We start from the raw sequence: 144,179 nt of genomic DNA, 5'->3' as shown, positions 1-144,179 counted from the left end.
TGGGAAGGAATTGTTCCTGAGGTATATTGACAAGGATGTTGGGCCAAGGTTCTACTCTCAGCGATAGTGGTATACATCCAAAGTAACTTCCGTAACTTTGAGTATGGAATCTGACTCCTTGGAATTTTATTTTTCTTGCTTTACTTTGGAGCAATGACCACAACCATCTGTTATGATTAAGCGGGTGTATCCATGCAGCCAGTTTCCTGTGACTGCAGGGTCTGGCAATGGGTATTGGTAAACCTTGATCTTGCTCCTTCCCATCTTCAATGTTTTTATGAGGTGCCTTTTCTCCTTTGCTGTGCCCATAAATGGGAAACACAAACGCAAGCCACTTATGTGCACCCATTGAGCATGCAAAACTTTACACTGATGCACAAATGAACAGGGGAGATCTAGTTCAAGAAGCACTTCTTTGGCACTGGACTTGTCTGTGTTTCTTGGTTGTCTTATTAGTCAAACAGTCCCCAGGGTTAGTATGCTCATGTCATGAGGGTGTTTCTGCTGAAGCCTATTGATTTACTGAATACAACCTGTGACAATCTGGTCAACTGTCCTTGAAGTTGAAATGGCCAAGAGTTTGTCTCTGCTTTTGAGGTAAAAATGACCAATGAAATGTTGCAAAAGGACCATCCTGGTATTCTGTGTAATGGTAGCAAAACCAAAATTGGTTCCTGGAACTTCTAAACACTTTTGAAATAGCCAAAGCCATCCTCCTAATCAAGCAGTTGAAAAGACTGTACATCAATACTTGCCCCTGATCTGAAGTGTGGTGGTCAGGAAGAGGCAAAAAAGTTGAGAATACTTTTTTGTTTTCAGGCTGCCCTCACAGGTTGCTCCAGTAAGGGGTGGCCATTGTACTTTCACCCAAGGCCCAAAGGCATTACAGGGTTGAAGTGACTTATCAGTGTCCAATTCTATACCAGCTGTGGGAGTCTTACTGGCATCACAGTGTATGGTCCCACCACCAAGGCCAGCGATAGACACAGCTTCAGATAATTTTTACCAGCAACTGCAGATAGTCCTTAATGAAACCCTGAGAAGAGATGTCGTCATGATCCTGGGAAACTATAATGTGAAGGTAGGAAAGGTACCCTGGTAAGTACACTCAGGAAGTTTGGTATTGGACAGAAGAATATGAATAGGCAGCAACTGGTGGAATTTGCAGCTGCCAGTGACAATGGAGACTGCTGATATGCTTTTCTGTCACCCACAGACTCACAAGATCTGGCATAGCCCAGTTGGTTTCACTAGATCTGTTAGCAACTGTGTTCTTAACAATCATTGACAATCATCAGTTACTGATGTACAAGTTTGCAGAGGTCCTGAACTTGACATAGACCATGGGCTTCTGCTGGCAAAAGTGAACCTTCATTTTCAATGTCAACTAGTTAATAGGCCAAAATTAGTTCAATACAACCAAAAGCTCTTATTAGAACTGACCGATCAAACAGGTTTTGTTTTGAACTCTCAAGGCTATTGAAGCACCAGGATTTGCATCAAGCCACCCCTCTATTGCATGACCTTGTTTTAACTCATCAGTGCTGACTGCTACCAGCTTGGGTCTTGGACCTCAGCCCTTCAGAGGTCAGTGATGGATTGGTGAAGAGATGCTCATGGTTCTTGGAGTTAAGGAAAAAAGTGAAGCTACAGTTTGAGTTTTCAAAAACATGATTGTTGAGAGCAAAAGCAAAGGCCGAATGGGTTCAACTTTGGAACATTGTCAAGTCATTGTGTAAGAAAGATAAGGAATCCTGGTGGTCAACTCAGGCAGCCAGTTTAGAACAGGCTGCTTTCAGGGACCATCTCTGCAGCCTCCATTCAACTTTGCAATGTCTGCAGGGGAAGATGGCACCAGCATGTCCAGTAGAGAATCAGGATGGCAGCATCAGTCAGGGTCTGCAAGACTAGTTGTATCAATGAGAATACCATTTCAATATGCTCCTCAGTTGTCTGCCACTCCTGTCCCTCTTCCCCATGGAATGGGGCAGGAAGTTCCAGTAGAGTCCCCTTTCTTCATTCACGAAGATCCAAATTGCAATTTGTAAATTGAAGTCTGGGAAGGCACCAGGGGCTTGTGTCATTACAACTGCGTTGCCGAAGGCAGGTAAGATTATTGGAGTACTGTTTGCACAGGATTTTTGGAACAATCTGGTGCACTAATATCATCCCCAATGGCAGGAAGAAGGGTGGTGTTGTCCTTTTTGAAAAGAAGCAGAATAAGGCTGAGTGTAGCAACTATAGATGTATTACATTATTTGTGATGTCCTGTCCCTTTAAATGTTTGAGCACTTCCTTCCCCCCCCCCCCCCGCCACAGTGCAAAGCCTCATTTTCATGTTAACTTTTATTGTGCTGGTTGCAAAACTGAAATTATCACAGCAGATAGCTATGTTTCTATCTTCTCCCTCTATCTGTCTCTCCTTCTCTGCTGGGTCCAAATATAACATATTGGCAACATGGACCTGGTAGCCATGAGTGTCCCATGCTCTCACAGTAAGCAAATTACAAAGGAAAAAAAATTCACCTTGAAACAAAAGGTGCAGACTGCTGCATTTTGCTTCAGGTACAGCATGAGCCAGCTAGCAAGAGGAAGTAAAATAAACAGAGGAAAGGAGAAGCATTCTGCAATTACTGCTGGAGCTGTTCAAAACAAAGCTTGAGGGGGAAGCAAGTAGCCATCTCGGCTGACCATGTGCTGGCAGGCAGAGAAAGAAAAACCACATTAGACTGCACTGAGAGCCTTTAGCCAGCAGAGGGAGCTCAACTGCTGCCAAAGGAAGTGGATCCACATTCTGCTCAGGAGATGCAGCCAGCAGGTGCAGGTAGTGTGTAGTTAAAAAAATAATCCTGTGGGAGAGAAGATGTCCAGAGGTATGAAGTCCACCAGGACACCAGAGAAATGGCAACTTTTGTGGGCAAGGATGATTATTTGTGATATCCATCAGACTCATCAGTGGTGTACCTTGGACATTTTAAGAAATTTGTAGCTTGCAACTCTGTTACAGACGGGTAAAGAGCTTCAACTTTGCTGACAGTGGTGGGTCCGAAGATGGACTGCTGCATGATCTATTCTTGCCAACTGTACCCATAACTGCCAATTACTGCAGCAGTGCAGGGACATTTTTCTTACCCCACTGAATGATATTGGTTCTATTAGCACCATCAGCAATGTGAGGAGTCAGTAACACAGTTCCTTGCTGATCTAAGGAAGTTGCCAGAGCACTGGCAGTTCAGACAGACATTAAGTGGTGTCTCAAATGACCAGTTTATCTAGGGAGACCAGATAGCAAGTGTAAAAAATCAGGACAGGAGGTTGGAGGCAATAGGTGCCTATATAAGGAAAATCTCCCAAAATCAGGACTGTCCCTATAAAATCAGGACATGTGGTCACCCTAAGTTTCTCTGGATTATGCAAGGACCAGATCCATAAAAAGTTAGCCTGTATCAGCGCTTACATTCAAGAAGGCTGTTAAAGTAGCTATTGCATGGAGACTGCAGAGAAGGATTATCTAGACTTTAATGTCAACCGAGAAGCTCACCACCTGTGATAGTCAGCCATCTATAGAGGACCATGTGAATGTAAGGAATTTCTGTGTAGCCACTATGCACAAACTCTGCATTCTGAGAAGGACTGATGGGCGTGGCAGGTTATTGGCAGAAAGTGCCCGAAGAAAGAACACATCGCCATGACCTGTCACACAGTTCAATGATCAGCAACATCTGTCCAAGAAGACACTTATGAAGAATAAACATAAGAAAAGATGGAAATCAGGAATTCATAATGTGGAAAAAGACGAGCTCTAGTGACGACAATGATCAAGACCTAGTACTACACGTTATCAGAAGCTGGAGTCAGAGATGGCAACTGTGTAGCCCATTAGTTCATTTTATCATTGAAGTGTGTGTTTGTCATGAGGAACTCATGTAATCAATGTGTGATGAATAGGTATAAGTAGGATAGGACTATAGGAGTAGAAGACTGACAAGTATTTACAAGTGATGAGTGGGTATTAGGTATATAAGTAAAGCAAGGCTGCAAGGCAAGGCCTACAGGATAAGGCCTGTAAAATTTCAGGCTTAAGGAGACTTGGCATGAGTGGGTTACCTATGCCAATAAAACCACATGATCACTAAAAAGGACATGCCAATAGGTGATGTTACAGAAAATGTCACAATGTATGCATCCAGACTTCAAGACACCTGATTGTAACATCACAGAAATTTCTGTTCTGACCAGTTTACCCTGGAAACAGGTTGATGTACACTTAAGATGCTAATAAGAAAAAGGGGAACTAAGAACAACGTGTGAAAAGCAGGGTGCCCCAAAATGTATGGTGTGTGGAATTATAGACAAGGAAAATGAGGGTTGGAACCATATGCATATGCATAATCTAAGATGTTAGGCATGGTCAAGTGGAAAGAGAAGCTGATGGGGGGAGGGGACCCTCTATCAATGACCACCTGTCGAGAGATCCACCAGAATCTATAATATCTCTGGGTATGTGAATATGAATATGGCACTGGCTATTGCTTGGGATCTCTCAAGTTGTGTAGATGAGTGAGTGTAACTTATAATAAAAACAAGGTGTTTGTGTGTGTGGTTTTTTTTGTTTTTTTTTTACTTGCAACTGTCTGTAGTCACTGTATTTGTTCTTCGTATGCTCCTAAGAGTCTTCCAATCTAAGAGAATCATGAAAGGTAACTTTCACGCTATTAAGCTGAAATCTGTAGAACCACAGGAGCCAAGCTTACTCCCTTAGGACACAATAGTTTAACACAGAACTATAAAGTTGGTTTTTCAATAGAGGCTGCCACTGGGTCACACCCTTGAGTGAGGGAGTTCCTACAAGAATGGAGATTTGATACTAGAGCTGCTGTTATACTAAATTCTGAATCTATCTATCACCAGACATTGTCTCAAGTTCCTCTAGAAGAAACCTTGATTGTTTTTTGAAGACTTTTATACAGAAGAAAAGTTAGTCCCAAAAGGGGATACTGCCGGTGAAAGTTCAACTAAGATGGGCAATCAGTCATTTTACCCATGTATGTGATTTGAAGGAAAGTGTCCACCATTATTTGGCAGATCTTGGTGTGAGAATCTTGAGGTGAACTCAACCAAGATCAAGGAGAACAAAAAACACCTCAAAACCCTCAAGAGAAACTGGACAACACCATGAAGTTTTTGAGAAAGAACTTGAAAGTGAGCTTCACTGACATGTTGCCCATTTGTCTAAGTCTGATAGGCACAACTCTGAACTTGTAATATTTTGACTTAGTCTCTGAAATCTGATGGAACCACTTATAGTTTTTCATACAGTGAGTGAGTGGGCTACACCCATAGTACCATTGATCAAGACGGATGGCTCTGTCTAACATTGCGGAGATTTCAAAGTGACACTGAATCCAGTTTTATGTGCAGAACAGTATCCATTGCTCAAGTGTATTGAACACTTGTTTTCTACTTAGTGTTTCAGTAAACCTGGATTTGCTCAGTACACATCTACAAATGGAGGTTGATCTGCCATCTTATAAATCTCAAAATCAACACACACCAAGGCTTATTTTGTCAGAACAGGTTGCCTTTTGGTATCGCAACAACATATGCCTTATTCTAGAAAGCCATGGATTCTGAGGGGACTGAACAAAGTTCAGTGATATTTGGGTGACATCCTTGTTACAGGAAAGGATCAAGAGGATCATCTTCAAAATTTGGATGCTGTCTTGCAACATTTGGAAGACCATGGACTGAGAGTAAATTGAGACAAATGTGAGTTCTTCAAACATTCAGCTGAATATCTTAGTCATGTAACTGATGCCATGGCATAAGACAATCGCCAGAGAAAGAGAAGGCAGTTCAAGTTCCATCACCAGAAAATGTCAGTTACATTCATTTTTAGCACTGCTTAACTACTATGGCAAATTTCTGCCTAATTTGGCAACAGTATATGGCACTCGTACATGAACTGTCAAGCTATGTCCTGATGTTGCCTCACGTGTAGCAACATCCCAGGCTATGCAAATTGCTTGACATGAGACTTTTTTTTTTTCAAGTAGGAGACTTACAGTGGACTCACAACTACAGTTGTGGAGTGAAATGGGTACCTGGAGAACTTGTAAAAGGCACAGGACCTGCTTTTCTGTGGTAAAACCATATTCATTTCCATAAAATACCATCAGATGAGCTGCAGCCCAGACAAGTACTAGAGTCCAGAGATATTCCAGTGGGACTTTCTGTTCCTCTGATTGAACCTCTTTACTTTACAACTCCTACTTTCATGACTTGGAAGAAACTTTGGTACCACATCCAGATGATTCTTTAACACTGACTGTTCCTGTTGTCCAAGACATGGCTGCACCACCCTCACCATGTTATCCCAAAACAGTGTGAAAACCAGTTGTGCACCTGCACTTATAAGTAAGTTTTAGTTTGTTGGGGCAGAATAATCCCTTGCAATTTTAAGAGTCTGTGGTAGTCCACCTGCAATTTTAATTTAGGTTATATTGTGTTTCATGTTAGCCAGGTAAACTGTGTGTGTAATGTATGTTATATCTCAAATGTTTTTTAAGGTAGGGTGGAGGAATGTGATGTCCTGTTCCTTTAAGTGTTTCCCTCCGCTCCCTCTGTGTCTGACTATCTCCTCTTCTGGATCCAAATATAACACTATTGTGGACCAACGGAAAGTCTTCACTTCTGTGTTAATGTCTTGAATAAGTGATGCACTTTGTGGCAAAGGCCAGAATACCCAGTGCGACTCTAGACCTGATCACTCCACTATCAACCAGATCTCTTCCTTGTGACAGCTTATTAAATTCAGCTGTACACAGCATTTTTATAGACTTCCATCAGGCCTTTGATTCCATGCATCAAGCAAGTTTGTGGATCTGATGAGGTGACTCGGCATCCCTTGGAAGATAGTGGTATTGATAGAGCTCTATAATGGAACAGAAAGCTGAGTTTGAGGCAATGGTAGATTCACAGCATGATTTTGGATTGCCATGGGAGATCAACAAAATTGTGTCATGTCACCGTTAGTATTCAGTATCAGCATTGATTGGTTAATGGATGAGCATGAGGAAGCAGATGTGAGTGGCATTGAGCTGCATGCTGTTCTGCTTCCAGATCTTGAATATGCTAATGACATTTTCCTGTTGGATCAGTTTGTTTGAATTGCTGTAGCTGATGGCCTGTCCGGTTAGGCAAGAAGCTGCATGTGTTGGTCCAGTCATTCATCCAGATAAAACTAAGTATCTGGCCATTACTATCAAGCAGCCTCCAACTCCAAATTAGAACCAGCTTAGTATTAACCTGTTCAGATAGGATACTGATCAGGAGGCAACTATCAGATACTTCGGAAGCATCACAGAGTGCTGGAGGATGCTTAAAAGATGCAGACATTCAGATAGCAGCCACCACCATGTTCCAGGCCCTTCAGCAGCCTTTGTGGAGATGTCATGACATCAAGCTTACTACAAAGCTGTGGGTCTATGGAACAACAATTATACCAACTTTATTATATGCAGTGAAACATGGTTGCTGAAGAGCACCAGATTGAGATTTTTGATTCTCATCTTCATCAGCTGCTACACATTAAGTGGCAGGAGGAGATCAGAAATGAGCATATTCGTAGTTGAACCCAGCAACCATCTCAATCAGTACTGATTCAGTTTTGGTGTCTTTCTGGTATGGACATATTATTGGGATGAAAGATGAATAAATTATAAAGTGTATATACCAAGGAATTCTGTTATATGATTGGCACCCACACAGTTGTCAAAAGCTTTGGAGGTGCTATAAGATCGTTAATGACAGACATTGATTGAACATCCAGCCAGACTGATTTAATGATCTAGCTTGAGATTGGTAGCTGGCACTGGTTGTGAAAAGAGGTTACATCCCTTTGGGATTCACCATGCTGCTGCTGCTATTAGCTAAACAACAAACCCATGTGTTGTGCTATCATGGTTTGGCAGTGAGAGCCCAATCCTGTTAGGCTGCTGAGCACCTGGCAGGAGGTGCACAATACCTCAGTTCCCATTAACTCTTCTGAGATTTCAAACTCTTCAGGGCATCAGGGTGCTTCCATTATTTAAATTAATAATAGGATCCAAAGGGTGTTCAGCATCTCTCAGGATCTGGCCCACTGCCTTCAATAGGAGTTGTAGATGCTGAGGATCAAGCCCTTAATGAAAAACGGAGTTACAGAATAAGATAAATGTGAAACACTTATAGGCAGCCTATTGTTATATTGTTCATCAGAAGCTCTTAAGGCAGGTGGCAGCTGCTATGAAACTGCATGTTTAAGGTAGGTTCATATATTATAGTTATATTTTTTTTAAAGGCTTGTTATAACTAGGGTTCCAATTTGGTACTTTATTCCTTTCCTCCCAAATCAGGAATCTCTCTTCTCCCATACCACAGAGGATGTCTGTCACTGAGCGGCTTTGACTATTTTAGGAAATATAATTATCTACTTATACACAGAAGCAGAAATTGCCCCACTGACTAAGTTAATCAGAGGAAACCTTGTACTCCTGATAAAATATTGTTTTCCTTTCATCCAATAACTTATGTCTTCAGTCAGCTCGATATGGCACTCTCCTGTTTCTTCACAAGGACTATTGATCATTATGGGCATTAGGGTTGTATCAGAGAAAGAATGAGGCTACTTTTTCTTACCAGATGACAATACAATACATGCCTGGTTTTGAACAAGGCTGAGTGTTATTGCAAATAAATGAATCTTTGCACAGAAAGCACAGCTAGTGTGCCCAGGGGAATTCGTTTTTTTTTTTTTTTTACAGCCAACAGCTGAATGAATTTATTTTACTGGCACATGCTATTTAAAGGTCACCATATAAGACTCATTTCCAACAGTTACTGCTTCTTATATGAATTCCCAAGTGTTCATCAATAGAAAAATGAAAAGCTGGATGGAAGGAATTGGATCCCTTCATTGTATATTCAGATAAAGATTTTGGAATATCTAATTTTTGAGAGTACATCCTTTTGCCACTTTCACGGTTTAGCCATATTAGAAGTTTAATGTATTTTCATAAATGGCTGACCGCAAGGAGGAAATACAATTTACTCATACAGATCTGAATCTAAGCACAAATGAAAACTAAACCTGATTCAGACATTTCATAGAACACTGTAACCACACAGTTGCAAACGCTGAACTTCTTCTGTTTTACTGGGAAGTATTCTTATTCCTGGAAGCCATAAGCAAAACACGCTGATAGCCTCAGTGACCTTTTATTGATCGATTCTATTTTTGTCACCAATAAGCCTTTTTTTGTATTGTTTACAATTGCAGGTCAATAATGGAGTCAATACTAATTGATCAAAGTGAGCAGACATCCTCCTCGGGTTTAACAGTAGTATAAATTACTGTTCAACGTATTCAATGGAGAGAGGTAAAAGGCATTTTTCAAGGTTTTCTAGAGAGCTGTAAATGTAAGAACACTAAAATAGTGGGTCAAATCCTGTAATCCTTATTCAGCCCACTGAATTCGATGTGGGCTTGCCCTGAGTGCATGCATTTGGGTCAATATGCATGGGTGTGTTTCATTTAAGGGTGAGAAAAAGCACATAGCATCAAAAGATTAAAAACCAAAGTCTGCATAACATTGCTAAACAGAATAATGGGATTTAAAAACCATCTGCAAATGACAGGTGCAAACAAGGAAGAGCATTATTAGAGGATTCCAATACAGACATCAGGGCACTGGACTGGCACTCAGATCTGGGTTGTGACCCACTTTTCCTTACACTTACTCCATGGGCTAAGGGAAACTATTTAGGTCTAAATTTTCCATTTTCAAATGAGTCCACAACTCTAGTTGAAGTCAGTGGGAGCTGCAGGCATTTGGCACCTCTGAAAATGAAGCCTTGGGTGTATCAGGCTGGCACCGCAGCACTGTGGTAAACAGAATTATTGGACACTTCTGTGCCTTAATTTTCCCATCTATAAACTTTGGAAAGGTGCTTTGAGATACTCTGATGGAAATTACTGTGTGTATTAAGGGACTATAATTGGGCTGAAATTTAGCTAAGGGAAATTTAAACTCTAAAAGGAAAACTTTTCTTACAGAAACATCTGTTAGATTATGGAATAGTCTCCCAAGAGAAGTTGTGGGGATGTTATTGTTTGAGTCAGTTAAGCTGCACCAGACAAAGCAATATGTATTTGGAAACAATGTTGCATCAGCAGGAGAATAGACTAGATGGTCTACACTAAAGATCTCTTCCATCTCTACTGTCTTTGATTCTATGATCCTATGAGTACAAAGCTTCTACTGTGGTGTTAGGACCAAAGCTGCGGTGTGACAGAAGTGCAACAGCGAAGTGGCAATTGCCACTGACGTTGTGCCTGTGGATGAGACACAGGCAAAAGGCACCCTCAGAAGTGGCAATTACTAACCCCTTTAAAAGGTTATTATGGACTTCCCCAGGAGTGTGCCTTGACCAGTTAGTGGGTATATAGCAATGTCCAGACTTCAACCCCATTCAGCTAACATCCCTTAGTGTGGAGTGCTTTTTGGCTTCTGTACACCTTCCATTGCACACATCTGCCTGGATTAAAAAAAAACCTTTCAAAGTTATAGTGATGTACTACATGGCTACCACTTTTCCCTGAATTTATTATCCATGAACTTGCTACAGAAAAGACAATAAGTTTAGATGGTAAAGGGGGCATACAAGAACTTGGAGGATAACAGAAGAGCCAGACTGGGTCAGACCAATGGTCCATCTAGCCCAGTATCCTCTCTTCCAACAGTGTCTGGTGCCAGATGCTTCAGAGGGAATGAACAGAACAGGGCAATTGAGTGAGCCATCCCCTGTCATCCAGTCCCAGCTTCTGGTAGACAGAGGCTTAAGGACACCCAGAGCATGGCATTGCATTCCTGACCATCTTGGCTAATAGCCATTGATGGAACTACTCTCCAAGAACAGGTAAAGGAAGAGTTTAAAAAAAAAAAAACAACCCTATGAATCCACAAGCTGGAAGATCTACTGATTTATCTTGGTGTTTACTGATCAACAGAACACAGGCTGATTGAACTCACAAGGCTCTATTTTGTGTAGTACAAAGTAGCTACGTTACTGCACTCTCACAATTTTATCACAGCACCAGACAAGAGATTATACAGACAAACAATGGGGACTACAGTGATAGAACAATACAGAAGTGAGGATTTCACATCCCAGCTATTGATAAGTGAGTTCTTGCCAGACAGGATGCATCAAACTAAGTTTCCTTTTACATCTTCTAGGCACTTCCCTTTCTCTGAGGCAATAGGAATACAATCCTGTCCTGATAATGCCTGACAGCCCAATAGCACCTTATTTCAATGTGACTAGTTTGGAATGTGAGGATGTGACCTCTCGCTTCCCAGCTTATGGATGCCTCTGCTGCTTAGCCAAAGATCTTAGCCTAAGCACAGGGACTCAGACTGTCACAGTAAGAAAAAGACCTTACACTGGCAGGCAGTGATTTTGATTCTTTTATACCTCTAACTAGCCAAGTGATAAGAATACACCTAAATTCTTAGAGTATAGGCCTTTACAGACAGGCCCGAATATCTATATCCTAACATGTCTTTTGATATTATTTTTCTAAAAGCCCCAACTTTAAGAACCTAAAGTCAGTCGATTAGGTGAGACGCCCAGCTTTCCTTGAGAAAAGTAAACTCCTAGCCTTCATTGAGAAGAAAAGTTTGAAAAATGTAACCCAAATGCACCCTTAAAATGTCCCAAAACAAAGAAAATAGCCCCCAAATTTATAATTCTAAACCATCTCTGGAATTTTGGGGCTTAACTCATGATTTTTAAAAGTTTTGGTAAAAGTGTAGTAGTTACTGTAGGAAAGATCAGTTCCCTCTAAAGGCAGGATAGAAAAATGGTCTCTCATTCACCTTTCTGTTGTGACGCATGAGGTTCCTTTGAACTCCTAAATTTATGTTGCTCAGGTGGCAGGAAGTGGCTGTATTTTGGCTGGTGGTGCTCAGCAAAGAATTCCCTGTATGTAGGGGAACTTTCCAATGGTATAAAGGTGGCAGAGGCGGAGTAACCACTTCCTGTGTCAGTTTGAGTTCTCCCACAACAGATGACATAGGGAGCATGCTGGTGAAGGAAGTGGGCATGTGAGGGCTGGGGTGAGTAGGAGGCATGGCTTATCCTCCACTGGCATAGGTCGCTTAATTAGAATGCTCCTAAGATGCTCTAACTTATGCTGGGGCCAGGTGACACAGGATCCGCCTCAACCAGTTCCCTGATGACCCTGCTTTTTCCTGCATTGAATGCCCACAGGGGAAAGTCTATACCCTGATCTGTTGCATGGGAAGCAAGGTGAATAACTCCCATTAACAAATCCAGAATAGAGGCAACCCACCAAGTATCATGAGTAAGGCTCAGTGTTTGTCATGGAGGTCACAAAGTCACAGATTTCGTGACTGTCTGACTTCTGCAGTGGCTGGTGCACCAGGCCCAGGAGCCACCTGAGCAGCTCAGGCAGCCCCTGGGCGAGGCGCACCAGCCACTGCTGGAGCAGTGTTGGGCCTCCCACCCCTCAGCAGCAGGAGTCTGGGGTGGGGGGCTTAGGGCTGGGAGTTGTAAGTCTCAGCCCCCACCCCGTGCTTATCTGGGGGGGGGGGGTGGCTCCCCGGAAGGGTGAGAGGAACTCCCCTCCCTCAGCTCCAAGCTCCACATGCTGCCTCCACCTGCAGGCACTGCCCCCACAGCTCCCATTGGCCGTGGTTCCCAGCCAATGGGAGCTGCAAAACTGGGGCTTGGGACAGAGCAGAGGCAGCATGTGGAGCTAGGAGCTGGGGTCCCTGCTTCCCAGGAGCTGGATAGGGAGCCTGCCCTAGCCTCAACAATGCCCCCCCCCACCAGCACCCGTGGCCCTCCTGAGCACTCGCTGTGCCCCCCTTGGCTGTGACTTCCTCCCCAACCCCTCCGGCGCCCCTGGGGCCACCCTCTCAAGCCCCCCTCCCCAAGTTTTAGTCATGGGCAGGTTTCCCCAGGCCGTGAATTTTTGTTTACTGCCCATGACCTGTCCATGATTTTTACTAAAAATACCTGTGACTAAAACATAGCCTTAATCATGAGCACCTCATTGTAATGCCTCGCTATCCATTAGGACAACAAATATGTTTAATTCTCTTGTTGTTACTGTCTCAGTGGTTATCGACATCTGAGCATGGGGGAAAAACTTCCGAACAGTGAAATCTGACTCTGGAATAGTCTCCAAAGGGGAAGTGGTGGAAGCCTCATCACTTGCGACTTTTAAAAGAAAAGTTGGTAAAGCAAGACAGAAAAAACAGTAGGGAACAATCCTGCACTAGCAGCAGAGGATGGAAACATCATTATTATTAATTATTATTATTATTTTTTATATGGTACCATAAGAACAGCCATACTGGGTCAGACCAAAGGTCCATCCAGCCCCATATCCTGTCGGCCGACAGTGGCCAATGCCAGATGCCCCAGAGGGAGTGAACCTAACAGGTAATGATCAAGTGATCTCTCTCCTGCCATCCATCTCCACCTTCTGACAAACGGAGGCTAGGGACACCATTCCTTACCCATCCTGGCTAATAGCCATTAATGGACTTAACCTCCATGAATTTATCCAGTTCTTTTAAACCCGGTTATAGTCCTAGGCTTCACAACCTCCTCACGCAAGGAGTTCCACAGGTTGACTGTGCACTGAGTGAAGAACTTCCTTTTATTTGTTTTAAACCTGCTGCCCATTAATTTCATTTGGTGGCCCCTAGTTCTTATGGGAACAAGTAAATAACTTTTCCTTATTCACTTTCTCCACACCACTCATGATTTTATATACCTCTATCATATCCCCCCTAAGTCTCCTCTTTTCCAAGCTGAAAAGTCCAAGCCTCTTTAATCTCCCCTCCATATGGGACCCATTCCAAACCCCTAATCATTTTATAGAGTAGCAGCCTTGTTAGTCTCTATTCACAAAAAGAAAAGGAGTACTTGTGGCACCTTAGAGACGAACAAATTTATTTGAGCATAAGCTACAGCTCACAAAAGCTTATGCTCAAATAAATTTGTTAGTCTCTAAGGTGCCACAAGTACTCCTTTTCTTTTTTTCTAATAATTTTAGTTGCCCTTTTCTGAACCTTTTCTAATGCTAGTATATCTCTTTTGAGATGAGAGGACCACATCTGTACACAGTATTTAAGATGTGGGTGTACCATGGATTTATATAAGGGCAATAAGATCAGAGGTGAAAGTAAGCCAATACGCCGTACCGGTAAGAGCCGGTGCGCTGTACCAGGACCGGCTTTCAGAGGGTAATTTAAAGCCCTGGGGTAGCAGCGGTGGGCTGCAGCAGGGATTTAAAGGGCCCCAGAGCTCCAGCCGCCGCTACTGCCCTGGGGCCCTCGCTGCTACCCCAGGGCTCAGGGGCGATTTAAAGGGCCCAGGGCTCCAGCTACCGCAGCGGAGCCCCAGGCCCTTTAAAGCTCTGCCAGAGCCCCGGGTAGCGTTGGCAGCCGGGAGCCCCCAGAGCTCCTCAGTGATTTAAAGGGCCCAGCAGCTGCAGCCCTGGGCCCTTTAAATCACCCCCGAGCCCCAGGGCTCCCAGCCACCTCTGCAGCTGGTAGCTTGGGCGTGATTTAAAGGGTCCCAGGCTCCCAGCCACCACTACTGCAGCTGGAGCCCTGGCCCTTTAAATCAAGATTTAAGGGGCCCGGGGATTTAAGGCCCTGCCTCTTCCGGTTGAGGCTACGCCCCCCTGCTCAGGACTCTGGCATACTGGTAAATCCTCTAACTTACTTTCACCCCTGAATAAGATATTCTCTATCCCTTTTCTAACTATTCCTAACATCCCGTTTACTGTTTTGACTGCTGCTGCACACTGCGTGGACATCTTCAAGGAACTATCCACAATAACTCCAAGATCTTTCTCCTGATTAGTTGTAGCTAAATTAGCCCCCATCATATTGTATGTATAATTGGGGTTATTTTTTCCAGTGTGCATTACTTTACATTTATCCACATTAAATTTTGCCATTTTGTTAAGCAATCACTTAGTTTTGTAAGATCTTTTTGAAGTTCTTCATAGTCTGCTTTGGTCTTAACTATCTTGAGCAGTTAGTATCATCTGCAAACTTTGCCACCTTGCTGTTTACCCCTTTCTCCAGATCATTTATGAATAAGTTGAATAGGATTGGTCCTAGGACTGACTGTTGGAGAACATCACTAGTTACCCTTCTCCATTCTGAAAAGTTACTATTTATTCCCACTCTGTTCCCTGTCTTTTAACCAGTTCTCAATCCATGAAAGGATCATCCCAATTATCCCATGACCACTTAATTTATATAAGAGCCTTTGGTGAGGGACCTTGTCAAAGGCTTTCTGGAAATCTAAGTAAACTCTGTCCACTGGATTCCCCCTTGTCCACATGTTTGTTTGACCCCCTCAAAGAACTCTAATAGATTAGTAAAACATGATCTCACTTTACAGAAACTATGTTGACTTTTGTGCAACAATTTATGTTCTTCTATGTGTCTGACAATTTTATTCTTTACCATTGTTTCAACTAATTTGCCCAGTACTGACGTTAGACTTAGCGGTCTGTAATTGCCAGGATCACCTCTAGAGCCCTTCTTAAATATTGGTGTTACATTAGCTATCTTCCCGTCATTGGGTACAGAAGCTGATTTAAAGGACGGGTTACAAACAATAATTAATAGTTCCACAATTTCACATTTGAGTTCTTTCAGAACTCTTGGGTGAACGCCATCTGGTCCTGGTGACTTGTTACTGTTAAGTTTCTCAATTAATTCTAAAACTTCCTCTAGTGACACTTCAATCTGACAATTCCTCAGATTTGTCACCTACAAAAGACAGCTCAGGTTTGGGAATCTCCCTAATATCCTCAGCCGTGAAGACTGAAGCAAAGAATTCATTTAGTTTCTCTGATGACTTTATCATCTTTAAGTGCTCCTTTTGTATCTTGATCATCCATGGGCCTCACTAGTTGTTCAGCAGGCTTCCTGCTTCTGATGTACTTAAACATTTTATTACCTTTTGAGTTTTTGGCTAGCTGTTCTTCAAACTCCTTTTTGGGTTTTTTTATTACATTTAATTTGGTAGTATTTAAGCTCCTTTCTATTTACCACATTAGGATTTGACTTTCACTTTTTAAAAGATGCCTTTTTATCTCTCACTGCTTCTTTTACATGGTTGTTAAGCCACAGTGGCTCTTTTTTAGTTTTTTTACTGATTTTTAATTTGGAGTATACATTTAAGTTGTACCTCTATTATGGTATCTTTGAAAAGTGTCCATGCAGCTTGCAGGGATTTCACTCTAGTCACTGTACCTTTTAATTTCTGTTTAACTAACCTCCTCATTTTTTGCATAGTTCCCCTTTCTGAAATTAAATGCCACAGTGCTGAGCTGTTGAGGTGTTCTTCCCGCAACAGGAATGTTAAATGTTATTATATTATGGTCACTATTTCCAAGCTGCCCTGTTATAGTTACTTCTTGGACCAGATCCTGCACTCCACTCGGGACTAGATGGAGAGTTGCCGCTCCCCTGGTGGGTTCCTGTACCAGCTGCTCCAAGAAGCAGTCATTTAAAGTATTGAGAAATTTTGTCTCTGCATTTTGTCCTGAGGTGACATGTACCCAGTCAATATGGGGATAATTGAAAGCCCCCACTATTACTGAGTTCTTTATTTTGATAGCCTCTCTAATCTCCCTTAGCATTTCATCGTCACTATTGCTATCCTGGTCAGGTGGTGGATAATAGATCCCTACTGTTATATTCTTATTAGAGCATGGAATTACTATCAATAGAGATTCTATGGAACATGTGAATTCATTTAAGATTTTTATTTCATTTGATTCTACATTTTCTTTCACATATAGTGCCACTCCACCCCCCACATGACCTGTTCTGTCCTTCCAATATATATTGTACCCCGGAATGATTGTATCCCATTGATTGTCCTCACTCCTCCAGGTTTCTGTGATGCCTATTATATCAATATCCTCCTATAAGTTGAGGCACTCTAGTTCACCCATCTTATTATTTAGACTTCTAGCATTTGTGTACAATAAACTTGTCACTGTTTATTTGTCTGCCCTTTTCTCATGTGTCCAGATTCTTTATGTGAATGTTTCTCATCTGATCTGGCCCATACTTTGTCCTCTTTTATCCTCTCCTCCTGACTAAAACCTAGAGAATCTCTATCAATAGACTCTCCTCTAAGAGAAGCCTCTGTCCGATCCACGTGCACTTCTGCAGCAATCGACTTTCCCGATTGCTGCAGAGTCAGGCATGCATGTCACTTTACAGATATAAAATAAGACAAGGTCCCTGTCCAGAGGAGTTTACAATTTAGATGACTTAATGGGTCATTTCATTATTATTACTACAATTCAAATATCCCCAAAGGGAGCTAGGAACAGATAAGTTTTGATATGTTGCTAGGTATTTTTGTACTAGGATTCATATCTGGGTCCCATAAACTATTCATTAAAAACCTATTATTGACATAATAAGCTCTTTAATTATGTTTCTGGTGGATTAATGGTGTTGCCAGTGCACTTAGCTTGTACATAACTTATTGACATTGGCATCACCAAAGCCTGATTCGTCTCTGAAGCATAGTTTCATCAATAACCTGCCACTTATTAAATGTTCTTTCGCCTTAGCTGTCATGATGAATTTCCTGAAAACCGCTTTTTACTCTTTAATAAGAAATCAGATCTGGAGTGTGTGGTAATTTAACTCCAGCTAGTAAATGTCATCAGGGTTACTAATGCAGTGGGTACTCCATTAGTTATAGTCGTGTAAGGGGAGAGAAATAAGTAAGGTTGTCTAAACTATCAGCCTTTCTTTAGGGGGAAAATTTTAACATGAGTATTTATAGAAATGTAAGTATATCTGGTTAAGATTTTTCTCTTTGCCACTTTAAAAAATATTTGTGCTTTCTTCTTGCCATGGCTGAATTTCTACATCCTGTTCCTACAGTGAAGTGAAAGGCCTGTGTTTTTGACACCAGGGAATGTATCCTGGTGCTACAGATATATCATGACTTCTCTACAGGAAACCTTAGCTGGAGGAGATGGCCTGTGAGGGGAGAAAACCCTTGTTTAAATGCAATATAACCTTAGTAATTACCAGAGATGGACTGATAGCACTAAATTTAGATCTAGATCTGGCTCTGAAACCCCACCATATTATGGGGGGTGTTTGAATCCAGGGTTTTGGTTTGGAACCCATCTTTAGTAATTACAACAAACATCAAACGCAGTTGCAAGAACCCCCAGACACAAGTAATAGATGAACAGACTTATTTGCCATTTCTGACATGCATCATCATAAGTGTTGCAAACTGAGGCAGTTTTAGGGGTGCTTTTGTGATCTCGAGATAAAACACAGCTCAGGAATTTTGCCTGGCCTTCCTGCAGTTTTCCTGTTTGGCCATTAGAGGTTGCTAGGCCACAGGCAACCACAGCAGCTACCTGCAGTACTAGGTGGGGGTGCTCCTGTACACAGCTGACCCCTTTTGAACTTGACAGCATTGGTGTTAGCCCCTCACCACAATGCAGTAAAGGAGAGACTGGAGGTAAGAGCCCCAGGGAAACCCCTCCCCTGCAGGCTGGAGAGAAGAGAAGCAAATGCAGGAGCCTGCAAGGAGCTGCAGGATCTGTTTGCTGCTGCCTGAGCCAGTGGCAGTGAGATGAAGGCGACAGAAGGGACAGCCAGGGAGCGGGGCACCAGGCAGTTGATGCCTGCCTCTTGATGTGCACATTTGGTGGGCATTGAAGGTTGAATTTTCAGCCAGGATTTGTTGCACACAGACTGAGGTTGATTGAGGGAGTTCAAAAACCAAAAGGCTCATCCAGAAACATGATTGTATTTATTTTTAAAAAAAGCTTATGGGGTGGGGGAAGGGTTCTGATGCAGGATTTTAAGCTCTGTGGGTTTAGGAATACAATACCCCAAAACATTAACAGTTTAGCAGAACTCTTACATAATCCATAACTGGGAGCTGCTGCATTACTGAGGACATTGTTTCAGATGCCACTATATAAATGAAAACAAAATAATTCAAAGTGGGCTCCCTGGTCTAGGTAGCTTTGTAAGCAGGAGGAGGCATTGGTACCCCCTTTGTGTATTGCACCCTTAAATGTGGAGGTGTCTCCTCATGCTGCAAGGATAGCTGCCTTTCTCTGTTTCAGATCGGATGCAGTATGTTACACAGGAAGGCCTTGCCTTTGCTAGGAAAAAAGATGTGTTCTTACCTCACATCAGCTAATGTGGTAAAATACTAGTGAAGACCAGGCACCCTGTGGTATTCACATGTTTTAGCAGGTTGGCTTGCCATATAGTTTACTAATGTGTGAACCACAAATGGCCACGTCTTCCATAGGCTTTTACCTTAGGTCAGGTTCCAGGTGCTAGCTAAGACCTCACCTTTGTTCCTAATGTGGACGCACGGTCTGTGCTCTCTCCTTCTTGGAGATTGTCGTTTTGTGCTATCTTTGTTTACTTTGCTTTTTTGTAATCTTAAAAGTAATTGTGACTTAAAATGTTTCTTTCTTTGTTTGAGAAATGATAACAGGCACAAAGTCCCAAACTAAATCCTTGGATTCAAGAAATCCCGAATGCGTGGGAGGTGTAGCATGTGGTGGCTGAGCTCTTCTTGTAAAAGCTGAGTAAGCATTCAGGAGGCTGATTTTCACAACAGAGGGCATGGCACTGCTTATTTACTGTATGTGCCCCCAAGCTGGTCTGACGATGGTGTCTCTTATGCTTCCAGACCTTGAAGCTGTTTAAAATGGGAGCATTTTATTAAACTTGTTTGTCAGAAACCTTCAAACAACCCACTACAGCTTGCACAAGCCCAAGTCTTCCATGCACAGGACCCTAAGAAAATTGTGGATTTTCTTTTTAGAAAATTCATGGCAGCGTCATTGGTTAAAATAGAGAATTTCACAGAATATGCATGGAATAAAGTCAGCTGCCCTGGCCCAAGCCCTGCAAGCCTGCCCCCCCCCCACCCAAACCCCACTGGCTTTGGGGGAGAGGTGGAGTGAGGGTGGGAAGAAGAGCAGTGTGGGCAGGGCCATGGAGGAAGAGCAGGACATGGGAGCGAGGCCTGGGGGTGGAGTGTGAGCAGGGCCATGGCTCTTTCAGCGGTGGCGCTCCAAAGGTACCAAACTCTTCTGACCACAACCAGGTCACTCGTTCTAACCCTTTAAAGGACAGGAAAATTATAGTCCTGGCATTCCCTGTTCTTCTATCAAAAATAGTTCCCTTTACATTAAAATACTCTAACGTACATATTCTAACTTACCAGTGCTACATATGGAGTCTCTTGCCCCATTTGTATTACTCCTAGAGATCATATCTTTGCCATGTCAGTATCAGATACTGGAATCTAAGTAGTACTAATGATATATCCTTATTAAACTCTAAAGTGGTCTTTGATCAGCCAGGCCCTGCCCCTTCCCACCTTCTTTGGAGAGGCTTGGAACCATTCTTGTGCTCAGTGAACACAGGGATTATGAGTGTGCCTAGCCTTTGTGCAGGGGCATGAAGGATATGTGTATGTGGGGTTGGGTTTCTTGTGCTCTTCCCCACCCCCCACCTCCCAGCAGGTTCAGGCATATCTGATCCTCTGTTAATTTGGGGATTTCTCCTATTCCAAGACCCAAATTCAGCATGTGAGTTTCAAGCTCCTTTGTTGTGACTGCTGTGGGGAACAGGGGGTAGATAATGTGCTCATGTAGAACTGATGCATGTTTTTGGAAGGCATTAGAGGAACAGTGGATTGTGCTTTCCTATCAAACAGGAGAAAAGAATGGAATAATTTGCCAGGACCATGTTAGGGACCCTGAGTGAGACATCCTGATTCCTTAGAAGGTTCATGTTACCTCTACAGAGCTCTGTTTGCACAAAGCAGCTCAGTTTCCATAACTTGCAGTGCTGGATCATGAGTAGCAAACATCACAGTAGCTCCATGAGATCATAATGAGCTGGGGTTCTCAGGCAGTGACAGGTTTGACTGCAGGAGTGTGTTTCACCATGAAAGGCCAAACAGTCCCTGATTTGCCAAAGGGATACAAAATAGTAGGCCTGAAGTGTTCCTATTGATCATACCTGCTACATGTCTCTGGAAATCCTGCTTTATGCATTCTTCTGCATTCAAACCAGCCTGCCCACATTTGCTTCTTACTGAAGTATGGCTGTGAAATCCTGAGATAGTAAGCATTCTGCTGGCATTGCTTCTCACAAAGAGAACATTTTTCTTTTTCTTTTCTTTTTTTCATTGCATCAAACAGGGCATGCTGACAAAGCCAGAAACAAAATATATATTGAGGTGGAACCAGTGTAAACCGTGCTTCTTTCATGCTCTTGGGGGCTATGGGAATTATTACTACTGCTCCTTAGGCTATAGGTGAGGGAGTGTTATTGCCTGTAATAATTCAGTGCAGCACAAAACCAGAAACCTGCAACTCAGTGACATAACTGAGCTGGACTCCATTGTTCAAGTGTTTATGCAGAAAATAAAAAGAAAATAAAAACATACATACTGCATTGTGATGCCTCCTTTTTTTGCACCTGCTCTGACCATAAGATATTAAATAATGCTTAGGCTTGGAAGGACTGGAGTTTTGCTGGTAAATGTTGATTTCGCTGTAGACCACAAAGTGACAAATATTTCCATAGTTAATATAAATTTACAGATATGCAAAAATGCTGCTTGAGAACTTGGAGTCAAAATTCAGTGATTTAGACTTTCAACTTAGGCTTGTTACAAACGGACTAGTGCGTGAAGAGTAAAAACCAGTATAATTTGTTGATTGAAGGATACGTATATTTTTGATATGTATTGTTGACAATCTGGGTTTTAATAGTTTGACTTTTTGGATCTCAGTGTCTACTGTCATTAAATAATTGTCTGAGCCCTCCGTAATTTCCCACAACTATGAACATTTCAATAGATGATAAAGCTTAAATGTCGATATTACCCATTGACATTATACAATTAAAAACTGAATTCTGCCCAGACTTAATGCTGCAGTGAACAGGATGTACATGTGGAAAGCAGCCACATATCTTTGAGAGGATGTTGCTGTTAAGGGGAGGGTGGGGTGGGGAAAGGAGAACATGTTAAAAACCTTGTTACCTCTGTAGGTGTCATGATCTGTTTGCCCCGTATCAAGCAGTCTAAGGGTATGTCTACACTACAAAATTAGGTTGAATTTATAGAAATCGGTATTTTAGAAATTGGTTTTATATATTCGAGTGTGTGTCCCCACAGAAAATGCTCTAAGTGCATTAACTCGGTGGCATGCTTCCACAGTACCAAGGCAAGCGTCAACTTCTGGAGAGTTGCACTGTGGGTAGCTATCCCACAGTTCCCGCAGTCTCCGCTGCCCATTGGAATTCTGGGTTGAGATCCCAATGCCTGATGGGGCTAAAACATTGTCACGGGTGGTTCTGGGTACATATAGTCAGGCCCCCGTTCCCTCCCTCTGTGAAAGAAAGGGCAGACAATCATTTTGCACCTTTTTTCTTGAGTTACCTGTGCAGATGCCATATCACGGCAAGCATGGAGCCCGCTCAGGTAACCGTCACCGTATGTCTCCTGGGTGCTGGCAGATGTGGTACTGCATTGCTATGCAGCAGCAGCAACCCCTTGCCTTATGGCAGCAGACGGTACAGTAGGACTGGTAGCCGTCATCGTCATGTCCGAGGTGCTCCTGGTCGCCTCTGTGAGGTCAATCAGGAGTGCCTGGGCAGACATGGGCGCAGGGACTAAATTTGGAGTGACTTGATCAGGTCATTCTCTTTAGTCCTGCAGTCAGTCCTATTGAACCATCTTATGGTGAGCAGGCAGGCGATGAGGACTGCTAGCAATCCTTTTGTACCATCTTCTGCCGAGCAGCCATGAGATGTGGATGGCATGCAGTCCTTCTGCACAGTCTGCCAGTCAAAGAAGTAAAAGATAAATGGAGTGGATCAAAACAAGAAATAGACCAGATTTGTTTTGTACTCATTTGCAAACCCCCCTCCCCTGCCCCCCGTCCAGGGGACTCATTCCTCTAGGTCACATTGCAGTCACTCACAGAGAAGGTGCAGCAAGGTAAATCTAGCCATGTATCAATCAGAGGCCAGACCAACCTGCTTGTTCCAATAAGAACAATAACTTAGGTGCACCATTTCTTATTGGAACCCTCTGTGAAGTCCTGCCTGAAATACTCCTTGATGTAAAGCCACCCCCTTTGTTGATTTTAACTCCCTGTAAGCCAACCCTGTAAGCCATGTTGTCAGTCACCCCTCCCCTGCGTCAGAGCAACGGCAGACAATCGTGCATCTTTGCTGAGTGCTGTCCAGAGCAGTCACAATGGAACACTCTGGGATAGCTCCCGGAGGCCAATACTGTCGAATTGTGTCCACCATACCCAAGATTCGACCCGGCAAGGCCGATTTAAGCGCTAATCCACTTGTCAGGGTGGAGTAAGGAAATCTATTTTAAGAGCCCTTTAATTCAAAATTGTCAAGGTTCCTCCCCCACTCTGAACTCTAGGGTACAGATGTGGGGACCTGCATGAAAAACCTCCTAAGCTTATCTTTACCAGCTTAGGTCAAAACTTCCCCAAGGTACAAAATATTCCACCCGTTGTCCTTGGACTGGCCGCTACCACCACCAAACTAATACTGGTTACTGGGGAAGAGCTGTTTGGACGCGTCCTTCCCCCCAAAATACTTCCCAAAACCTTGCACCCCACTTCCTGGACAAGGTTTGGTAAAAAGCCTCACCAATTTGCCTAGGTGACTACAGACCCAGACCCTTGGATCTGAGAACAATGAAAAAGCATTCAGTTTCTTACAAGAAGACTTTTAATAAAAAATAGAATAGAAATGAAGAAATCCCCCCTGTAAAATCAGGATGGTAGACATCTTACAGGGTAATTAGATTCAAAAACATAGAGAACCCCTCTAGGCAAAACCTTAAGTTACAAAAAAGATACACAGACAGAAATAGTTATTCTATTCAGCACAATTCTTTTCTCAGCCATTTAAAGAAATCATAATCTAACACATACCTAGCTAGATTACTTACTAAAAGTTCTAAGACTCCATTCCTGGTCTATCCCCGGCAAAGACAGACTATAGACAGACACACAGACCCTTTGTTTCTCTCCCTCCTCCCAGCTTTTGAAAGTATCTTGTCTCCTCATTGGTCATTTTGGTCAGGTGCCAGCGAGGTTACCTTTAGCTTCTTAACCCTTTACAGGTGAGAGGAGCTTTTCCCTGGCCAGGAGGGATTTCAAAGGGGTTTACCCTTCCCTTTATATTTATGACAGAAATAAAGGGCTTCATCGTGTGGACAGGTGCAGGTTTACATCGACTTAACACTGCTAAATTCAACCTAAAGTCCTAGTGTAGACCAGGGCTAATAATACTACTAGATATTCAACATCTACATATTGTTTTGTGCTTTCAAAGTGCTGTTCCAACTTTGACTAATCTTCACACCACTCCTGTGTGATAATTAAGTAAATATCTCAGTTTTACTAATGGGGAAACCAAGGCTGTGAATCTAATTTTACCCTCATTTACTCCCAAGCAACCCCCTTGACCTCAGTAGCGATGCACATCTGAAAGCCAGGCCAGAACTTGGCAAAGCCAAATTTAAATGGGGTTCTATTCTGAAAGGGGACTAAAAGTGGAATTTTCTTACTTTGATAGGGTTATTGTATCTATTCATGTTCATATTTGCTGACATCAGTGGGGATTTTTTTTTTTTTACTCCTGCAAAACTACTACGGCTATTAGTGAAAGAGCTGGAGTTTATTCTGGTTCATGCATCATCAAGACTTGATTACAAATGGAGGAGAATGGGTTTGCGCTGGTATAAATGAGCGCAACAAATGCTTCTCAGAATTCTTTTTACTTGTGATGATGCATGAGTCAGACAAAATACATGTTGGCTGCAGATCATAAATTGAAGTATCAGCTATAAGGTCATACAAATAAATGGTGTGGCTAGTAAAAGGCAGTGTAGTCAACAGTACTCAAAAGTGCTAGATAATGTGTGTTGAAGAGAATACTCATAGATTCCAAGGCCAGAAGGGATTATTGTGGATCATGTAATGCGACCTCCTACATAACAGAGCATAGACCATCCCCAACATAATTCTTAGATATGTCTTTTTAAAAAAACACCCAATCTTGATTTTAAAAATTGTAAGTGATGGAGAAGCCACCATGACTGTTGGTGATATAGGACAAAACTTAAAGAATGAAAGTTAAATCTTTGAGGCCAAGGAGGAAGGGAAAGGAGTTAGGAAGGAAGGGCAAGGTGCTGTACAGATGCATAATAAACAGTCCCAGTTCTGAAGAGCTCACTACCTAATATATGATAGGACACAACAGGTGGATGGAGATAGACAAGCTGGTAAGATGAGGTAATAGTAAAGCAAATAGTCTGTCCTGTACCAAGTAGCTCAATACCTTACTTCTTATGGTTAGCTGGTAGTGCTTCATAGGTATTGTGTCCATGGTAAGTTTAAAGGAAGAATGTGAAGGAGCATGAGGTAGTGTTTGCAGATCTGTCCATTAGATCTATGGGGCTGTTCTGTACTTCCCTAGATTCTGTTGCCCTCCTCTGTTTCTCCTTTGCTTACAATACGGATTTTCAGTTAAATCAATTACCCTCTCTGTGGGCCTCAGATACCATGGCAGTGAGCGTGATATAATTTGCCTAGATAGAACATTGTGTGGGTTCAAAGCCTCATACCATAAGTCATGCAATTTGTAGAGACCCAGACAAGAAATGGGTGTTTGCTGCTTTGTTTTAACGGAGCATTTTGTGCAGAATGCAAATGTCATCTAATGTGCTGCATTAGAATAGTCAGCCTTCAGACAGGGTGAAACATCTCTGCCAGGTGATCATGATTCACTTTGCAATACACAGATTCCATATGAATCAATCCATGTGATTGAACAACAGGAGGGACAAAAACTCTGAACACAAAGTAGTTCCACCAATCTCCCTAAGTTGTGCAAAACAAAGCCAGTCTTTTTAACAGCTAGTTTTTACCAACAAAAAACCATCTTATTCTCCCTGCCAATTTTCCTTTTTCTCTCCCTTTGCACAGAGGAAGAAGCATCATGTTTTAAATAGGCTGTTATTCCTGCCTGACACAGCACACCTGCAGTTATTCGTACTGTGTTTTTTTTTCCCCATATAATTAACATGATGTAATGACTTGGCTGGATTCCTCTCATTATCTTCTTTGAATGAAAGCCAAATGAACTGGCAGAGAGTTCCCAGAGAGCCAAAGTGGTGTGCGAGAGACCACAGAGGTGCCACAAGGTTATGGTTCTGTTCTGCTGAACCTCTGAGTAAATATGTTACAAACATGTTCCAGCAAGTTTGCGTCTAGCTGAGTGCTAGGTGACAACTAGCATTTAGAAATTTAAAGCTTTATTGAAATAAAAGTGGGACAAGGGGTAGTGAGCTGGTGGAACGGGTAGTAGCAGCACAAAGGGGATTAGTATCCAAAGGCCAGATCCACAGCTGTCAATTTTCATAGGGCCTGTGTCTTCAATAGATCTATGCCACATTGCACGGTTGAGGATGTGGCCCTGAAGCTTTTTTCTCCTGATTCTGAGCTTACTCAACATAAGTTACAAAATGAGCCCTCTCTGTTCCACACCACCATTCATTCATTCAAGTTAAATTTCAACTTTCTAGCCCCTGGATATTGACCTCCGCCTTTTCCAAAGGCCTCTTTCCTATAGATGCTTCTACATTGTTTCCTCGGTCTCCTCTCAGTGCCTGTCTGGACCTCCAATCCCCATCTCTCCTTTCTCACACATGTTTAGAGCAGAGTAATACTTATGCCAGGAAACCAAGTAGGGCCTGTGTAACCTTTCAGACGTGTGAGAATAGATAGGGTTTCAAATAAATGAAACAGGATGGGGAGCTCTCACCATATCTGCCGAGGAGGAGGGGGAGTGAAGAGAAGAAAAGCAGCTTCCATGGATGGGGAGGGCCATGATTATCTATATGGAGAAACTGACCTACAGCTATTTCAGAATAGCTCCCCTTGGGGACATGCTGTTACTTTTATTCTGTAACTTTATTCTAGAATAATCACTCTGCTCACACAACAGAGTAGCCATTCTGGAATAAACTCACTTTTATTCCATAATGGTGTATCCACACGGGGGAATTATTGCAGAATAGCTAAATTATACCAGAATCACTGTAGCAGAAAAGTTATTCCAGAATAGCTGTGCTGGTCAGTTTCCCCTGTGTAAACAAGGACTTAGTGTATATCTTGAATGGACCATCATATAGTCTCTAGTAGATATTTTTTAACATAATGTTATCCTACAGCAGGTAGATCAATGCAAATCTGTGAAAGAGCCTCCTGCTGGTGTTTGCCAATTAGTTTGTGGACTAATTAGGCTATAATACAAACACTTGAAATTACACCTCTACCTTGATATAACACAGTCCTCAGGGAGCCAAAAAATCTTACCGCATTATAGGTGAAACCATGTTATAGCAGGGTAGAGGGATTAGAGTGGTCTCGGGCCAAGGTGCAGGAGGGAGGCAGGAGCCCAGTGAAGTGGCGGTGGCGGCAGCAAAACCGCCCAGCCCGGCGGAGCGCACAGCACCCCCTGGCCACGGTGTGGGAGGCGCGGGGCCAGGGCTGCACCACGGACCCATTCCCTCTGGCCACAGGCACGTGGGCTGGGGCATGAACTTCCAGCCATGAGCCACCCCCTGGGTTGCTGCAGCCCCGCTGCACTGCCCCTGCACATCTGAATCGACCCCCTCTTCCCCTTCCCCCCAGGGCCCCATTATCCAGCCCCTCGGCCCTGGCCCGGCATCCTTAACGCACCGCTCAGAGCAGCATGTGGGAGCCAGTCACGCTGATGCGCTGATCCGCCGGAGTGTGCAGCCCCGCCCCCCAGAGCGCCACTTTACCGCGTTCTATCCAAATTCATGTTCTATCGGACCGTGTTATATTGGGGTAGAGGTGTAATACCTTTCGTGGTATTACACAAGTTGCTAGTGTAAATAAAAGTTTGTGAATATATTCACTATGATATTAATTGTAATTGTAATCCTATTGCATGGGGAATGGATCAACACTATTATTTTCTTCCTGGAAGATGTGGCACTGAATATTAAACGGGAGATTGCACTTGTGTCTTGTTGCTTATGTAAATGGACTTTCTTCTGAAACACATGCTTATCCAATCATCTGAGTAACCACAGCCAGAGACCTCTTTAAAATGCAATTTTAAAAAAACCTAACAACCTTCTAGTCTTTTATAGAAAATTATGGATAAGAAAAATCGGGTCATGAAACAGTTTAAAGTTCTGCAGCTAAACAGTGACATTAACATGAGAAGGGGAAATGGATGTTTGTAATATGGTCTGAGGGGGAAAAAATGATTTTGAGTAGATAAGGAGGAACAAAGGAAAAGAAACTCGGCAAGTTTTGACAAAAGCTATATGAAACTCTTACAGCACAACCAAACCTATACTGGAGAACATGTGGATTCAAAGGGGCAGATCCTCAGCTGGCGTATGCTGGCATTGCTTGATTTGGGGGCTTCCAGAAGTCCCTGGTTAAGATTGAATTGCCAAACTAGAAGGTGGACTGGGATGGTTTCCATGTGGCAGCTTACTTTTGCTAAAACCACCTTTTCTACATTATTCATTGGTTTCTTCAAATCAATCTGCTGGGTGAGAGAGAAAAATAAAACACTGATGCTAGGACACACAAGAGAAGCATGTTACTAACAGAGATCAACCCAGCCCAAGTTACAGTGTTGCAGCCTGATCTGATCTGGCACAGTATCAGACCTTGGAGGTGGTTGTTACCCACACAAAATTCTCTTACTCGCACACTCTCAGGGCACTCACCTTTACCCAGTTCCTAGGGCTCAAGGCATAACCCGGTTGATTTAGGCACCCACACCCTTTCCCCGTTCCTAGGGCTCAGGGTGTAGTCCTCTGTGGGTTTACGGGGTCTTTTACCAGTGAAAGAGCCTTACACAGTAATATCCTACTTAATCTCTATTTATTAACAATCACCAGAACAAAATGCACACGCTACACATACAATGCTCACCACTCCCAATAACACAGATAAACTTTTCTTGATGGCCAGTCAGGATCAGGTCCACCTGGGGGACTCCAGCTTCTGCATGGTGTCATTGGCAGAGTGAAGGAGGACTTGTGGCACCTTAGAGACTAACCAATTTATTTGAGCATAAGCTTTTGTGAGCTACAGCTCACTTCATTGGATGTTGCATCATTGCATCCGATGAAGTGAGCTGTAGCTCATGAAAGCTTATGCTCAAATTGGTTAGTTTCTAAGGTGCCACAAGTACTCCTTTTCTTTTTGCGAATACAGACTAACACGGCTGTTACTCTGAAACCTGTCATTGGCAGAGTGGTGAGTTCTGGCAGCTCTGATGAGTCCTGGAGTTGGTTCCCAAAGAACTTCCTTTTGGACCCCAGTTTATATAGTGAAACTTGAGTCCTACTTAGCTATACTTTTTACCAATTATTTTACTAAATTTTGCTACAAATCCTAACATAGTGTAACAAAATTCTCTAACCAATCATACACCACCACCTTAATTTAAACCTAGCAAAATTAATTATGTAACAGACAGAAACAATCAAAGAACCAGACAGAGATCATACAGACAATAGGGAAGTGGGGACCATGAAGATGAAACAATAAAGAAACGAGGATTTCACAACCACAACTATTAAATGATTTCTTGAAAGACAGAATGCTATCAAACTAGGTTTTCTTTAACCGTCTTAAGATCTGTTTCTTTATCTGGTCATAGTGGATGCTATTAGGACAGGGTCTCCTTTTTAACAGCCTGATATTACATTGTTTTAATCTAATTTAGATGGAATGTGAGGATGTGACTTCCCGCTTCTTAGCTCATGGCTGCTGCTCTCTTAATAGGGCTGCAGACAAAGGCCTTATCCTTATAGTTGGGCCTGAGGTTTTGGCCAAGTTAATTTTCGAGCAAAGCCATCTTGAATCTTACCCCTTAATGCCAGCTGTGTAGATGTGTCTAGTCTGACCTTGTGAAGATACTGCTGTAGAGCTGGCCAAGGCATTTATTTACTAAACATGCAGAGTGTGATTCTCCACTGCATTTTCCTCTTCTGCAATCACTTAGATCTGTACTAAGGGGGTGTAATAACACCAGTGTGCCTGGAGAACATTTTACAACTACCTAGCCCAGTTCATTGGACTGAAAGAATGACAGAGGGCAACTGAGAGGGAATTTGAGGAAGAGAGAAGGGGAAAAGGAGGGAGTGAATGCCAAGGAGGAGCAAAAAAGAGGAATAAGAAAACAACCAGTAAGTGAGACTGATGGTTTTCAAAGTGATCTCTTTGATCAGCTTTACTTCTGAAACATTTATAAACATAACAATTCATCTGTGTCATTTTGCTTTCTCTTTTGAGTGAGGTCTATATTGCTATCATGAACATCACTTCATGAACCTAGTCAGTAACTCCAACTGTTGACATTAGAATGGTCACATTCTGGTCTCTTGGCATCATTTCTAGCATACCTGTAGTAAAGACAGCACATGGTGCCTTTTCTGTATTTTACCATCTAGTGGCTGGTCCATGGCAAAGATATGGGGCTGGCTACTGCTACTAGCTAGAGGAGTTTCATATATTCATACATTACAAGGCTAGAAGGGAACACTGTGTGCTCATGTTATCTGACCTCCTACATAACTCTGGTAGCAGAACTTTCCTGAATTAACGCCTTCGCTTAAGGTGCCGAGGTCTGTGGTGTTGACGCTAGAGGACCAGGGTTCCAGTTCCAGTTTGCAGTATATGTGTGAGGTTCTATAGTAACTCTGTCTGTGCAGCTAAGGTATCTTGTTACAATAAAGTCTGGGGGGAAAACTTTTTGGCAAAGATGAGTGCGGCCAGGCGGGCACCTTGCAGACTGTCCTTTTGTAAGGAGCGGCATGGAAGTTACCCCTGGCTCTGCTGGCAAAATAAAAAATTCTTTCTACTCCCTGACCCTTCAGGCCAACCTGCACCAGCTCAGGATGGAGCGTCAGGCATCACGATTGAATGATGCTACACATTCCCTCCTTAATATGAGACAAGGTGCACTGCACCGCACCCACAGTGTTTCCAAGCTCTCCTGTGGTGCAAGAGACAGGAGTCTGGAATTGCCTTTTCCCTGGTTAAGTTAAAAGTTTTTCTGCTGTTATAGTCACGCCATAGTCTTCAAATGTGTGCTAGATGGAGCAAAATTGCCCCCTACTGATCACAGCGTCTCAGTTCACTCATTTTAATTCCTGGTGTTACTGTAGTGTATTTGAAAATACAGAAGAGAGTACAGTGTGTGTGTGTGTGTGTGTATATATATATATACATATATATTCTGTGACATCTTTCATAGTCAAAGTATTACATGCATTGCAATCATGAGTTAGGCATGAAATTTATTAAAAGGATAGAAACGCAGGTGTTGTGTCTATTAAACAGAAAATGTGTTATCTCAGACAAGGTGGGTGAGGTCATATCTTATTGGACCAACTTCCATTGGTAAGTGAGACCAGCTTTCAAGCCACATGTAGTTTTTCTTCAGGATCTCGTAGATCTATGCCAGTGTCTTCACCTTCATTCACAATTTTTAAGGGTCTGCAAATGAAAAAAAGGTTGAAAACCACTGATCTATGGTATCTGTTATCTCAAGCAGAGCATGAAGCTACACCATCCCATCCCCTTGCAAAATTTTTGGTTCATATTTTTAAAAGGTTAGATGCCTACTTGCATGCGCAAAAATGCTGCACCTGCCCTACAGTGTTGCAAATCCAATCATCAGCAATAATATCGGGCTAGTCCATGAAAATTAGGGAGTGAAAGTGATAAGCAGTCTAGGAGCTCATTTCACATTGATGGGCATGGCATAAAACTTTGAAACTGTTACCACCAAGTGGTTGGTGACCTTGGAGGGATCCAAAAGAAACTTCAGACCCAAAGCCTCCACCTCCAAAATGAATAGTTTTAAGCTGCTGCTGGTTTCTAAACTACTGCCCAAATTTACTTGTAACTTTCCACAAAATTTAAGCCTTTCTGCTCAGAGTATGAGTTGTTAATTTGGTTATGAAATACATCACCAAATTTATTGTTTATACAGAGAGCCCTGTGTGGATACAAGAATTTGGATCTGCATCTGATTCGCATTTACGATAATTAAATTGTATCCAACCCATGATCCGCGCCTTTTTTATATGGATCCGCATCTGCACTAGCACCCTTTAGAGCAGCAGTTCTCAACTGGGCATCTGTGGTCCCCCTCGGGGGTGGTGAGCCAGTTTCAAGGGGTCTGTGGCCCCGCAGGACAGAAGCCCCGAGCCTCAGTGCCCCCTGTGGGGCTAAAGCCCTGAGCTCCAGCACTCCTACCCATGGGGCTTTGGGCTTTAGTCCCATGGTGGGCACCAGGGCTTGAGGTTCCAGGCTTCAGCCCTGCGAGGGACACTGGGTTTTAGTTCGGTGGGGGGAGGGTGGGGCTCAGGGCTTCAGCCCTGGGGGGACCACCAGAGGGGGCACCGGGCTCGGGACTCCAGGCTTTATCCCTTTGGCGGACCTCCTGAAACCATGGCCCTCCAGGGGGGTGTGGACCTCCAATTGAGATCCACTGCTTTAGAGCTCTGCGCAGATAAAAAAAAAAAAAAATGTGGATCCACATCCAATTGGTGATCCATAAAGATGGTAAACAAAGAAATGCATTTGCAGATCCAGATATTTCTGGATATAAAGCAGATATCCTTGGATTGGCACAGCTCTATTTATACATGACAAATTCCTCCAGTAGCTGCAGATTTCAATGCAACCTAAACTATGGAGTTAACCAGGAATCCTCCATATATTGCAATATGTTGTTCCCATAGCAACATATGTACTGGATTGAAATAATACTGCTGTGCTCTAAAGACCTGTGAAGATTGGGAGGGAAGATTACAGGAGCACGTCACATAAATGCTCAGGAAATTGCATATTACATATCTGATGTTTCTGGTGCTACTTCTATAACAAAACTTGTTTGTCTTTGCAAACAGAATGTATGAAGAAAAATAAAACTGTGAGACAAATACAGGGGTTGCACTCTTGGCTGAAATGCACCTGGTCTAAGGCTTTCCACATCACAGAAGCCACATGTAGGGTCTGCATGCAAGTCTACTGGCTGAGTCGCCATGCAGGGATGGCTTTTCCCCTGTCTGCCAGGGAAAAAGTCTCTATCCCTGGCCATGTGGGGCTGCTGCAGAAGTATCAGTATGGGTCTATGGCTTGGCTTCCCAGGCATTTCCCTGTCTACAGCATGAAGTCCTCCTGGGCTAGATGTAAGGTGACCAGACAGCAAATGCGAAAAATCGGGACGGGGGCGGGTAATAGGAACCTATATAAGAAAAAGACCCCAAAATTGGGACATACCTATAAAATCGGGACATCTGGTCACCCTAGCTAGATGGTTCTACATTTCCCCTGGACTCTGCCACCTGGGCTAGCAATAAAGAATCCCTTTGGAGACCTGTTACAGAGGTAGCAGCAGCTGGAGGGGGCTGGGGCTGAAGATTGCTTATTGCACTCTCTGGAATTGGCAGTGTCCGTGTTGTTTCCAGTGCCATGGCCCGAGGGGGAGGAAGCTGAGGGGGAAGAAGTGGCTGAGCTCCACAGTCGAGAGCATGGCTCCTGGTGTGGGCTCCAGGGAATTTTCCATCTGGCATGTCGCCCTTCTGGCATCATCTCCCTCATGGAGATTAGGCCGGGAGGAGCCACTTGCCCTTGGATTTGGCTCTGTCAACCCTTCCTGCCTCCTTCGTACCATGGTTGGGGGGTGGCTGCCCAGATGATGCCTGCATCTTATCCAGTAGACACCCTCACCAATTGTGACTGGCAACTTCCCTGCCTAGGCGATAGGGGACAAGGGTTATGTCTACACAAAATTTTAAAACCCGGGGCAGCTAGTCTCAGAGCCTGGTTCTATAGACTCAGGCTCTCAGGGCTTGTGCTACTGTACTAAATACAGCTGCATAGATGTTCAGGCTTGGGCTGGAGCTCTGGCTCTGAAGCCCACCCCCTTCTCCAGGCTTCAGAGCCGGAGCTCCAGCCTGAGCCGCAATGTCTGCGCAGCTGTTTTTCGTGCCATAGTGCAAGCCTGAGGCTGTAGATGCAGGCTCTGAGACTCACTGCCGTGGGTTTTAAAACACAGTGTAGGCATACCCAAGGAGACGTACCCAGATTGGGTTTAGAGAGGGAACTGCACTTTGCCCCCACAGCCAGCTGCGCTCTCCAACAAGGCACTTAATGGTGGGGTAGGGGGTGCGGGTGCAGGAGACACAGACCATTTCCTTGGGGGGCTCTGTCTTTTGCTGGCCTACCTCTCTCTCCCTGTAGCCTCCAAGGGCACCAGCTGCTTGCTGCAAACACCTCAGAAGGGGAAGCAGAGCTGAAGGGGACAATCTCCCCGTTACACAAATGCAGCTTTGGGGTACGGCTGGGAATTGGACAAATTATTGTGCTGAGCTGAAATATTTGAAATCAAAGGTTGAAATTTTCCTCAGAAGGCTCTGCAGCAAAAAGGAGGTCAGCTTAACCAGCTGCCTACTGCCAGCAAAGCAGCAAGAGCAGGCAGGAGCTTTAGGGAGTGGGGCACTCCCTGCTGCCAGTGACTGACTGGTCTGGCTCTGGGACCGTACGTGGCCTCTCTGGCCACAGTGATAGCAGCTCAGGTCACGTTGGTCCCCTCGAGCGGGTCGGAGGGGCCCGACGCCAGGTGTTCCCCTTTGGAGGGGGTTCTCCCTATTTCCCCCTGGGAGGTCCCATGGTGACTCTCTCTCTGCATCGGGGAGGGCCTGTTCTTTTGGGACTCCTCCCGGCTACCCCCTGACCGACTGTTCACAAACTCGTCGGCCAGCTGCCCTGCGTGCTGGGGGTTCTCTAGCTTTTTGTCCACCAACCACAGCCTCAGGTCGGAAGGGCACTGTTCATACAGTTGCTCCAGTATGATTAGGTCAAGCAGGTCCTCTTTAGCTTGGGCCCCAGCTGTCCACTTGCGGGCATATCCCTGCATCCGGTTGACCAGTTGTAGGTAGGTGACCTCAGGCGTTTTACGCTGACTCCGGAACCTTCTCCGGTACATCTCGGGGTTCAGCCCAAACTCACGGAGCAGGGCCTGTTTGAACAGTTCATAGTCCCCCTGCCTCCGGCCCTGTCATCCGGCTGAACACCTCCACGGCTTTGGGGTCCAGTAAGGGAGTGAGGAACTGGAGCCTGTCTGCAGGGTCAACCCTGTGCATCTCGCAGGCATTCTCAAAGGCTGTCAGGAAGCTATCTATGTCCTTCCCCTCCTTCCACTGGGCCAGGAAGCACTTATCAAAGTTCCTTGCAGTCTTGGGTCCCCCCGCACTCACTGCAGCCGGGGCCCCACTGCTCCTCAGCCTGGCCAGCTCCAGTTCATGCTGTCTTTGTTTCTCCTTCTCCTGACATTCCCTCTCCTTCTCCTCCTGCTCATGTTGACGTTGTTTCTCCTCATGTTGGCGTTGTTTTTCATGATCCTCCAGCTCCCTCATTTTCATCTCCCTCTCCCATTCCAGCCGCCTCCGCTCCAGGGATGGGGAGCTCCGCCGGGAGGATCCCCTGCTGGCTGCTGGAGTCAGGGTGCCCTCGGTATTCGCTGGGCTTCCCCCAACCCCTCTCCCAGGCATAGGTAGGAAGGGTCTTGGGATGTCCTCGGCAGCAGTCTGACCCCTCCGAGCCCGGTCAGGCCCCAGGGCCCATGCTGCGTCTGCCGGGCAGCTTCCCTCAGGGACAGGGATCGGGTCATCCAAGCGATCCCTCTCCTCCAACTGGGCAATCAGCTGTTCCTTGGTGGACCTCCCAATGCGCAGCCCCCTCTGCCTGCATAGCTCCACCAGGTCGCTCTTCAGGCGTTTAGCGTACATCTCCCTGCTGGCCACTCGCAGGCCGGGCAGCTTTCCACAGTTTCCAGGAAAAGCCCTTAGTGTGCCAGTCCTTCTTGAGGTCACCACCTCTTTGCCAGGGTCGAGCTGCAGACTCCTCCGCCCCTGGGACCACTCGCTGCAGTCCCCCGGGGGACCCTGTTACTGCAAAAGTCTCTCTCTGGTCACACACTCCCAGGGGTTAACTGCCCCCTGAAACCGTCTCTCTCTGAATCTTCAGCACGCCTGGTCCCCGTCAATTCCCCTTTGTTTTACTGTTCCCCAGTCACTTACTGCAGGAAGCGCCGTTCACAGGGTGCAGTAAATCCCACTTCTGCCACCAGTTGTCACGGAGTGTGGGGGAGTCCAGGCCCTGCACCCCTCTTCCTGGGATTCACTGAGACTCTCAGCCAGCCAGTAAAACAGAAGGTTTATTGGACAACAGGAACACAGTCCAAAACAGAGCTTGTGGGTACACCCAGGACCCCTCAGTCAAGTCCTTCTGGGGAAGCAGGGAGCTTAGACCCCAGCCCTGGGGTTCCCTGTGTTCCTCCACCCAGCCCCAAACTGAAACTAAACCCACCCAGCAGTTTCCCTGCTGCAGTCTCCGTCCACATTCCTGGCAGAGGTGTCACCTTCCCCTCCCCCTCCTGGCTCAGGTGACAGGCTCTCAGGTCTCCCATCCCCAGGGCACATTCCCAGGTCAACACTCCCCCCTCCCTGCTGAGTCACATCATCACAGTGGGTCAGTGGACCTTAACCTGATGAAGAATAGCAACATCACAGCGGGTGCTAACTGGCACACTCACTGGCAGTCTCTGCTGTAAGGCTAAGGGGCATGGATGTCGCCCTTTCAACTCTGAGGTGGCAGCACAGGAGAGAGACTCATTTGCAAGGCAGCGTGTCAAAGCTTGTGCTCCCGCTACCTTTTCTGGTGCTAAACTGAGCACTCCTGTTTCAAGTGCGGTTAATTCAGCCCAGTTCAAAATTAATTTAAACATTTAAAGAAAGGAGGAGTGGGGAGTGAATGAGCTTAGCAGTCACTCTAAGCAGTCACTCTACAAACCAAAAGGTGAGGCAATCAACCATCAAGCAGCCACACATTCTTGAGTGGGGGAGAGATGATGTGCCACTTCCTGTCACTAACCATATTTAGGTGGGCTGCAGGAGAGTCATGAAGTCCTGCCTCTTGTTTAAAAAGAAGCTGTTTTCAGCCATTAAAGGATGTGTTGTCATGAGCCTGTCATTGTGTAAAGTGTATTTCTCTGAGAGCTGAAGATGTGCAACTCCTGGTCCCAGACTTCAACTAGCTAAGGGGAGAGAGTGTGCTAGAAGGGGAAAGAGGTTCCTGTGGATGCAAATTGGATTCCAAATGGCTGAAAGATCTAGCTCCAGCAGGCTGAATGCAATCCCCACCCTCACCCCTGCAATTTTATTTGTATTTGTTCTCCAAGTTTGGGCCCATCTTTTGTTAAGAGGGTTAATGAAATATTTCTTCAGTTTAAATTGCAAGGATGTAGAATGTAGTTGCTCAAAATAGAATTTGAGAAGGAAACTGGAGCTAAGCTATCTGCTCTTAAAAAGCACTATGGAGTCATTCTTCATCACAAATTAACTTGGTTTTATACCTTATCTGTGAATGTCATATATCTATCATACCTATAGGGCACCAATCCTCATCACCAGGCATGCTATATAATCCCCCCACCAACCTCTCTTGGAGTACAAAGCTGCTCAGGTTGCCTTTTCTCTGTGTACTTTAGTTTCCACGTGCAATGAGTGTAGGGCTGAGTGAAGTGCTTATACCCATATTAATATGTGATTAGACACTAAGAAATTGCATGTGCTAATTTTCTGTCATCTCAACTTCCTATTCCAGAAACAGTTCAGACTCTTAAAAAAAAAAAAGAAGAGGTTTTTGTCCTTGGCATTGGATTTTCCAGCAAGTGGTTGCTATAGCAATAATTTCTCTGGAAATGCTGTATTTAAAATGCCAGTTCCTGTGAGCCACCTCACTCCTTGTGATGCACTGATCACCAGCTTCCTTCTGCACCTCACTTACCCCACCTGAGGAATATGGAGGGTCACATCTCCTTTCACTGGCCCGACTCCCATAGTCTCCTCTTAACAAAATAAAATAAAATGGTTTTCCTTTTGAGACTTGTCTTTTTATTGTTACTAAGTGCTTCATACCTCTTACCATATATGCTTCCCTTTTATTATTAATTACTCTAATTTGGTTATAATAGTGTACGGGAGCATGAGGTGGAGGCTGAGCAGTAGTTCATGGGCCAGGGTTTTAGCCCCCCAGGATATGTGTGTTGGATTTATCTAGGAATTGTGGGTTAGATCCTCAGGTGATGATTTCCATTGAGCTATTTTGATTTACAATGGGAGAAGGTCCAACCTTGTTGTCTCTAGTGCACTGATTTGTTACACTGGCCTAACTGTGCTGTGCTTCTTGTGTAAAATCTGAGATGGGTTATTTGATGGGTCTTTTCTTTGGTTCTTCCAAAGTCTTAGTCAGGAAGAACAGAGATGGAATCTTTCCTGGACATTATAAGGCTCTGCTTGTAAAATAGCATTGTTTTTATTACATTGGTGTTGTGGGTGTAAGCTTCTTAACGCTAGTGAGCTAGTGCATTTGAGCTGATAAGGTATATTGAAAAGGTCTGGCATCGTATACTCCTACCTTCCCTTCCTCTTCAAGGTCTGCTTGAGAAGGAAGCAGCTGGGTGAGTTGCTGATATCATCTCAGGAGAGGAAACACTAGTCAGAAGAAAATCTATGTAAGCAGGGTCTGAATAAGTTTTCCTCTGCCCTCCGAGGAATTGGGAGGGAAAGACACCAAGAGCAGACTGTATTTGCATAGACACACCTTCAGAGGTGCTAAAACAATTTGTGTAGCAGGGGTGCTGAGAGCCATTGAACGAAACTGTAAATCCTTTTTTTGATGGAAACCACTTCAAGCCAGAGGGTGCAGCAGCACCCCCAGCACTCCTAGTTCTGCCCCCTATGAGGACATTTCCACGTGAATCCAAGACTGAAGTAAATTTTAACGCAAAACAGACAATTGATCACTTTGGCAAAGCAGGTCTGTCTGCTGATCACCTAGCTGCCTGCCAGCGATGGGGGATGAGAGAAGGCCTCAGCATTGGCTGTTCCGGGCTGATGCCCATCCGCTTCAGGATCCCGGGGGCATGCCCTGCCTCTCCCCGTTGCTCTGCAGAAGCGGCGGGCTGGGGAAGTCGGCGGCTCTTCCCGCCGCCCCGCAAGGAAACGCCTCCTCTCCACCGTGGGCACCACCAGTGCCCGGCGGGTAGGGCTGGTGGGACCCTGGGGGATGGGGCCACTGCCACTCTGTGCTCCTGAGCTTCAGCTGTCCTGTCCCCTAGCACTGTGCTGGGGGGTGGGGTGGGGGGGATCCCTGCTTTGTGCTGGGTCAGCAGAGCCAGTAAGTGTGACTGGGGGGAAGGGCTTGGGGCAGTGGGTATGTGGGGGGGTGCTGGGCTGTGAGGGGGCGGGGGGCAGTGGGGGAGGTTTGTGTGTTTTGGGGTGCTAGGCAGTGGGGGGATCTGTTGCGGGGACAGTGAGGGAGGTCTGGGTGTATTAGGGTGCTGGTCAGTGAGGGGGTCAGTGTGGGGTGCTGTGTAGTTGTGGTGATAGGGCTGTGGGGAAGAGTGCTGGGGGAGATCTGTGTGTGTTGGGGTGCTAGTGGGGGACTGGGATGCTGAGTAGTTGAGGGGTACTAGGGAGTTGTGGTGGGGCTATGGGTGGGGGTGTACAGAGCGCTGTGCATTTGTGGGGTGGGGATCTGTGGTAGGGAGCTGGGCATAGTAGGTCTGGGGGGCACTGGGCTTAGGGAATCGGGGGGGTGTTAGGGCTGGGGGCTGTGTGGCACGGTGCAGGCCCACCCCTGAGGGGAAGGGGCACGCTGGCAGCAGAGGGCCTGGTGGGTTTGTTAACAGTGCCCTCGCGCTGGGCTGGGCGGGGTGGGGCCACCCCTGCCCTGCCATGCAATGCTATGCCCTGCCCCATTGCCCCTGGCCTGCCCCTTGCTCCAGGGACCGAACTCCCCATGCCATGCTTCATTGCCCCCATAGGGGCCCACAAATATGTTTGGCACAAGGGCCCACAAAAGGTTAATCCGGCCCTGTTTCAGAAGTGACAGGTGAACCCACGTGAATGCACCCCTGAATTCTAGGACTTTTCTGACTGCAAACAACCAACTGTGAATAGTGTGCAGCAGAGGGAAAGGAGAGTGGTGTGTTAAAAGTACATTCACCCATTGGACTTCACACCATAGAGTCGGAAACTGAGGCAAAGGACTACTGCCCAACGAACTGTGGGGTAGATGTTTACTTATTGTTTGCATACTTTTCAGTCATTTTTGTGATGTTTTCTCAAACTAATTCTGAGTTCCCTTTCACTTTTAATACATGTCCTTGCGCAGTGGTTCCCAAAGTAGGGGCACCGCTTGTTCAGGGAAAGTCCCTTGCGGGCCGGGCCGGTTTGTTTACCTGCCACATCCACAGGTTCGGCCGATCGCAGCTCCCACCGGCCGCGGGTCGCCATTCTCAGCCAATGGGGGCTGCAGGAAGCAGCACGGGCCGAGGGATGTGCTGGCCGCCCTTCCTGCGGCCCCCATTCGCCTGGAGCGGCGAACCATGGCCAGTGGGAGCCGCGATCGGCCGAACCTGTGGACGCAGCAGGTAAACAAACCAGCCTGGCCTGCCAGGGACTTTCCCTGAACAAGTGGCACCCCTACTTTGGGAACCACTGTCCTTGTGAGTGGAGAAGTATTGTCTCTTGGAGGCAACCAGGGATGGTGGTTACTATTTCCCAGATTTTGGGGGGGTAAGGACTCTATCTGGTACTAGTTTGTAATATTAAGAGGAACCCCTAGATATTGGACCTAGCCCTTGTTGCTGCTGACACCTCCTGGCAGAAGATGTAATTCTATATGTGACTGACAGTGCCTTGATTACAATGGTAAAGGAGTATGGTAAATGGCAAACACCTATACTGTTTACTTATAATCACAACCACTTCTTTTTTTTTTATTTTCTTAACACTAACAAATCACAACCAACATATTTATAAGGGTTTTATTCTTGAAGCTGTCATGAAATTACTAGTTTTGCTTCTTGTTCAGTGGAATAAGGAAATAGAATATTCTAACCTTCATACTCAAACCACATTTCCTGTTTCTCAAAAGTTAGATGTGTTTCATGGTGGCTGGGAGTTAAAGGAATGCTAATTTTGGAAATGAAAGCTACTGGCCTGATTAATCTCTCATGCACATTAACATAAATCTAGAGTAACTCAACTGAAGTCAGTGGCGTTACACTGCTGTGAAAGTGACACTAGAGGAGATCAGGCCTTGTTTTCTGGAGAGTGAGCCAGGTCACTTCTAAAATATTGTAAAGAATGTTCACAAAATCTATAAGTAAAATCTGAAATGTAACTGAGTCAGCCTCAAGGTGACCTAATTCCCCGAAAAACTCATTACTTGCATAGAACTTGAGTTATACCTTTAACTGGGCTTACGGGACAATGATCCTGTCCTCAGTTAATTACTGATGTACAAAAATAACTCTGCTGTTGTGCAAACAGTGCGACTGCTACTTACACTGAGCTTGAAGGTGCTGTGCAAATATTTCTTAATTATTTCTCAGCAGTCACACACCCTGTGAGTATTACCCTTTAACATTCTTATTCTGTAGCTTGGGAAACTGAGATGAAGAAAAGTTCAGTTCGGTGACTTATCTGAGACAATGCATTATCAAGGTCACATGTGCTAAGGCCATATCCAAGTCTCAAAGCCGAGATTAGAACTCATACATTTCTTGTTCCTTGTCCTGTATTCAGCCCACTTCACAGTACTGCCTTATAATTTTATAGGCCTTTTGCCTGTTAGGAGGAATTTCCTTGCTTAGGGCAAAATTCTCCACTTGGATTTGCACTTGTTCTATGAATGCACTGTCCTCAGGAGTCCAATGCAGAATATGCAATAGCAATCTGTAATATGGATAAGTATGGTTAAGATGAATGCTTGGAGTTACAAGCATGGACCATGTTTGGACTGAATGAATTCAGGGAAGTATGAAGGTGGTAGCAATTACAGAGAGGCTGAGGGAATCCAGGCTTAGATGGTTTGGTCATGTGAAAAGAAGATCTGAAGAATATATAGGAAACAGGTTTTGAACTTAGAAATGAAGGGTAAGAGAGAGGTTGGAAAACCCAAAACTCGAATCTTGGATGGATGCCATACAACAGGATTTGATAAGCTGCAGAGTTTCTGAGGAACTGCTTTGAGACAGACTGGAAAAGGGAAGGACTTGGAGAGCGGACCCCATATGGATAGTTAGAAGAAGAAGAATCTGTGGTATGGGTAAGAAATCTGCGGGGTGTGTGTATGTCCTGGGAAAGGATTTTCTCTTAGTTGTTTCTCAGTGGTGAGCTGGAGCCAGTTCGCTAGAAGCGGTTGTTATATTTAGAAGCCCTTTTAGAACCGGTTGTCCCTCATGGGACAACCGGTTCTAAAAGGGCTTCTAAATTTAACAACTGGCCAAAAGTGGCACCTTAGGCAGAGCAGAGGTGAGCTGGGGCAGGGAGGGTGCAAGGAGGGCCACCCGCACCGCAACAGGTAACCCCGGAGGGGGGGGAAGCGTGCAGGGGAACCGCTCCCCGCCCCTGCTCACCTCCGCCTCCCTGGGCCTGAGCGTGAAGCCGCCGCCTGCGTCTCAGCCCTCCCAGGCTTCCTGTGCAAACAGCTGATTCGCGGGAAGCCGGGGGAGGGGGCGGAGAAGCAGAGTGGGGCGGCGCATTCAGGGGTGGAGGCGGAGTGGAGGTGAGCTGTGGCTGGGCGCGGGGCAGGGGAGGGGGGTGGATGGGGCAGGGGTCGGGGGGCATCAAGGAATGTGAGGGATTGGATGGGGGAGGAGTCCCTGGGAGGTGGGGGTGGGCCACAACCCCCTCATGGGGTGAGGAGGGAACTGGTTGTTAAGATTTTGGCAGCTCATCACTGTTGTTTCTATATTGCTGTCACTGCAATAACCCCATGTAAATATAAACAAAACACAGGCATTGCCCACTACCTTGCCATGTGAAAGTGCTCCAGGCAAACTTGCCACATCTGAGGTGAACAAACCTGGAGACATTCAATAAAGTAGAAAAAATGTATTTTCTCTCCCCCTACATTTTTTAGCTTTGTAATATTTATTCGACAAATACATCAATGATGTTAAGTTTAAAACGTTGCATTCCCCACACTCCCAAAGCTCCCTTGAAGCTGGAATTTAGTCTTGGGCAGAGACACTGGGACTGTCAATGAATTCAGTAGAGATGTACCTGCTTACTGTAGATCTAAATTTGGCTAAGTCTAGGCTGATTTGGTTGCATTGGTTTGATTTTTCCCACCCTCTTTTTAATATAACACAAGAATTACATTTATAGCAACAGACATGTTATAATGTACTGTCCATCTTAGCATTGCAAAGGGCTATGGAAGGGGGTGGGACAAGCACTTCCCACACTTTATAGATGAGAAAATAGACATGGAGATCTTACACTAAGATCTACAGGGGCAGGCATCTGGGCAGCACCACGCTGAAGTCAGTGGGACTCCATGTGGATGCAGAGGTCCACCTGTACAGAATCAGGACCTTAGTGACTTGCCAAGTGAGAGACTAGAAGGCCAGGAACAGAACCTAAGTCTTCTGAATCCCTCTGCAATACTCTTTCCATGCTGCAACAGAGAGGGCACTGCCTTGCCACCAAGTGAGTATTACAGCTGTGTTTTGTTTTGTTTTGTTTTTTTCTTTCCAGTATGTGCTGAAAGATGTTTACATACTAAGGTATTGTAGCAAGGCTGAGGGCAGCTCACAACGTTGGCCAGTTATCAAAGAACAGTACTTTTTAATAGTTATGCTTTCCTGTAGCTGATCTTTTCAGGCGTCAACAGGCTCTGGTATGTGTTCAAAACAATGCTCATCAATGCAAATACAGTGGAGGTGCTTCCTTTTTTCAATTCTTCCAGGGTGATGAAATTTCTCGTTCACTTATGAAATGCATCATGTTCTCAGTCCAGCATTGGAACACTTTGATGAAACAACTAGCTTGCTGTGCTGTGCTGTCCTTTCCCTGTCAACAGTAAAATTCAACCCATAACTTAAAAGGTTAAAAGAAAGTTATTGTGGAACAATCACAGTGAAACGCAAAAAGAATTTGTGGAACAGATACTGTACTCACATGAAGACCCACTCACTCCCTGATGCCGCTTTCAGGGGCCCAAGTACTTTTGATATACAAATATACAGAGCAAGACTTTTTTTTTTTAATGGAAAATTGGGATTTTGGCTAAATGAAAAATTTTGCAGCAGAATACTTTCTGTGCACATTTTCTCTCTGTTGTTGTTGTTTGTTGGAAAACCGGATAAATGAACATTTTCGGCTGAAAAGTGAAGTTTTGGGGTGAAACTTTCAATGGAACTCTTCCTGTTTTCTGAGAAGCTCTAAAAATCAGCACCTTCAAGTAGAAGTCACAGGAGACTCTCAGCACCACACAGAACCAAACCCATAGTTAGTATCTGGTCCACAGATTATTGCTAGATTCAGGTTTTTTAATAGTTTGGTTTTTTTTAACCAGATTGACAGCCCTGAAGACTGGAGTGTGGACCAATATCAATTCTCAGTGAACGGGTGTAAATCCAGTTACTCTGGCTTTAGACCATTATAACCAAGAGCAGAATCTGGCCCTGTATTACTTTTTAGCCCCAGGAGAAGAACAGCATGAGGATTAGTAGTTAAAAGTTTTCCTCCTGCTGTGCCTCTTTGTGTCCTGGAGACTCGGGACCACATTTCCACCAGTGTAAACAAGGAATAATTCCAACCGAGTAGTGTGAGGCCTTGTGTGTTTCAACAATAATTAACTTTTAACCATCTGAATCTGGATCTTCCTATTATAATGAAACTATCTCAAAAAGGGAAAGCATATCTATTAACAAAGACAAAAGCAGAGACTTTTTTGGCAAGCCTGTGTAAATGTACACAGGTTTAAAACGTTGCTGAAGATATTGGGGGCTCCTAGAAACCTGCTTGTGAAAATTGCACCACCACATTAGAAGGTAGATTAGGATGAGTGCCCCACATAGTCACTCTGTCTGGCTACTGCAGTATAATTCCAGTCACACTTGTAACAGTTATCCCTGGAATTCTTAGTCCCCTTTGCCTTTGGAATATGGTTTGTATCAAAAGACCAGGTATTTTCAAAAAAAATCCCATGACAGGATCCTTTCCCCCACAACCTTCATATGTATATTAAAATTGGAAAGCAAATAGATTCATAACCTTTCTGCCCTCTTCTTCGTGAGCGCGTGCATGCCTGGTTCAAGGTGTATAGAATAAGATAAGGGGGACAGTTTTGTGGGTGCCACTTGTTAAATTATTGGCAGCACAGCAGAAGGTGATTCCTGTTTGATTTCCAGATTTGTTTTTCACTGGTTAGAACAATGACACTGGGCCTGCCTCTCCACTCCAGTTATGTACTGGTGCAACTTCACTTGCTTCAGTGACTTGCCCTGGTCACATGATGAATCCCTATTAGATCCTCCAATAATAGAACCCATGAGTCCTGACTCACATTCACCTCCATTAGATCACTAGACCATATACTTGCCCTTGCATGGTATATGTAAAGCAAGAAAATATAATGGCTGAATTTCCCCCTCAGTTACACCCATGCCACTCCACTGATTTCACATTATTTTGAATACAATGCAGCTTCAGTGGTGTTTCTTGGGTGTAAATGAGGAAAGAATTTGGCCTGTCTCATCAATGATATAGTTCTTTGGCAGTTCACTGTATTGGGCATTTTGGACAAAAGTTCATTTTCACTTAAAGGTCTGTAGATGACTTAGGTGTCACTGCTGTAGAATTCTTTTTAATAGTACTAGTCATAGTAACATCTGTTGGCTGCTGTAACTCAGATTGCTGCACACAAAAGCAGCGCTTGAGCATGTTCAGGATATCTGTTCTCCCAGTTTCACTCACAAAGCAGTACAGAATTGGGTCAGCAATACAGTTGAAACTTGTTAAGGCCTGTGTAATTCTATAAGGCTTAAACATATGGACAAAGTTGACATTGTTCGGCTCATTGATGCTGCGAATCAGCAACACAGCATGGTAGGGAGTGAAGCAAAAGAAGAAAGTAATGGTGATGCTCAATAGCAGCTTCTTGATTTTCTTTTTTTCTCTGTCTTCTGTGGCTTGATTATGCCTCACAGCCTGGTAGATTTTTTGGTAGCAAAACAGCATGATTGCCAAAGGGATCATGTATCCTGAGCATATCCGGAAGATGTTTAGTATGCCTTGCCATTTTTCCAAAGGATATTTATCATAACATAAGACATGGCTAGTGGAATTGCAAACTTGAGTGAATGTTTCATCCTTCACCAGAATCATACAGTTCAGGCTGGTTTCCAAAACCCAAATAAAGATGCTAACAAGCAAGGCAAATCTACTTGTGCGCAGGTGTTGGAACCTGAGAGGGTGAACTAATGCCAGGTATCTATCAACGGAGATGCAGGTGAGGAAGGCAGCACTGGTGTAAAAATTCATGTACATAAGGAAGGCAGAAATCTGGCAAAGCAAAGCAGAGAATCGCCAGCTATCTTGATGCCAAGTGTAATCAATCCACAGAGGCAAGGTCAGAGTGTATAGGAGATCAGCTAGGGATAAACTGAAGAGGTATATTGCTAACTCATTTTTTTTCCTCACTTGTATACAAGATACACAGAGGAATGTGCCATTGACAGGAATACTGACCACAATCACAATGATGTAAACAAATGGAAACAAGTTCTTATCCAGATTGTAATCTTCAATGCACTCAAGAGTGCTATTCATTGTCCCCTCCTTAGAACAATCATTGAGTTAATTCCAGCTTGGATACAGAAGAGCAAGCTCTGTAGTCTTACTTTCTTCTGCTAATTTCCCAGGGCACAACGACAAGGATCCCATCCACTGCACTGAAATTTCTTTCTGTTGCAAGAAAAAAAAATCATTTGGTTGATCATTCAGTTAACCTGGTGCACAAAAATGCAGTGGTCCTTTGAAAGCTCTAAGCCAATGCAGGAGTAAAGGAACTAGACTCACAGGATTTGATTCTTATAGGGGCCAGTTGCTGCTCCCTGATTCAAAGCTGTCTAGCTTTGGCACAAATAGGGTTGTACGGGGTCTGCCCCCAAATTATGCCAGTGGAGGAACAGGCATAGTGGAGTGGTTCTGTGCTGTGCCCCACCCTTCTAATGTCCCTGACACATCTCTTCCTTCCCCTTACACAGAGGATCAAGAAGGTGGCTGACACAGATAGCAGCAGAGTCTCCTGCACTAGCTTCAAACCAGTGGAGAGTTCTTGTGTGCAGGTGACATTCTTCACTGGCCTTTTCTGGATACTTTAAAGCCACTCTGCGCTGTCTACACAACGACATTAAGAAATAACTAACAGACTTGCCATCAGGTCAGTTTCATGACTCGGTATAATACCTGTAGCTTCAAATAATTAATTCCAAGATCAGAATCTATGCTGTCCTAATGCACGGGACAATCTCCCAGTTCCTATTCATGAAGTCAGCACCTTCTGCTCTTTCAGATCCCTTCGAAGACCTCCCTTCTGTCATGTTGCCTAAATGAAGTAAGTTTATTTTCTTGTTTAAAAAAGAAACGATTCCCATTTACTTCAATGGGCTTTGGATCAGGCCCATAGCGAATATAACATCAAATCAACATCAAATCAAGCTTGAATAAGTGACATAATTTCAAAGACACATGAGGGGCAGGGGCAGGGCCACATGGAAGGGGTGGAGTTGGGGCGGGTCTGGGGGTCGAGCACTCAGGGGAAAGTGGGGAAGTCGGTGCCTTTGGTGGACACTACCTTTGTCGACCTTAATTGTCCTCCTGCAGTTATCCCACAATGCCTGACACTGATTGCTGTGGACATGCCACTGCCTGGGGTCACAGAGACCATAAGCCCCCCACATTTAAAATCTCTGAGAATTTTTGAAATGCCTTTTCCTGGTTGTCCATCTTGGTGAGCACACCTCTGTCTGCTCTCCAATGTTATGTGCAACTGACCAGCTGACTAAGCTGGCTACATGCTACTACATGCTGAAGTAGAGAGGAGATACTGGATCTCTTGGACTGGTGAGGAGGGATAGCTCAGTGGTTTGAGCATTGGCCTGCTAAACTCAGGGTTGTGAGTTCAATCCTTGAGGAGGCCATTTGGGATCTGGGCCAAAAATTGGGGATTGGTCCTGCTTTGAGCAGGGGGTTGGACTAGATGACCTCCTGAGGTCCCTTCCAACCCTGATATTCTATTATTCTAACAGGCTGTGCAGAGACAGCTCTGAACCAGGTGTAGCAATGTCAGTATCTACAGCAGATTGCTTGGAGGATGCAGGAGAAGGGGTACAACTGGGACCAGCAGCAGAGCCACGGGAAAGCCAAGGAGTTGTGGCAGGCATACTAGAAGGCCAGGGAGGCCAACACTGAGCCACAGAGCTGCTGATCTTACAAAGAGCTGTATGCCATACTTGATGGCTACCCCACACACCACGGTAACTACCTCCAAGGAGCTTGAATCACAGGCCTCTGCCATGAACAACAAGGAGAAGGAGGTGGACAAGGAAGAGGTGTATGGGGGACTGACGAGTGGGGGTCTAGCTGTGCTGAAACCAGGCACTGTTCTTGACTCCACTGCAGTCCAGCCAGTCTCTGCAGTCGAACCTTGGGTAAATAAATTTCCCATTACAGTTATGGCTCCCACAACTTAGCAGGACCCAGTGATTGACTTTTCATTAATTTACTTGCACTAGAAGAGGTGGCAGTACAAAACAGAGAGGTAGAGTTGCTGTCTGCTTTTCATTCCCTTCTAGAGTTGGGCTGGGGGCGGGGGGTGGACCGTGCAAAGTACCATATATACTCGTTCATAAGCCGAATTTTTTTAGTAAAAAAGGGAAGCATCAGAGAAGGGGGTCGGCCTATGAATGGGTAGAGAGAGGAAGAGGTGGGACACAGCCCCTCCCTCCCCAACAGAGGGGGCAAGGAAAGCAGCACAGCCAGCAGAGCTAGAAGGGAAGAGGCGGGGCCAGAGTCTCTCCCCTTCTGGCCATGCTGCTCTCCCCGCAGCCTCCGAAGCAGCTGCAGCCGTGCCACTTGGCCCCGGCCACCAGAACAGGCTGTGGCCACAGCCCCCGGCCCAGCCCGCTGGAGCATGCTGCAGCCACGCCGCCCGGTCTGGCCCGCCGGAGCACGCTGCGGCTGCGCTGCCCAGCCTGCCAGAGCAGCTCCAGCCAGGCCAGAGACATCCTCCCTGCCCGTCCCAGCTAAGATGGGAAGGGATGGGATGGGGAGAGTGTGGGGGGGTCCCAGGCTACAGGTGGGGTCAGATGGGAGGTGGTCACAGGGGTTACTCCCCTAACCCCCAGCTTCTCCCACCCCCCCAAAATTTCCCAACCAGTTGCTGTCCCGGCCCATGAGGGTAAGCAGCTGGCAGGCCGGGACACTTTGTTTACTTAGGTTTACCTCTGTGCCTGCGGATGCTTGAGGTAAACAAACCATCTTGGCCCGCCAGTGGCTTATCCTGATGGCCCGGGAGCCAAAGTTTGCTGACCCCTGAATTATAGTGTCGGCTTATGAATGGATCATAAAAATTTTCCATTTTTACTTATCCATCTTGAGGGGCTCGGCTTATAAATGAACCGGGTTATGATTGAGTATATACGGTAGTTTGTTTATGTACACAAGGATGTCCCTTTAATCCTCCTGACAGATCTCAATGAAACTTCCATGGAGGTACACTGCAATCCTCTCCCAGAGGTTTCTAGGGATGGTGGCTTTATTTTTGCCTTTGAGGTAGAATACATTCCCATTCCAGTCAGCAATAACTTTGGCAGGCCCTATTGCCTTAAAGAGGCAGCATACGGACTCAGGCAACTTCGGGTACCAGAAGTAGCTGTGCTCTTTTTGCCTTTGTTACTCTCAGGAGTGAGAGATCAGCTAAAATCAACACTACCTGTGGAAAACGGTGCCCGTATTCAGTGTGATTGCCCTATACTCATAGTTTCATGCCACTGAGCAATTCCCTACTTGGTTCTCTCACCCCTGGCGGGTCATACTCCCCATTGCTTGAACTGAGAGTGGCACTGGGCACGAGCACTCCAAAGTAGAAGTGTCAATAAGCATGTCTTGTTTAACACTTTAGGGGAGCAAGGGAAGGAGGGAGTTCTGAATCTTGAGTTTTGCTTTCCATTCCTACTATACTGACAATGGTACCACTGTGTTTTACCAGTAGTTGCAGCTGCTGTGGCTTTGAGAGGGACCCTCCACACCAGTGGAAGGACTGACTCAGATAAAGAAGAGAAAAGAGTACACAGGAGGACATTTTCTGTGACATCCTGCAACCAAATGCTGCATCAGACCATGAGCTGAAGGTCTGGAGGGTCAATATTGCTGACTGTGTGGAGAAGAAAAAAGTGGACAGCTGAAAGGCCCAGGAGTCCCAGCAGGAAAAGGAGAGGGAGATGCAGCAGGACATAATGAAGCTTCTCTGGCAGCAAACACAGATGCTGCAGACTCCCATTGTAACAATCCTGGGCTCGACTTCCAATGCAGTTTGTGGAGAATTGCAGCATAGCGCTTTCCTACACCCCCGTCAGCATTCCACATGGCCTCAGGACCCACACGCCTACCCCTACCACTCCACCCCAGGGGAAAGCATGGACAGCCACAGCTGCATGTATACATCAACTGTGGCTCTCACAGGTCAGTGTATGTTGCTACAATGGACATCAGTGTTCCTTCCTCTTGTTTGTTTATTAAGGTTCCTCAATTTGTTTAAGTTAAAATGGATTTACTTGTAAATTCTTCAGATTTTTTTTTTTGGAGCTGTCTTTGTAAGTAAATAAAAATCCTTTGTTTTGAAAGCAATTAATCTTTAATAGTTTACAGCACCTGATGTGTAAAGCCTGCCGCCAGTGAAAGTAGTGGTCTTGTATTCTCGCAGCCCATAGGATCAGTGCCAAACAGGGTAGTCATCATAAATGTGCACCAAGTACTCCATCATTAATAGGTGAACTGTCGGTGATACAGGTGTGCAGAAAGCACCACACAATTCCTGCAGCCCCAGGTTGAGCACAGTACACCACAGAATGTTACTGTGGCTCACTGTGCTCTTTCAAAGCTTCCCTAAGCCATGAACTCATTTGATAGCCCTTGTGTCCAGCAGTTCGAACTCAGCAGAAAAGCTGCTCCATGCCAGGGAACAAGTTTTCCCCTTTTGCTTCACAAAATTATGCAGGACCCAATAAGCAGCTATTGCCATTGGGGTATTTTTGAACTGAGAATGACAGTTGAATGTGCTTTTGGTAGATTGAAAGAGCAACTGTCATTCAACTGGTTTCAGAGTAACAGCCGTGTTAGTCTGTAGTCGCAAAAAGAAAAAGAGTACTTCTGGCACCTTAGAGACTAACCAATTTATTTGAGCAGAAGCTTTTGTGAGCTACAGCTCACTTCTTAGCTCATGAAAGCTTATGCTCAAATAAATTGGTTAGTCATTCAACTGTCATTCTGTACCTGCTGAATCTTTCCTTGGTGCTGAAGAGATAGGTAGAGTTGTGAAGGGAGATGAACAGAGGACATTTTCTATGGCTGAACTTTAGAAAATGAAGCACTGCACAGTGATTTTTCTCCTCCCCCCCAGCCAACATCTGAGGCTCCCACCTGTGGCACGAAAAGCTCTGGGAGAGTTTTGTTCTAATGTGAAACTTTCCAAAGTTATGACAGGTTTCAGAGTAGCAGCCGTGTTAGACTGTATTCGCAAAAAGAAAAGGAGTACTTGGTTAGTCTCTAAGGTGCCACAAGTACTCCTTTTCTTTTTCCAAAGTTATATGCTTCTGCCTGGATCATAGAAATCAACAATGGGAAAGACCCGTTAGATCATATTGGCTCATTCCCAACAAATATGTGAAGGGAAGGTTTTGTGGCTAAATCCCAGAACTAGCTGGTAAAACACTGAGGCTGTATTTTCCCTTCTCAGTTGCAGATTTTCTATGTGACTTTGGGCAGACAAGAATCATAAGACTGGAAGGGACCTTGAGAAGTCATCTCATCTAGTTCCCTGCACTCATAGCAGAACTAAGTATTATCTAGACCACTCCTGACGGGTGTTTGTCTAACCTGCTCTTAAAAATCTCCAATGACGGAGATTCCACAACCTCCCTAGGCAATTTATTCCAGTGCTTAATCACCCTGATGGTTAGGAAGTTTTTTCTAATGTCCAGCCTAAACCTCCCTTGCTGCAATTTAAGCCCATTGCGTCTTGTCCTATCCACAGACGTTAAGAAGAACAAATTTCCTCCCTCCTCCTTGTAACAACCTTTTATGTACTTGAAAACTGTTATGTCCCCTCTGACGTCTCTTTTCCAGACTAAACAAACCCAATTGTTTCAGTCTTCCTGCATAGGTCATGTTTTCTAGATCTTTAATAATTTTTGTTGCTCTTTTCTGGACTTTCTCCAATTTGTCCACATCTTTCCTGAAATGTGGCACCCAGAACTGGACACAATACTCCAGTTGCGGCCTAATCAGCGTGGAGTAGAGCAGAAGAATTACTACTTGTCTTACTTACAACGCTCTGGCTAATACATCCCAGAATGATGTTTGCTTTTCTTTTTTTGGAACAGTTACACTGTTGACTCATATTTAGCTTATGGTCCACTCTGACCCCCAGATCTCTTTCCGCAGTACTCCTTCGTAGGCAGTCATTTCCCATTTTGTAAATGTGCAATTTATTGTTCCTTCCTAAATGGCGTACTTTGCATTTGTTCTTATTGAATTTCATCCTATTTACTTCAGACCATTTCTCCAGTTTGTCCAGATCATTTTGAATTTTAATCCTATCCTCCAAAGCACTTGCAGCCTCTCCCAGCTTGGTATCATCTGCAAACTTTATAAGAGTACTCTCTATACTATTATCTAAATCACTGATGAAGTTATTGAACAGAACCGGACCAAGAACTGATCCCTGCAAGATGCCACTCGAGGCGGGGGCTGGTCGCGGGCGAGGGGGGGCGGGGCGGGCCGGAGGCGGGGGCTGGTCGCGGGCGAGGGGGGGCGGGGCGGGCCGGAGGCGGGGGCTGGTCGCGGGCGAGGGGGGCGGGGCGGGCCGGAGGCGGGGGCTGGCCGCGGGCGAGGGGGGGGCGGGGCGGGGCGGGCCGGAGGCGGGGGCTGGCCGCGGGCGAGGGGGGGCGGGGCGGGGCGGGCCGGAGGCGGGGGCTGGCCGCGGGCGAGGGGGGGCGGGCCGGAGGCGGGGGCTGGCCGCGGGCGAGGGGGGGCGGGCCGGAGGCGGGGGCTGGCTGCGGGCGAGGGGGGGCGGGGCGGGCCGGAGGCGGGGGCTGGCCGCGGGCGAGGGGGGGCGGGGCGGGCCGGAGGCGGGGGCTGGCCGCGGGCGAGGGGGGGCGGGGTGGGCCGGGGGCGGGCGAGGGGGGGCGGGGTGGGGCGGGCCGCGGGCGGGGGAGGGCCGCGGGCGAGGGCGGGCCGGGCGGGGCGGGGCGGGGCTGGCCGCGGGCGAGGGGGGGCGGGGCGGGCCGCGGGCGAGGGGGGGCGGGGCGGGGCGAGCTGCGGGCGGGGCGGGCCGCGGGCGAGGGGGGGGCGGGGCGGGGCGGGGCGGGCCGCGGCCGGGGGCTGGCCGCGGGCGAGGGGGGGCGGGGCGGGGCGGGGCGGGCCGCGGCCGGGGGCTGGCCGCGGGCGAGGGGGGGCGGGGCGGGGCGGGCTGGAGGCGGGGGCTGGCCGCGGGCGAGGGGGGGCGGAGGCGGGGGCTGGCCGCGGGCGAGGGGGGCGGGGCGGGGCGGGCCGCAGGCCGCGGGCGAGGGGGGCGGGGCGGGCCGCAGGCCGCGGGCTGGCCGCGGGCAGGGGGGGCGGGCCGGAGGCGGGAGCTGGCCGCGGGCTGGGGGGGCGGGCCGGAGGCGGGAGCTGGCCGCGGGCAGGGGGGGCGGGCCGGAGGCGGGAGCTGGCCGCGGGCAAGGGGGGCGGGGCGGGGCGGGCCGGAGGCGGGGGCTGGCCGCGGGCAAGGGGGGCGGGGCGGGCCGCGCCGCAGGCGGGGGCTGGCCGCGGGCAAGGGGGGCGGGGCGGGGCGGGCCGCGCCGCAGGCGGGGGCTGGCCGCGGGCAAGGGGGGCGGGGCGGGGCGGGCCGGGCCGCAGGCCGCGGGCAAGGGGGGCGGGGCGGGCCGCAGGCCGCAGGTGGGGGCTGGCTGCGGGCAAGGGGGGCGGGGCGGGGCAGGCCGCAGGTGGGGGCTGGCCGCGGGCAAGGGGGGCGGGGCGGGGCGGGGCAGGCCGCAGGTGGGGGCTGGCCGCGGGCAAGGGGGGCAGGGCGGGGCGGGGCAGGCCGCAGGTGGGGGGTGGCCGTTGGGAAGGGGGGCGGGGCGGGGCGGGGCAGGCCGCAGGTGGGGGCTGGCCGCGGGCAAGGGGGCCGGGGCGGGGCAGGCCGCAGGTGGGGGCTGGCCGCGGGCAAGGGGGGCGGGGCGGGGCAGGCCGCAGGTGGGGGCTGGCCGCGGGCAAGGGGGGCGGGGCGGGGCAGGCCGCAGGTGGGGGCTGGCCGCGGGCAAGGGGGGCGGGGCGGGGCGGGGCGGGGCAGGCCGCAGGTGGGGGCTGGCCGCGGGCAAGGGGGGCGGGGCGGGGCGGGGCAGGCCGCAGGTGGGGGCTGGCCGCGGGCAAGGGGGGCGGGGCGGGGCAGGCCGCAGGTGGGGGCTGGCCGCGGGCAAGGGGGGCGGGGCGGGGCGGGGCAGGCCGCAGGTGGGGGCTGGCCGCGGGCAAGGGGGGCGGGGCGGGGCGGGTCAGGCCGCAGGTGGGGGCTGGCCGCGGGCAAGGGGGGCGGGGCGGGGCAGGGCGGGGCAGGCCGCAGGTGGGGGCTGGCCGTGGGCAAGGGGGGCGGGGCGGGGCGGGACAGGCCGCAGGTGGGGGCTGGCCGTGGGCAAGGGGGGCGGGGCGGGCCGGAGGCGGGGGCTGGCTGCGGGCGGGGCGGGCTGGGTGTGCGAGGTTGGCTGAGGGCAGGCGTGCAGGGCTGGCTGGAGACAGGGGCTGGCTGCGGGCAGGAGGTACAGGGCTGGCTGGAGGCGGGGGCTGGCTGCGGGTAGGGGGTGTGGCTGGAGGCAGGGGGTCCGGTGCTGGCAGGGGGTGTGGCTGGAGGCGGGGGTTGGCCACGGGCGGAGGGTGCGGGGCTAGCTGGAGGCGGGGGGTGCGGGGCTGGCTGCGGGGGTCGCAGGGAGTCCGTGCAGGGGGACGGCTGCGGGGGTGGCAGGGGGTGCGGGGCTGGCTGGAGGCAGGGGGCTGGCTGCAGGGGTGGCACGGGGTGCGGGGCTGCCTGTAGGCGGGTGCTGGCTGCGGGGGTGGCAGGGGGTGCGTGCAGGGGGACGGCTGCGGGGGCGGCAGGGGGTGCGGGGCTGGCTGGAGGCGGGGGCTGGCAGGGGGTGCGGGGCTGGCAGGGGGTGCGGGGCTGGCTGAAGGCGGGGGCGGCAGGGGGTGCGGGGCTGGCAGGGGGTGCAGGGCTGGCTGGAGGCGGGGGTGGGAGGAGGTGCGGGGGCTGGCTGGAGGCGGGGGCTGGCAGGGGGTGCGGGGCTGGCTGGAGGCGGGGGTGGCAGGGGGTGTGGGGCTGGCTGGAGGCGGGGGTGGCAGGGGGCGCGTGCAGGGGGACGGCTGCGGGGCTGGCTGGAGGCGGGGGTTGGCCGCGGGGGTGGCAGGGGGTGCGGGGCTGGCTGGAGGCGGGGGCTGGCCGCTGGGGTGGCAGGGGGTGCGGGGCTGGCTGGAGGCGGGGGCTGGCTGCGGGGGTGGCAGGGGGTGCGGGGCTGGCTGCGGGCAGGGGGTGCTGGAGGTAGGCCAGGGCAGGGGGTGCAGCAGGGGCTGGCTGCAGGCAGGAGGTCCGGGGGCGGCTGGAGAGAGGGGCTGGCTGCGGGCAGGGTGGTGGGTGCTCACGGGGAGAGCGACTTGGAGCAGCCCGAGCATCAGGATGCAGCCCAGGCCCAGCAGAGCAGCCGGGGACCCTCCAGGCAGCAGCGGGAGCCCCAGGGCCAGGGGAGCAGCAGCAGCAACAGGGCTCGTGCCCAGGGCCAGGAGACAGCCCACATGGCTCCCGCAGCGCCCCCGGCAGCCAGAGGAGGAATTACATCGCTTCCCGGCCAGAGCCCATCAAAGCCTCCTGCAGGGAAGCGGGTTAACAACCGGTTCTAAAACTGCTTCCAAATTTAAGAATGCGAACCGGTGCAAACTGGCTCCAGCTCACCACTGGCTCTGCGGGTAAAATAAGCAATTAGAGGACTGTGTTGCAAAAGCTGCAAGATCTATAAGGCTGTTGCTACATTGGTTCTTTGCAAAATAGTAGTAAAGCAGCCAGAAGTTGTAGGTGCTGCTAGTTGACCTGAAATGCCTGTTTCCTATCAGACCCATGTTGAAAATTATATTGTTTCAGGTGTTTAAAATGAGAGAGAGATTCAAATTGAAACCCTCTCACAATAATACCTCCCAAATCTAGATTTCGATCTGAATTTTGCAAATGGTCCCTATCTTTAGAATGAGCAGATTCAAAAACTCAAGTCTGAACCTTGACAAAATTTTGGATGTTTGAAAACTGGATTTTTATGGGACTTTTTATGCTTGAGCCCATATTTACTGTTTACTTAAAATGCATCCTATACTAGTATGGTACCTCTCGTGCCCCATGCTTAAAAAAGCACCTTCTTTCATGAATTGTTAAATTATACTCACAACTGTTACAAATGTAGTCTATCTTTATTAGGGAGCCAGGGACATCTCCAAAGAATTAACTTCCATTAACTCTGAGATATGCTTACAAGACTATTTCATAAAGCAATAAAAAAGATCCCAAATATTATTGTTAAAATAAACTGGCTAATGCATAAGTAACACAGAGGTCATTGGTTTGGTAGGCTGTAGTTCACACATTTGTCTATTACTATGATTTCGCTATACCTTATATGAAGCAATTTTTTGATATTGCACATTTAGAGAGAGAAACTATGTGAAATACAATATATATGGTACTAGAAACATTAATAAACCACTTTCCAGAGCACCTTGTCTTCAGTCTCTCTTGCTTAGTTTGTAAACTCTTTGGGGCAGAGACTGTTTGAATTTTTTGTATGGTAAACGGCTGTGAATATTGTTGGTGCTAAACAAATAATAAAGAATAATAACCAGATGAGCTGCTTTAACTCCTTAGCCATGATGATGCTGGGGAAACATAGTGATGGAAACTCTATACAGTAGAACCTCAGAGTTATGAACTGACCATACATCTCATTTGGAACTGGAAGTACACAATCAGGCAGCAGCAGAGAGACAAACACATGAAAAAAAGGAAATACAGCACAGTACTGTGTTAAACGTACACTATTAAAAAAGGGAAAGCAGCATTTTTCTTCTCCATAGTAAAGTTTCCAAGCTGTATTAAGTCAATGTTCAGCTGTAAACTTTTGAAAGAACAACCAAACATTTTGTTCAGAGTCATGAACATTTCATAGCTGCGAACAACTGCATTCCTGAGGTGTTCGTAACTCTGAGGTTTTACTGTAGTTTGTAATCTAAAAACCCATCTGAAAATATTTTCATTATTTCCCCTGCTCCTCTACAAACAATAGAGGCTTTTAACTCTGCCAGTTCTTTAAGAGCAATAAACCATATCCACTAGGTTGGAGTAGTGTCTTAAATCACCCTGTCTTTGGAAAGATCCACTCACCTTTCTGCCTTGTGCCTCATGCACGTTGGTACTATAGCATCAGACAATCTCTCTCCACGCCCTTGTATATCTCAGTGTTCAGCAGTTCTGTCTGATGTTGTCAGCATCACATTCAAGGAGAACCAGCTGGAGAACTCTACTAGAGGATAATGTTGCTGATAAAAGTTATGCCCTGCTGGTTTCTGAGACGTTCTGGACTTACCTGGCAAGCCATGTATTCCGGTGTTGCAGTTTTTACTGTGATGCCATAACTACTGTGAACAGGAGCTGGTTTTGAAAGAGGAAACTACAGCAAAGCGTGCCCCTAAAGAAACAGGAAACGGCTATGCACATCTTTAATAGAGAATACACCAATGAGAAAGCAGCTCAATAGATAGGATGAATGTATTCAGATTTGAAAAAAAAATTTGCCTTACTTTTCAGGCACAAATTTTTGCCTTCCACTTTGTCCTATTAATCTTGGTTTGGCAGCAAGAACTTGGGCAAAATGACTGAATAAGCCAGGGTGTCCAAACTTTGCCCATCTGAGGTTGCCTTGGCAACTTTACAGGAGCCCAAGGTCAGCACCTGATTTCATAAAGTGGAGTATATTGTGGCCACCCTTATCTATGCTACTGATGTGGAGTCTGCAGAGATGACAGCTCCACAGATACAGTGCTCCATCTTTTTAATTTTAATATGCCAAAAATCAGAGGTTCTTACTTCAACAAGCAGGATTATGTCCTCAGTATCAGACATGCATTTTTTATTCCAGCCTTTCTGTGGCAACTTCCCATTGAATCAGAGCAAAGCCTGAGTATAAACTGGAAAGGATCTAAGGGTTCGGCCCAACAAGAATCAACTCATTTCAAAAGCTGTAAATACGGATTTAAAAATTGTATTTATATTCACCCAGTTACAGGGTCAAGTCATTCAATGGGAGTTTTGCTTCAGTAAGGACTACAAGATTTGACCCACAGCATGAAAGTATAATATATGTAATATACACGAAGTGTAAATTTATATAGAATTATCATTTCCTATCAATTTAAACTAGGACCTGCTCCCACTGAAGTTAAAAGGAGGAAGTTCAGGCCCTTTGAATCTTTTAACAAATAATCCTGGCTTAATGTGACTATTGCACAGTTGGCTAACTTGTACAGATCCTCTTTTTTTCCCTCTGTGGGTAAGACAATTTGGTTTTGTATACATTAATTCTCATAACATCTGAGTCTGGGTGGGAGTGATTTACTTCTGCATTTGGGAAACTGGTACAACTTCAGACCAGATTTCTACACACTGGGTAACACAAACAGATGGCCTGTTTGCTGAGTCAGATGAAATGTTAGGAGAAATGAAATACAGGTCTTGGTGGCATATTTTAAAACCCTGAACTAGGATAAACAGCAAGTAGAGGCTCTGTTGAATCAGAAGACAATGCCAGAGAGCTCTTTTCTGTTTGCTTCAAAGATTTGGATCCTATTTTCCAGCCAGAACGAGACACAACATTTCATAAAAACAACAAGGAGTCCGGTGGCACCTTAAAGATTAACAGATTTATTTGGGCATAAGGTTTTGTGGGTAAAAAACCACTTCTTCAGATGCATGGAGTGAAAATTACAGATGCAGGCATTATGTAATGACACATGAAGAAAAGGGAGTTGCCTCACAAGTGGAGAACCAGTGTTGACAGGGCCAATTCGATCAGGATGGATGTAGTCCTCTCCCAATAATAGATGGGAGGTGTCAATTCCAGGAGAGGCAAAGCTGCTTTTGTAATGAGCCAGCCACTCCCAGTCCGTATTCAAGCCCAAATTAATGGTGTTAAATTTGTAAATGAATTTTAGTTCTGCTGTTTCTCTTTGAGGTCTGTTTCTGAAGTTTTTTTGTTCAAGTATAGCTACTTTTAAATCTGTTATAGAATGTCCAGGAAGATTGAAGTGTTCTCCTACTGGCTTTTGTATGTTACCATTCCTAATGTCTGATTTGTGTCTATTTATTCTTTTACATAGGGACTGTCTGGTTTGGCCAATCTACATGGCAGAGGGGCATTGCTGGCACATGATGGCATATATAACATTAGTAGACGTGCAGGTGAACGAGCCTTTGATGGTGTGGCTGATGTGGTTGGGTCATCTGATGGTGTCGCTAGAGTAGATATGCGGACAGAGTAGACAATGAGGTTTGCTCCAGGAACTGGTTCCTGGGTTAGTGTTTCTGTGGTGTGGTGTGTAGTTGCTTGTGAGTATTTGCTTCAGGTTGGGGGGCTGTCTGTAAGCGAGGACTAGCCTGCCTCCCAAGGTCTGTGAGAGTGAGGGATCATTTTCCAGGATAGGTTGTAGATCGTTGATGAAGTGCTGGAGAGGTTTTAGCTGGGGGCTGTATGTGATGGCCAGTGGTGTTCTGTTATTTTCCTTGTTGGGCCTGTCCTGTAGTAGGGGATTTTTGGGTACCCATCTTGCTCTGTCAATCTGTTTCCTCACTTCTCCAGGTGGGTATTGTAGTTTTAAGAATGCTTGATAAAGATCTTGTAGGTGTTTGTCTCTGTCTGAAGGATTGGAGCAAATTCAGTTGTATTTTAGGACTTGGTTGTAGACAGTGGATCATGTGATGTGTCCTGGATGGAAGCTGGAGGCATGTAAGTAAGTATAGCAGTCAGTAGGTTTCCAGTATAGGGAAACATATATATGGTATAACATTTCCATACATGGTGTTTGCAGTGATGGGTTGGATATATTAAACATAAAATCACTGATCAGTTTCAGACTGAAGGATGCCAACAAAATGGGGTACAGACACTGGCCCCCCAATATGGCAATTGGGTGGTTTTCTGCAAGCTGGGATGGTGGGCAGATCAGGACATTATTCTGAAGGAAATCTTAGTCAATCTTGCATTCTGCTCACTGACAGAAACATTCTCTAGCTTCAAGAGATTCTGACTCACCTTTCACCTGCCCATTGTGGACTCAGGATGAAATTGGGGGTAGCTCAGTTTTTCTGTTAAAGGTTCTTATTGTGCAGTGAGAGAGAAGCAATTTGTTTTTATCATTGTAAAATGTTCAGATTGCTGTCTGTTTTTTTTTTCTTGTATGGTGTTGTATACTAGCTACTATTATCAGAAAAGGAAGCCGAAAAGGAGATGATGCATCATACGCTGTAAAAGAACACACACTTCTCATTAGTGCCTGCTTGTATCAGGACTGAATTTGTCCAGTGTCTGTGTCCCAAATTACCAACTACCATTCAAAGAGATGCTGTCACTGTTGGATTGGGCATTTATCATTGAAAAAGAGAAACGGAAAAGAAAAAAACCCTGATTTACTGTCTGTAAAATCCTTTACAAAGGAAATAAATGGCAAGTGTTTTGTTTAAAGTGTAAGCAGAGTCAGGATGAGCTCCACCCTGACATCTGGTGGTGAGGTGTGGCAAGTTGTGGAAAAGAACTTCAGGGGCCGATCTCATTTGTATAGGCACACCCACGCCGTCTAGAATGAGGCCATAGCTGCCCAAATGGTCACTTTGGCTGCTGTGGGATCCCCAGTGTCTCTGTTATAGGGGCAGGAAGAATAAATTGTTATTACCCTGATTATGGGAATCAAGGACAGTGGAACTGCACTTGGCCTTTTGTTATGATGGAGGGACTCGCCGTCAACTAAGTAGCACTCGCTAGGCAGGGGACATGGGTTCCAAAACTCTGTGAATAGTGAGAGGCTGGGGATAGGTATTAATGCTTGGTGGTATGGGCCCCCTGGTGAGGGCCTTACATGCTAATTGCACTTCCTCCTCTCTTCACTGTGGAATATCAGAGCTAATTTTGATTTCATTAGGAGTCTAGTTACAGGCTGCTGAGCTGAATTCACTTTGGGCTAATGGTGCACCAGTACTGAGGCTCCCCTACTACAAGCTGAAATCACAAAAGAGCTAAACTTACTAAGAGCTGAAATCACTGAGTGTTGTGTTAAGTAGTGGGGGAGCCTGAAGATATATGCTGGAGCAGTTGGTGGGATGGCGAGCAGAGCGGCTTGTGGAGCAGAGCAGTTGGCGGGACGGCGAGCAGAGCAAAGCGGTTTGTCGGATGCCTAGAGCAGCTCATGGGACAGCCGGCAGAGCGGAGCCCCGTGGAGAGGTGGGGCCATCAGCTTTGGACCACGTAAGGTGCCCCTTAACCCCCCCAATCTCCACCCAGGTTGGGAGGTAAAACTCTGCAGATAAACTTTCGAACTCTGGGGCTGCCCCTGACCAGGGACAGAGACTTTTGGGTCATTGGACTTCTAGGACTTTGGGTGATTTTGGGTTGCTGGACTCAAGAACCAAAGGGAAAGGACACGCCCCAGTGTGCTTGGGGTGGGTTTTTTTGCTCATGGGTTGTGTTAGGAATCCTGTTGGTGGTGTTTCCCCAACATAGTGTCACATTGTTTCTCTCTGTTATTAAAAGGCTTTTTGCTACACTCAGACTATGTGCTTGCGAGAGGGGAAGTATTGCCTCTTGGAGGCGCCCAGCAGGGGTGGTATACATTTGTCCCAGGTCACTGAGTGGGGGCTCGAGCCGGTTTTGCATTGTGTTATTGGAATGGAACCCTGAGATACTGAACCCAGCCCTTGTTGCTGCCAACTCTGACAGGCAGAAGGGTTACAAAAGCCTTAATATTTTTATTTAGTTTTGGATTAATAAGTGCCTCCCTCATACATCCCTGGAGTGCATGTACAAAAGCTAAAAGCAACAAATGTAATTTATTGGCAGCACAGGCGCTGACTTCTGTTTTTCCTGGTGGGTGCTCCACCCCCACTTGGTGGCTCCACTCCCGATCGGTCTCTTCCTCCGAAGCCTCACCTGCCTCTTCCCACCTCCTTCTTCCCCCTCCCCCGAGACCCCCCCTACCTGCCGCTTGCTCCTCTCTGCCCCCTCCCAGTGCCTCCCACCAGCCACTTGCTGCTCCGCTGGCCATCCTGGGGCCCGTTGAACAGCTGCTCTGTGGCCAGCTCCAGGACCATGGAATCACTGTTGCTGCTGGGTGCTGAGCACCCCCTATTTTTTTTCTGTGGGTGCTTGAGCCCCGGAGTACCCATGGAGTTGGTGCCTATGATTGGCAGAAGACAAGACCAAGATTCTCAACCCAGATTAAGGTTCTTCAAATGCTGTCTATAATTGCCTGCACAGGAAGAAGCGTTTGATGTTCTGATTCTGCAAGTTGCTTGGCACCCTCAACTACTAAGAGGTGAGGGGACTCGGTACCTTGCAGGATTGAGACCTGAGTCGTGTCCTGAAAATCAGTAGATTTGGCCTCTGATTGGCAAATGAGATGTTCATTCCAGAGTTGAGGGTCTTCTACTGAAAATAATATGCTTCCACAGATGTATTCATTTAGGTGCTCAGCAAAAATTACCCAACTGACTTCATCTGTCTCATCATGATGGCAAAATAATATTACTAAGCAGCTCATATAAAAGCATCAGGATGTGACAAGATATATAGTCTAGTGGATTGAATATGGACTAGAGGCCAGGAATTCTAATCCTGGCTCTGCCACTGATTCACTTTGTAGCCTTGAACAGTCCTTATTGTCCTTCTCCCCCTGGTAAAACAGAGCTAATAATACTGGTTTACATATCTCGCTGGGGTGTGGGAAGATTCACTAATTAATGTTTGTAATACTTTGAAAAATAAAAAATTGTATGCACGTGTTCAATGTTGTTGTTAAGGATTAGCAAACAAACAGGAAACAGTCATCATTTAGGTTTCAGAGTAACAGTCGTGTTAGTCTGTATTCGAAAAAGAAAAGGAGTACTTGTGGCACCTTAGAGACTAACCAATTTATTTGAGCATAAGCTTTCGTGAGCTACAGCTCACTTCATTGGATGCATCATTTAGACATCATTTAGTCATCATTTAGACACTACAGTTCTTCAGCTCCATAAGAAGCAGAAGCAGTAGCTAGAGTAAGACCAGCAACATCCCTTATCGGATAAATAGATAAGACCTGGGTTTCTATATCTAGATCTGACACTGACTAGCTATGTAATCATGGGCAAGTCCTTTCACCTCTCTGTGCCTCATTTTTTTTCCATCTGCAAAAAGAGTAACTATTCTTGTAAAGTGCTTTGAGATCAATAGATGAAAAGTCCTATTTACAGATAAGTGTTATTATTTCAGTGCATTAACAATTTGATGACCTTCCCTTTATACAGAATGTTTTATTGGAGTAGGATCTGTGTGGAAAACCTGGCTTGCCTTTATGGAATATTGTTTACTATTTCAGTTATTCATATTTTGTAGGTGCATGGCAGTACAACAATTAAATATCCTCCAACGTAGATAATAAAAACAGACCCCTTGAAGTGAGAACCTTCTCATCCTGCTAGGTACCCCTATACCATACACCACCTAACCCACCAAGCTTCCCCTTGGAAAAGCCTTGGAAAAAAAGTTTGTCGTGTACTCTGAAAAAGACAAAATCCAGGTTCTGGCCAGGGTGGATTTGATTTAAATCACTAGTCAGGAAGACTCGATTTAATCATGGTTTTCTACATAAAATTGGATTCTTGTTGGTTGTTTTAACTTTAATACATATTCTACACAACTCAGAGATAGATGTATGTTTCATTTTTAGACGGTACACACTATACATTTTTAAACAGTGATTTATTTTGAAAACTTTTCAGATTAGTTTTACAGCTATATCAGAAAATGAATGATGGTTTGGTTATTTCATTTACCAAAGGTAACTGAAGCAGATATTTATGAAGTCATTGAGAGGTGAACTATCTCCAATTCACCAGGTTAATCATTAATATTTGGAGGATTTTCTTGCCATGCTGTATTAGGAGGAGAACATCACCAGACAGACATTTAAATTGTTTTATTTAACTAAAACAATAACACTAAGTATTCTGGATTTTTTTCTTCAAGAGCAAACATAATATTTTAACAGAACAAGCATATGTCCCTCGCTTCTCATATTTATCTCCAGACTTCTTCTCCTTGTCTAGATCTATTCCGCCCCCAACAATCTTCTATTCATTGAACTTTTTGAAACTTTGCACTTTTAGAGGGAGTTAAGGGATTGACTCTTGTGTACATAAATTTGCAGACGGACAATAGGGTTGAGGTCTGTTATTTCTCACCTTTATTTATTTATTTATTTTATTTGTATGCTTGTTAACAGCAAAAATGTTTTTATCTCTGGAGACACAAATGCACAGTTTGAGAAGGGCAAAACTAAGTATCTCTGATGCTATCTTCTAGACTGAGCACTGAGTCCCGTTGGGTAGATAGAAAGATTAACCTAAATAATCTATACAGAAGCCCCTGAAACTGCATAAGATTTGGTCCCTAATCCATGAACTATTGGACCTAATTTACAAAACATTTCTTAAACATTACATGAATATATTGTCTCATACTATAGACTTAAAATTTATAATCCCTATTCCATGATGAGATATCTTTGAGCTATATTGTATCTTTAATTAAAACTATCTTTAGATAGATTTTTTTCTTCAAAAACCATTTTATAAAAAAAATCAGATTTAAATAAAAATAATCTGATTTTTTTTTAAATTAAATCATTGATTTTTATCCACCTTGGTTCTGGCACAACAAAATGAGAAGTGTATTCCAGAGCCAAGTATCCCTCACCAATAAAACTCTTCTACCAGCTCACTTCTACTTGCCAGAGGGCTATAATCTTGTAGCCTTAGATCAGGAGTGGGCAAACTATGGCCTGCGGGCTGGATCTGGCCCGTCAGGGCTTTGGATTGTCAGCCCAGTGGCTCAGCAGGGCTATGGCAGGCTCCTTGGCTGCCCTGGCCCTGCACTGCACTGCTCCCTGAAGCAGCTGGCGCCACATCCCTGCAGCCCGTGGGGAAGTGGGGGAGGGGCAGAGGGCTTCATGCGCTGCCCTCGCCTGCAGGCACCACCTCCGGCAGCTCCCATTGGCCGGGAATGGGAACAAGGGCAGCTTCTGGGAGCAGCGTGGGGCCAGGGCAGGCAGGGAGCCTGCCTTAGCCCCGCTGCATGCTGCTGCCACCCTGGAGCTGCGGGATGTAAGCCCCTCCTCCTCTACCCCTCCTGCACGCCAACCCCTTGCCCTGAGCCCCTTCCTGCACACCGCACCCCCTCCCACACCCCCCACTGCCTCCTGCACCCCAAACCCTTGCCCCAGCCCTACATTCATGGCCCTGCATGCAATTTCCCCACCCAGATGTGGCCCTCGGACCAAAAAATTTGCCCACCCCTGCCTTAGATGATCACAACATCTATGGCAACAAAGGTAATCTCAAGTAGAAATGACCTAGGGCTTACAGGTCAAAATAATTGCTGGGGATCAATTAGTCATCAGTACGGATTATGCAGCATGGATATAGTAAATGGGCAGCCTCATTCTGCACTGATGCAATTTCCTAATGGTTACAGGGAGTAGTAGATCTGACTCAGTGTTTGAAGGGTGTGTGTGTGTGTGTGTGTGGAGTGTGTGTGTGTGTGGACTTTAAACACTGTCTTAACAAAGCTGTTGCCCCCAGATTCCGATAGACCATCCCCCCCTTTTTCAGACTACTTTAAGCACTGAGCCTTGTGTAGCACGGCAATCATCCTGCCTCAATGTAACAAAGGCTTTGCTAACTTTCATGAGCTTCTCATCCACAAGGAGAGAATGTAACATTTCTGAAGCACAATGGAAAATCCTTCTCCATAAAGGGGAGATATTTTTAAAACAGGCTTTAAATTACTGTGGGTTTCCAAGTCCATTTGGCCGAATGAGAAATAGCAGGTCTGAAACTGTAAGAACATAAGAACGGCCATACTGGGTCAGACCAAAGGTCCATCTAGACCAGTATCCTGTCTTCTGACAGTGGCCAATGCCAGGTGCCCTAGAGGGAATGAACAGGTAATCATCAAGTGATCCATTCCCTGTTGCTCATTCCCAGCTTCTGGCAAATAGAGGCTAGGGACACCATCCCTGCCCATCCTGGCTAATATTCATTGATGTACCTATCCTCCATGAATTTATCTAGTTCTTTTTTTTAAGGCCAATGTCTGCCCTACAAACTTTGGTCAATGCAAGTTACATGAGAATGGCGATACGGGGTCAGACCAATGGTCCATCTAGCCTAGTATGCTGTCTTCTGACAATGGCCAATGCCAGAAGCTTCTGAGAGAATGAACAGAACAGGGCAATTATTGAGTGATCCATCCTCTGTCATCCAGTCACAGCATCTGGTAGTCAAGAGACTTAGGGAGACCCAGAGCATGGGGTTGCATCTCTGACCAGCGTGGTTAATAACCATCGAGGGACCTATATTCCATTAATTTATCTCACTGTTTACACCTTTTTCCTGATTATTTATGAATATGTTGAACAGTACTAGTCCCAGTACAGATCCCCAGGGGACCTTACTATTTACCTCTCTCCACTGTGAAAACTGACCATTTATTCCTATCCTTTGTTTCCTGTCTTTTAACCAATTACTGATCCATAAGAAGGTATTCCCTCTTATCCCATAACTGCTTACTTTGTTTAAGAGCCTTTGGTGAGAGACCTTGTCAAAGGTTTTACAAAAGCTGTGTTGACTCCTCCCCAACAAATCATGTTCATCTATGGGTCTCATAATCTCTTCTTTACTATTTGCCTGGTACTGAGGTTAGGCTTACTTATCCTGTAATTGCCAGAATCACCTCTGGAGCTTTTTTAAAAAATTGGTGTTACATTAGCTATCCTCTAATCATCTAGTACAGAGACTGATTTAAGGGCTTGTCTACACTGGCAAGTTTCTGCACAGTAAAGCAACTCTTTGCGCTCAAACTGCAGATGTGTACACCCTGCCAAGCCACTTGGTGCGCAGAAACTCCTCAGTTGCAGTGCTGGAAAAAAACCACCTCGACGAGAGTCATAAGACTATTTGCGCAGAGGCTCCAGCGCTCTATTGCCAGCGTAGACACTTGATTGCTTTCTGCGCTGTAATTGGCCTCTGGAGCAGTCCCGTAATGCCTCAGGTGACTGCTCTGCTCATTGTTTTGAACTCGGCTGCCCTGGAGACATGCGCCCCTCCCTTTTCAGAGCACCGTTTGTGACAGCCATTGCGTGCTGTGCTGATTTGGAATGCTCGTGCTGTTGAACACGGTGGCAGGGGTGTGTGTGTGTGTGTGTGTGTGAGAGAGAGAGTGCTGTGTAGAGAGCCCAGGGAAGGAGGCATGGGTTGATGTTGCAGTTTCCCCCTCCCCCGCCTCAGGACTGGTTTTATCCTGCTGCTGTCTGAACTTATAAGACAGCATGCTGACACACTCTCTGTCCCCTAAAACACACTGTCTCTCTCCCCCACTCCATACACACACACACACATTCCCTGTCACACATTCTCCCTCCCCCTCCCCACTTCAGTTGACATGCAGCTGGCAATGTAGTAAAATGCCCATGGAACAATGGAATTGGGAAACCTGCATCATGTGACGCTGTGCCTGCCCCATGAGGCATTGCAAACCCTTCCCAAAGCACCCTGTGGCCAGTTGCACAGTGGGATAGCTACGACAATGCACTGCTGTCTTTGCTGTTGCAAGAGCTGCTAATGTGGATGCACTCCAGCGTCACAAGGAACACAGTGTGGACGCACAACAGTGATTTAAATTCCAGTGTTTTAATAAAAATGGTATAACTTGTGGTGCAGAAACTTGACAGTGTAGACATACCCTAAGTGATAAGTTACATACCAGTTAGTAAAAAGAAAAGGAGTACTTGTGGCACCTTAGAGACTAACGAATTTATTTGAGCATGAGCTTTCGTGAGCTACAGCTCACTTCATCAGATGCATACCGTGGAAACTGCAGCAGACTTTATATATACACAGAGAATATGAAACAATACCTCCTCCCACCCCACTGTCCTGCTGGTAATAGCTTATCTAAAAGCCATTTTCCAGCTTTTAGATAAGCTATTACCAGCAGGACAGTGGGGTGGGAGGAGGTATTGTTTCATATTCTCTGTGTATATATAAAGTCTGCTGCAGTTTCCACGGTATGCATCTGATGAAGTGAGCTGTAGCTCACGAAAGCTCATGCTCAAATAAATTCGTTAGTCTCTAAGGTGCCACAAGTACTCCTTTTCTTTTTGCGAATACAGACTAACACGGCTGTTACTCTGAAACATACCAGTTAGTAATTCTGCAGTTTCACATTTGAGTTCCTTCAGCACTCTTGGGTGAATACTGGCTGGTCCTGGCAGTTTGACTGTTTTAATTTATCAATTTATTCCAAAACCTCTTCTATCAACACCTCAGTTTGGGACAGATTTGTCACCTATAGAGAATGGCTCAGGTGTGGGACTCTCCCTCACATCCTCTGCAGTGAAGACTAATATAAAGAATTCATTTAGCTTCTCAGCAAAGGCATGGTCTTCATGAGTGTTCCGTTAGCACAGTGATCGCTCAGGGGCCCCACTGGTTGTTTAGCAGGCTCTCTGTTTCTGAGAAACTTAAAAATTTTCTTGCTGTTAGTTTTTTTTGTCTTTTGCTATTCAAATTCTTTTTTGGCCTGCCTTATTAGTAGGGCAGGTCTAAACTGTAAATGCCACTGTTGTACTTTGAACAGAAGATACTGTAAAATGATGGGCGAGAGCTCTCCTGGCAGCTGAGTTACTTCACCTCTGCAAGAAGGGACGGCTATTGTGACGTTGCACTCTATATGATTTTATGAAAGTATGCTGATGAGTGTGAATATAATGTAACTAAAATATGCTTCATGCAAAAGGTCTCTTGTAAGGTATCATTACAAAGCTTATCTAATGAGTTTGGTCATCCTATTTGTATAAATGTATCACTCTTGTATCTGAAACTAGAAATATGAAATATAACTCTGAGGGCCTATTGTAATTAGGCAAAGTGTGGGTCATTTAATGCTGGTTTGGAATCTTGATGGCTTCCATCAACCAGGACAATTGACTATGAATGGCTCTGTTTGCAGGCAGGCCTTCCTGTGAGTCAGGCTGGGAGGAATGAAGGCTTGGGGTCTTACAGTGACATGTGATCATGTCACCTGAACTGGAATCCATCTTTAACCTGGTGTTTTTCCATTGAGAAGGAGGGGTGGGAACCCAGAGGGACAAAGGATTCCTGCCTTATGCAAAAGATATATAAGTGGGTGGAACAGAACAAAAGGGGCAGCCATCATGAGAAATCCCCTAGCTACCACCTGAGCTGGAACAAGGGCTGTACAAGGGGAAAGGCTTGTGCCCAGATCAGGAAGCCGTCCAACTTGTGAAAGAAATTTACTGAAACATCTCTGAGGGTGAGATTTTATCTGTATTCAGTTTTATTACTGTACTAGGCTTAAACTTGCATGTTTTATTTTATGTTGCTTGGTAATTCACTTTGTTCCGTCTGTCACTACTTGGAACCACTTAAATCCTACTTTCCTTATTTAATAAAATCATGTTTTACTTATTAATCCAGAATATGTATTAATACTTGGGGGGGGGGGGCAAGGGAGGCGCAAACAGTTGTGCACATTATCTCTCTATCAGTGTTATAGAGGGCAAACAATTTATGAGTTTACCCTGTATAAGGTTTATACAGGGTAAAACAGATTTATTTGGGGTTTGGACCCCATTAGGAGTTGGGCATCTGAAAAGATGGGAACACTTCTTAAATTGCTTTCAGTTAAGTCTGCAGCTTTGGGGCATGTAGTTCAGACCCTAGGTCTGTGTTGGAGCAGACTGGCATGTTTGGCTCAGCAAGCCAGGGTGCTGGAGTCTCAAGCTGGCACAGAAAGCAGGGAGAAGTAATCGTGGCACATCAGTTGGGAGCCCCAAGGGGGTTTCTGTGATTCAACCCGTCACAGCTATGTCAGCAGCCGCAGCTCTCCCGCCAACATAGCACTGTCTACACGGGGGGGTTAAGGTCGGTATAACTACGTTCCTCAGGATGCGGATTTTTCATACTCCTGAGCAATGTAATTATACCGAAGTAAGTGTGTAATGTCACTTGATTGCCAGAGCTTATGCTTCTTTCTATTTTCATGAGTAGAATTTGACTTCCAATTTTTAAAGAATGCCTTTTTGCCTTTAGCTGATGCTTTTACTGTGCTGCTTAGCCATCATGACATTTTTTTAATCTTCTATTTTTTTTATTTGGATTACACATTTCATTTGAGCCTCTACTATGATTTTTTTAAAAAGTTTCCATGCAGCTTGTAGGCATTTCACTCTTGTGACTGTTCCTTTTAATTTCTGTTTAACCAGCCTCCTCATTTTTGTGTAGTTGCCCTTTTTGAAGTTAACTGCTATTGAGGCTGACTTCTCTAGTACTCCCCTACTCCCAGGGATGTTCAATTTAATTACATCATGGTCACTACTACCAAGCAGTTTGGCTACGTTCACCTCTTGGACCAGATCCTAGGCACCACTTAGGACTAAATCAAAAAGCACCGCCATGGGTTTCAGGACTATCTACTCCAAGAAGCAATCATTATGTTACATTGGGGTACAGCTGCTGAAGATAGTCTGTTGCTCCGGTGTGTGCATACTTGGCTGCTTGAACCAGTGCTGTCTAGTGTATTGACAATTACATTTTGTGGCAGCACATGGTTTACACCATAGTGTTTTGGGGCTGATATTTCCCCTCCAGCCCCATCCAGCTCTGTGGTGCCATGGTTCACCTCAGACTGCTTCAGCAGGGCTCTGGAGACAGAGTCCTTCGGTATCAGGTGATGCAAATACACACAAAATATTAAAACCCCTACCGAGGTGCCCAAGCCAGCTAGAGTTGCCAGGTGTCCAGTTTTGGACTGGAACACCCAGTTGAAAAGGGACCCTGGCGGCTCGGTCAGCACTGCTGACTGGGCCATTAAAAGTCCAGTTGGCAGTGCAGCAGGACTGGCAAGCACCCTGCCCGCCTCCTGGGAAGTAGTGACATGTCCCTCCAGCTCCTAGGGGGAGGGGCGGCCACGGGGTCTCCATGCACTGCCCCCGCCCCGAGTACCAGATTCACAGCTCCCATGGGCTGGGAACCCCTTGACCCCATCCCGGAGCCCCTTCCTGCACTCCAAACTCTTCATTCCCAGCCCCACCCCAGAGCCCTCACCCTGTCCAACACCCTAACTCCCTGCCTCAGCCTGGCACCCCCCTCGCACCCTGAACCCCTCATTTCTGGCCCCACCCCAGAATCTGCATCCCGAGCCAAGTTCCTACCCCTTCCCACAGCCGTTGCAACCCCTGCCCCAGCCAGAGCCCCCTCCCACATTCCAAACCCCTCATCCCCTCTTGTACCCCAACCCCATGCCCCAGCCCAGAGCCCCCTCTCGCACCCTGAACCCCTCATTTCTGGCCCAACCCCCTGCCTCAGCCCAGAGCCCCCTCCCACACTCCAAACCCCTCGACCCCACCCAGCCGAGACCCCTCTCCTGCTAGAGGCCTCCCCCTCCCTTTGCTGCACCCCAACCCCCAGGCCAGAGCCCCCTCCCACACTCTGAACCCTCAATCCCACCGCCCAACCCCCCTCCTGCACGCCACCCCCAGCCTGGTGAAAGTGAGGGAGGGTGGGGTGGAGTGAGTGGGGGGAAGGCCATGGGAGAAGGGGCGGGGCAAGGGTGTTTGGTTTGGAGCAGTTCCCTAAAGCCAGGCCCCTGGCCCGCTCTGTCTCACTGCGCCAGGCTCTGAACCTGCAAGGCAATTTAATTCCTGGCACCACCTGTGGCCTGGGTTGAACCTGAGGCTTGACTCCAAGCACCGCCCCCTCTTCCCACGTGTGCGGGATCCGCCCTTCGCAGCCTCACTCCCGTATCTCCCCCTCGATACAGCCCTGGCGGCGACCCTCAGCGCAAAGCTCCGCCCAAAGACCTCACCTCCAACATGGCGTCGCAGCGGCTTCCCTCCGAAGCCAGCTCCCCGCAGAGTCACATACCCTAGTTAGCACGTTCGTGCCCGTACACAACATGGCAGCCGCTAGCTTCAGCTCACGTTATCACGTGACCGCCGGAGGCCCGCCCTCCCTCCCTCCCCTGTGGGAAGATGGGGGCGGTTCGCCGAAAGGCCCGGCCCCTGTCAGGTGACCGCCGGCTGGTGTGGTCTCGTGACAACGGCGGGCGGGTGGCTGGAGTTAGAGTTGATGTAGGAGCAGGACGGCTGCTATGGACGCTGCTGGAGGGAGGCGTGGAGGGTGCCCGGGCTCCCCTCGCCGGGCTGGGGCTCTGCTGTGGGGCTGGGCCCTGCTGGGCTGCGCCTGGTGCCCTCGCCCCCCGGGGGCCGCTGCCGCCCCTTTCCCAGCCGGCTACGCGCTGGACGATTCGGTCGGGCTGGGCCGTGAGTTCGACGGCATCGGGGCCGTGAGCGGCGGAGGGGTGAGCGGGCGTGGGCAGCGGTGTGGGTGGGGTGGGTGGAGCGGGAATAGGGGGTCAGTGGTGGGCTGGAGGGGCGAGAGGGATGGGGTAGAGGTGGGTGTAGGGGCTGGCGGGAGGGAACGGGGGCTGGAGAGAGATCAGACCCTTCGGCAAGTTTCTGGGTGGCCACCCCCGCATTGGGTTGTGCTTTTTGTGTGGGCTGAAGAGGACTGCCCTGAAGTGACCGTCTCTTGTGCTGTCTGTGCATGTGGCCTCCCCCTCGGATTTGTAATGCAGAGTGAAGGGCTTCACCTTAAGGAAAATAAGAGAAATAATAGTGCAGGGAAATTCAGAAAAGTGAGAGTGTGTCCATGTGTGATAATGCATTGAGGGGAATGGGGTGGAGGTATTGTTGCCTGTCAAATTCAGGTGCTGAAAAGCATGGCACAAAGTTAGTGTTGGAGGGAGACAGGATGTTCCCTAAATGTAAGTTGGAGGTCCTGGCTGTGAGTAGAATTTGAGGTTGAGGAACGGTGTGGGAGAATGCTGCTTGTTCTCCTTTCGCCTCCTGCAAAAAAGATGTGGGGTGTGTGTGTGTTGTGGTCTTTTTCCAGTTAGGATGATAGGAGATACTAAAGGACAAATGAATCTGGTATAACTCCATTGAAATCCTGGGATTAATTTTACCCTTGACCTACATTTTAAAGACTTCTCTCTATTGTTTTTCAAATATTTAAACCACCAAATGACCAGTAAGTTTCCAGGGACCTCTTCCAGTCCAGTGATAAGTGTCATGAGCTCCATTCAAGCTCTACTGTGGTAGGTAATTAGCACCTCTCTGGAGTTAGCTTGGAAATTAAGGGTATGTCTACACTTACCATTTAAAGCACAAAAAGTCCCTTTTTTGCGCTAAAACCGAGGGAGTGTCTACACTTGTTAATGACTTTTTGTGGTGAAACTCAGAAGTTTCGCTGCAAAAAGAAAACCACCTTCATGAGAGGCATACAGCTCTTACTGCTGTTCTTTTTGCACTGCTGTGAAAGTGAAGACTCCTTCTAGCAGTGTAAACACCCTTTGGCCTCTGGAGGATATCCCACAGTTCCAAAAGCGACCACTTCTGGCCAGCATCTCCGCTGTTCTGACACATGGATGTCCGCCCCTCCCCTTGTAAGCCCCAGAAAGTTTGAAGCTCCCATTCCCTTAAGCAGCCAGACAGCAGAAGGTTTTTAAAAAAATGCCTGGAAGAAACCAGGAAGTAATGAGGCTCCTGAGACATGAAGCAGGGCAGCACGGGGCACTGAGCAGGGACCCAGAATGCCTTCTGCTCACTCCCCCACCCTTCCCACAAGACCTATCCAGAGAGCTGCACTGTGGGGATAGCTGCCCTGCTCTCATCCTTGATGGAAGTGCTGCTAGTGTAAACACTCTCTGACGCCTGAGGAATTGAGTGAGTACACAGACCAGCCTTTAAGTCTCACTGGTGATAGGGAACCGGTAAAAGTACAGTGCAAAAACTCTGTAAATGTAGACATATCCGTAGTCTGACTTGGGTTTAGGAGGAAGAAAAGCAGGGAAAACTTTTAGTTTTCATTTGTTAATGTCTTTCTCCTATAAGATAGTAAATTTTGTGTCTTAAAGGGGTGTTGAATTTTTGTGGGTATCTGGTTGGCTGAGTTCTTGCTGACACGATTCCTTAGTTCTTGGTGGGATTTGACTATGCTATTAATTATATTAGGTTGGCTAGAGCCTTAGATAGGAGGCTCTTAACTATTTAAAATCCAGATAAATAATACAAAATAACTCTGTATATGCTCTTTTCCCTTTGTTCTTTTCTTTTTCAGGCCACCTCTCGACTTCTGGTGAATTACCCAGAGCCTTATCGCTCTCAGATATTAGATTATCTGTTTATGGTAATATCTGTCTTACTGATATAGAACTATCTCTAACCTCCTGTAGAGTTTTAATGTGTACTCTTATTTTTAATGGCAGTTCTCTAAAATGCATTAGATACTGGTTAAAAAATACAAAAAACCCTTATTTTCTGAAGTATTATAGCAGGGATCAGCAATGTTTGGCATGTGGTCTGCCAGGGTAAGCCCACGGGCGGGCCAGGCCTGTTTATTTATCTGCCGCATCCGCAGGTTTGGCTGATCGCAGCTCCCACTGGCTGCAGTTCACTGCTCCAGGCCAATGGGGGCTGCGGGAAGTGGTACAGGCCGAGGACACGGCAGGTAAACAAACCAGCCCAGCCCGCCAGGGGGCTTACCCTGATGGGCCGCGTGCCAAATGTTGCCGATCCCTGTGTTAGTGGGAGAGCTTAAATAAAGTCATGCTTTAATAATTATGGTGATACTTAGGGCCAGATTTTTAAAGGTACTTACATACCTAGATGCTTTTGAAAATCCTACTGGGCACCTAAATGCCTCTAAAAATCTGGCCTGTAAGCATTATACGAAGATTAACTAGTGCTAATTTATTAATTGACCTATAACTGTGATTGCAAACAATATTTTGTTGTCTTTTAGCTGATAAGTAGGGCTTCTGATGTTTGTTTTTTAATTGATAAACATTCCCGATGTAAAAATATGAAATAAGTGTTCATCCAATCAACTCCAGAAATGGTTATTCGTATCTAAGCACTTCTCTACACAGAGAAATAATGCAGACTGTGGGCCTGTGATTTCTAAAGCATGCTAATGTGCTGCATGTTAATTGGTACATATAGAATCTGCTGGTGTGCACTAAAGGCTTCCTATTTAACTTTACCATAGTGCTGTTTGAAACAGTCCGATGTGAAAGTGCACTTGGGAGCATTACAAAAAATTACTCATTACAGTATATACAAAGAGAGAGTCCCTTCTATCCCCCACCCCCGGGATTTTTGGACATCTGTGTAGACTGCAAAAATTGCTAAAAGTAACCACCTCTCAAAAATAAAATTAATAAACAGAATTCTTACTGATGATTGATATAGGAAATCTGTATTCTAATTCTGGCTCTGTCATTGACTGACTTGATTTAACTTTGGGCAAGTCACTTAGGTCCTGACCCTGCAAACGTGTGCGCTTGTTTCTATGCACGTAAATAGTCTTGTTGACTGCAAAGGAACTACTTGTGTGTAAAGTTAAGCATGTTCATTAGTGTTTGCAGGATTGGGATCTTAACTTCAATTAGACCAACTGTCTCTATGTGTAAAACAGTGAATACTGGCCCAGTTCTGCAGCATGCTTTGCAATCCTGTCTAAATACAAGATATTATGGTTAGGCTAATATTTTGTCATAGTAAAAGTCAGACAGGTCACGGGCAATAAACAAAAATTCACAGAAGCCGTGACCTGTCTGTGACTTTTGTTGCTGCAGCTCCATGGTTCCCCTACCAGTGTGGTGGCTGAGAGCTGTGGGGTTCCCCTTTTGCCCACGGCACCTGGGAGCTGCAGGGTGACCATATTTCCCAAAGGGAAAATGGGACACCCCAGCCTGCTCATCCAAGGCATCCGCTTTGTCCCCCACCACCCCATGTGAGGCTGTCGCCTGTCACTGGAACCCTGAGGAGGTCCCCCCCTGGAGTCTGTCATCTGTGGCTGGAACTTTGCCCAGGCCCCTTGTCCCTGCTAGAACCTTGCCAGGGCCTCCCTAGCTGTCAGCTCCAGACTCCTGCAGTCCCTGGGGTTGAAACAGAGAATGTCAAGGAGGTCTCAGGAAGTCACGGATTCCGTGACTTCCATGACCTCTGTGACATAAATGAAGCCTTAATTATGGTTAGTAATACAATAACTTGAAGGTATGTCCTGTTTGTGTGGTGATAACTGTTTCTGGAACCTAAATTCTGAGGCTGAACAATCAAGTCTTGTGACTCCAAGGTGTAGTAGCTGCCAAGAGTAAACACCCTTGTTAAGTTAAGAGGAAACAACTAATTATACTGAAATGACTAAATAATTTGAGGGTACTTCTCTTGGTAATAACCCTAATATAGGCTAATCAACATCTTGTTGTTTCTGTTGGGAGTTTATTTAATTTTGGAAATAGCGATTACTGAGATTCCCCCTTATTGCTATTCTGAAATAGCTAATGATTAAATATTTTGGGATATTGAGCTAGAATTAGAAGGTTTTTTTTTTCTAGTTTAAAGGTGGATAAAGTGAAGGGTTGAGGTGATCATATCTATTGTGGGTAGTAAATCCTGAAGGCAATATTGAATCAGAGTGCAAAATACTTCATGACTTCTGAAAATTACTATACATTTTAGTTGGCAATTGCAGAGTATCCTTGCTCTCTAGCTTGCTAAAATTGTTCCATTTTAATAGAGTTAATATCCTAAGGTTTGCCTAGGATTCAAGTCTATTTAGGTATGGTTCTGAATTCTTTAGATCAACCAGTAAAACACTTTTATACCTGTAAAGCTATCCATTTAGAGACCTGTACCACTTAAACTATATCAATGTCTGCACTGATATAGTTACAGCAGTACCAAAGCTGTACAGACAGGCCCTAAATGCCATGTAGGAGTAGTTGTTGCTCAATAATAACTTGAGCTGTGTCCTGAGAGGGCAACATACCACTTTCAAATAGCTGTTCCCTTGGCTTCAGCCCTGTAGAGCATAGTTTCTGTGTTAGAGAGAGAGAAGTAGCCATGGAGGTTTTTGATGGGAAGTGGGGAAGAGACATGATGTAGCTGCCTTTGCCTTCTGTGCACTCAGTCATCTGTAAGATGGTCTTTTTGGCCCTTTTTACACTGGTTATGGGAATGTAGCATACGACCTCTTATATGTAGAAGTTACTTTACCCTCTACAGAAGTTAATCAGTTATGGTTCTGAATTGTTGAGATAAGAGCACCTTTATACTCCTAAAACTGTCCATTTAGAAGGCTGTACTGCGTTAACTATATCAGTGTCTAAATCGATGTAATTACATCCGTACCAACCCTCAAACTTGTAAACCTTTTTAGTTTTTAGAAGGAATATGGTCATTTTGAAATCTAGTCAACTTAAAATAGTATTGTCCTACATCAGCCTCTGGACTGCCGTACAAATTTTTTGGCTTTACCTTGACCTCTTCCTATTTTGTTAACTTTGTTGTGCTAAAGATTCATGCAAACAGGGAAACGTACTAATAGCTACAGGAGAGACAGTGAAACTGATGAGAAACCAAGTACTCTCAATTGTACAAAATAAATAAACTGGAAAAAGTGGAATAGCTTTTCCCTCTAATCTTTCAGTTGCATTAACCGTAGGTGATTGTAATAATAATGGGTAAAATATTCAGATAGAAATGTGATGAAGTTGATGGTGATGCACTTTTTAGTTGGACATTCTTCTGCTTATATTGTGTATTCATTGATATTTTTTCTCCTTTTTTAAAGCCAAATTTTGGTGCCTCTTTGCATATTCTCAAAGTAGAGATTGGTGGTGATGGACAGTCAACAGGTATAAATTCTTGGGGGACTGGGCTTACTGTTTTTATGCAGATCATTCTTCACTTCAAATGGTGTGGCGATGCAATAGATGAAATACTACCAGTTTAGCGATAAACATTGTGATGAACATTTCACCTCATTTGAAATAGCAAAACTCTCTGTGATACACTTGGAACTGCACTACCATGTTTAAGAATGTTTTCTGCTAGCAGGGTTCTAGCACCATTTCTCGAATTGGTGTGGGAAGGGTCTTCTTTTACATGAGAACTGTGGTACAGACTGTTACTTAGTGTGGTGTATTCTAGAACAAAATAATACCTGTTCCCAATGGACAGGGAAATTGTGCCAGTGAGATGTATCGTAGGGTTCCAGCCATAATATTGAATAGCTTTAGTGTTTCTCAAGTGTCAGCTCTGCTCTGTGAACTAGATATAAACCTTACTTAGAACAAGATAGTTCTTTGTTCTGCTTCCTTATTTGAAGTCACGCTTGCCTATATCACAGAAAATGATTTTCTTAAAGATGAGCCGTGTGTTAGTTGGGTTTGATTGTTATGAGTGTTATCTGTCTTAATGCTCCATTTTCAGACTTTTTGATAGCTCTGGTGAGGTGTGCAAGTGCGACTATTACTGACTAGATTTTGAGCATTAAACATTAATACCCCGGCCCCTACAGTCCTGGAAGTCTAGAAGTCCACTTTTTTGACAGGAAGAATATTATTTTAAGTACAGGAATTCATTGGTGTTCAACAGAGATTTAGTCAGTATGTTGCTGGCAGAAAAAGTGGACTCATGGGTGTCCACAGACATATATAGCTCTTCATCTTGAAAATACTGTACTAACATTATTTAGTCATAATAAGTAGGTAAGTAGTGTCTTGGTTTTCAGATGAGGAAACTGAGGTACAGAGATGAAGGGACTTGCCCTTGGCCTTGGTCTGTGTCAGAGCCAGGACTGGAACTCGGGAGTTCTTGGCTCACAGTCCTGTATGTGCTTGCATACTCAGTCTATGTCTAATACACACATCACTGTAGTTTCTGGGCATCCTCTAAAAAATATTTGCCATTATCCCTCTAACAGGGAGAACTATCCTCCCCATCACAGCCACAATTTTAAAGTGTTCAAATCCTAATGGTTTGCTGATTATCTGACTTGCATGTGCAGTGGTGTTCAATGTGTAACTGCACAAAACTTGTGTTTATCTTTTGCTAAAACAATTGAATATTATGTGGTGAATCCCAAAACTACTTCCAGCAGTAGAGAAACCCCACAGTAATACTAGTCCAAATCTTATATGAAAGGGAGCTTTTCATTATTATATCATCGTGTAGTTTTAACTGAACTCTTGGTTTCATAACAAGTTTCCTCGTTTTCCCTCCCTTTGTGTTTCTCTTGCCATCAAGAATTAAACATGCAGTAGTCTGTGCCATGCTATCTGTTGTTTATCAGTTCAGAGTCCTTGCATGATGGTGGAAATATTTCTTTCCCCTCCTGATACTGCTGTGGTGATGTTCATGCAGTGATTCCTTGGCCCAAAATAATATTGAAGGTAGACTTAGCATCACAGTAATTGGGGATGTAAAAGATCTACTAGATAATCAGATCAATCCTTTGGCAAGGATAAGGTATAGTCCCTTTGACAGAAAACATATTTTCATATTAATGTTAAATGGATACTGTGCTTGATCAAGGTCAAGAGACATAGGCTGTCTACACTTATGGTGGCAAGTAGAATACAGACACTGCACATCCAGCTAGCATGGATATAAATAGCAGTGTAGACAGTGAACTGCAGCTTTGTAGAGTATTGCTTTACACAACTGACCCCACAGGGTATACAGTCTACACGCTCAAGCTCTGCTTCCCAAATCAACACTACTGTTTTCAGCAGTGTAGTGTCTTGCTGCCTCCACAGTGGCTGAGCCTTTCCCTGTCACAGTTAGTCTTTGACAGGGGAAAATTGTGGGAAAAGGATATGGGAGCTCCCCCGTGCTGGTGCATTTTCTCACTTCAGTGAAAGGTTCTGGCAGCAGTTAGCTCCCAGAGTCTTTCCCTGCTGCTGGAGCATTTTGCTGCCATGTGTAGCTACACGCCACAATGACAAGTGTGTACATAGCCTGCCTTTCACTGTGGCGTGTAGCTACGTGTGTAGTGCTTATATTCTACATGCAACTCTAAGTATAGACAGCCTAATGTCTGCACTGTAATCAGAGGAGTAATTGCAACATGTACAGACGTACTTGATTAGCTTTAACTTAGCTAGCATAAGTACCAATAGCAGTGCAACTGCAGCAGCGTAGGCTGTAGAAGCCAACCCAGGACTCTTGGTACTTACTTAGGCAGCTAGCCCATGCTGCCTGAGGCTTCACTGCTGTCAGTACTCGCACTAAATAGATTAAAGCTAGCGCGGGTATGTCTACATGTGCTGCAATCACACCTCCACTTGCAGAGGTGATGTACTCTTAGAGGGAGGGATGGCTAGTCTTTCATGTTGGCTTCCATTGCTCACTTGGCTTTCAAATTTACTTCAAAGAATGCATGAACTGTGCTTGCGGTATGTGCCTAGATATTATGGTGATGAGCAATATAAAAAAACCCTCTAAGATACATAGGAATTTGTCATGACACAGAAAACAATTTGTGAGATATCTTTGTTGTTTCCTCTGTAGATGGTACTGAACCCTCCCACATGCACTATGAAAATGATGAGAATTATTTCCGGGGCTATGAGTGGTGGCTAATGAAAGAAGCTAAAAAGAGAAACCCCAACATTAAATTGATTGGTAAGGACTTGTTCTGTCTTCCTGTTTTCAAACACTATTTCATACCTGACTCATTCTTAATTGGCTTCTTAGCTTTAATGAAGCAAAGTATTCTTTGTCACATTAGCCAGTGTACAGTCAGAGTTTAGCCAATTTGCCTTACCTCTCCTTGTAAAGAATATTATTGTGTGATTTTTTTAAGGTTTTATTGTGACAATGCCTTGTGTTTGGTGGGTTTTCCCCCCACAGCGCTGGGTGATATTTATGTTTGGCCTAAATAACTAAACTAAAACAGTCAGTATAAGAGTGTCACAGTGTGAGATCCAAAGGCTAGAGACAATAAATTCAAGACTAAGAATCTCCTACATTATGCATGCTCATTCTTCCTTTTTCCCAGATACCCTTTTTAGGAGGAGTCTTTTCTAATCCTACACACAATAAACTAACTTTTCATATCTTCCAGGACTCTATTTATTCCCTTCAGACTTTTATCAAATGCTTTCAAAAACTAGCTCAAGCAAATGTGCTTTGACTTCTGATTTTCACCTCAAATGGGTAGACAAGTTCTGTGAGGCCTTCACTGTTCTGTTCAGTTCAAGTCAGAGCCCTGTATCTACAGCTGTGGAATCTACCTGTTGCCACTGAAATGTGTTCCAAAATAGAAGTTGTCATTTAAACTTTCTATTCTTCTATGGTTTGCAGAGAAAATGTTCCAAACCTGAACTGAACGTTAACCAATGCAGTGATTTGGAGTGGGTGTCTGAGTTACCAAGCTCATGTGCTAATTCCATAATTCCAAACCCACCTCCCATGTGCCAAATGACCCCAGAATTCCTTACCTCATTGTCAAAACCCCGGCTTCCCCTCTGACACATCTTTAATTCAGTTATAAAATGTTAATTTTTAGTCAGTCTATGGCAACTTGAAAATTAGAGTCTTAGAGGCAGAGTAAATTATATTGAATTTAATATAAAAATAATGAAAACACCCTATATTTGTATATGAAAATGAATAATATAATTCAGTAAAACACTTCATTGCCAAATTTACTGGAGGTTGCTGTGGACTTTCTAATCTACTTCATCAAAGCGCTTTAACTACAGAATTTTACTGGAGAGCTGTTAGGTCCACCTTTCCACTGCGCCACTATTATGCTCATACCAAAGTTGCCCTAAAAAGTACAGGAACAGCTGGAGGAGGAGCTGTTTCCCCGTCACCAAGGCCCCGGGGCTGGAGGAGTGCTGTCAGTTCCAGCTGTGGCCCCAGGGTCGGCAAAGCTGTCCCCCATCCCTCGTTGTAACGAATCCCTAGCTATACCAAACAAATGGCTTGGATCCCCAGAGGTTCATTATAGCGAGGGTGTACTGTAACTTATGTCTGCACTATTTATTTATTCAGTTTATACAGTTTGCCTGTTTGATAAACTCAGTATGAACATTCATATTGCAAAATAAGTGTTGCCAAAATAAGATTTCATCCATACACAAAGGAAAATCTCTTCAAGCACAGGTTTACAGCAAGTCTATAGTCTTTAAGTGTTAACATATTTGCTATTTTAATCTTCTTAATGGCTGAAACATTTGAGTTCTTGCAGACCAGTTTCTGTGCTGTCTCCTTCCTGTTCGATCACTGATTTACTTTCACTCCTGTTTTGTGTAACTGCACAAAACTTGAGTTTATCTTTTGCTAAAACAATTGAATATTATGCGGTGAATCCCAAAACTTCTTCCAGCAGTAGAGAAACCCCTTGCCTCTCTAAATTACCACACTGTCTTCTCTGCATAAATTACCACACTGTCTTCTCTGCCCCCGAACCATCTGCACTGTCTCAGTTCTGACTGGAAAAGTTGCCTACATCATGAATTATGCTGTTTTGTAGTTTAGTGTTGCTTAATAGTTTATGGTCAGGAATATTTGGAGAGAACCATCTTTGTATATTAAGAATGAGTGAATGATGGAGGTCTTCCTCCCATAGGGAAATTTAACGGTGCATCACTGCAAGGGACATGAACTAGATTACTGTGGGAGGGTCTAGAGGCTCCAAACGAGGATCAGAAATCCATTGTGTTGTATAAACATAGAGTAAAAGACAGTCCCTGTCCTGAAGAGCCCACAGAACCTTTGGAAGCAGATTTTTTTTTTTTTTTTAAATAATCGTTAAAAAGGAAACAGACCAATTATACTACAAGAATTAAAATAGGACCAAATCCTGCTTGCCTTACTTGAGAGATTAGTCCCATTCACTACAGTGGGCTAAAAGCCCATGGTGAGCAGGATCAGACTCTTGTGTTTAGATATAACAGAATGTATTGCTTGATCCTGCAGTTCTGGGGAGTGAGGACCGGGACCCACTATCCTTGATGTAACCCATCATTTGAGCCAGTCAGGGGTGAGATGTTGGGTAGATGATTGTCATTGCCTAAAGATAGAGTCTTAGGTGGAGACATTTCACTAAGGATGTACAGCTTATGCTCGATTCTCAGCTAGTGTAAATAAAGCATAATTTCATTGAAGTCAATGGAAATACACTGATTTGCAGTAAGGATCTTTCCTTACATCTTTCAGTTAATATCGGCGGTGGCTTGCTCTTGTTTCTTACTGATGTACTCAGTGCGCCTAATTAACTGTCCTTCTCTTTTGATTTTTCTCTCTTGTAGGGTTACCTTGGGCATTTCCTGGATGGATAGGGAGGGGTCAGAACTGGCCCTATAATCATCTGGATGTCACTGTTCACTATATTGTTTCCTGGATTCTAGGCGCCAAGCAGTATCACAATTTGGACATTGATTATATTGGGGTCAGTAAAGTACACATCTCAAATTTCTGTTTGTTTGTCTGTGTGTTTCATAATTGTTCTTTGTTAACCCCTGATTTTGATTTCCCCCTCCATCTCCCAATCGCTCTGTGGCAGCCAGTTAACAAATCATTCCATATCCAGAGCCTTATGTTTGCCTCTGGTTTCTGGTGGAACAGGCAGAAGGCACATGGGCTGGCACTGTTTTGCAATTATTAATGGGTGCAATGCTGATTTTCAACATTTGCGGGTTCCATACTCTAAACTGTATAAAATGAATGTCTGACTTTGTCTTAGAGTAACAGCCGTGTTAGTCTGTATTCGCAAAAAGAAAAGGAGTACTTGTGGCACCTTAGAGACTAACCAATTTATTTGAGCATGAGCTTTCGTGAGCTACAGCTCACTTCATCGGATGCATACCGTGGAAACTGCAGCAGACATTATATACACACAGAGATCATGAAACAATACCCCCTCCCACCCCACTGTCCTGCTGGTAATAGCTTATCTAAAGTGATCATCAAGTTGGGCCATTTCCAGCACAAATCCAGGTTTTCTCACCCTCCACCCCCCCCCCACACAAACTCACTCTCCTGCTGGTAATAACCCATCCAAAGTGACAACTCTCTACACAATGTGCATGATAATCAAGGTGGGCCATTTCCAGCACAAATCCAGGCTATTACCAGCAGGAGAGTGAGTTTGTGTATGTATAGGGGTGGGGGGATGAGAGAGCCTGGATTTGTGCTGGAAATGGCCCAACTTGATGATCACTTTAGATAAGCTATTACCAGCAGGACAGTGGGGTGGGAGGAGGTATTGTTTCATGATCTCTGTGTGTATATAAAGTCTGCTGCAGTTTCCACGGTATGCATCTGATGAAGTGAGCTGTAGCTCACGAAAGCTCATGCTCAAATAAATTGGTTAGTCTCTAAGGTGCCACAAGTACTCCTTTTCTTTTTGACTTTGTCTTGTTCAGCTTGAAGTACATAGATAGTAACTCAAAATGTATTAAGTGAGGTTTGAGAACTTTCCAGACCTAGGTTATATGACCTTTTTAATACAGTGATGTGCTGACAATATTTTGCAAAGGAGCAGCAACATACAAGTTCACCCTTAGCTTGTGATAAACTACATGATCCTGAGGTGCATGCCTCTGTAGGAGAGTAGAGCGACTGTGCTGTTTCTCATTTAAACAGAAACTTTTATAGCTAGAATGAAGGAAAGTGGCAATCACCTGAGATCTGGGGACTTTGCCTCCAATTTCAATGGAATTTCACCCACATTACAGGACTTGGTTTCATTCACTATATTCAGTAGAACTACTTCTAAGTGGAAGCTTCATTTCTATAGACCATATGCTCTTGGTGTTACTGTGATATTTTGTGTGGTAGAACCCTTTGGTTATGGCATCTTAAAAATGGGGAAATAGCGAAGGCTGTTTTGAGCAAGAGAAACTCATTGTCAGTAAGCCGTTTTAATGATTTCATAGCCACCTCTTCTTCCCTTTAGTCTTGCTGCACATGTGATGCAGATTAGATACCATCAATTGTTTTCTTAATATATGATGCATTTCAGAAGCCTTTTCAATGCATGTGTTTTGATGGATCTTCTAAAATGAGTCCAGTTATGTTAGAACATTCAAGTTCAAACCTGCAGTCATAGGCTTGTGTAAATGTAGAAATCTACTAATAGGCAAGTTATTCCTTTTCAGAAGGAAGTTAGGTAGTTATGTCTAGGGGCCTTTGAACTTTATTTAAAGCTGCCGCCTTTAAAGCCAATAACAAAAACAAGTGGAGTTGCTCTCTCCTTACACAAGAATCTGAAGCCACAGAATTCAGTTATAATAGTGGCTGTATAATTTTGCAGATTAAAACTTTCCTTTTTTGTATTGACGTGATTCATTTTACTCTTCAGACTAATACATTTATTTTTGAAATTGCTGTTTATGTTCTGTTCCATAGGTATGGAATGAAAGGTCATTTAGTAGCAAATATATCAAGGTATGTAATGATTTTCTCTTTCCCATATTAATTTTATGTACAGTGCTACTTTATGTTATCAGTATGTGTAAATGACTTTTGAAACTTAAAAATAGTGTTTTGGCAGTTGTATGTAGGATGATCAACTTTTCTGAAATTGACTGAGTTAGGGTCCAATTCTGCAAGTAGAGCCCTGCGCGGGACTATTTTTTAATCCCGCTCCTGTCCTGCCCTGCAATACTCACTCCCATCCTGCTCCTGCATTGTTTATTGTTTATCCTGTTCCCACTCCCAAAAACCTTAGATCCCACAAATCCTGCAAGAGACAGATTTCCCCATGCTACTAAAAACTACAACCCCCCCACCAAAAAAAAAAACCAACCCCAAACCACGGTTGGTTTTATATATAAATGGAATTCAGACACAATTGTTACCACTAAAAGAATAAAACAAATTTTTCTTAAACCATGTAAAAAATACTTTAACTCCTGGTAGAAAGAGATTTGATGTTTATTATATCTCCTGCTTAAATTTAAGTATTAAAATCTTTATTTAAAAAAAATTGCTTTACATTGCTGAAATTATATTTTTGACAAACTAACAGGAGATTTAGTGTTTTTTCCAAAAATTACTGCAGTCTGTTTCTCCTCCCCAGGCCCCCAACCCACCCGCAATAAAGTACATTTTACCTGCTCCCACTGTTATGGCAGTGGGTCCTGCAGGACCTGTGGGATCCCAGTCCCACTGCAGGGCTCTGCCTGCAAATACACGGCCCACTGAACTTCTGTTGTCACCCATAGTGGTTCTAGGTGTGAAGTGCTTTCAGGGTCAGATCCCTCTCTTTGAATTTAATTGGCTGAATAAAATTGCTTTGAAGTCAGGACAGTATCACTTTAAATTGTGGATGGTAATGCTCTCATGTGAGGAAGTTTCATATGGATAGGCTGACCAGACAGCAAGTATGAAAAATCGGGACAGAGGGTGGGGGGTAATAGGCGCCTATATAAGACTCAGCCCCAAATTTCGGGACTATCCCTATAAAATCGGGACATCTGGTCACCCTACATATGGAACTCTCATCCCTAATGGAAACTCCAGTAGACACCATTAGGATCCTTCAGCCTGGTCACTATTGATTTCTACTGGCTGCTACTGAAGGGCCTGTAGCCCCGTAGCATGTTGCATTGTTCCAAAACCTAGTTGCCAACTGGAACCAATTGAAAATCTACAGAACTTCCCCTAGGAATGATAACATCATCCTTTATCTTACTACCACAGAACTCATATAAGGTTCTCATTATGGTACCAATTATAAGTTCTTAATGAAATGCAGAGTATGTTTAATTCTATTTGTCATAGTTGAACTGGAAGTTTTCTCACAAATACCCATGATACCTAATCACGGGAACTACATTACCACTTTCAAAGGTAAATTCTGCAAGAGGCCAAGCTTCTTCAACACCCATTTAAAATAAAGGCAAGTTGAAGTAGCTCAGCACTTCACATGACAAGGCCTTGATGGTGACTCAAAACCAAAAACACTTACTGTTGACAGAAGATGTGCAGTAGGGCATGTAACGTTAAAGTGGAATTTTATTAAGGCAAAGAAACTGTTTCTACCTTAAATTCAGTTCTTTTGTTGCATCTTAATATTTCAGAAATAAGCGAAAAATTAATTTTAAATTTAATACCGAATTGTATTATCTGTGGAGTGACACTGAATTTCCCAGAGAAGTGAACAAGGATTGGATCCCAGACTAGATTACTCTATTAATTATAGAACTGCTATAGATCTTTGTTTGCCATAGAGTTTTTGCAGTTTTTTCTACACATGATTATATTAGAACTGAGTCAAGCCAATAGTTCTAATGTATTTATTGGTAAATCTTAATATTGTTGGGTTTCATTCACTATATTGAGCCTAAACAATTGGATAGATAATTTATTATAGAAACTGTGTGGGATTTTTTTAATGTTGTTTTCTGACTTCCATATGTCTTAAGAAATTTGTCTGTGTTCAGAAAGTTAACACTTATTTCTCTGTGTTCTTCATGTTCACTCGCTTCTGTTATACAGAAAACATTCCATTTTTCAGATTCCACCTTTGCTTGCCATACAATTTTAAATCTTAGCAAAGCTAACCTGGTACTTCAGCAATAAGGGACTCTATTCAGCAGTACAGACTTTCAGTCTTTGAGGCAGTTTTCTGGAAAAGCTTTGTGGCCGATTGAATTGTTTGACTTGTAACTTGGCCCAACTATATGAGAGTTCTTCTGAGCTAGATTTGGTTATCCAATACTCCTATTATTAGAAAAATGATGTCGGTTTACTCTGAAACCACAGAGTATTTTAGTTAACTAAGTCTAAACCTGGCCCCACTGATAGGGTAGATCACGTTAGTCTACATCACTCTCCTTAAGGAGGAAACTATCTGCTCTTTGTTCAGGAGTGGGGGTTGGCTTATTTAGAGCACTGCTTACTCTTGGAAAACAAAGGGCATGATCCTGCAAGGTGCTGAGTGCCATCCATTGCTGTTTAATTTAATAGGAGTTGAGGATACTCAACATCTGTTGGGATTAAGTTTTTAGGTACAGTGTCATCCATTGAGGAGGAAGATTTTTACTGTACCATATACTAGCCTTACATTTGCAGCTCCTCATTGGTTAGTGGATAGGCTCTGATTGGGTAAAGCATTCCTTAAACAAATGTCTTGTCCCTATATGCTGGATTTTGCCTGATCTGCCAGGAGAAGAGAGGATTTTGTCTCTACTTCCAAGTGGGTATTTAATTCTTATGAATAGGCCGTAATCCTATCATGTGCCAGAATAAACTAATGCAGCTGTAGTTTAGTTCTGTCGCTGTTTTAGTAGCTTGGCTTCCTAGACCCTCCAAATTTTGGACCAGATTCTGCCAGCCTTGCTCACCTTGAATGGTACCTTACTAAAAATAGTCTTATTAAAGTCCTAAAAGTAAATAAGGTTGGCAGAATCTGTCCCCATGATATGCATTTGGTATTATCCCTTAAACCAGTGGTCCTCAAACTGTTTATCATTGTGGGCCTCAGGCTGAGAGCCACAGCATCCGCCACCCTAAAACTGCCCACAGTCCCCTATGCCCAGACTGGGGCCAGGAGTGGAGCCCTGAGCGTGGGCTGAACAGCCGGACTCTGCTGCTGTGACATGGGGCCAGGACCTGCGGCTGGCCAGCAGCTGGGACCCCCAGCAGCAGGCCCAGGAGCGGAGCGCCCAGGGGGCCAGCAGCCAAGACCCAAGAAGGAGGGCCAGGAATGGAACCCCACCTAAAACCCAGGGCAAACCCCTAGTTCCCAGAGCTGCCCCCAAGGGCCGCCCAGAGGATTCAGGGGCCTGGGGTCTTTGGCGGCAGGGGTCCTTCCACTCCGGGTCTTCGGGGCTCTTCGCCGAAGACATGGAGCAGAAGGAGCCACCGCTGCTGAATTGCTGCCGAAGACCCGGAGCAGAAGAGGCAGCGGCGGGTCCTTCACTCCGGCTGTGTTCAGAGGCACTGAAGAACCCGCCGCAGAAGTGCTGCCGAAAACTTTCGTGGGGGCCCCTGAAAATTCTTGTGGGGCCCAGGGTAAATTGCTCCATTTGCCCCCCCATCTATCCACAGACCCACTCTCCCACCCCCTGCCCCACTGCGGCACTTACTAGCCCCCTGATGGCAGGAGTGCTGGTGCAGGCTGCAAGACCCTATCTCCCCCTTAGCCAGCCCTGCCCCCTGCCAGACTAGAGCGGCAAATTTCAAATTTTTTTAGTGCAGCATTCCTTCCTTCTAGCTTTGGGGAAAAAAAAAAAAAAGGTGTTGAATTGGGAGTAGATTTTTTTTTTGAGTGATAAGGAAAAAATTAGCTCTAGAAGTTCAGATGCTTATTCAAGAAATCTACTTTCTCTGTTCTGTGTGGTGTTGCACCTGTCTTACAATGGTTCTTTTTGCTTGTCGGCCATTTAAAAAATATTTCATTGTCATCACCGATATATGCCAGCCATAACAGGGAATTTGGAAGTATGTTAGTATAAACTTAAATCCTCTATGATCCTGTTAAGTGTGTTTTGAAGGCAGTCATGTTATTCATCTTCCCTCCTTAGTTCGTTACTGTTTCTTATATCATTAAGTAGAAAACAAAAGTAAAGAGGCAGGACAATGTAACTCATATATTAAAAAAAAAAAAAATCAGAGGTTTAACAATCTCTGGGATAAGTAGTTACAAATAACAGGATTATTAACATCTTTTCTGTAAGGAATATATGATACCCACATGGTGATATCTTTATATTTACCATGCTACTCATTTTGACCACCATTCTGTGTCCCTGGTACTTATTCTGATGTTTCAAATCAGCATCTTCAACCTTTAAATTCGCACCTGCAGCATCTACATGGAGAAGTTACTGCACAGGTTGGTGTGCACTGCTGTTCGCACCCTCCTTAGTCCGAACTTCTGGGCATTGTAGACATGTCCTTAAATCAGCTATCATATTTAAAAGTCCAGTTGTCACAGAAATAGTGTTCTTCTGGCTTCACTCCCCTCCTCTTGCTGAAAAAAAATTACACTGCTGAATTGGTAATATTCCATCTTTGCTGAGGTAGAGATTTGTGATCTGGTATCTTGCAACAACACTTCAGGGCTTGAAATGGAAGTGCTGTACCAATTATTAGAGAAGATACCTAGTGCTTACTCTAGCCCATGAAAGACCTGAGATCTGACTTTTAAATGTGCCATGTTGTATGTGTCATTTTCTGTTTCAAATGTGCAGAGCTCAGAAGGAATGCAGTTACTAATGAAGTCTGGCTTTACATTTGGAAGGATTAAAAACATTCAAAATATTTTTTTCTATAACGTGTAGCACATTCAGGATAGGTGATGGTGTGATATACTGTTAAAGATTTTTATCGACATGAACGTGGAATGACCTCGCTTATGGCTTTTGCTTTTGTAAGTAATGCAGCCTCACCTGATTCATGCAGATAAAACTTCTGTATCACACTATACTCCACATGCTGTATTAGCCAGGAAAAACTGTTATTTTTTTTTCTTATCTAAAACTGAGTACACCTTATCAACAACTTCTGTAAGCTGAGGAATGAATAATTCTAATTAGGAGTGTAAGCTTTAGAATCAGGTTTCTGGCATGAAAACTCCTGATTACAAGTTCAAAATATGCTTTTGGGAAATGTTTTCTACCCTTGAGGAAAAGTCCTATTTTCCATTAAATTCTGTAACTTTTCTTGTTTTTTAACCATCCCAGACAATGTTATAAGACTTGCATCCCTGCTAAAGAACTGTATAGTATGGTTTAAACAACCTAGAAAAAGGAATTTATTCTTTGTTAAATTCTAGAAGCTAGTCTAAAAACCTATATAGAATCCTATTGGCTTCACCCCTGTTAAATTGCATAGGGCTTTTCCATAGGGGTAATATTAATTGAAAACTCTTTCAAGGCCTGATCCTGCAACCATTAAAATCAGTAGGAGTTTTGACATTGACTTCAATGAGTGCAGAATTGAGACCGTAGTGAGTATCACAGCAATGTTCAAGAATGATGGACTGGCAAGTTTGAGAATGGTCTTTGGTTTGTCACCTTAGAAATGCCAAACAGACACTGATAGACATAGGTGCTGGAACTAGGGATGTGGGGGGTGCTGCTGCACCCCCTGGCTTGAAGTGGTTTCCATTATATACAGGGTTCAGAGTTTGGTTCAATGGCTCTCAGCACTCCCAGTATAAAAATTGTTCTGGCACCCCTGCTGATAGAAGTTCTTTGGCATCTGGCAGAGCACCCACCTTGCATTCCTGATCACTTGGAAAATACATGACATGTGTATGGACTCTCTGTTGTGCACTGGCCTGTTGAAACACTTACTGGGTACGTATTATTGCTTTTTGGTCTAATATCCTGTGTGTTTGAAACCTTGAATTAGATAAAGTGCAGATCAGTTTGATTAGAATTGCTTAATGTTTCATTATGCTCCGTTTTTAGCATGTGAAGTTAGATTAGTTACTCTAACTGAATTACTTCCCTATGTTCAGAAAAAGAAAACTCCCCAGAATTTTAGGAAGATTTACTTTGAAATCGCTGGCAGAAAGTTATTCTACAGTTGTGTGAATCTGTTTTATTGAAGGTCACCTGTTCTGTAAACACTGGTCATCCATAATACTGTTCCAAGCTATTGAATGAGTCACGATCTTTCTCACTGATGGTCTAGTTACTGATAGTTTTTATATTTTAGGACTGGCTGCTTATCAGCTATTTGTATTTCTAGGCTGGACTTCTGTTGCTGTATAATCCCAGGAATGTTGCAGCTTCTTCTGGGGAAGAAATATTCCCACGTACTACTGTTTTTTAGTCCAGTTACTCTCCACTTTATCTGTCCATAAGATTTTGCAAGAAATTCTTTAAAGAGCTTATATAAGCTAATCTTCAAGTGAGTGGAAGGAGTCTCCCTTGAACCGTTATAAGTGCTCTTTCTGTAGTGCAGCGCTATGCTACCTGAGAGTGGAGACTTTATAACGAAAGTAGCTTTCCGACATGTTGAGCTTCTGAATGTTAACTATCTGGGATATGGTGCTTTAAAAATGTAATATGTTGAATATTCTCAGGATTACATGGAGTTAGTTGTTACATAGGAAACTTTTGTCCTTATAACTTGTATAGTGTAGGTAAAACTTCAAAATCTGCAAGTCACAGTGCTTTAAAGGATATTTTTTACTTTTAGATGTGACTTTGTATATGAAACTTTCTGGATTAATACATTTGAAAACTGAAGTCCTCTGTATATCCACAAGATAAGCAGAGACAACACAAGTTTTAGACTATGACCTACCAATAGGCCTAACTGATTGAGGATAATGGAGGGTAGTTCAGTTTTAGGCTTATTAAATCTTTAGCCTCTGTCTGACACTGTCAACAAGAGTGCCAGTAGCGGTGAGTTTTATGTCCTATAGTCCTCTTAGTGTCTTGTCTTTCAACTAATCTCTACATCTCTCCCCATGTCCAGTCTCGAGCCAAATTTGCTTCATTCTCTGCATTTCTATATTCTGTCCTTTCCTTTTCTGTCCCCAAAAATTCTTATTATTCCTTAGCCATCTTTCACCTTGTGTAATCTCCTCTGACCAGTCCTGTTACACAGCCACCTTAGATGTTCTTGTTAGCACTGACCCCCCCCCCACTTGGTAAGGCAACTCCCATCTTTTCATGTGCTGTGTATTTATACCTGCCTACTGTATTTTCCACTCCATGCATCTGATGAAGTGGGTTATAGCCCACGAAAGCTTATGCCCAAATAAATTTTAGTTTCTAAGATGCCACAAGGACTCCTTGTTTTTACAAAAATCAAATGTACTTACTATTTTTTCAGCAGTCTCCCACAGTGTGTGTGTCATGTTTCAGGCTCACATTTTTTGCCATGTTTCCAAAGGGCAAACTCACTCAACAGGGAGCTCCTGCTTCATATGCTAATAAAGCAAATATAAAATGTTGAAGGCATTCTAGGATGTCTCTTCTGATACTTATTCTATAAGTACATACAGTGAGTATAAGAAACTTAGATAAACTTAATTGTGTATTTTTGTAACTAGGAGTTAATTTTAAATGTTGCCCTTTGGATAGCATGAATATATATCAGGAAGTGAGAGCTATTTCTTGTCATTGAAAAGGTTTTCTTGTCTCCAATCTGATTTTTAAAAAGCATTGGCTCAAATATGATGAGATAACTGGCTCTGTGAATGAGGGGAAAAGCAGTGGACATGTTATTCCTTGAATTTAGAAAAGCTTTAGATATGGGCTCCTATAGTATTCTTGCCAGCAAGTTAAAGAACTATAGGCTGGATAAATAGACTATAAGGTGGATAGAAAGCTGGCTAGATTGTCGGGCTTAACAGGTATCAATGGCTCCATGTCTAGTTGGCAGCTAGTATCAAGTGGAGTGCCCCAAGGGTCGGTCCTGGGGCCGGTTTTGTTCAATATCTTCATTAATGATCTGGAGGATGGTGTGGATTGCACCCTCAGCAAGTTTGCAGATGGCTCTAAACTGGGAGGAGTGGTAGATACTGGAGGGTAGGGATAAGATACAGAGGGCCCTAGACAAATTGGAGGATTGGGCCAAAAGAAATCTGATGAGGTTCAACAAGGACAAGTGCAGAGTCCTGCACTTAGGACAGAAGAATGCCATGCACCGCTACAGCCTAGGGACTGAGTGGCTAGGCAGCAGTTCTGCAGAAAAGGACCGAGGGGTTACAGTGGACAAGAAGCTGGATATGAGTCAACAGTGTGCCCTAGTTGCCAAGAAGGCTAACGGCATTTTGGGCTGTTTAAGTAGGAGCATTGCCAGCGGATCGAGGGACCTGATCATTTCTCTCTATTCGACATTGGTGAAGCCTCATCTGGAGTACTGTGTCCAGTTTTGGGCCCCACACTACAAGAAGGATGTGGAAAAATGGGAAAGAGTCCAGTGGAGGGCAACAAAAATGATGAGGGGGCTGGAGCACATGGTTTATGAGGAGAGGCTGAGGGAACTGGGATTATTTAGTCTGCAGAAGAGAAGAATGAGGGGGGATTTGATAGCTGCTTTCAACTACCTGAAAGGGAATGGATCTAGGCTGTTCTCAGTGGTACCAGATGACAGAATAAGGAGTAATGGTCTCAAGTTGCAGTGGGGGAGGTCTAGGTTGGATATTAGGAAAACCTTTTTCACTAGGAGGGTGGTGAAGCACTGGAATGGGTTACCTAGAGATGGGGTAGAATCTCCTTCCTTAGAGGTTTTTAAGGTCAGGCTTGACAGAGTCCTGGCTAGGATGGTTTAGTTCGGGATTGGCCCTGCTTTGAGCAGGGGTTGGACTAGATGACCTACTGAGGTCCCTTCCAACCCTGATATTTTATGATTCTAAATTCTGTGATGATCATGCTCTTTAGAAATCCATGCACAATTAAGCCTGTCCTTAGAAGTCAATGGCAATGCCTCATGACCCTTGGTGTCCTGTAGGGGAGATAATGATGCTTCAGGTTCTGTTCTTCTCTCAGAGGACACAAGTCACCCAATAATCATAGTATGATTTGTCATCAGTGAGAAAAAAGTTGCTGTTGAGGAGGGATTTTAGCTATGATCATAGTAACTTGGTTTGTTGATGACAATAGTCTTTCATTAGATATAGTTTGCAATTTAGTGGGAACCCAGAGTCTTTGAGAATGACCCATAATTGAATGGCCCTCCTGGAAACAAGGGATTTGTTTGATATCCTGACTGACTCCTGCTTGTATGAGGTGATAGTATATCCAAGATAATAGCTTCTTAATAGTGATCTCAAAGGCCATGTCTAGTCTGAAGATAATGTCTAGCTAATTCCCGCCTGGCTTCCTGTGAGGTAGGCAGCTATTACTATCCCTGCTACAGTTGGAGAAACTCAGACTGAAGTGAAGTGACTTGCCCAAGATCACATGCTGGATCAGTGGCAGAGCTAGGGTAGAACTTTGGAAATTCCTGCTAATGAACTCTTGTTTTCCTGTCTGGACCATGCAACCTTTCCTGTAAATCAGAATTTTTGTGTTTGCATAGCTCAAAAAGAACAGAGGCTAGACAGTTCAATCTGGGTTTATTTACATTTTATGTTAAGACCTAAAATACTCCAAGTTTGAAGGAAGCCAATTCAAGAGATTCTAGTGTTCAACATTCTACTTTGCTAGTTTTGTGATGTGCATGAGAAGCAATATCACATTAAGGCTGAGAAAATAAGAACTGAAAAGTCAGGAAATCTTAATCTGATATTCTCTGCTGTTAGCTCTGTCCTGTGGTATACTGGTTCAGATTCTGATCATTACAAAGATGTAACTAAGCTGTCTTTGGCTCTCTGCATGTAGCATTTTCTGTACCTGTTTTTCTTGTCAAACTTTAGTCCTGTCATGTTTAATATGTACCACAAAATAAATGCTATGCGAAGTGGATGAATTAGTGTTGCAGGAGAAACATCTGCTCTCAGATTTTCCATATTTGGAGTTTTTGTGTTCTGTAATATGATGTTAATGGTACAGTATTTTTGAAGGCAGCAAGTTATACATGTGTATCATGTAAACAGCAGAATGTCCTGGAAAGTGCTTACTCCTTAGTCATCTAAATATGACTTTAACAAGTACAGTATTATCTGATAGCAGCTTGCTTTGTTTCTGAAACAAAAACTTCCATAAGAGTAATTCCTTACATACCCCCAATGTGGACTGTAAACCTTATCTGTGTTCTGTAGCTTCAGTTTTTAAACTGAAAGAGTCCTCTGGTGATGCAGTTGTTCTTCATTGTGTTTTATTATGAAATATTTGCTTTATGTTCAGAAATGTTGTATACCTTTTGGATCAGACTTGTCCATGCTTTTCTGTCTATATTCTTTGTAACTGCACACTCAAACTACTGACATTTTGTAAGTTACTGATCTGCAAATAGATTCTCTGTCATGAAATGTAGTTGCCTTTGCCTTGTCGAACTTTATCTACACTCTGCATGTATGTAAGAAAATGAGAATCAAATGTTTTTCATTTTCCGTACCTCCCTTATGTACTGTGCAATCTTGGACTAACTGAACTTTGGGGCTTGACATGATAGAAGAACATGTTGTCTCTTTTGATCACCAGCTTATGGTTGACATTCTTTTTGCTAAGTATACTCTTGACATAACTGTTCTGTATGGAGGTGTAAAAGGAAGATTTTTTTTTTTTAAAAAATTGTAAAAAGTTCATTTGGTAACCAAGCAAAGCCACTTTCTGTTGCAAACCTGGATTTGTGCCAGTATGACACAACTTTTTTTTCTTTCTCTTTTCTCTTAAAAAAGCTCTTAAGGTACACCTTGGATAAACGAAGTCTGCAGCGGGTGAGGATCATAGCCAGTGATAACCTGTGGGAGCCAATTTCCTTTTTCATGATGATCGACTCTGAGCTCCATCAAGTGGTCGATATCATAGGGTAGGTCACTTTTTTTTCTTTTTTATGAAGCTGCTTTCTTGGTAGCCTGCTCTGATCATGTATTTCCACTGGTTTCTCTTATGTAACTTCAGAGAAGTAGAGTTTGCTGGGAGCTTTGGCTTTGCTAAGCTCTCACCAAAGGTTTGATACCTTAACCTTTCCTGCTAAATAATTTACTCTGTCGGGTATAGGGAGGTGATCATTACAGCTGCATGTGCTAGCCTGGCTCCTTTCAAATTCCATCGGAGTTTTCCACCTGAGTGGACTTAGCTTTAAAATCTGCTGACAGTTATATGCCCAGTCGGTTCAGTCATAGAGCCAGGCCTCTTCTCTGGCTAGCCCTGCCTATTTTGGGGGCTGCTTGGAACTCCTACAGTTGGTGCGCGGTACATGCTTTGATGCCACCCTCTTGCAAATATTCTGCTATGGCTGGTTTCTTCTAGGGTCTACGCTGGCAAAAACTGTCATAGACCATAGTGTGAATTGAGCCTTATGACTTCAGCTGTGATTCAACTAGCAAAGTTTGATTCAATTAATCTGCTGAGTCTCATTACTGGTTTAGTTTAGGTAGGCAGGGTTTGTTCACGTGGAGGCTGATGTGACCATCAGATGGGTGGACATGTTTTTCTAGTTGAATTTCATTGGATACCAGTGTGTTGTCTCAGAAGCAGAAAATTAAAATTAACTACATACCTGTATTAATTCTCCAACACTGGCAATTTTAAAATCAAGATTAGATGTTTTTCTGAAAGATATGCTTTAGGATATTTGGGGAACGGGGAAGTTCTATGGCCTAGGCTGTACAGGCTGTTAGACTAGGTTATCACAATGGTCCCTTCTGGCCTTAGTATCTATGAATCATCTAGCAAGTGAAGATGTAAAACTACTGTAAAAAGGGTTAAAATTATCAGCATGTGTTCATCTTACTAGCAACCTCTGGAAGTGCCTTTTCTTTTTAAGCTTGATATTACTGTTGACTTACCCAAGCTGCCATTGACTGAAGACGCATAATAACTCTGTTTTTCTTCGAGTGATTGCTCATGTGTATTTCACAATATGTGTGCTTGCTCGCCACGTGCACTGGTGCCAGAAGTTTTCCCCCCAGCAGTACCGATTGCGGGGGAGCGCCCCCTGAAGTGGCGCCTGCCTGGCGCAGTATAAGGGGAGCTGCGCGCTTCCCCCACCCTCAGTTTCTTCTTGCCACCAGTGAAGGTGCGTTGGAACTACTCTGCTCCAGCTTTGCTGTAGCTTGTCCCCAGAACTGTTCATTCGTTCAGTGTTGGTACCTGTAGTTTAATTAGTCAGTGGGCTGGGGCATGCCCCGCGCCCTGGGGTTTAAGTCTTGCGGCTCTTGTAGGCGTTCTATGCGAAGAAGTGACCCGCATGCAAACTGTTTGCGCTGTTTGGGAGAAACCTATATCAGCGAAAGGTGCAAGATTTGCAAGTCGTTTAAGCCTGAGACCAAAAGAGAAAGGGACATTAGGCTGCGGGCCATCCTGATGAAGTCGGTGCTGACCCCGATCCAGCACGGCGCTCCGAACTGGTACCTGGCACCATGGCGTCGGCACGTGGCAACCCACTGGTGCCATCGACCAGTCGGCACTGATCCCTGTCCACGGGGCACGCCAAGAGGGCCAGAAAGACTCCCTCTTCGCAGCAGCACCATGGGAAGTCTGGGACAGAGGCTAGGCCCATGTCAGGCAGTCCTCAATCCCCACCAGGCCCCAGGCCTCCAACTCACGTTGAGCAGAGTAGCCCGGCGCCTTCGGAACAGGCCTTTCCGGATGTCCAGGTGCCGTCCACGCCTGAAGCCCTCCAGGCGGCCTGGGACATTATGTCCATGCCGGTGCCCGGAGCACCGCTGATGTCGGCCCCACGTTCCAGAGGCAAGTCGCCGCTGGGATCTCCGCAGTCGCCTATGGCCCGGTATTGGCCTCGGTCGAGGGAACGTTCCTGACACCATTCGCCGCCCAGCGACCATTCGGGGCAGAATCCATGTGGATCACCCTTGACGCCGACCAGACTGTCTGGCTGGGTTCCATCTGGCCGGGACTCTCGGCACCGCTCGTCCTCAAGGAGCGAATATCGACGGGACTGCGGCAGGCGTCGCCAGCGGTTCTCGTCTTGGAGGGGGTACTGCAGTCGGTCACGGCACGGTCGTCGATGCCGTTCCTGCTCGGACTCCCGCTCCAAGTCTCCGCCAAGACATCGCAGTCCTGGGCATTGATAACCGGCATCTCACCATCGCGGGTCCACCCGTTGAGGCCATTATTTGCGGAGCAGCTGTTACCGTCAGTACCGGTCCTCCACGTCGAGATTGCAGTCCCGTGGCTGGCATAGATCCTGGCACCGCCGTTCCTCCTGGTCCAGAGACATCAGCAGATCTTACACCAGCCTGGCCTCCATTCGTAGCCGTCCTTTGATGGGCCAGGCCAGCCAACCCGAACAGCCGGCCCCGCTGGTGCCACAGCAGGTGCAGTGGCACCAAGCGTCATGGCCGGCCCAATGGTACCAGTGGGCACAATGGCCTCCAGAGCAGCCCCCGGTGGGAGCTCGCTCGGTGGCTGGAGCTTCGGAAGCATCATTGGCCTCCCTCTCCAGACACCCGAGAGAGGAGTCAGTGGGATGAATGTCCTCTGCACCGTGCCCGGAGTCCGACCAGGTGGTGGACCCTCCAGTGCCAGCTGATACCCAGAGCACTGCACAGGCCTCCTCGCCCCGCCTGGAGGAGGCGTTTGCGGCCCTGCCCCCCTCCGCCCCTCAGGAGGACTTAAAGAGGGTGGCAGCAAGCCTCCATCTCCAGGCAGAGGAGATGGAGGAGCCCTCAGACTCCCTGTTTAACGTGCTGTCCTCGTCGGCATCAGGAAGGGTGGCTTTGCCCCTCCAGGAAGGGGTGGCTAAGATTTCAAATGTCCTGTGGCAAACACCGGCCTCATTGGCCCCCATCTCTAAGAAGGCAGAATGCAAGTACTTTATACCTACTAAGGGGCATGAGTATTTGTATACCCACCTGGGCCCAACTCCCTGGTGGTCGAGTTTGTCAGCCACAGGGAACAGCAGGGTCAGCCAGCCCTGACCCCAAAGAACAAAGACTCTTGGAGACTGGACTCTTTCGGAAGGAAAATGTATTCGTCTTTGAGCTTCCAGTTACGAGTGGCAAACCATCAGGCTCTCCTGGGCCGGTACAAATTCAATCTGTGGGGCTCCCTGCTCAAGTTTGAGGACTCCCTCCAGGAGCGCGATAGGAAGGAGTTCAAGGCACTAGTGGAGGAAGGGGCAGCGGCTGCTAGGGTGTCCCTGCAGGCAGCCTCGGATGCTGCGGACACGGCTGCACGATCCATGGCTCCTGCTCTCTGGGCTGTCTGGCGAGGCGCAGTCTTCCATGCAGGATCTCTCGTTTGACGGGAAAGCTCTGTTGGCGGCAGAAACAGATACAAGGCTGTATGGCATGAAGGGCTTCCACACGACCCTACAGACTCTGGGCCTCTATATTCCAGTTCTGGCAAAACCTAAGTTCAAGCTGCAGGAGACTCCCGCCCAGGCCGCTCTCCCAAAGTATGAGGCCACCCAGAAGAAGCAGCTGGACTATAAGAGATGCCCTCAGAGGCAGTCTTGGCCTGCCCCCAAGCCTGGGTCCTCCAAGGGCAAGTAGGTGGGGAAAAGGCGCTTTTGATGGTATGCTCAGGGGCACCCCGCCAGTCCTCATCAGGGATCCACCCCCAGAAAAGCTCCCCTTCTCCAACCAGTTGTGTGCTTTCCTCCTGAAATGGTTGCGGCTAACCTCAGACCGATGAGTCAACACCATCTCCCGGGGTTACACCCTTTAGTTTACTTCCTCCCTGCCCAACCACCTCCTGCCCCGTCCCTCTTGGGGAACCCCTCGCCCAAAGTTCTGCTCAAGCAGGAGGTGGGACGGCTCCTAGAACTAGGAGCGATAGAGGCAGTGCCTGAGGAGTTCATGGGCAAGGGGTATTACTCCCGTTATTTCCTTATCCTGAAGGCCAAAGGGGGGCTCAGACCCATCCTGGACCTGCGAGGTCTGAACCAATACACAGTGAAACTCAAGTTCCGCATGGTTTCCCTAGCCTCCATCATCCCCTCCCTGGATCCCGGGGATTGGTACGCTGCTGTCGATCTACAGGGCGCGTACTTCCACATCCACATATTCGAGGGGCACAGGTGCTTCCTCCGTTTCGTGGTGGGACAGAATCACTACCAATTCACGGTCCTCCCATTTGGTCTGTCCACTGCCCCCAGGGTGTTTACAAAATCCATGTCAGTGGTAGCAGCCTACCTCAGACAGCGGGGGGGGGGGGGTCCAGATATTTCCCTATCTGGATGATTGGCTTATCAAGGGCACCTCCCGGTCGCAGGTGAGGGATCACGTGGTGCTCCTCCTGTCCACGTGCACCGCCTTAGGCCTGTGAGTAAACAACACCAAGTCCACATTAGTCCTGGTTCAACACAGAGTTTATTGGGGTGCTCTTGGACGCAGCGTTGGCCAGGGCCCCGCTCAAGCCAGACAGATTCGAGACCCTGAAAGGTCTCATTGACTTGGTCACAAGGTTCCCGGTGACAACAGTCGGGGGTTACCTGCAGCTCTTGGGTCACATGTCAGCATGCACGTACGTGGTCCGTCACGCCAGACTGGGGATGAGTCCCCTCCAGCTCTGGTTGGCCTCAAAGTTCTCCCAGGCCACGGACAGGATGGACAAGATCCTCACCATGCCAGACTCCCTGCGGCGGTGGTCCGCCCCAAACAACATGCTCCAAGGGGTCCCATTTAGGGACAGAGCCCCGTCGTTGGAGCTGGTGTCCGATGCATCGGACCTGGATTGGGGGGCCCATGTGGGGAACTTTCAGGCCCAAGGCCTGTGGTCGGCTCAAGACCTGACCCTACATATAAACATCAAGGAGCTCAGGGCGGTGCGGCTGGCGTTTATGGCCTTCTGCTTGCACCTGGAGGGCAAGGTAGTCAGGGTCCTCATGGACAACACGGCCTTGATGTTCTATATCCACAGGCAAGGCGGGGCCTGATCCTCTGCCACGAAGCCCTCAGGCTGTGGGACTTCTGTATAGCCCACTCCATCCACCTGAAGGCTTTCCACCTACCGCGCGCCTGGAACGAGAGGGCAGATCGCTTGAGCAGGGACTTTTCCTCGCAACATGAGTGGTCCCTCCACCCGGAAGTGGCCCACCTGTTCTTCTGAAGGTGGGGAACTCCCCAGGTGGACCTATTCGCGACTCAGCAGAACCGATGATGCCCCCGGTTCTGCTCCGGGGGGGCCTGGGGAGGGGCACTATCTCCAATGCCTTTATCCTGTCCTGGTCAGGCCGGCTTCTCTATGCCTTTCCCCCATTCCCTCTAATCAGCAGGGTCCTGGAGAAGATAAAGATGGACAAGGCCCGGGTCCTCCTGATTGCCCCGGCGTGGCCCAGGCAGCATTAGTACGGGACCCTCACAGGCCTGGCGGTAGCACTACTGTGGCCGTTGCTGCTCCGCCCGGACTTGCTCTCTCAGGGCCAGGGCTGCCTCTTCTATCCCAACCTAGCAGCTCTTCACATCATGGCGTGGCTGCTCAGTAGTTAGGTGGAAAGGAAAGGACGTGCTCAGAACAGGTTCAGTGCGTCCTCCTTGAAAGTAGATGGCCCTTCACTCGCCGCGCTTATTTGGCGAAGTGGTCCCGGTTTTCTAGGTGGGTGGCGGACTAGGGTGTCTCCTCTGTGCCCGCCCTGATCCAGCTTATCCTTGATTACCTCCTCCACCTGAGGGCCCAGGGCCTGGCACCCTAGTCAATAAAGGTGCACCTGGCAGCCATATCGGCCTTCCATCTGCTGGGGGAAGGGCACATGGTATTTTCCCATGCTATGACTGGCCGGTTCCTTAAGGGTTTGGACCATCTTTTTCTGTATTCTAGACCCCTGGTCCCACAGTGGGACCTAAACCTGGTGTTGGCTCATCTCATGGGGCCCCCATTGGAACTACTGGCCACGTGCTCCTGGTCTCATCTCTCATGGAAGGTGGCCTTCCTGGTTGCAATCACGTTGGCCAGGCAAGTCTTGGACCTCAGGGCTCTGAGCCTCCGTACACGGTCTTCTATAAGGACAAGGACAAGATCCAGCTCCGCCCACACCCCGCGTTGCTCCCGAAGGTGGTCTCTGCCTACCACATGGGTCAGGACATTTTTTTTCTACCGGTCCTCTGCCCCAAGCCTCATGTGTCCAGTGAGGAGTGCTGTCTCCACATGCTCAATGTGCGGTGGGCTCTGGCTTTCTACTTCGAGCGGACCAAACCGTTCAGAAAGTCCTCCCAACTGTTCGTTGCCTCAGCTGAGCATGTGAGGGGCCAGCTGATTTCCACTCAGTGGCTTTCCAATTGGATCACTTCATGCATCTGTTCCTGTTATGAGCTGGTGGGTGTCCCCCTGCCACCCATTGTGAGAGCACACTCGACTCAGGCGCAGGCCTCGTCGGCTGCCTTCATAGCTCACGTCCCCATCCAGGACATTTGTAGGGCTGCCACATGGTCTTCGGTTCACACGTTCACCTTGCACTATGTGATCATCCCCCAAACCAGGGATGACGCTGGGTTTGGCAGGGCTGTCCTCCATCCTGGGAACTTGTGAACTCCTACCCACCTCCAAGAGATACAGCTTGGAATCACCTATTGTGGAATACACATGAGCAATCACTCGAAGAAGAAAACAGTTACTTTTCCGTAACTGGTGTTTTTTGAGATGTGTTGCTCGTGTCTATTCCACATCCCGCCCTCCTTCCCCTCTGTTGGAGTTGTCCAGCAAAAAGGAACTGAGGGTGGGGGGAGCGCTCAGCTCAGGTAGGCGCCACTACAGGGGTCGCGGGGGGTGCTCCCCCCCATGGGTATTACGGGGGAAAAACTTCCGGCACCGGTGCATGTGGCTAGCATGCACCCCTATTGTGGAATAGACATGAGCACCTGAGTCGAAGAACACCAGTTAAAAAGGTAACTGTCTTTTAATACAGTGTCTTTGGAAATAAAGGCATCAAATGTTTCCTAGTAGCTATGAATTTAAAATACATTATTGTGAAAGTGTCTGTGGGTGGATGTGGCAGCTTGAGGCTCATGATAACAAACCTATTCTTCTGAGGATATATAAGGTTGAATAAATACAGTACATCATTTCAGGAAAGTCTGCTTTCCTAGCACTTCTGTCTGGGTTGGGTTAAAGTGGATTAGATAATCAAGATGAGAAAGTTGAAGAGTGGTAAGAAACAAAGGCTATTATCCTAGTTAAAACTTAAACTTTCTTACAGGGATGATATTGCATAATTAAGACTTCAAGTTCTGTGCGAATAAGCCAATTTTGTAAAACTTCTTCAGAATAGAGTTTTTCAGACATTTTTTATGAATTTAAATATTCCCTAGCAGTGTTTTGCAGCCTGTATGCCACAATATTGTGCTAGTGCATGGAAGTCAAAAAGTGAAATAAGCTAGTCAATTTTCTGTCCAATAGTGAAGTAAGTGCAAAAGGCAAGGAGCATAAATAGTAAATCTGGAAAATCTATTTTAATTTTTGTTCACTGTAGATAACAGAAGGTGGAATTAACAGTAATGAGAAATTTGTTTCCTAAAAATGATTTTTTTACCTTTGTTGCTCTAACTAGGATTTAATTTAGTTCTCTCATGCAAAACTTCTACCACTCACAGAACTGTTTTTATATGGGAATGCTACTAGTCCATTGCCTACTATACAAACGTATATTTAATGTTAAAATGCTTGATAATATCTAGACATGTATTATTGTAGAATTTAGACACCTAGATCATGGATCCAGGACCCCATTGTGCTAGGCGCTTTGCAAACACAGAGCAAAAAGATTCTCAGTGTCTCTTGAAAAACACAGCACTCAAAGCATTGCTCCTTCTTGTCTGAAAGGTGTTTTTTTTCTTTTGTTTTTAAATGGAAGGGTGCAATGAAAATACTACTTAGCCAATGGCTGTGGAATGGAGAATGAATGTCAAAAGCAAGAGCAGTTTCCCTCCTTTATTAAAAACATGATGCTGTTAGTATCACTCTCTGTTACTTATGTATAGCCTTTTCAAAACTCATTACTTCTGCCAATACTTCATGCTAGCTTGTTAATTTCCCATCTTCCTACATCCTGTGTGCTGGCCTTGTCCTATCTCCTCCCTCCACATACTTTCCATTCCTTCTACAATGTGCCTGCTAACATAATATCTTCATACCATTCTTGCTATCTCTCCCCGTAGTGGAATTTTGCAGTGGCTTTTTCTCTTTGGCATTGAGCTAACATTTGAGCTTACATTCAGAGTTCTCCAGAACTCCACTCCTACCTACCTTTCACTACCTGCTCTCCATCCAGGCTTCTCTCTTGCCCTCCTTTGCCCACTCCTGATACTATACTTCCTCTTCTTCCAGATGTTTGGAACAGCTTCCCTGTTAAGGTGTCTCTAGTTCTTTGCTCCTGTAAAATAAGTCCTTAAATCTTACCTATTCTGTTGAAGCATCCCAGCTATATACGGATCACTCCTAACTTTAGCCTGTAAGGCTCAAATTCTCTGCTGCCACCCCGAGATGGGGAGAAGCAGAGAAGGGGGAGAGATATCAGGGAGCCAGTTATGACGTTCTAACACTTTAACCTAGTGGTCCCCAAACTGTGAGGTGTGGCACCCCGGGCGGGAGCGGGGACACAGCAGGGCCTGGGCCAGCCTACCCAAGGGTCAGGGAGGAAGCACCACTCAGCTCTGCTCAGCCCCTAGCTCTGCTCTGGCCCCGCTTCCGGCCCCAACCATGGCCTGGCCACGGCTTCCACTCCTGGCCCCTAGAATTGGCCCCCAGCTCCACCCCCGGCTTCACTTCTGGCCCTGGCTATGGCCCCAGCCTCGGCCCCCTTACCCGTCTGTGCTCCTCCCCTCTCCCCCCACAGGAGTTGTGGCCCCCCTTCTGGCCCTGGCTCGGGGTGTGTGTGCGCGGACACGGGTAAGGGGAGGTGTGACTGTGAAAAGTTTGGAGACCACTGCTTTAACTAGTTTTATACACTCTACAGCACCTAACCCCCCCCACACCCCGGTCCACTAGCTAGGGGTAGCTGCAGAGTAGTATGTTGTGGCCGTGCCCCCTGTGCTGGAGCATGCTCGGGGTGTTTGGAGGTGGGAAGAGATGAGGGGTGGCATAGGAACTAGCTGTTCTGGCTCTAAGGCTGTTGGGGAATCTGCAGAAGAGGGGAACAGCTTGCTCTGATGAGGAAGTTGGAAGATGTGAAGAATCTGACCTTTTTTCTCTCTGTGAAAGGAACTTGTTCTTTGGCACAGTGCACCTCTTGCTGTGTGCCATGTACCTTATTTGTCGGGTCAGTGTAGCTGAGGTGCTCGGGTGGAAAGGATAACTTAAAAGAAGATTGTAACCCAGTCTAGTGACCTCATAAATTTTAAAGTAGTTATGGATTCAGTAGACTGAAGGCATATTGAAGGGCTATAAGTTCTTCTTTAAAAACTGGTGCTTGGCAGTGTGAGGGAATCAGCTAAAAACTGTAGCTATAAAAAGTCAGACCATGGGGTAATGAGGCTTGAGCTGTGGCCTACTCTATGTGGAGTCTGTTAGATCTTAATAAAAGAAACCAAAGCACCTAGGGTACAGGCAGTGTCTGAGGAGCAGAGTTCGTGATCATTGCTCATTCACTGGCATCTGAGGGGGGAAAAAATGACTCACTTCTCACTCTCGGTGAGACTGTTCTGCTTAAGCACACGCTAATGGAACAAACTGGGATGTTGTGTCTAACAGGATGTGGGCTGCAAGTGGAGCAAAGCTGCTCATAAATACGTTCTGAAAATGGTCTTTCTGTCCTTTTTGAATGACCCAGTTTCAGTTTTCTTTTTTAACCTTAACCCTTTGGTCATCCCATCTTCTTGTCCATTTTCTTCCCTTACCTTTAGTGCTCTCCTCTTATTCCCATTATTTGGTTATTCCACTTTTCATATTCTACCTCTTATGTATATACAGGGACCTTGTTCTTTGTAGTTAAAATACAAGTCTGGGATTTGGTTTTATTACTGTGTACCTGTGTGATCTTGACATTCACTTTGCATCTTTTCCCTCTTCTGTGAAATGGGGATAGTATCTGCCAGGGGAGTTGAGTAATAATGTTTGTAAAGTGTTTTGAGAGCCTTCAGGGGAGAGGGGCATAGAAGTGCACATTTACTAACTCTGCTTTACATCTGTTTCCGCAAACTACATTTTTCATCTAATCCCTGAAGCATCAAAGTTAATATTTTAGTCACTTACATTTTTGCTTCCAAACCAAAAAGAGTTGAACGTGTATACAATAAGCCTAACAGCATAGGGATGAATATTCAACATATTTATGAGCACTGTATTATGCCTTTTATTAGATTAGTAAAGCTATACGTGAATGAGTACCATATTGGGAGATTGTCCATACTCTTAAAGGAAACAGATCACTTAGTTGAATTCTTTCTTCTTTGTTTTAGAAATATTATTCCCTTCCCTTGCCCACAAATTAGCAAGGTTCTCCTGCCTCTATATCAGACTAATATTAAGGACCCTTCTCAGACCTCTATCTATAGAGTTTATGGTTTTGTTTTCAGTGTGTAGTTGACGTCCTTCTTAGTTTCCCATCAGATAAGAGTAACCAAAAATGCCCCTTATTGATAGAAAGAAAGCCTTTGAAACTGTTAAGACGAAATTGCGTTAGTGAATCAGTCGTAACCAAACCAGTGTGAGCACAAAAGGTCGTCTTGGATGAGAACAAATATCTCCATTTGGAGTAGGAAAGATCTGTCAAAGAAATAAGCAGAGCTCCTGTCATATTCTGTACATAACCTCAGTTTATTGCAGCTGCTCCAAACTTTCAGTGCTTTTTCTCTTGGCTTTAACAACATACTTGCTGAAAGTTCAAAGATTTTATTTCTGAGGAAAGAGTATAAGAGTAGGCATAAATAGCATGGTTAAGTGATGGCTAAGGGGAGATCTCACTGTACGTATAGGGCTTTGAAGATACCCAGTGATGAGAATTATTATTAATCCATAAGTATGTGAAAGTCATAAAAACCCAGAAGAGGATTTATTTAGGGTGGTACAAGGTGGTATAATTAGCAGCAATGAGATAAAAGCGTGGGGGCACTAATGCCGACTATCAGGAAAAAATGTGCACACTAGGATAGGGAATAAAAAGCCGGATTTGCATTTGATATTTAAAACTAGACTTGCTAAAGCATCAGGCTATATTATAAGGAAAAATCCTGCATTGGCACAGATGGGGCTAAATTATTAAATATTGTAGCTCTCTTCTGGATTTAACTAGTATGATTCTCTGGTGTGAAATCCACATAGTGATTTATTTTTATTTTTTTGGCACCAGGCATTTTGTTTTTGCTTTGAGCTAATAACTGAATGTGTCCTTGAGTTCTGCTTTTCTTGTGTTAATTGCTGTCCTTTTTTGAAATACTATCCAGGGCTCATTACCCTGGAACAAAAACAGTGGATAATGCCTTAGCAACTCAGAAGAAACTATGGGCTTCAGAAGATTATAGCACTTTCAATGATGAAGTGGGTGCAGGCTGCTGGGCTCGGATCCTGAACCAGAACTATGTGAATGGAAATATGACCTCGTAAGTCTTACATGCAGTCAGTTATTTTCATAACTTCAGCATAGTGTCATAGTTACAAGGCTAGCTGTACTTCTCTGGTCTCTTTGAGTGAACCCCTCAGGTGTCAGGCTTTGTGCCTTTACTACTGTAGGCTGGAATTCCACAGTTTAACCACTTTTAGACCAGGCTGTGTGCCACAGTGTCCTGTGTTTCAACCATGATTACCCAGCAGGTCCAGCTGAGTTTGGACAGCTGTGGTTCTTTTCTTTGGGGGTCTGACAGTGGTATTCTAGTGACAAAACAGCCTCCTTAAGAGAAAAGTGTATGTTTTGGAGTAGGAAAACACATGAGAGAGAGAGGAAGATTTTATAGCAACAATCAACACACATCTGTCTGATCTAAAGGCTTACCATCCCCTGACTTGAGACACCCCAGTGTGTACCTGTATCTTCATCTGGTTCTGCTGAACAACTCCCCTTATATCCCTTCCTAACTCCTTTGAGACATTTTTCTGTTTTAAATCTGCCACAGTTCTTTTCTTTTGATTTTCTGGTTCCCAGGCCTTTTCCTGTCCTGGCTAGAGGTGGGTGTGAACTGTTTTTTGTGGGAATGTCTGTTCTGAAAAAGAACACCAAAAATGTTGAAAATTTCCCACAAAATGAACATTTTCCACAAAATGGGGTTGGGGGGGTAGGAAGGGAGAAGAGGTTAGATTGATCAAAAGGTTTTGTTCAGATTTCAACATTTTAAATTAAAAAATGTTTTCAATATTTATTTTATATTATAATGAGAAGGAATCTCAAAATGAAAAATCTGTTTGGTTCCAAAAATTTCAAAACATTCCATTTTGATGTCAAAATGCTTCATGGTTATTTTTCAAACGGAAATTGGTCAATCTACCTTATCCTTTGAAATGATTCGCTGTTGATGAATTGGTGTGTTCAGACAAGTAAAACAATCCACTGGAAGGTTCCCAACCAACTCTAATCATGGCATTGTCTCTAAAAAGCTCTCAAGTGTTTGTTGAGAAGTCTTACCTTGAGTCATTCTTCTTCCCTTTCTGCTTTTTTCCTTACAGTCCTCTATTAAACTAAACCAACATATTCATACAGTAAACATCCCAATAACCACATCAACACACAGTATTCATCAGGTATTACAAGCTGCTCCATATCTGGCATACCTTGAATAATGAAAATCACGTTGGCCTTTCTACGGAAAACAGGCTAGTATCTAATTATCTGCATGACATGGGGCTGAAATTTGCTGTAGTTCCTGTCAGCCAAGTTGGAGCTCTCGAAAATTTAAATAGAACAAGTTGGCTAGTGTACAAAGGAAAAACTTTTTCTTCTAAGCATCTTTTTTGTCGACTTTTTAGGACCCCCCTTTTAAAAATTCAGGTGCACAGTGGCACACACAGTTATAATGACCACTTGTGTGAATTAGGTACTGGCCCATACCAGGGGGTACTAAAAGAATAACTAGTGTTTGCGTGCAGCAGCGACTAGCTATGTATGCCATCACAGAATTTTCATGCACAAATGGTGGCCGTAATTTGATACATGCAAATGTGCCAATAGGAGGATAAGACCTAGGATCTTTTTATTAACAAGCTCTCTTGATTTTGGGTTTCTTCAATTTTTTTTTAAATTTTTTTTTGGTGTACTGAGAACGTTTCCTTGAGCGACTGAGGTTCCTTGAGAGGACAGTGTGGGGTAAAAGTTGTACTGCTGCGGTCTGTATTCGCAAAAAGAAAAGGAGGACTTGTGGCACCTTAGAGACTAATCAATTTATTTGAGCAGAAGGTTTCGTGAGCTACAGCTCACTTCATCGGATGCATAATCTGTTTTGTGTGGGTAAAAAGAGTTCAGTCCACAACTTGCTTCATTTAGCTCTTTTCACTAGCGCTTAAAACCATATTCTTCGTATATAAACCCCAAGAGCTTGACTTTTCCTTTTTCTAATTTCCCAAAGACCTGGTGTGATGAATTGAGCAAATATCCTAAATTGATAAACGGATGCTTTAATTAAGGGCTCCACTGCAGCTGAGGTTGGAATATGCAAATTCCAGATGCTAAGGATCTTGCAATACTTTGCTAGTCAAGTTAGTCTTGCTGGCCTTTCTAAACTTTCTTTAGGTGCACTAGTATAGAAACGCAGATACCTACAGAACGTGGTAGCTCTGCAGGTAATTCCCACCACTGCAAATGTGTAATATATCTGCCAAAGGAAGTAGCTCCATTGGAGTGTTTAGTTTATGCAGACACGTATGGGCGTTCAGTCTCAGCATGATCAGAAATATTTTGTTCAATTCTCTGCACTCAAAACTACTGTGACTTTAAAAACAAAACTATTTTCCAGTACTATAGCTTGGAATTTGGTGGCTAGTTATTATGAAGATTTGCCCTTTGGTCGGAATGGATTAATGACAGCGCAAGAGCCGTGGAGTGGCTATTATGCAGTGGAAGCTCCTATCTGGATCACAGGTAAATAAAAAGTTCAAACAGACCTACACAAGTATAGACAATACAATACTCTGGGTTTTTTATGCTAGATTAAAGAGCACAACGTCCTCTATTTTTGGTGTTTAATAATTTTCTTTTATGTTCACTTTTTATTGGATACAGTTTTTTTTATTGAACATATTTACTTTCTTAGCAATACGAAGACTTTCCCTCATTCATTTTAACTAGAATGAGGCAGGAAGAAATCCTGACAGGAAATGAGATCTGGTTCTCTGATTTGACTTGTGCCACACACATCAATGTAGTTCATGGCTCCCATTATTAAAGATCTCTCCGTTTTCATTGCAAACAACTGTTTTGGGGGTTTTTAACTCTGTGTTTCTAAAAAAAATTAAAAAGGGCTTTGAGCTAAAACCTCTGTAAAGGCTAGGACTCGGTCCCTGATTTTATTTTCTATTTTATCTCCAAAATATCTGGGTCCAAGAGCTTTCTGAGTTCTGAGAGGGAGGAAGAGAAAACAGAATTGGAGTACTCCGACGTTCTATTTGAGATGGCTGAGATTGTAAACCATCACTTTACTCTGTGTGTATATAGCATATAAAAAATTTTATGTATTCACAATTTAAATATGTATATATGGATCCAGTGGCCACCCTCTGGTCCACCCATAACCTTTTCTTGTCCCTGCAGAGCTGGTCACCAGATCAGGTGACCTGCCCCTTCCCCTATGTGGCAGGATGGTGTGAAGTTCCCCTGTATTGGATCTTCTGCTATTCATCTGCAGACAGAAAAATGTATCCTGTAGCAAGGGGTTCAGACATAAGAATCTGCTATCCCCACCTTATTGATTCTTTGGTCTCTTTTCAATTAACTAGCCAGAATTCGTGCCTTGTAATTTCTATGGAGATTTCTCTCAAAGTAAAGCGTATGGTTGTAAAACCAGTGGCATGGAAGCTACAAAATGGTAGCAGGATGAACTTCCTGGAATGAATGCTGACCTTTCTTTTTGGTTTCTTTTCACTATTGCACAGCACACACAACCCAGTTTACCTACCCTGGCTGGCACTACCTGCAGGTGGATGGACATTTAGAAGGCGGTGGCAGCTATGTAGCTCTGACTGATGGCCTAGGCAACCTTACTATCATCGTTGAAACTATGGTAATGTTCTCCAATACCCAACAAAGCAGTAGAGATTTAGGAGGATTTTTCTGAAAAAATTGTCTTGCAGAAACTCATTAGGTACATGTCACTTGCACCTTTGCAAGTGAGAGCAAATAGAGCTCTTTCTCTTGTCTTCCTGTGCTTGGATGGTACAGCTATTTAGATCTTGGAAATCATGGTGTGTCAGTCTTGTATCACAGGCTTAACTTGTGACACAGTGCAGTAGAAAACTGTTAGATGAATAAAGTATTTACTACAGTTTTAACCTTTAGAGGCACTTTATTCTTTTACTTCTTAAATCACATTAAGAAGTTGATGTGGTAAAAGCTGAAGTACTGAATGCTTTTTTTGCCTTGGTCTTCTCAGACAAGGTCAGCTCCCAGACTGCTGCACTGGGCAACACAGTATGGGGGAGGAGGTGAGCAGCCCTTAGTGGTGAAAGAACAGGTTAAGGACTATTTAGAAAAGCTGGATGTGCACAAGTCCATGGGTCCAGATCTAATGCATCCGAGGGTGCTGAGGGATTTGGCTGATGTGATTACAGAGCCATTAGCCATTATCTTTCAAAATTCATGGCAATCAGGGAAGGTCCTGGACGATTGGAAAAAGGCAAATATAGTGCCCATATTTAAAAAGAAGAAAGAGAACCTGAGGAACTACAGACCAGTCAGCCTCACTTCAGTCCCCAGCAAAATCATGGAGCAGGTCCTCAAGGAATCAATTCTGAAGCACTTAAAGGAGAGGAAAGTGATCAGGAACAGTCAGCAGGGATTCACCAAGGGCAAGTCATGCCTGACTAATCTAATTGCCTTCCATGATGAGATAACTGGCTCTGTGGATGAGGGGAAAGCAGTGGACGTGGTGTTCCTTGACTTTAGCAAAGTTTTTGACATGGTCTCCCACAGTATTCTTGCAGCAAGTTAAAGAAGTATGGGCTGGATGAATGGACTATAAGGTGGATAGAAAGTTGGCTAAATTGTCGGACTCAATGGGTAGTGATCAATGGCTCCATGTCTAGTTGGGAGCCGGTATCAAGTGGAGTGCCCCAAGGGTCGGTCCTGGGGCCTGTTTTGTTCAATATCTTCATAAATGATCTGGAGGATGGTGTGGATTGCACCCTCAGCAAGTTTGCAGATGACACTAAACTGGGAGGAGAGGTAGATACGCTGGAGGGTAGGGATAGGATACAGAGGGCCCTAGACAAATTAGAGGATTGGGCCAAAAGAAATCTGATGAGGTTCAACAAGGAAAAGTGCAGAGTCCTCCACTTCGGAGGGAAGAATCCTATGCACCGCTACAGACTAGGGACCGAATGGCTCGGCAGCAGTTCGGCAGAAAAGAACCTAGGGGTTACAGTGGACGAAAAGCGGGATATGAGTCAACAGTGTGCCCTCGTTGTCAAGAAGGCCAACGGCATATTGGGCTGTATTAGTTGGAGCATTGCCAGCAGATCGAGGGAAGTGATTATTCCCCTCTATTTGGCACTGGTGAGGCCACATCTGGAGTATTGCATCCAGTTTTGGTCCCCCCACAACAGAAAGGATGTGGACAAATTGGAGAGTCCAGCGGAGGGCAACGAAAATTATTAGGGAGCTGGAGCACATGACTTACGAGGAGAGGCTGAGGAACTTGGCTTATTTAGTCTGCAGAAGAGAAGAGGTGAGGGGGGGGATTTGATACCAGCCTACAACTACCTGAAGGGAGGTTCCGAAGAGGATGGAGCTAGGCTGTTCTCAGTGGTGTCAAATGACAGAACAAGAAGCAATGGTCTCAAATTGCAGTGGGGGAGGTCTAGGTTGGATATTAGGAAAAACTTTTTCACTAGGAGGGTGGTGAAGCACTGGAATGGGTTACCGAGGGAGGTGGTGGAATCTCCATCCTCAGAGGGTTTTTAAGGCCTGGCTTGACAAAGCCTTGATGATTTAGTTGGTGTTGGTCCTGCTCTGAGCAGGGGATTGGACTAGATGACCTCCCGAGGTCTCTTCGAACCCTTATATTCTAAGCTCAGTATGTAACGAGAGCTTTCCAGCCTCTTTGCTGTATAGATACAGTAGCATCTTTGGGCTTTGAAATATTTGTTTCTAATATTTACTCTCCATGTTCTATCATATTTTATAATGTGTGTGGGTTTTTTTTAAACAAGTACTGATGTCCACCAGCCTCTTTCGTAGTGGTTTTGAGGGTCAGCACAGTCTCTGGTGATGGGGTTTTGGAAAAGAGTCTTTATTCTTTCCTGCCCTTTGAAATTTGAGCTGTTGATTAGTTGTGGTTGGTCATGTGGAAGGCCCTTCATTTTCAGTTTACTGCCTTTTTTATACTGAAAAATTCCCAGGTTATTCAAAAGGTATTCTTTGTCTTTTAGTGATTTTTTTTTTCCCCCCCACCCCACCTGAATTTTGGATCATGAAGTACATGAAAATGCTGATTGTTTATCTAATACAATATATTGTATTTTCTTGAGTGCCTTATTAACATAAACACATCTATCTACGTTAATGTAGAAGATATATATATACATGTGCGTGCATGTGCATGCATATATGTAAGTAATGTACAGTTCATTAAATAAACCACATCATTAAACTACTTTTACTTTACTTTGTTGCTTTTCTGTCCTCCTGTCCCCCAATATTCACCCAGCAAACTGTGTGTAAAGTTAATTTTTGCACGAATTTTTCCCCTGTCTTTTTTTTTTAATTTTGTAATAAACACTGATAAATTCTTAGGAAGATTTACATAAATTAAAAACTGAGAATGAAGGGCCTTGGTCATGTGGTATTGTGAGTTCCTTGATTGAGTAGGCATAATATTTTAAAATCAGGCGAAGGGCTTTGAATACCCCAGGAAAAGGTAGAAAGTTTATAGTGAGAGGGAGCAACAGATGAAGCAGGACTAGGGGATTTTAGAATTTTTTTAAGCTTTTATTTTTTTCTTTCTGGGCCACGTGCAGGTCTTGCAAGAGGTATCTGAGCCAAGATTTTTAAATGTGATTTGGGATTTTTGGGTCCAGTTTGAGATACCTTAAAGGGGCCTGATTTCAGAGAGTTTTGAGCAAGCCCTCACCCCTGAAAATCACGCTTGTTTAAGGCATCTCAAATTGGATACTCAAAAAGCATCACTTTAGAAAATCTTGGCCATCATTCCTGCAGAAATCAAACTACAGTAAGATTTATCATCTGGATGCAGAGTTCATTTAACTTGTTCTCATCTTCACACAAATCAATTTTGTGTGCGTTTTAGTCCTAGTGGTGAACGGTGTGATCAGTTCTTTCTCCAGCTCCTTGATTGTCTTAGTTCCAGTAGTCTGGCAAGGAGTCCTGGGAATCCTGGCACATTGCTGATTTAAGTAGCATCCCAAATAAAAATATGAACTGTTGTTCTCTGACTCTAACTTCCATTATCCACAAAATAGCAATGAACTTGGAACTAAACCAATTTATCTGATCTCTTTTTTGTTACTGTTTTGTTAATGTTTATGGCTTTTGGCTCATACTTGGGGATTGTGACACCTATCAAAATTGGCCAAAGACCGATTTCAGTGATGTATGTTTCCCATCTGTTCCATTCATTTTCTTTTCAGACTTATTTGCACTCTCAGTGTATCAGGCCTCCACTGTTTCCCTTCATTGTGTCCCCTCAGAAAGCAACTTTCTACCTCAAAGGATCCTTTGTAAGTAAATATTTTTGTGTATGTATCATATCAATGTATTCAGAGACATCAGGCTGCTGCATATTGTTTAATACGTGTACAAAATAAGATGTCACTGCGTAATGAACTAGCTTTGTGCATGTGAATGATGTTGGCTTCTAAAATTGTAGCCACGTAGTAAGTCCCATATCAGTTACTGCTGTAAGCTGAAAGTGCTCCTTTAACTTATGTGGTGGAGGCCTATACTTTGGGGGCTAAAAGATGAGCACTGTCGTTCTCATTCTGTAGGGTATATAAGAGACTTACATAGTTATTGTATTCACAGAAGAACAATTTGTTACACTACGATCATCTTCACCAACCAACAACTGATTCCCCCAACGTCAAAAAGAGTTCAGTTACTGGATTTTCCTTAACGTTTTCCTGAAAATACTTTTGGTGGTGTGGAGAGGAACACGTTTTTCCTTATTTGACCTGGAAGTCCACTACTTTCTCCCTCCCTTGTGGGCATGTTTAACACTCACTCAATGTGGACAAATCCTCTTCCTGTGAAACACTGTTTGTTACCACCTCCTGTAGCTATTCTGCTGAAAAGGAGAGGCCTATGTTTCAGTTTAAACATGTCTGCTCCATGAAAAGATACTCTGGATATCTCTTGGTGGGTGGGTAGGAAGACGAGTGTGGCTCAGCTGGGAAAAACATGAGCCGTGCTCCAATAGCCACAGTAACTCGTCTGTGTTAAATGGCAGATTTGGGGAGTTACTTATCAGAAGGTGAAAGTGTTTGAACACACTTAGGTTTTAATTTCGAGTAAGATTGGTTCCTCTCCCTTCACAGCCGTACCGGCTGCTGTGTTACTGGGGCAAGTAGTGCCTCATTCACCACTGAAATAATGCAATAAAAGACTTACGAGCAGCCCTCAATCATTACGCTTGGAACACTGCCTCCCCTAGTGCCCCAAGTGGTACTGCTCTTATGCCATATGGCTTGCCATGCAAATTGTATAAGATATCCTGTAAGAATAGTGTGCACACCACGTCTCAAACTCTAGATTTTTCTCTTGCTAACTTCACTGGGACTAAATTCAAACTCTAGAATTGTGTTGAATGATTGTGTTTTTCAGTAACAGAACTATAGTTGCCCTCACATTCTTGTAGTGCTAGGATGCATCAGCTGCGTTATTCAGCGGTCCTAATTAGGCCCAGGCACTAGTGACCAAAACTTGTGATTGGTAAGTTAGCTCTATGAAATGAATGAGGTAATCTAAGCCCAGCTACTGGAGGTGGATGTCTGTATCAGAACCTTCATTACAGTTGGCACTAATTGGCCATCTTGTTGGCATTCTTGACAGAAGCCAAGAATTCAGTGGGCTCTTAACAGTGAATTCCCCTCTTCATAAAAGCTGTTCCTGTGTACTGGGGCAGAGACCCACAGATGTGAGGGAATTGTGAGCTGCCACTGCCCATGCTATACCTGTTCTGTGGATAAGCAAAGAATGGTTGTCTCTTGGGCTGTCCGCCCAACATGTTTCACTAAAACAGCCTTAAATGTCGTTAAATCCTCAGTATTTCCAAAGAAGAATCTTATGAAAGTTTTTGTATGTTTCTTCCTAGCATGAAGTGAAAACCTTGAAAATGTGGTATACTAAGCTTGGCTTCAAATCTGCAAATTCCACCTTATTCCATCCTCTTCCTCCTGTAAAGGTGGGTGTGTTACTTACTGATCACTGTTAATTTCCCCTCAAACCCTTGCCATTTTGTTATTCTGGGTGATTGACTGGGAGTGGAAGGAAAACCTGGCTTACAGATAAAAATGGTTTTGATACCTCTGGTTTGTTCAGTCTTCTGGCCCTTCTGTATTTTATGTACGAGGGATTTAATCCTATCCAGCTCAGTTGTGGAACGTTACATGTATAGGTGCAAGGTAAAAAAGTGGAATTACTTCAGCTTTACCCCAGTGTGAGAAGAGAATTTGGCTCTTTGGGCTTGACACCACATAATGTAGGTGTACAGTATTCCTTGTGTAATCATAAAGTGCTGAGCAGGATGGGGAGTACAAGGGACATTGATATTCTTGTTAGTGAGAACCCTGCTGCATGGCTGCCACATCACTCTTTCATGGTAGCTGGAGTGAATCTTGAGAGAGAAGAATGTAGCTAAGTGATTCATTAGCATAATGATATACTCAAAATAAACTCTGTTCTTTCCCTTGGTCTTGCCCCTTTCTTACCTTGTACAATTGAGCACTGGAGTAGACGCACAGTAGACCTGACCCTTTACTGCTCAGTGCAGCACTTAAACTTGCTTACACACACCCACGTTTCCTTGACACTTGCATTTGTGCTAGACTGCACCAATCTTGCATTCTGTTGCACAGGGTCAAGGCCTTATATTTCTCTGGCCGGGACCCCCCACATCCCATCTTCACAGCCTCAACCAAAAAATGTCCTCTTTGGGATCTGCTGCTTCTCTGTGATGTTGTTCTCTCCACACATTTAGAAGTAATGTGTGGGAAGAGGGACCCCTGTTGCCAGTGAATCTGTTATATCCCAAGTAATGGGAACATGGGAATACAGAGAAGCTTCTGCAGATTGAGTGCTGATTGCCTCAATAAATACTACTTCTTAAAAAAGCGGTTCTTAATATTACGTGACCTTGCTTAAATTCTGTTGTAAATGAGTGTTTCCAGATGGATCCCTGTACTGCCAACTGCTGCCTCCCCTCTTCACAGTAGCTCCCTGGTGTTTTTCAGGCTCAGAATGGACATTTAGGGCTGTGCCTCATTAGCTCGTTTATAGATAGTTTGCAGTGTTACAATTAACTGGAGGATGGAGTGAAGTACAGAGTTTAGGGGTAAGATCAGCATACCTATAGAGAAATTAGACCAACTGATGCAAGATCACTGAATCATAGAATATCAGGGTTGGAAGGGACCTCAGGAGGTCATCTAGTCCCACCCCCTGCTCAAAGCAAGGCCACTCCCCAATTTTTGCCCCAGATCCCTAAATGGCCCCCTCAAGGATTGAACTCGCAACCCTGGGCTTAGCAGGCCAATGTTCAAACCACTGAGCTATCCCTCCCCCCCATGATGGTTTGTGTTAACTCGGACAGTTAAAGGAAATGCTGCAGAACTTTGGCACATGCTGACATGATCGCTTTAGCTGCCTCTTGCATTTCTTTAGCTTGTGCTTTCTTTCATTACAGGTACTTGAAGGGATGTTCAGCTTAAATCTGGATGTGGATGAAGTCTACACGTTAACTACCCTCATGACAGGCTGGAAAGGCACTTACCCAGATCCTCCCCAGTCCAAGCCTTTTCCTTCAAATTACAAGGATGATTTCAACATTCGTAAGTCAACTCTTAATTTCTTAAGGTCTGTGCTGCCTGTGAAAGCAGAAGGGCTATGGTGCTTAGAGGAATAATCTGCATTAATACAGCCTAGTCTACACTAAAATGTTAGGTCGACCCAGTTACATTGGTCAGGGGTGTGAAAAATCCACACTGCTGAGTGACATAGTTAAGCTGACCTAACTTCTGGTGTAGACGGCATTCTTCCTCCGACCTGGCTACTGCCTCTTGGGGGAGGTGGATTACCTACGCCGATGGGAGAACCCCTCCGATCAGCGTAGGTAGTGTCTACACAGAAGGGCTACAGCAGTTGTCCACGCTTGAAATGCTACAGCAGCACAAGTCCTACAGCTGGTCTGCGAGAGAGTGAAATACATCACACATAGTATAGCCTTCTGGCTGCTACTGACTGCCGTGGAGTATAAATACTGAATACTTCAAGTGCTGGTTCCTGTGTGTATTCCACTATGGGTGTGCATGCGCCTGAGACTAGGTTTCTAGCAAGTGGTGTGTGCTGGTCTGCATCTGCGCAGTTCCCCTTGTGCTCCATACCAAAGAGTTAGCAGTCCCGCCCGATGCCTCTCCAGTTCCTTCTTACGACCACATGGCCTGAGTCAGAATCCTGCAGCATCTGGAACTGAACCTCTTTGACATTCTTTCCTGTAAATATTTTTTTTATATTTTTAGTTATTGTTAATAGTTTTCATAGTTTGATAAGTAGTTAATTAGAATACCTATTCTGGGAAATCCTCCGATTCCTTGGCGTGGGACTTGGATTATGCCCAGGCTCTCAGGCTTTAAGGATTGTATCTCTTGCTCCCCCCTGCGTCCCCTGCTCTTTTTTGGTCAGCAATGACCACCAGAGTTGCCTCTGCTGCCTTAGAGAAGCTCCTGTCTCCACTAAGTGTGGTATAAGCCACTCCTTTCCTGGCAGAACAGGAGGACTTTGGCTTGGGAAGCACCTGCCCGAACATGTTATGAGGCTTCAGTTGGATCCAGGCCAGTGAGACCCCTCCTCCTGTACATGTACCGGAGACCTTGAGAAGTGTGTTTTCTAGCTCAATGTCTGATTCAGGAGCAGTAACAGCTTGAGTGAAGGACCCTTGATAAGAAACACTTTCATAAACATCAGAGTGGATTCCTTCCTAGATCTAAGAGAAGGGATCCCTCCCTGATTGTGTCCAGGTTGGATGAGTTTTTTTTCACCCAGGACACAAGAACTTTAGATCCTCTTAAGCCTCATGACCATGATCAAAAGGCACTTGAGAGCAAGTAGTCTTCAGCACTGCTCCCCCATCATCTATATTGACCTCTGTACCACTAACGCAAAGCCCCAAGAGCCAAAATATTGTGAACCTTTGGTCCTGGCGATAACCATACTGTCAGAAGTTCCAACACCAGCGGCACTGTCACAGCCTTGGAAGGAACCAAGGATTATGAAGACCTCTATTATGCAGACTCCGGTGGTGCGGGGTGACAAGACTTGGCCATCTAAGGCTCCAACATCTAACCCCACGTCATATTGTATCTTTGTCCTCCTGGGTTCGCGGTCCCCTCTGTTGTTGGGACTGACCCTCTCCAGCAAGATTCTAATGCGGGGAGAATCTCCTCTCCCATTCCATTCACTAGCCACAGTTTCCTGACACTGGTACCACCAATGGAACCAGACCCAACCTTATCTTCCAGAGAGTCTAACGTTCCAGTGGAACCATCTTCCTCTCCAATGAGGGAATTCAGTCTGGACAGAGGATTGAGAGCCTCCTACTTCCAGTCTCATCTGGCTAAGTGGGGACACCCCCTTGGACCAATGGTACTCAGTGTCTTGGTAACCATCACAAACTACTTTCAGTCCCTCATATTGACCTTATTGGGGGACCATGGGACCCATATACACAAGACTGAGTCTGTGTGAGCCAGTAGGGAAATCATACCGCCCCTTCCCTCAGGGGATCAGTCGGAGCCTTCTGAACCTATGGAAGAGGAGGAAGATGAACCAGATCCACTGTTACCACCAGTGCCAACACATTTCTTCCTTGCTCGATGAGGCGATTGCTTCAGCCTTGCCTTATCCTCCAGATGACCATAAATACTTCTAAAAGCTACTTCAGAGAGTAGCAGAATAGCTTCAGATCCCATTAGAGGAGGTCCAGGACTCGCAATACAAGCTCTTGGACATTCTACAGTCCATGGGGCCTAGCCTAATAGCACTCCCAGTCAATGAGGCCATATTGGAACCAGCAAGAACTGTATGGTACATGTTAGCCATGCCCCTACCTCTAAGAAGGCAGAAAAGTAGTGCTTTGTCCCAGGTAAGGAAGCAGATTTCTTTTTCTCCCACCTTGCCCTATACAATAGATGCTGAACAAACTGGAGTGTCTAAACGGAAGGCATGGTATGATGATCATACTCGGAAGCACCTCCCTGTCATGAATTTGCTGGTAATTTTGTCTCTTACTACACAATTTGTGGGTCAAGACAAAGAATTTGGTACTTGTGGTAAATACTGTAAAAATATGTAACATGCATGATTTTAGGGAGAAACTTTGGTACAGGCTAGGAGTGGTAACAAGGAAGTCCCATAAGAATACTACTTCTCAACTAGTACCTGTAAACAAGCTTAGAGCTTTGCACAGCAGAGAAAGCATAACCAATCTAGACTACAGTGTGGAAGGGAAAACTGAGGCACACTGCCTCATGGCATTGGTGGCTAAATGCCCAGACACCTACACTCTAGAAGATATTAATATCTACATTGTGTTAACAATGCTGTACTTTAAAAGGCTTTCAGGCAACTTGAAAAAAGGAACCCAGAACTTTGTAAAACATCTGTGGGTGACACTACAATTTTTGGTAACACTTAAGAAATTAGATAACCAAGAACTAAAAAGAATCTTAAGCACTCTTCCTTTGCATTTGTCAGTGACTGACCTTTTGGCAGTGATCTAAGGGGAGAGGTGTGATGTTACACTCCATATTCTTTATAGAAATATTATGATATGAATATGGCATAACTAAGGTATGTTTTATGTAAGATGGGTCACATGAGATCATTGGAAAGGTTATGATTTACTGAATGTGAATATCCAATTTGTATGCATGTATCATTTCTGTATCTAAAGTTAGGAATATTGACTATGTAACAATTACAACTGTGTGTGTACTTGGGAAACACCAACCATCAGCCTTGATGGGCCATTAGGAAGAAACAATAAAACTTTGAAGATATTAATCTCTCTCCTTCCTAAGAAGCCTCCTGCAAAATTGCTTTGAGACTACAAGGTCATGTGGTCAGTCACTTGGTACTAAACACCATCTTGGACTTTAGTGATTTTCCACTAAAAGGAGGGGGAGGTCAAGACTGGGAAATGAAGGGTTCCTGCCTCCTGTAAATTCTGTTTATGGCTGGGGAGTAAGTTGACTTTGGTTTTCTCTTCACTGAATCTTCACTTAAACTTGTGACATCTATTTCTTTGGGCATAGTTTGGCTCTGAGTTTGTGCCCACTTTTGCACCCTCAATTTATTCATGCTTTTCCCTGATTATTCGTTGGGGGGCACAAAACAGTATTTGCAAAAAGAGGTCTGGCTTGAAAATCAGACCCTAAGTTTGCACTGCTGTTGATTCTCAAGCACAGATGTGCTGATGGAAGAAATTATAAATATGGAGAATGTTTCTGACGAGAACTTTCTGAAAACCTTCAGCGTGTGTGGGAGTAAAAGAAATAAACCTAACCCTCATTGTTGGATTTGTTTTTTCTTTGAATAGGTAATCCGCCCTTTAGTGAAGCTCCAAATTTTGCTGATCAGACTGGGGTATTCGAGTACTTCGTCAACACTTCTGATCCGGGGGACCACATTTTCACACTCCGTCAGGTGGTGGTTCAGCGACCCATCACTTGGGCTTCTGATGCAGACCAGGCCATCAGCATTATAGGAGACTTTAAATGGTACGTCAAATCCACTTTAAACAGGCTTTGCAGAATTCAGTTTTTAGGGTTTTTTTGTAGTTTTGATGGAAAATATCAATGTTTATTTTTAAGAACTTTTTTATCTATTTAAATTTTCAAGTTGCAGGAAATTTAATTGAAAAAGGTAAAGCTTTATAACTTAAAAAGACAAATTGTCAACATAACGTGTCAAAATATACAAAGTAAATATCCTTAAACTCTTAAAAAAAAAAAAAAAAAAAAATTCAAGCAGCATATTTTTCTTTGCCTATCTGTTAATTTCCATTATTAATGGAAATATTTTTCACTGCCCTGTGTGTGCATGGTGAAATCAATGTTTACTGACCTTTACTTATAAAAAATTTCATCCTTCCAAGACTAATTTTAACGTAGGTATTCCCATGCATGTGTCATCCCATTCCCTCTCACTGGGCAGTTTGTCTTAAATTTTCATTCCAAAGCTAATTTGTATCTAGACTAATCCACACCTGGGATAGATTGAGTGTCCACATCTGTCTTTTTGAGTGTCAAGTATTGAGTGATTTTGATTTGGAATAGTGAAAAAATTCTAGGCCAAATTAGTGGCAGCTTGTAAACACAAGTCTAATTTTAAGGTAGAGGTCAGATTTTTGTTAATCCAGTGCAAATATCTGTCCACGTGTTTGTAACCATGCTGAATGATTCCGCTTAAGATCTGTTGTACAAATGGGGAAGAGTGTAAGATGACTTTAAGATGCAAAAGCTTTGGTCAAGCTTCACTGTGATCTGTAATGTCAATGCAAATATTTCATGTTACAGAAATTTGAAAGAGTTTATTTGGTTACACTGGTCTTGTGGTGCCATCTTCTGGCCAGTCCCAAAAATTGCACTGACTTGATCTACACAGCACATGGAATACTGCATTCTAGGTAATGGCTGTGGATGCGTCAGTGAGATTAGTCAAAGCACATTAGTAACCTGATAAACTGGGAAACATCAGTGAGACTCTGCACTGGCATTAGAAGTCTGTTGGCGTACATACGATGACTAATTGGAGAAAAGAGGGGGATGCAAAATTAAAGTTGTGCAAAGGTTGGGTGGTGTGGAAAATAGCGGGGATTTTGAGTTCTCTGGTTGAGTTTGTCAGTATCTCTTTATCCCATGGTATTGTCAAAAATGTTCCTACTCCATGTTACTGTTCTGACCTCTCAGATTAGTAGGACCCTTCGTTTTCATTTTTTTTTATTTAATTTTTCCCAGGAATTTATTGGTTTGTTACTACAAGAACAAAAGCAGCTGAAAATTGGGTGCAAAAAACTATTATTAATTTTTCTGGGCAAATATCAGGGTTCATTTTGGCAGACAGAAGGATGGGGGTGGGGAAGTATTCAGTAGATAATGCTCTGAGTGGAATGCAATGTAGTTTGGTGCTGAACTAAAACAGAACTCAAAGCACAATGCCACCTCTGAGTTTAAGAAAATAATAGATCTCTAGTCCCCAAATAAAACTTTTCATTTCCAGCCTATAAATATTTACATTTAATAATTGGGCCCAATATTTTAAAATATTTATAAATACCCGCTGTCTTATGTGAAAAACAGGGGGTCCAGCGGCACCTTAAAGACTAACAGATTTATTTGGGCATAAGCTTTTGTGGGTAAAAAACCACTTCTTCAGATGCATGGAGTGAAAATTACAGATGCAGGCATTATGTAATGACACATGAAGAAAAGGGAGTTATCTCACAAGTGGAGAACCAGTGTTGACAGGGCCAATTCGATCAGGGTGGATGTAGTCAACTCCCAATAATAGATGAGGAGGTGTCAATTCCAGGAGAGGCAAAGCTGCTTTTGTAATGAGCCAGCCACTCCCAGTCCGTATTCAAGCCCAAATTAATGGTGTTAAATTTGCAAATGAATTTTAGTTCTGCTGTTTCTCTTTGAGGTCTGTTTCTGAAGTTTTTTTGTTCAAGTATAGCTACTTTTAAATCTGTTATAGAATGTCCAGGAAAATTGTTTTTGTGGATACAGACTTAACACGGCTACCCCCTGATACTTGTCTTGTGTGAAGTCCTTCAGTGTACTTCCTAGTGTTCTGAAACATATTCTGTTACAGATTTTCATTGTCTTCCCATTTTAGTGAGTCAAATCTTTACACCGTTATCTGCTAACAGCTTGAAATGTGTAGATGGTGAGCATGAGACTCGTCAGTATGTTCAGATGTGCACGCACTTCAGAGCTTGCGTGTGTGCCTGTTTGTTTGTTGTGTGTATCTTCTAGACTAATACATAACCTTACTTCTACAGGCAGCTTTGCATATACACACAGACTAATGTATTATTGTAATACATGTATCTCATGCTCATTTCTTTATTCTTTATTAAGTGTTAACTTTCTTTTGCAGGGTAAATGTGACAATAACTTGTGATGTGTACATAGAGCGCCCGGTCAGTGGTGGTGTGTTCATTGCAGGAAGAGTAAACAATGGTGGGATATATGTTCGACGTAGCAAAGGACTCTTCTTCTGGGTGTTTGCAGATGGCACCTACCGGGTCACTGGTGATCTCTGTAAGTAACTTATTATCAACACACACACCCTTTTAAAGAGGTGACACTTGGTTATATCTAAGCCTGAAATAAAGCCAACTGGAGGTTTGATGAAAAAGCTAGAGAAAATGCAGGATGCTTAATTTCATAGGTGACGCTTGCATTGTAAACCCAGACAGACTCCAACGAGAAACTGCTGAGCTTGAATTAATATGCAAACTAGATACCATTAACTTGGGTTTGAACAGAGACTGGGAGTGTCTGGGTCATTACAGATATTGAATCTATTTCTTTAAGTTTCAGAGTAGCAGCCGTGTTAGTCTGTATCCGCAAAAAGAAAAGGAGTACAAATAAATTTGTTAGTCTCTAAGGTGCCACAAGTACTCCTTTCCTTAAGTTAAGTATCCTCACACCTTCTTGTCAACTGTCTAAATGGGCCATCTTGATTATCACTACAGAAGTTTTTTTTCTCCTGCTGATAACAGCTCATCTTAACTAATTAGCCTCTCACAGTTTGTATGGTAACTTCCAACTTATCTGTATGTGTATCTGTCTCTCTCTCACTCTCACTATATGTTCCATTCTATGCATCCGATGAAGTGAGCTGTAGCCCATGAAAGCTTATGCTCTAATAAATTTGTTAGTCTCTCAGGTGCCACAAGTACTATTGTCCTGTAATGAGTTGTATCCTCCTTGCAGATAATGCCTGCAGGCTCCTGGACAAGTATATGGCTTCTTTTAGTGATTACTATAATCAGCCTGTGCTGTATGCTTAGAATAATTGAAATTAATTGATGTAGGATGCCTTAGTCAAGATGACATCCAGGCAGGTGCTTAGATACCAGGGTTGTGGATGTGGTATGAGAATGTAAGTAGATTGGGCAGTGCTGCTGTACACTGTCAGTTTGATAGGATGTTGAGAAGAGTTTATCCAGCTGAAACAAGGAGAATTTTGGTAGACAAAATGTGGTTCAAACTGGAACTTAGCAAGGTCATTAGGTTTAACATCCCTACTCTGGGGGAAATTAATCACTACTTTAATGAATCACAAGTAGACAGGCCATCAGTTTTATTTCTCACCTAGAAGATACTTCCAGCAAGAGAGTATTTTATCACTTAGCCTTCTTTCCTGTGAGTCAGAACTGAACGGATAGTGATTCCATGGATAGCACAACACTGTTTTCTGTAGCACTTGACTGTCTGGTCTCCTATCAAAGTTCTGATCATACCTTTCCTGCTCATCTGGTCAAATCAAAAGCTTAAACCCATACTGGTATGACTGTTTTTGTTTAAGAATGTATTCAACCTGATTTTGGCATATACTTAGTACATAAACAAAGAACTGCACTGAGATTGCTCTTTTACTTCAGTGGAATGACCATATTGCTGACAGAACTTTTTGTTGTTGTTTTTTTAACTTTTTACTATTAACCTGGGTCAAAATCCTACCACTGAAAGGGTCCATATCCTGGGTTAACTCAGCTGACTTAAAGTCAACAGAGGCAACTGCTCTGTCCCCAACACTTGCTATTGTTGTTTTGGATGAAACTATGGAAGGACAAATGGTCTGGCTAACCTAATAAGATGGCTTGGTTTGTTCTGTTAAGGGCCTGACTTTTTTTTCCCCAGGGATTTGGAGTCTCTCCTTCCCCCACACTTGAGTAGAAGTTGCAGGTTCTCAACACCTCTGAAAATCAGGTGTTAATTATCAAGCCAAGAAAAGGAAGGTCTCTATTACAATATACCTGTGGAATATGGAATTGTTTGTTCTCCACTAATATCGTGTATGTGTTTCAGCTGGAGAGGAAGTCCTGATGAAAGGAATGTCTGGTGTACGAGCCAGAGCATGGCACACGCTCACTCTGAACCTCAGGGTAAGGATGCAAACTGAAAGCCACAAGAATTAACCAAAATATTCTTTACATAGATCACCTTAAAATACAGTACACAGGCACACTGGGATATTGACTGTCCAGTAGCAATTGGTGATTGCATCAGTTAGCAATAGTTAAAGTAATGATAATACTTCATGTGTTACATCTTCAAAGAGCTTTACAAACATGAATCCTCACAACACCCTAGTGAAGTGTTAATCCTGTTTTGTAGAAGGTTGAGGCACAAATGGGTGAAATGCTCAGTGCAATACCACAGAGGGAGATGTTGGAACACTGGGATTAAACTCTGCAGTTTTTAGTTCCCAGGAATGAGCTGTAACACCCTTTAGACCGTGCTTTGCATAAAGTCCTAGTGGAGTTAAAGTAACTGTTTTGCTTTTTGGCAATTCCGTTTTCCACTAGGGTGATCTAGTCTGCCCTGCTGTATACCACAGGCCTTTATATTTCACCCAGTACCCCTGTATCGTACCCAATAACTTCTGTTTGACTAAAGCGTATTTTACAGAGAGGCATCTAGGCTTGACTTGAAGACAGCAACAGATGCAGAGTCCACCACTTCCCTTGGTAGTTTGTTCCAAAGACTAATCACTCTGTTTTTTGTTGCTTTTAAAAATTCTGCCTAATGTGAATTTGTCTGGCTTCAGCTTTCTGCCAGTGGTTCTTAGATGCCTTTCTCCACTCAATTGATGAGCCCTTTAGTAGTTAGTATATTCTTCCGATGAAGATACTTATCCACTGCAATCAAGTTACCTCGCAGAACATTCAATATGGTAAATTAGTGTGTGGCAAACTGGGGTGCAAATCTACAGTGCTTCAGTGTGCTGCACACTACCTGTTATGGTGGGCCCCGCTTCTTTTATCCTTGAGGGAATTGTGCATCAAAAAATTCAGTGCAATTATTTTGGTAATTTATTTCAAATTACCTGTCAGCAAGTATGTTGAACAATAAAGACAACAAAAGAGAGTCAGGAAATGTTTTTTGACAAATAGATGCCTTACTAGGCAAGTTAATACAGAACTCTGAGTAGTAATTCATTTAAACTACAATACAGAGATGTATGTCCTGCACCCCTGGAAGCAGTTTGCAGGAGTCAGGAGTAACGGAGGAGCTGAGGGAGAGGGAAGTAATTGTTGGGAAGGAGCCTGGGAGTGAACCTGGAGAGTTAAGTGGGTATGAGAAGAATGGAACAGATTTGGGGGCAAGAGGATGGATGTTAGGGAGTTGGGGAGCCTCCCCCATGCAGACCCTTGCTGACCCATAGTCTCTCCCATTCAGTCAAACATATCTGCTCCTGTCCTGCTGTGTTCCTGTCCCCCCTCTCCTCCCTTTTCTCATGCGTCCCTTCACCCCTGCTCAGACACTCCCCCTCCCCCTGTATCCCTGCACCCCTACTCAGCCCCTAGCTCAATGCTGTCACCCCACTAGCTCCTGTGACCCCTCCAGTAGCCCTGTATGCCCCTCTCTGTCCACCCCAATGTCCCATGTCTCTTTACCTGGCTCTGTGGGCAGGGTGCTGTGAGGAACGCAGCCACTTCCCCCTCCCTCTTTGCAGCTGGCTGCTCTGGCTTGGAGCCGGCTGCCCTCTCTTCTGGCGCCACAGCAGCCCCTCATGGGCAAAAAGTATAATTGCAGTTCCTCCCCAGCAGAATCTATTTTCTGGGAGTGGGGCAAAGCGGAATCTGTGGGAGACTTGAATTCTGCGCCTGTGCAGTGGCGCAGAATTCCCTCAGGAATATCCTATGCACTAAAAATTACCTAGTGAACTTTCAGTCAGTGTATGGCAGCAGGTTTCACACAGACTGGTAGTGCACGGTGAGCTGTAGATTTACACCCCAGCTTACTGAACACTGACTGACCCTATAGACAAGTCCTCAGTCTTCTTGATAAGTTAAACAAATGGAGCTCTTTCAATCTCTCATTCTAACACATTTTTCTCCAGTCTTCAAATAACTTTTGTGGCTCTTTTCTGCACCCTCTCCAATTTTTTGGCATCCTTTTTAAAACATGGACAGCTAAACTGGATGCAGTATTCTCGTGTCTGTCTCACCAATGCCATATGCAGAGCTAAAATTGCCGCTCTACACCGGTTTGCTACTTCCCCGTTTATACATCCAAGAATCACCTTAGCTCTTTTAGCCACAGCATCACAGTGGGAGCTCATGTTGAATTGTTTGTCCACTATGACCCCTAGACTCTTTTTAGAGTCACGGCTTTCCAGGATACAGTTCCTAATTCTGTAGGTATGACCTACATTCCTAGTTCCCAGGTACATTTTAATACAGCCACATGCAAAATTATATATTTTGTTTCTATGGGCTAAGCTTACCAAGTGATGACCAAGGTTTGCTGGCTTATAGTTACCCATGTCATCTCACTCGCACTTCTTGAATATTGGCACAACATTAGCACTTTCACAGTTTTGTGGAATTTCCCTGCTTTGCCATGACTTATTAAACAAATTTAACATCAGTGGGTCAGAGATCTCTCTTAGGACTTTTGGGCTAATTATGCAGGCCGGCTGATTTTAAAAATGTTTATCCTTAGTGGATATTGTCCAACATCCTCCTCGGTTACAAATAGCCTGGAAAGTACCACCTCCTCCTCCTCCTCCTCCTCATATAATAAGAGTACATCGTCACATTTTGTTTGGGTATGGAGCAGGAAATATTTATTAAATATGTTGTCTTTTTTTGCCTTGCTATTAAGAATGTTACCATTTTACATAGCATACCATCTCTAGCCACAACTTGGCAGCACTTCTTCATCAGGACCGCTGTCAGCAGCTCCTTCAATATTCATATCTAGCCAGCTTTGTGTGGTGTTGACTCATGTAACTAAAAGAGCAGATGTCACATGCTTTTCTGTGGAACTTCTAAAACCAGATTCCTTGCCCTTGTGTAAACTTTGCCATCGCACCTGGTCTGAGACCAGTTAAACACAGGCTTGAATTGAGATAAACCTTTTTTAAAATTGCACACGAATTCTATGCCCCTAGTTGCCCACATGCCAGCACGTTTGCTGTAAGACTGGCACATTGCTTTGTGGGTGTTCTTGGTTCATCTTAATCTTTTTAGAGTTGGAGAAGGGATTATTTTGGGCTTAAGGCACTGAACTGGAACTGGAGTGATTTGGGTTCAGTTTCCACTCATCCACAGACTGTGTGACCTCAAACAAGATTCTTAATCTTCATGACCCAGTCCACCTCTGTAAAATGGGGATAATGAAACCTACCTCACAGGAATGTTGAGGGTAAAAATATGCTGTTTGTGAGGTACGCAGATACGGGGGTGGTAGAGAGAAGGAAGGAATCATTTTGAAACTACTTCTAGGACATGTTACTGTAGTTGATAAATATTCCCAGGCAACCCCCTATTTGATGTGATGGTAGAAAAAATGGAGCTCCCTCTAAAGAGTTCTAATAGTGGCCAAAGAGGATAATCCCTGCTGGACCACTCTTTCCTTTTGTTAAATGTTCCCTCTGCAGCTCTTGCTTTCAGTTATAGCAGCCCTTAGAAAGTGTAAACTCTGATAGTTAGTGTGTATTTTTATTTGTTACTGCCATCTAGTGGAAAATAATGGCTGATAATATTGCTACTTAAAATGTTTCCACACTGAAAGTTACTTTGCATTAATGGCACCATCATACTCAAAAGCAGTAAAAATGAACCTTAGTTACTAGCGTGAGTGCATACAGTTCTAACTACGCTTAAGGAGCAGAGCTTTTGATTTCTGTTAACCTTGGAGAGCTAACATAGCTCTGAGAAAATTAGCTGGATTCTATTCCTCCTTGCGTCTGGCGTTCCAGTTAGTTCCATCCATGCAAATCCACTGAAGACAATAGGGGTTGCTCAGGGGAGTCTAATGGCAGATTTTGCCTAGTGGAACTCTTAGGTCACCGGAAGTAAAAACCCAGTTTAACTCTCAAATTCTAGGTTGAGTTCACAGGGTTGGAGCTTAGGGGAAATACATCTCTACATACAAACTATAAAAGTATTTGATTTGGAGTGAAATGAGCTGGTAAACGTAACACTATGATGTAGTATTTTAGCTGCTTTTCAGTAGAGAACTGCACTTGAAGCACTAATGTTTTCACAAGTACCTCCAACATCTTGTTGACTTTCCCAATCTCATTTACCCCTAATGACAGGTCTAGTGTGTTAAACTGATCACTGGATTTGCTAACCTTTCTTCCCTTTCTTTGGACAGGGTTCTTCGGCCTCAGGATCGCTCAATGGTTATCCTCTCTGGGAGAATGTCACCATATCTGAGACAAGTCATGGCTGGGCGGCTATTGGAACACGCTCCTTTGAATTCGCGCAGTTTGACAATTTTCACGTTGAGGCCAGCTGAGGTTGCTGGCATACTAGGACAAGCCAGTTATTTTAGTACTACTTTGAATCTGAGCCAGTTCAAACTTTGGAGATAACTCGTAAATACTATTTTGAGGTTGATCTGTTGGCCAGGCTTCTAAATTCTTCCCTTATTTATTACGATTTGTTAGAAATTTACTGGAGTAGGTAGGTGTACGCATGCCTGTGACTTAATAAAAAGGATGCTCTGGGATTTTACCCTTTAATTTCTAGAGATAAGTTTTTGTTTAAGTTAGAGATGGCAAACAGGAGCCATGGATTGAAACTCTCTTGAACATTTGGAATCGGAACGATATTTGCCTTTTGCCCCCTGCCTGTAGTCTAAGGCTAGGGAATACACAACTGCAAGTGCATTTGAATTACTTCTCCCAGTTATAAATGAGAGCTGCAATACCAGCCTTTAGACATATATATTTTGGGGCTGTAATCTGTACATTGGAGTACAAACACTGCTTATGGTTGATCTGGCCATTTAGGAAGTGCCTTATTTTTAAACTCTCTCTCTCATTAATGACAGTGTAGCAAGTGAGGTTTTTGTAATACAATCAGCTGTTGATATCCTCACTCCTTTCTGTGCACCATCTTGGCAGCTTTTCCAGGAGGGAGGGGAAAGATGGGTCTCTTAATTTGGTGAGGTGCTTAGATAAAATGATCATGGTCTCTTGAAGTACAGATGAGCAGATTTCCTTTTGAGTTGACACCCAAGACAGCTGTGTCACTCAGCTACTGAATGGTCTGATAAGTAAAGACCCCATTCTGAGATGCAGAAATTATCTTTCATTGGATGTTGGTAACTGTAAACTTTTCCATTCATGTCAGGGCAGGACTCCAAAGTAGCTAATATGTGAAAGATGTGCTGCTTTTCCTAAAGGGTTTGTCAAGCATCTTCCACTTATGATACAGGACTCTATCCTAAAACAAAGACTAAATTAAGTATAATTACACATTATAAATCCTCAGGGGGAAAAAACCCTCTCTACTTTGCTGTCATTCCAAGTCACTGCAACAGCTGCAGAGTTAATTTATTATTGAATGTATAAGAGAGTCTTGAAGTACAGAGTGAGACTCTCTCATATATTGCTACTCTACGTTCTGGAGACTCCTGCATTTTTCTTCCTTCTTTTGTTCATGTTCTGCTTGGCTCAACTTGGTAGTTCAGCGAGATGTGTCATCTTGTCATGCTAGGAGGGAAAACTTTCCATACCTCCTAATTGATTAATGCTTACCATATTTCACTGTTTTAATTGAGGAAATCCAGTAAGACAAGAATCTAACTCCAGAGTTGATAACACCTGGGCAAGGACCTATTTATGAGGCCATCTTCTGTCTTAAGAGACTGCCCCAAAGGATCTCTAAACATACTGAGCACAGTTCTGATCCACTTTTATTAGAAAACTAACTCTATTAAGCAACTGGTTGTTCTGAATGGTCGCTTAAGACAGGTATAATGTAATTACAAGTATTTTGCAGTTTGAAGATGACAAGATAATTTTGCAAATAGCGTTTGGAGAAAGCTATCTCAGAGTTCCATTCTTAATCTCTAGAGTATTTTCCTAAGCAATTACTGACACTTCTTATGACTATAGGAAAAGGCTTTATACATTCAGTTAACCTTGAAAACAATACATTTTTAAAGTGATTTTTAACTATTGTTGTGGGCAGTAAGCAAGTTAGTTTTTATTTGATAAATGAGAGAAAATGTCTAGGCCGATATTCAGACTGGGGCAGCCTAGATTTACGTGCCTAACTTTATATTTAGGTACCTAAATAAGTTGTCTGATTTCCAGAGGGGTGTCAGTGGGAGCTGCAGATGTTCAGCACTTCCCAAAGTCAGGCCACTTGAGTGTCCCTAAAGTTGGACACCTATTTGAGGAATGTCTGTAAATGAACAAGTTACAAGAGATTTAAATTTGGCAGAACTAGGTATCTGTTTCTAATGGGATATTTCTGCAGCAATTCTTGTTAACTCTATTAGCTGCAGGGTGTCTATGTGTGGGTGATAGAACAGCACTGATGATGCAATTATTCCAAAGAATACAGTAAAGTTTTTACATTTTTGCACTAATTAATTAACCAGTTTTACTGTTTTTTGCATTATGGACTAAATGTGTTGTACATTTTTGAGAGTATAGTTTTTATGTTAACTTATAAAAGTAACGTTATAACAGATTTAAAATGTTTTAAATTATTGTGAATGTTTAGTGAAGTTTTGTTGTGTAGTCATCTTATACATCAGTAATCCATTCCCTTTGAATGAACTGTAATGCACTTGGCAATAGCAGATAAGCTGTTAAGTGTTTCAGTAAGGGACAGATTTACATGGTTGATTATAAATACTAATGATTCCAAATGAGCAAATAAAACACTTTTAAAAAACCCTTCATTTGTGCAGAGCCATTCTGTAAATGCATCTTAGTATCCTTCAGAGAGAGGATTGATAATCTTTCATTTGTGAGTCCTGATAAGGATGCTTGTCATTAGGCTAACTGGTCTGGAAGATTTTGCTACTGCAACTTTGAATGACTTTTAACAGTCTTGATTTACAAAGCTCTCAAGAAGATCCCTATAGGTTAGTGCTTAAACTCCTGGTGTCAGAGTAGCAGCCATGTTAGTCTGTACTCGCAAAAAGAAAAGGAGTACTTGTGGCACCTTAGAGACTGACAAATTTATTTGAGCATAAGCTTTCGTGAGCTACAGCTCACTTCACCGGATGCCTGCTGTGATATTCTTTAAACAGTATTTTTACTTAACTAGTGCAAGGATACACTTTCTGAGGCCTTTGCACTTAGCTAAGGATATGAAGTTTTTTCAGTGTCCGGTCTTGCAAAGTACAGAGTGTCTTCAAATGTCTTTTGGCTTCACTGGCAGTTGACCGCCTTGTAGTATTAGGCCTCAGGTCCATTTATCTACAGAGGAGTGCCGAGTTATTATATAGGGCTCGGGTTTTATAGGGTTAAAAGTGACATTTACCTTCCCTTGAATTCAAATTTAAAAACTAGGTTAAAAACCTCAAACTTCAACTTTAAAGGAGAACAGAAATTCCTGGCATTAACAGCCATGTTATCTGGGCTGTTTCTGCCCATGTTACACTACTTGTCAATTAGGCTGGTAGCTTAAATTTTCAATGTTTGCTCTTGCAAATAAAAGGCCCTCAAGTATCTGAACGTCCCCCACCTTCATGGCAAAGGTGCTGCTTGAGCTACAGCGGAATTTTCTGTCACAGGATATAAATAACTTCAATAATGCAAAGGTTGGCTCAGAATAAATCTATTATAGGTGTATCACCTAGCCTAACAAACCAGTGCCTGGTAGGTTGTAGGATATGTAGGCTGGTGTTGGTTCAGTCACTATGAATCACTGTTCGGATTTTCAAAGTAGTCTAGGAGGTGTGTGCACATCTGCTTTGAAAAATCTCAACCAGTGTTTTTTTCCATTCTTTGGTCTTTCTAGGATTCTTCAGACATTGTTTTGGGCATCCTCATGCCATCAAAACATAGAGACTTTTAACTACCAAGGTTGCTTTCTGTATTTGATGTTGTGAAGGCCAAGACAATAACAGGGTTAAAAAAAGAACTAGATAAATTCATGGAGGATAGGTCCATCAATGGCTGTTAGCCAAGACGGGCAGGGATGGTGTCCCTAGCCTCTGTTTGCGAGAAGCTGGGAATGGATCACTTGATGATTGCCTGTTCTGTTCCTTCCCTTTGAAGCACCTGGTACTGGCCACTGTCAGAAGACAGGATACTCGGCTAGATGGACCTTTGGTCTGACCCAGTATGGCCATTCTTGTGTTCTTATGTCAAAACCAATTGTAAATGCTTTGGATTAACAAGGAGAATGTTTCTTATGAGAACTTAAGCCAGTTATCCTAAATAATTGTGAGTTTCCCCTGATTTCTCCCTGTTGCCATGTAAAGAAAAATATTTGCAATTCCATTTCCCATTTCTTTTAATACCACAAAAATTGGCAGGAGAATAGAGGCAGGTGGAGTATCTGAAACTACCCTGAACTCTTTTTTTTGAAGTTTACTAGATCTCTAGCTGACATTTTCCTTTTAAACTATCCGTTGTATTAATCTACAAACAGGAGGAGCCTGGAAGAAAGTCAAGTAAGAAGCTGTGGTCTATCTCAGATTATATCTTTAATTTCTTTTCTGGGTTAGCAGAATACAGCTGTCTCAAACTGGCTGGCTTGCTGGAGCTGATGTTGCTATGTGATGATGATGTTTTGGTGCTATTGTGTATGCATTCACTAAGCCTTATGAGCACTTCACAAGAATTTGCAAAAAGAAAAGGAGTACTTGTGGCACCTTAGAGACTAACCAATTTATTTGAGCATAAGCTTTCGTGAGCTACAGCTCACTTCATCGGATGCATACTGTGGAAAGTGTAGAAGATCTTTTTATACACACAAAGCATGAAAAAATACCTCCTCCCACCCCACTCTCCTGCTGCTAATAGCTTATCTAAAGTGATCACTCTCCTTACAATGTGTATGACAATCAAGTTGGGCCATTTCCAGCACAAATCCAGGGTTTAACAAGAATGTCTGGGGGGGGGGGTGTAGGAAAAAACAAGGGGAAATAGGTTACCTTGCATAATGACTTAGCCACTCCCAGTCTCTATTCAAGCCTAAGTTAATTGTATCCAATTTGCAAATGAATTCCAATTCAACAGTTTCTCGCTGGAGTCTGGATTTGAAGTTTTTTTTGTTGTAATATAGCAACTTTCATGTCTGTAATCACGTGACCAGAGAGATTGAAGTGTTCTCCGACTGGTTTATGAATGTTATAATTCTTGACATCTGATTTGTGTCCATTTATTCTTTTACGTAGAGACTGTCCAGTTTGACCAATGTACATGGCAGAGGGGCATTGCTGGCACATGATGGCATATATCACATTGGTGGATGTGCAGGTGAACGAGCCTCTGATAGCGTGGCTGATGCTCAAATAAATTGGTTAGTCTCTAAGGTGCCACAAGTACTCCTTTTTTTTTGCAAATACAGACTAACACGGCTGTTACTCTGAAACCGTTCACAAGAATTTGTAACCCAACTATGATTTGCAAATTACATCTATTGCAGGTTAGTGAGGAGTGACTTTCTGCCATATGATGGCTTTTCAGTGGCCTATGTGAATGAAATATTTAGTTCCAGTCCAGGTCCTAAAAGGGTGTAAGTACCACAAAAATGGCCTCAACACAGTTATTGCTGCTCTTCAAGGTGGCTAAGGACATAATGCCTAGAAGCCTAATTTATCCTCGTACTTTTAGGTCTAATCCTCCAGGTCAGAGATAAGCTACGCGTGCCTGTGTGTGTGTGCACCTATTCACTTCCTATTGGGTCTATTTGTTCTGTGGTTAAACAGGCTATTAATCTGCAGAGCTGTCAATCCAGCACCTTTCCTGAGCATGAATTAACACAGACACAGGACCTGCTTTGGAAAGAAAACAGTTACCACATTTAAAAAGGCTTGCAAGGGTTGGCAAGGCATAACAAAATAGCCCCTTATTTACCAATGACTGGGATGCAAGCTTTTTTAAAGCTCCATATGATACATTTTGTTCATACTGAAAAGCATGATAGTATTACATTACAATTAATATCCTGACTTGCTAAGAGGAGAAAAATAAAATGACAAATGCTTATCTGGCACCATAACAAAGATGAGTTATCGCTGGTCAGTTTGAATGCACTTTGTGTGTGGAGTTGGAAGCTTCAAAAATCATCTTGTACATATCCGTAATACAGACAAATACATTAATATCCGGCAAATTTTGCTTGCTGCTCAACATGCTCCTTCCATTTCTTAAACTCTATATTATTCATGCTTTGGTGTCATCCTGATAGTAATGTTCTTGTTTGTAGAATCAATGTGTAAAAGGAGACCAGGAATAATTGCCCAGAGTAAATATTAAGATCCAAACTAAAATTTTTTAAGAGGACCTGAATGACTTTGAAGCCAGTGTATAAAACTTCCCCCTATTTGCCATTGTACACCCAAAAGCCAGGCTAAGCACCACTGTAGAAAGTGGAGGGAAAAACCAGCCCAAATGTTTAAAAATGAGTAGCTCTTATCCCCCCTTCATGCCCCCCACCAACTTTTTTAGTGTCTTAGATTGCATGACTAATTCACAGCTCCTCTGTGTGGATCCCCCTTTTACAGGGTATAGGGAGTACACCCCCCCTCCCCCAGAAACCCATATGGTATAGGACTACAGTGCAGAGTTGTACAGTGAGTCATTGGCTTGGATTAGAACTAAGGCATGTGGGTTCTCAGAAGCCTGCTGCAAACACTGGACTGCTGTGACCCCAAGACCATCCCAATGCTAGAGGGAAAGGGGCTCACTGGAAACAGAGAGCTTCAGCTGGCCTGATAAGTAAATTGGGGTACGTTGAACTGATGTAATAATCTGTATCTAATCGGTGTCATGTAAGGTATCACTGGAAGACCAATAATACGCTTATCACTAATTCTTGCATGGTGTATGTATGGTAACCGCCCAAAGTACTGTACAAATGTGAAGGACATATGAGACTAAAATGTTTGAACCAGGCAAGTCTGGGGAGTAGGTAAACAGTTTTTTCCATACAAAGGAAAGGCCAATGCCTCCACCCAGGTGCAATTGCAGGCAAATGGCCATTCATTGGCATACTGAAGGTTGCAGGGAAGAGATCAACTTGCATTGTAGAAAGCACCACTGGGGAAGAAACCAGCATGGAACCTTGTCCATCAGACTCCAAGGTACCATTCCTCACAGCAGGGGCACTAAACTTTGAGAAGGATGTATTTCAGAAGTTCACTGGACTATAAAGAGAGGGGCAAAGAACCCCAAATGATCTTTCATTTAAGATGACAAAAGAACTGAGCACTTTGGACTCTGTGGCAGAACCTGACCAAGGGGGCAATTAGCCATCTTGCTGGAAAGAGGTCTGGTAAGAATCTTACCTTGAACCAAGACTAATTTTCATAAGTCTTAGTCATTAGAAAGCATTTCACGCTTTTATTTCTAACTGTTTCTGAATCCCTTATACTTGAACTGACTTGAAACCTCTATTTGATTAAATAAAGTTTTTACTTTTATTCTAAATCAACCCAGTACTGTGTAGGACTTGAAGTGATTATTAACTCCAGTTAAAGCAACTAAGCTGCTTTGCTTTGTCTCTTTAAAGGAGCAATGGACCTTATTACCCTGAATGTTCCAGGAAAGGGCTGGACATTTCAGGACAGATGATTTTGGGGAAATTCAGGACTGAGGGTGTGTTGGGGTCACTTAGCTAGTAGTAAGCAAAGCTGGTGGAGACCAGCTGTGGTGTAAAGAGCAAGCTGCTGGAGCCCTGTAGAACCAGGGCTGTTCAACACCCAGCCCCTCAGTGCATGCTTGCATGCAAGTTGGGAGTGTCCAGAAAGGGAGTTACAACAACAATGCATTTTAAGACACTCAGGGTTATAGGACAAGTGGTGACATAACCTCTCTCTGGTCTGGGTTGAACCCCAAAATGTGACCACTTCAATCCTGGAAAGTTTTACTTTAACACGTTAGACTTTAGTGTAGAGCTGGTCAGGAATTTTTTGAAAAACAGTTTTTCCACTGGTAAAGGCAGATTATTCAAAACTGAAACTCCCCGCCCCCCCCAAATAGGAAGAGTATTGAAATGTCAAAACATCTCATTTTGACTCTCTTGGAATGAAATGTTTTGATTTTTGGTTCAAAACAGTTTTAAATTTAGAACTTTTATTTTTTTAGTTTAGAAAATTAAGCTAAAAGTAAAATTTTGAAAGTTTCAAAATGATCAATAAAAAACATTTTGATCGACCAGAACTGATTTTGTTTGTTTGTTTTTTCAGGTTTTCTGTTTGTGGACATTTTTTGAAATTGACTTCCTGTCCCAGTTGGGTGGGAAAACCATCTCTCACCCAGCTCTCATCCAGCATTTCTATCTTGGCCGGTCTCTTCTATGCTGGGACAGTGGCAGGGCTAGGTGGGGAGGGAAAACACTTTATGTTCAATATCCCTCATATGCTGGAGTTGAGGTTTAAAGTACATCAACAGTTTTAAGATTCTCAAATGAAAGGCTTTGTGGCACACAGAGTCTGACTATAGAGTACATTATTATTATTTGAGTCAGTCTGAAAAGAGCATGCAACAGTGACAGACAGCAAATCCTATTAAGGATGTCCATTCTCTACTCTAATGTGATTGCTCTCGTGGTGGGAGCAATAAATGGTGGGGTTCATAGAACTGTAAAATAGTGAGATATAATTTGGGTTTTGTGCTGAGTCGAGGTGAATGCTAATACTTCAGTGTGAGATCTATAAAGCTGCACTGGGGCACACAATGGCAGTGGCTCAAACTGCCTATTTCCTATTCGGTCTGATATTGCTGGCTAATATCAACTTGATATTTTCTTTCATTCCTCCACTGATGCTTTGTCCTAAATTGCTTTTTGCCCATGGTCTATGGACTTCACTCCAGGGCAAAACGAATAGTAGAAGATAGATCATCCAATCCACCTCCCAGGCAATGCAGGATTATTCCCTGTAGTCCATTTTCAAGTGCCTTGCTTCATCTAGTTTTAAAAGTGCCATGTTGAGGGGGCTTCCACCTCTTTCCATCAGGGATTATTCTCCAGTTTAGTTTGTCTTGCTACTCGGAATGTTTTGCTAAAGTTCAGCCTACGTTCTCCCTATCTTAATTACTTCTCATTATACGCCTCTGTAACATACCAAACGATCTTCCATTTCGGTGTTTAGAACAGTGAGAGGTTAGGCTAGTGGAGAGAGTGCTGGGAGTTGGGGAGAGACCCGGGTCAGGAAAGGACCTTCTGGGTCAAGTCCAGTCCCCTACCATGGCAGGCAATTCCATCATATAATCTCATTCATAAATTTATCAAGCCCCATCTTAAAACTATTTAGGTTGTTTGCCCCATCTATTCTGATTGGGAGGCAGTTCTAGAACCTCACCTCTCTGATGGTTAGAAACCTAATTTACAGCCTAAATTTAGTTATGACTAGTTTATAACCATTTGTTCTTGTGCCCATACTGTCCTTTATCTTAAATAGCTATTCACCGTCCCCTGTATTTACCTCCCCTGATGTATTTATAGAGAGAAATCAAAGCCCTGCTCAGCCTTCTTTTTGCTAGACTAACCAAGCCAAGCTCTTCCAGTCTTCTCTCATAAAACAGGTGCTCCAGTCTCCTGGTCATCCCAGTAGTAGTTCTTTGCACCTGTTCCAGGTTGAATTCATTTTTCTTGAACATGGGTGACCAAAACTGTACAGTGTTCCAGATGGGGTCTCACCAATGCCTTGTGCAACGGCATGAATACTTCTCTCTCTCTAAATGAAATGCCCTGCCTGATCCAACTGAGGATCAACCCACACACCCAGGTCTCTCTCCTCCTCTGTCACTTCCAACTGATGAGTCCCCAGCTTCTAGCAGAAGTTCTTGTTGTTAGTTCCTTAGTGCATGATGTGGCACTTTGTACTATTACATTTAATTCCCATTTCTGTTACTCCTGTCCTCGAGCAAATCCAGGTCTTCCTGTGTAATACTTGGATCCTCCTCTGCATTGATGATACCTCCCAACTTTGTACTGTCAGCAAATTGCATTAGTATATTCCTACTTCTTGTGCCTAGGTCATTGGGTTCCAAGTCCAATAATTGAGGAACTCCACCAGTAACCTCCCTCCAGCCCAGTAGCTCTCTTTGCAGCACAACCTGTTATCTTCTCCTCTGAAGCTTGTTCCTTACCAGCATTACAATTCCTTGCTCTGCCACTGACCTGCTGTGTTACCTTGGTCAAGTCACTTCATTTCACTTCTGAGCCTGTCTTGTCTATTTAGATTGTAAGTGTTGGGGCAATGGCCATTTCTATTATGCTTTTCTACAGTTCCTATCACACTGTGGCCCTGCTCTCTGTTGGTTTCGGTGTGTGCTACCATAATACAACTAATACTAATTTAAATGTTTGATTCCTTACCTCTTAGCCGAAGTTATGTGACTCTCTTAACCTTTCCTCAGCAATCACTTCTCCTAGGGCCTGATCATCTGTTACCCCACTCTCTTTCCTGATCAAACTAATTTTTACCTCCTACCATGTCATTCCCTCCATCTTGAGTAATGGAACCAAATGTTTTGGGGAATGAGATAGCAAAAAGAGGGAATGACTTTGTGCATCTCCGCAGACAGAGACTCTCCCGTTAGTGTGAAAAACTGTCCACTTATTATCGCCTTGCCAGTGTGTCACATATGCAGATCTGGCACGACAATGTTCTTGGGTTACATTATCTAGATGGAAGAGCAGGCTTCAAGCATCATGCTTCCCCATCCAACCCAGGTGAGATGGACTTTGTTGGCACAAGGGATCAAATAACCTTTATTAATATGTAGCTGTTTTCTCACACCGAGGTCTAGGACCACAGTGAAGGATCTGTTCTCTCTCTGTCTGCTGGTACTTCAGTCACACTGAAACTTCATCAATTATTTCTGTAGTTCCATGGTATCTATGTTGCCATGAAGATGCAGATGGAATCATCCAATTACTCCCTGTTTATTGAAGAACTAGGATTATATTGGGTTTCTGCAGAAAAAGCACTCAAGAAAGCAGCTTTTAAAAAGAACCCTTCTAAAGAAACCTTTGTGACCACCCTTCTCCAAGAGGAAAATATGACTTCTGCTGGAGCCTCTGTTGAGGAGGGTACTTAACAATGTCCCCAATTAAGTGTATAAATAGTCCAACTGAAGTGAATGTGCTTAAATTTAGGCACATGTTTAAGTACATTCTTGAAGCAGGGTCCAAATAACTAACAAAGAATAATGGCCTAAACATTTTAGAAACTACTGATAGAAAAGACTTAAGTCAGATCCAAATGCATAAGAAACCAAGGATAGCTCATCTAGTGGCCTATCTATCACAAACCATAGGCGATCATGCCTCATCCTCTGTGCTGTTGCACAACTTCTGCTGATCATCCTCTGTTGATTGTATGGCTGATTGCTTGAATCATAGAATATCAGGGTTGGAAGGGACCTCAGGAGGTCATCTAGTCTAGCCCCCTGCTCAAAGCAGGACCAACACCAACTAAATCATCCCAGCCAAGGCTTTGTCAAGCCAGGCCTTAAAAACCTCTGAGGATGGAGATTCCACCACCTCCCTAGGTAACCCATTCCAGTACTTCACCACCCTCCTAGTGAAAAAGTTTTTCCTAATATCCAACCTAGACCTCCCCCACTGCAACTTGAGACCATTGCTCCTTGTTCTGTCATCTGTCATCACTGAGAACAGCCTAGCTCCATCCTCTTTGGAACCCCCCTTCAGGTAGTTGAAGGCTGCTATCAAATCCCTTCTCACTCTTCTCTTCTGAAGACTAACTAAGCCCAGTTCCCTCAGCCTCTCCTCATAAGTCATGTACCCCAGCCCCCTAATCATTTTTGTTGCCCTCTGTTGGACTCTCTCCAATTTGTCCACATCCTTTTTGTAGTGGGGGGACCAAAACTGGATGAAATACTTCAGATGTGGCCTCGCCAGTGCTGAATAGAGGGGAATAATCACTTCCCTTGATCTGCTGGCAATGCTCCTACTAATGCAGCCCAATATGCCGTTAGCCTTCTTGGCAACAAGGGCACACTGTTGACTCTCATATCCAGCTTCTTGTCCACTAGAATCCTCAGATCCTTTTCTGCAGAACTGCTGCTTAGCCAATTGGTTCCCAGCCTGTAGCAGTGCATGGGATTCTTCCGTTCTAAGTGCAGGACTCTGCACTTGTCCTTGTTGAACCTCGTCAGATTTCTTTTGGCCCAATCCTCCAATTTGTCTAGGTCACTCTCGACCCTATCCCTAGCCTCTAGCCTATCTACCTCTTCCCCCCAAGTTTAGTGTCATCCCTTGCTGAGGGTGCTATCCATTCCATCATCCAGATCATTAATGAAGATGTTGAACAAAACCGGCCCCAGGACTGACCCCTGGGGCAATCCGCTTGGTACCGGCTGCCAACTAGACATTGAGCCGTTGATCACTACCTGTTGAGCCCAACGATCTAGCCAGCTTGACCACACTTTGGTTCATTATTTCATTATCACATATACTCAAGAGACCAAATAACCAATGTCTGTCAGGTTTATTAATATGGTATAGGAAAAAGGTTCTCTACAATACCAGTCTCCGA

General features: G+C 44.6%; 2 protein-coding genes across 5 annotated transcripts; one reads left to right on the top strand and one right to left on the bottom strand.

The window, feature by feature from the left end:
* Positions 1–43,256: 43,256 nt before the first annotated feature.
* Positions 43,257–58,116, bottom strand: GPR65 (G protein-coupled receptor 65). 2 transcript variants are annotated; one of them, XM_077820392.1, is made up of 2 exons: positions 58,050–58,116; positions 43,257–47,085 (listed from the first exon to the last, which is right to left on the bottom strand). In XM_077820392.1, exon 2 carries the CDS (start codon positions 46,948–46,950, stop codon positions 45,940–45,942), a length of 1,011 nt encoding a protein of 336 aa, XP_077676518.1. In that variant the 5' UTR covers positions 46,951–47,085; positions 58,050–58,116; the 3' UTR covers positions 43,257–45,939. The 2 variants fall into 2 exon arrangements, with proteins under 2 accessions (XP_077676518.1, XP_077676516.1); XM_077820390.1 differs by having other exon boundaries at positions 57,848–58,108.
* A 14,792-nt stretch (positions 58,117–72,908) lies between these two features.
* On the top strand, positions 72,909–134,388 carry GALC (galactosylceramidase). 3 transcript variants are annotated; one of them, XM_077819228.1, is made up of 17 exons: positions 72,909–73,148; positions 74,969–75,037; positions 78,488–78,551; positions 81,211–81,324; positions 83,961–84,100; positions 86,062–86,100; positions 96,911–97,041; positions 108,515–108,670; positions 111,011–111,135; positions 112,146–112,273; positions 115,857–115,946; positions 117,539–117,628; positions 119,129–119,273; positions 123,038–123,218; positions 125,602–125,765; positions 127,542–127,618; positions 131,847–134,388. In XM_077819228.1, the coding sequence occupies exons 1-17, from the start codon at positions 72,939–72,941 to the stop codon at positions 131,988–131,990; spliced, it is 2,067 nt and encodes a 688-aa protein (XP_077675354.1). In that variant the 5' UTR covers positions 72,909–72,938; the 3' UTR covers positions 131,991–134,388. The 3 variants fall into 3 exon arrangements, with proteins under 3 accessions (XP_077675354.1, XP_077675355.1, XP_077675356.1); XM_077819229.1 differs by lacking the exon at positions 108,515–108,670; XM_077819230.1 differs by lacking the exons at positions 125,602–125,765; positions 127,542–127,618; positions 131,847–134,388 and adding an exon at positions 124,017–124,107.
* Positions 134,389–144,179: the final 9,791 nt, after the last annotated feature.

This window comes from Eretmochelys imbricata, chromosome 6 (assembly GCF_965152235.1).
Source record: "Eretmochelys imbricata isolate rEreImb1 chromosome 6, rEreImb1.hap1, whole genome shotgun sequence".
NCBI lineage: Eukaryota > Metazoa > Chordata > Testudines > Cheloniidae > Eretmochelys > Eretmochelys imbricata.
This window is presented reverse-complemented; position numbering and strand designations above follow the sequence as displayed.

Excerpts from the sequence above, each read along its gene's own strand:
- GPR65 (XM_077820392.1), bottom strand. The coding sequence starts at position 46,950 with ATGAATAGCACTCTTGAGTGCATTGAAGATTACAATCTGGATAAGAAC.
- GALC (XM_077819228.1), top strand. The coding sequence starts at position 72,939 with ATGGACGCTGCTGGAGGGAGGCGTGGAGGGTGCCCGGGCTCCCCTCGC. Across the intron at positions 112,274-115,856 it reads CTATCATCGTTGAAACTATG|ACTTATTTGCACTCTCAGTG; the intron begins GTAATGTTCTCC and ends TTTTCTTTTCAG. Across the intron at positions 127,619-131,846 it reads CGCTCACTCTGAACCTCAGG|GGTTCTTCGGCCTCAGGATC; the intron begins GTAAGGATGCAA and ends TTCTTTGGACAG.